This window comes from Orcinus orca, chromosome 6, assembly GCF_937001465.1.
Source record: "Orcinus orca chromosome 6, mOrcOrc1.1, whole genome shotgun sequence".
Lineage (NCBI taxonomy): Eukaryota > Metazoa > Chordata > Mammalia > Artiodactyla > Delphinidae > Orcinus > Orcinus orca.
In genome coordinates this window covers 110,595,220-110,739,398 of record NC_064564.1, presented here as the reverse complement: position 1 = coordinate 110,739,398, position 144,179 = coordinate 110,595,220, and the positions used below count along the sequence as shown (strand labels likewise).

Below are 144,179 nucleotides of genomic sequence, written 5' to 3'. Positions count from 1 at the left end.
CCCATCTGTCCTCAGGAACTGCCCCTACCCATTTAACATGTCCTGGCGTCTTCAAAAAAAAGTCACCAGGAAAAAGAGCCCCTTGGAGCCCCAGCCTGACTGGCTACCTTGGGGCCAGGAAAACAAGCCCCACGCAGGCCCCTTAGCTCTGGCCTGGTCTCTGTGAGTCAGTCTGGTTGTCTGTCTAGACTGAGATCCTTCAGGCACCCCCTGTCACCCCCTACTGTGCCAGCGAAGACGTGGCACCCAAAGTTCTTTGCGCCCATGACAATAGTGAACACCTCTGGGGCACGTGCTCTGGGCCAGGCCCTGTGCATCTCTCCTGTGATCCTCACGGCAAATCCACCCTGTGAGGTGGTGTTATTATTCCGTTCTACAGATGAAACCGGGGCTCATCGAGGTCGGGAGGCTTGGCAGAGCTGCGATTGCAGCGCTAATCTGAGACTCACTTCAGAGCTCTGCCAGCCCAGTCTACAGTCACCACGTGGAACCCAGGCTGAGCTGGGCATCAGCACTGGCCTTTTGATGTGACCCACCCTGACATGGGGAGTGGCCACCCCCCACACATACATCACGAGAGTCACAAATCACATTGGTCACATGGTGTGAGACTCCAGCCCAAGCCTGGCCCTCAGAGTCCCCAAGTGTCAGATGCCTCCAGGCTGACCTTCCCTTTTTACAGATGGGCAAACTGAGTCCACAGAGACACAGGTTCTTGCTCGGAATCACACAGAACAGCTGTGGTCTAGGCTACTCAATACCTCAGACAAGGAAAGAGTCCAGGTCCCAGGATCTGACCCATCTGTGCTTCAGGGCTGTGCTCCCCACTCTGTAGGGTCAACAGTTCAGCTGGAGCTCTCAGTCTGGGGGGGGAGGAATGAAGTGGAGGAGACAGACACTGACAAACCCAGAGATCAGAGCTGAGGTGAGGGCTTGGCTGGGGCTTGGGGAAGCCCAAAGGAGAGACTGGACATGGGAGGGATGAGTCAAGGAAGGATTTCCAAGGAAGTGACATCAAGTGGGCTTTAAAGTATGCACAGGAGTTTGCCAGTGGAAAAAATGCAAGCAGGGATATTTCAGGGGAAGACATGGGGCTTAGAGGCCTGAGGGGACTGAGCTATTTCCCATGTACACCTTGGTAGTTCAGAGTATGGGATTGGGCACTGGATAGGCCTGGGTTGGAGTCCCAGCCCTGCTGTGTGACCTCTGGCAGGTAACTTTTCATCTTTCTGAGCCTCCATTTCCTAGGCTATAAAATGAGAGTAATGATGATCTCCTCAGTCATGGGGCAATTGAAGTGTTAACAAGGGGCGGGATGCCAGGATGGGACCAAAGGTACCTGGTAGAGCGACTAGAGACCATGGTAGGGAGCAGCTGGGGACAGGAGAAAAGAATGATGTGGCTGGAGAGGTCCTCAGAAGGCAGACAGGCTGTGAGGGACTTTGAATGTCAAGCTAAGGAACTTGGCTTCATTCTGAGGGCAGTGGGGCGACATGGAAGGGCTTTGAGTCTAGGAGTTACAAATATGTGGGAATTCCCTGGCAGTCCAGTGGTTATGTCTTGGCGCTTTCGCTGCTGGGGCCAGGTTCGATCCCTGATCGGGGAACCAAGATCCAGAAAGCTGTGCAGAGCAGCCAAAAGAAAAAGGTGCGGGGGAGTTACAAATGTGATTTGTGTTTTAGAAGGTGCCCACCGGCCAGGCGCTAGGGTGTCCTTGAGGAAGGACGGGGACGAGGCTCCTGAGAGCTCAGCCCAGCCGTGTCCTTGCCCCTGGGCCCCCTTAGTCCCCATGCCTTCTCCTCGCCGTGGGCTCTGTGAGGCTGAGAAGCTGCCCTGCTCTGATTCCAACGCTGGGCCAGGGCTGAGGAGGGGGCCGGCCTGCAGCCCCTACTCTCATTGCCCCGTGGCCCCAGACACCCCCGCCCAATCACTGCATCCCCTGTGACCAGGCCTCTGCTTTCCTTGTAGCTGCCCTTCCCCTCACCACACATACACATAGACACACTCCACAGTACCCGTTACAGGGAAAGGACGGGCAGCACCGCCATAATTTCTATTTCCTTCTAAATAGATGGTCCCAGACCTGCTCCCACAAAACCAATTAAAGCACCTGCCCGGGACGGGGCTTTGTCAGCAAATTATTTTCAGGCTCCGAGGCCCGGGAATAAATCTCAGAAGGATGAAGTGAATGGAATGAGTAGGGAAGCTAGAGATGGGGGGTTCTCGGCAGGCAGGGGAGGAGGGTCACTTTGGGTCCGGGCAGCTGCAGGTAAGGTTTCACTTCTGCCCCCAGACCCCTAGCCCAGACTCCAGCACCGGCTCCCTTTACAGTTCCACCAGTGAATCGGTCTCCAAGGAGTCGGACATCCTGGCTCCATGTGGGGAATTCCCCCAGGAAGTTGCCTGGAAACCACTTCCAGGACCACGGGAGGGGGCGGGGGAGGTATCTTCATGTCCTTGTCCCCATCGCCAGCCTGTCCCACGTCCCTTGGCTGCCTCCCCACCAGGAGTGGTGCCACAGCCTCGGTGGGGAGTCAGGAGATCTGGGCCCCCAACTCACTGTGACACCTCAGGCAAGTCCTTCCCTGCTCTGGGCCTCAGTGTTTCTATCTGCAAAATGGGAGTGGATGGAAGTGGATCCAACTTTTTAGGTGCCCATGAAACTCCATAGGGCCCCCAAGCTCAGGCCCAGGCTGGCCTTCTGGGATGCCCATGGACTCTCTCCTGGGGCAGGCAAGGGCTAGGGGGCAGGTGGAGTCCCATCCAATGCAGCCATCACTGCACCCGGCAGCTTTCAGCCTGGCAGAGGGGAGGGAGGGGCTGAGGGAGCCCCAGGTGGAGAAGTGGGCAATGACTCCTACACAGAGGGTAGAGGCTTCCCAGGGAGGGATTACTGGAGCTGGGTTTTGAAAGATGAGTGGGAGTTCACTGGACTGAGGTGTCATTCTCCCAAAGTAGAAATGATTCTGGTTCACATGGCATGTCTGTGAGAATTAGGAAAGGCACCTTTACTTCCACTTTATTCCCATCTTTCAGAAAATTGTCCTAACTTCAGAAAATCTGCCATGTCTATGATATGTGCCCCTGGGGTCGTGAGTGCCCATAGGGTCATTCTGTGTACAACCCTGATAACTGTACTGCAGCTCTAGGAGAATCAAGCCAAGAGGGGCAAGGAGCTGCCCATCCCACCAGCCTTGAGAGAGGCTTAAGCAAGACAAGGGGGCCTCCTGCCAGCAGAGGGGTGCAAGGGGACTGCCCCCAGGGGTGACATCAGATATGCCCCATCCCCAAATGTTTTAGATTCAGAACTTTCAAAGGTACCAAAGGCTCCCCCATTGGACCACAACTCTCAAGGAGTGACTGATGTCACCATGAATCCTCACCTAACCCTGCAACGGGGTCCAGTGGAAGAAACTGACACAGCTGGAGACTGTATCACAGAGGACTCTGTGCCCACACTTGGAGTCAGCCCAGCCTGGGTTCGAATCCCTGCTTGTCCACTCACAACGTGTGAGCTTTGATGTGAGGCAATCCACTCTCCCCATAAGTTCCTGGTAACAGTGGGACAGTCAGTCAACATGCAGCACTTAGCAGTACACCTTGCCCACGGTGAGAGCTCAATAAATGTGGCCATTCTTACTGTTACTATAGCAACTCTCCCCTCTAGACTGCCAGGTCCCTCTGCTCCGGGCTGCATGCCCATCATTTCACCAACACCCACCTTGGCCCAGCCGATAGTAAGGACTTGTTACGTGGCTGAGCCCGGGAGGTGGGTATCATCATCACTGCCATGTCACCTGAGGAGACAGAGCCTCAGAGAAGTTAAGCAACATGCTCAGAGTCACACAGCTCCTGCATGGCAGGACAGGACTTGCAACCAGGTCCCTCTGATGCCAAAATGCAGGCTCAAACTAATTCCCTAGGTGCCCAAAGGGGGAATCTGTGTTGGATGCACAAAAGGGGTCAGACCTGAAAGAAGGAGCTGCCAGGTGCCAGAGCTAGAAGGTCACCAGGGAGTCAGGAGCAGCCTCCCAACTGCCCCAGACTGGAGGCCATTCAGTAAGGGCTGCAGAGTCCCTGTGCCAGCACCCAGCAGCACTTCCCTCTGCAGCTCCGTGGCAGGGAGGCTGCCCACCCCTCACCCCAGCACCTGGCCTGGGGCATCTGGGAGGCCCTGGACTCTGGGCCTATATTCCCTAGGCCACAAGGGACCCACTCAGGCCACAGATTGCTGGCAATAATAACAAAACAGTAACAAAATAATAACCGTAGATGGTGCCCATCCTCCAGGCCTCTGAATTAGCTGAAGGATCCCTGGCAATGCCCCTGAGGTAGGGACTAAGATTATCCCACTTTACAGGTAAAAAAAACTGAGGCCAGAGAGGAGAAGTCACTTGTCCAGGATGATTCCACTAACGGGGGGGCACAGTTTGCCTGGCCCCTACGTCAGTGCCTGCCTGGGAGGGGCTGTTTCCCATGATCTCTCAAGAGCATTTTTCCTTTGGTAGTTACACATTTCATTTCATATGCGTCAGGAAAAAATAGAACCAGCCCTTCAAGCTGAAACCGTTCACGGATATTAAAAATGAACATATTTTTTGAAGCAAGAAAAATCCTAAGTCAGTGAGAACAGGTGGAACTGGTCCTGGAACTGGAGGCACAGAGGTGGGTCAGTGCTGAGACACAGCGTCCATGTTCTTCTTCTGCATCTGCACTCCTGGCTGCGGCCCCAGAGCGACGAGACACAGGCATGAGACCTGAACAGGCTTATCGGGGGTGACTCCATGCCAGGCTACAGGCAGGCACTATGACCACCATGCAGTCACAAAACCATCGCTGCCTGAGGTGTGTTCATGCCAGCTCTGTGGGGAACTGACCTTTGAACTTGACTTCTCTCTCGTGATGGAGGAGAGAACTGGGCTCAGAGGCTCATGCCCAGGGGCTCTGACTACTAAGTTGAGGCCTGGGATTCCAGGTCCCGCCCCTGTGCTCTCCCAGGGCTGAGAGAGGCTGGACTTGCCTGAGAGAGTTTCCCAGACCTGCAGGGCCACCCCAGACCCTCTGTATCAGTCCTGCACTTACCCAGGATTTGTTTCTTGTTGTTTGTCTTTAATAACTTTTCTTTCTAACTACAGAGGTGACTATACAAAGCATTCTGGTACGATATAGTAATAAGAATTCAAAGAGCTTCTGAGTGTCGTGGCAAAGCTGTGTGACTTTGGGGCGCGTTACTTAACGTCTCTGAGCAGCGGCTTCCTCATTTGCAAAGTGGGGATCCTAATATCTCCCTCAGAGGGGCATTTCGAGAGTAAAATTAGATAATATATGTGATTCAGTCAGCATTAGACCGGGAAAACAGTATTTCAACAGGGGGAATTTGATCCAGGGAATTAACTACACAGGTGACATAAGAGCTGAGAAGCCAAACGGGATGAGGCAGAGACCCAGAGATTATTGAAGTAGGTAGCCACTTGCCCCCCTGTGTGGGGAGCACAATAGGAGGAGATGGGATTCACAGGGGCCACGCGGTGGAAGCTGGAACCAAGGAGGGCCCATGGTGGGGAAGAGGGGAGCTGCAGAGGAAGCATGGTCCCTACCAGAGGCTGCCCAGGGCACAGCAACAGGGGGAAAAGACACCCTGGCTTCTCCCTTCTCCTGCTCTCCTGTCTCCCCCAGTGCCTCCCACTGGCCATTTGAGGGACCTGGGCAGAGCGGGAGTAACCAGGCATGCATCTGAGGGCGTTTGCACAGGCCCGGGGACGCACAGCACCAGGTGCCCAGCCCAGTCAGTAAATGGCTGTGATTTCTATTCCTTTCCTTCATATTATTAAAATAATACATGCTTACTATATGAGGACTATTTTGGTTGTAACAGAAACCCATTCAAGCCAGACTGACAAAAAAGGAGTTTAACAGAACACTACAGTGGAGTCTCCTGAAATCCAAGGACAGGACCAATGGGCCTGGAAAGGTTGCTGGGTCTCCCTCAGGGCTCTCCGGCTCTCTCCGTGAGGGGTGCTCCATACTCTTCGCGGCACACAGCCTCCTCAGCCCACCCCGCAGAAGACTGCAGCTGACAGCTCCCAGATTCAGACTGAATCGGGATTCCTTCGTCCCTTTTCCAAATTCCTGGGGAAGGCATTCTGATTGGCCTAGCTTGAGTACCAGGGTCTGTCCTGATCCAATCAGCTATGGCCAAGGGGGTGGGGTCATACGGCTGCCAGCCGCCCCGCCCCACGTGGGTGGGGAGCACAGAGCCTCCCCCAAACGTGTGTAGAAGTTACAGAAAGTCTTAAAATGCACTTTATTGTTTTCTCTTCAGATTCTTCTATTTCCGTTGTCCCTACTGTTAAGTTTAACATGAATAATGCTGGAGCCCTACCCCGATATTTCCTGTGGATGAATTCCTGGGGGTGGCTCAGCTAATACTAAGAGGGCCGTTTGCTGCCCGCCCTAGCATAAATGCTCAGGAGCGGGTGGGATGTTCTTAAATGATTGTTCTTTACGAGGGAAGCCTGAATTGAGGGTCTCAGAAGCCCCACTGCGGGCCATCCCCTCTGTGGTTTTATTTTGCTTTTTTGCATATTTGTTTAATTAATTATTATTTGATTACCTGATTAATTATTATTCCAGACTCCAGTAATCCATAATGCAAAATCATACGGACAAATGCTGGGCTTAATTAAATGGACCTTTTACCTCAATTGGGAGAAAAAGAGGAAAGCTGAAAGAATTGCACAATGAACACTTGTATACCCTCCATCTAGATTCAACACCGATTCATATTTTGCCCTTTATCTCTTTGTCTCTCTCTCTCTGGGTCTCTCTCTATCTCTGTCTCTTTGTCTCTCACTCTCTCTCTCTTTTTCTCTCTCTCTCTTTCTTTCTATACATATATAAACTATATATACATATATTATATATAATACATATTAAAATATATAACATATATAATATTTTTTCCTGGGCCATTTGGAAGTGAGTGGCAGATATCATGACCCTTCACCCACAAACTTCTTTTCGTCTCCTAAGAATAAGGACATTCTTCTACATAACTACAATGCCATTATTATCCTAAGAAAATTAACAATGATTCCATAGTTCCATTAAACATTTCAGAGGAATGAATTCAAATTTCAGGGAGACTAATTGCCATTGATGAGCAATTTCAAGGAATAAATAATATATATAAAAGTACCCAGCACAGTGCCTGGCACACAGTAGGAACCTAGTAAATGTCAGCTTTTCGCCCATCACCACCACCAATTTCCATCACCACCACTTTTAAAACTACTAAGTAACTGCAACCGTCATGGCTCGATGTGATGCCACATCAGAGCTGCATGGTCAGACCACCAGTGCCCCAGATGGGGCTCCCCCAACTCTTCCCCGCAGCCACAAGAAGGCAAGAGGAAAATTCCTGGAAACAAAAGACAGAGTCACAGGGCGCTGAACTTGGCCTCACCAGCCTCCGAGTAACGGCGCCAGGGAGGGGATCGGTGCCAGCCAATGACGCTCAGCCACTACGTGGCAGGCAGAGCTGGGCTCCTGGCCGGGGTCCCTCCATTTACCAAGGCAAGAGCGGGTTTTTTTTTTTTTTTTAATTGTTTTCAAAACAGATTTCATGTGGTCCCAAAATGAGACCATGATTGTAAATTAAAGTGTAATTAGCCTTTACGCTTTTATATTCATTAACTTCTCTGTTAATGATGCTAGGCTGGAGCAGAAACCCTGCATTATGAAACCACATCCAGGAAATAAAATAGTGATTTAGATAATGGCCACAATGTATTGCTACTTACACATAATTAAACAAATGCTCCATTTAAACTTGGAAACATGACTGAATGTTGATTAACCCTCGCCCAGCAATTCTGCTCGGACCTGGGAAAGGGGAGGCACCGTGAGCTCGTCTGCAGCAAAGAGTCTGGACCAGTCCGTCTGCCTGCCACGTTGCCAGCCATGCCCACCAGCCACACCTGTGCAGCGCGAGTACAGGTCTCGTGCCAGGAAGTGTGGTCATGGATGGCGGTGACCAGGCAAGTTATCCTGGAACCACTTAAGAAACCACCACACTAAGTGAAACAAACCAGACAGAAAAAGATGACTATTGTATGGTTCCACTTATATGAGGGACCTAGAGGAGTCAAATCACAGAAACAGAAAGGAGAATGGTGGCCACCAGGGGCCAGGGTACAGCGTTTCAGCTTGGGATGATGAAAGAGTTCTGGAGATGGATGGCGGTGCTGGTTGTACCACAATGTGCATATACTTGATGCCACTTTAGAATGGTTAAATAGTAAATGTCATGTATATTTTACCACAATTTTTTTTTTTTTTTTTTTTTTGCGGTACGCGGGCCTCTCACTGTTGTGGCCTCTCCCGTTGCTGAGCACAGGCTCCGGACGCGCAGGCTCAGCGTCCATGGCTCACGGGCCCAGCCGCTCCGCGGCATGTGGTATCCTCCCGGACCAGGGCACGAACCCGTGTCCCCTGCATCGGCAACTGCGCCACCAGGGAAGCCCCACAATTTTTAAAGTTTATTTAAAGCATTGAAAAAAGGAAAAAGTCACCACACCCCAGCTCCACTGCCGGCGAGTACAAAAAGTCTGAAGTTCACCTGCTCAGAGATCCGCTCACTGGGTCCAGCACTGGATCTGATGAGACCTGACTCAAGGTTTTATGGAAATTTTTTATACTTTTAAAAATTATAATGAAGAATTGCTTAACATGTAAATAATTCAGACAGATGTTGAATAAAAAGTAAAGTTTCTGGTTCTCAAACTCATTCCCGAAGAGGCATCCAATAATTTTCCATTTGTCATTTTTCTACATGTATCTTCTCCAAATAATGTGTTGCCTTGCTGGGTCTCCCAGAAGCAGACCCTGAGACAGGTGGGTGCAGGTGGGTGATGTGGGAGGTGGTCCCAGGAGAAACAAGAAGGGGAGTGGGGAATAAGACACGGAAAGGGAAGACTAAAAAGTGCATCACTCTATCAGTTATTTATTGCTGACTAACAAGCTACTCCAAAATCTCGTCTCTTCAAACAACAATCATTATTTGATTATTGATTCCGTGGGTCAGGAATGCAGACAGCAGGGATGAATTATCTCTGCTCCACAATGTCTGGGGCCTCGGCTGGAAAACTCAAAGCCTGGGTCTGGAGTCATCCGAAAGTTCCCTGCTCACACATCTGACAGTGGATGCTGGCTGTCCTTTGGGGGCCTAGCTGGAGTTGTCAGCTGCAATCCCCACGCACAGCCTCTTCAGGTGGTCTAGGTTCCAGAAACATGGCGGCTAGGTTCCAAGAGTAACCGTCACGTGCATGAGACAGAGAAAGAGAGAGAGAGAGAGAGAAAGAGAGAGAGAGAGAACGCCAAGCAGAAACCATGTTGCCCATTAGGACCAGCCTCAGGAGTCAGGCAGTATCACCTCCACCACCTGTTATGAAGGTCTGCCCAGGTTCAAGGATAGGGGAATGTCAGTGACCCACCGTAACAAGAGCATGTGGGGAAATGCTGTCTGCCACAGTCAGGCAAGATACGCCTGTGGGCAATTGGAACTCGATTCCAGAAGGGACCTCTGGGAGGTAGCCTGCCACCTGAATGTTTATGGAACACTCACTGTGGGTCAAGGGCTCTGCTGAATGCACACATATTATGCCATTTACTGTGCAGTAGCTACTATTATTACCCGCATAATAAAGATAAGGCAACTGAGGCTTACAGAGTACTGGGGCAGAGATAGCCCATCCATCCACAAAAACCTACCTTTCCTGCTTCCCATACACACAGCTAGAGCACATCTCCCAGCCTCCTTGTGGGTAGGTGTGGCCATATGACTAATTTGTCTGCAATGGAGTGCGAGCCAAAGTAAGGGGTGCCCGTCCAGGCCAGGGCTATAAAGCCTCCCTCATGCGCCTGGGCGCTCCTTCTCCCTTCTGGCTGGAGTTAACACACAGCCTGGGAAAAATACCCGTTGAAGATACCAGACTCTTCCTCAGTCTGGGTCCCTGAATCACCTCATGGAAAAGACGTCCCCCCCCATCATTTATTTCATCCCCCCAACCTGGGACTGTTACTTTAGCGGCAAACAAACTTCTGTTCTGTTTGTCCATAACACTTCTGGGTCTGTTTGTCACCACAGCTCAAACTACTCTAATACAAGTGCACAGTATTAGATTGAATCCTCTGAAATTGCCATCACTACTTTGCAAATCAATAATGGCCAAATGTCAGCAATTTCAGATGATTCAGCCTCATACACACGACTCACTCTTTTCATCCCTGCATGGTGTTCCATCTGGGGATGTCCAGAATTTATTTAACCACTCCCCTTCTGATGAACATCTGTGTTGTTTCCAATTTTTGTCCTTACAAATAATGCTCCAAGAAACATTCTTTTTTTTTTTTTTTTGCAGAGCACAGCCTCCGGACGCGCAGGCTCAGCAGCCATGGCTCACGGGCCCAGCCGCTCCGCGGCATGTGGGATCTTCCCTGACCGGGGCACGAACCCGTGTCCCCTGCATCGGCAGGCAGACTCTCAACCACTGCGCCACCAGGGAAGCCCAAGAAACATTCTTAAATATTTGTCACTATGGATATTCTGAAGGCGTCCTTCAGATAGGTTCCACAAAGTGGGATTGCTGAATGGCTGCTGCACATTTAAAAACCTTCTATGTGCATGTTTGCTTTGGCAGCACATATATGAAAATTGGAACAAGTTAGAGAAGATCAGCACAAGGATGACATCACATTCGAGAAGAGTTCCATATTTTTATCCTGTAATTAACCATGATGGAAAAGAATATGAAAAATATATATATATGTATGTGTGTATATATATATATGTATATATAGAAAACTGAATCACTTTGCTGTATACCAGAAACTAATACAACATTGTAAATCAACTATATTTCAATAAAAAATAAATCTTAAAAAAAATTGATATGTGCTGCTCAAATTACTCTCAAACATTTTCTAACAATTGTATATATATGGGGGGTGGGGGGTAAACAAATGCTAATACAGGACTTATTACGTGCCAGGCCCTGTTCTATGTTCTTGACAAATATTAATTTATTTAATCCTCACCACAACCCTGTGAGGTAACTACTATTATTATCCCAATTTTACAGATGGGGAAACTGAGGCCAAGAGAGGTAGCTTGCCCATGGTCATGAGGCTGGTACATGGTGGAGCTGGAATTTGAGCCCAGACACCCTGGCTCTGGAGTCCCTCTTCAGAAGCACCAGGTCCTGCAGCGCATGGGCTTCTCTCCAGTTGTGGCGTGCGGGTTTTCTTCCCTAGTTGTGGCATGTGGGCTCTGTAGTTGTGGTGTGTGGGTTCTGTAGTTTGTGACACTCGGGCTCACTAGTTGTGGCACGTGGGCTTAGTTGCCCTGCGACATGTGAGATCTTAGTTCCCCGACCAGGGATCGAACCCGCGTCCCCTGTATTGGAAGGCGGATTCTTTACCACTAGACCACCAGGGAAGTCCCATCAGGTGGTGATTCTAATCGCAGCTATTGTTCTGATGTCATTTCTTGGCTGGAGCTCATCAGTACATCTGGTACCTCTTCTCTTAGCAGCAGCAGTTTACATCCAGTGGGCAGGGCCAGTAATATACCCTCACCAGCTCTCCGGCCCTCCTGCATAGTCTAGACCACAGGGACCTGGACTCCCTTTCTCTTCCACAGGCCATCACAATAGTCCCCTGAGCCTGCTATATGGCACCACTCTCCAGGGAGACCAGAGCGTCCCCGGTAGCAGATGGATTACAGAGCACACTTCCATCATAGAAGAAGCAGCACTTTGCTCTCCTTGGCATAGATACTTCTTCTGAGTATGGATTTGCTTTCCCAGCCCAAATGCTCTGCCAATACCACCATCCCTGGACTTACAGAATGCCTTATCCACCAACATGGTATTCCACAAAACATTGCTTCAACCAGGGCACACATTGTGCAGCAAATTAAGTCTGGCAATTGGTCCGTGGAATTCGCTGATTCACTGTGGAATTCCCTATCAGTCTAAAGCAGCTGGCTTTTTTGGGGGGGGGGGTGTATGTATAAAATATTTATTTGGAAGGAAAAAAATGGCAGCATTTAGTGTATATTTAGTGTATTACCATTAAAAAAACTGCAAAGATGAACATTGATACATGTGACTTTTTCTAAAGACACTTTTAATAGTGTATGATTTTTAATTTTTAAAATAAAATTACCAGCAATTTTTCCAAAGTATCATTTTATAGTTACTGAATTTCAAATTGGCTCTTCTTTGTAGATGATGTTTGATTTTGTTTTTTTAAACAAAGTTTTCATTTATTGAGGGGTTTGACTGCTTGATATCATAGCATACTGTAGTATTTTTACAGATTCAGGATTGCTTCTGGGGAAAAATCCTGCCTGAAATTCAGTGGAAACACATCTATGATCTTGAAATAAATATACAAAATATGGGGACCTTCCATTCAAATGAGGCGGGGATAGAGCCAGTGATAGCTGAGCCATATTGGAGCCCAACGTGGAAGGTAAAGTTTGTGCCCTTGTATTCATGCTTTTATTATTTTTAAAATAAATTTTATTTTTAAAAATAGTTTTAGAATTACAGGAAAATTTAAAAGATAGTCCAGAGAGTTCCCATGTACCTCCTTACCCAGCTATGCATATATTAGTATGGTACATTTGTTACAATTAATAAACCTATCTTGGTACATTATTACTAACTAAAGTTCATAGCTTATTCAGATCACCCTAGTGTGTTTGTTTTTCTTTGAGAAGAGCGAGGTTTATTGCAGGGCCATGCAAGGAGATGGGTGGCTCATGCTCTAAAAGTCTCCGAGCTTGCCAAAGAGTTTCTTTGGCAAAGCATTTTTAATTTTTTTTTTTTGAATCTTTGAATTTTATTTTGTTTATTTTTTATACACCAGGTTCTTATTAGTTACCCATTTTATACATATTAGTGTATATATGTCAATCCCAATCTCCCAATTCATCCCACCCTCACTTTCCCTCCTTGGTGTCCATAGGTTTGTTCTCTACATCTGTGCCTCTATTTCTGCCCTGCAAACCGGTTCATCTGTACCATTTTTCTACGTTCCACATATATGCGTTAATGTATGATATTTGTTTTTCTCTTTCTGACTTACTTCACTCTGTATGACAGTCTCCAAATCCATCCACATCTCTACAAATGACCCAAATTTGTTCCTTTTTATGGCTGAGTAATATTCCATTGTATATATGTACCACATCTTCTTTATCCATTCATTTGTCAGTGGGCATTTAGGTTGCTTCCATGACCTGGCTATTGTAAATAGTGCTGCAATGAACGTTGCAGTACATGACTCTTTTTGAATTACGGTTTTCTTAGGGTATATGCCCAGTAATGGGATTGCTCAGTCATATGGTAATTCTATTTTTAGTTTTCTAAGGAACCTCCAAACTGTTCTCCATAGTGGCTGTATCAATTTACATTCCCACCAACAATGCAAGAGGGTTCCCTTTTCTCCACACCCTCTCCAGCATTTGTTGTTTGTAGATTTTCTGATGATGCCCATTCTAACTGGTGCGAGGTGATACCTCATTGTAGTTTTGATTTGCATTTCTCTAATAATTAGTGATGAGCAGCTTTTCATGTGCTTCCTGGCCATCTGTATGTCTTCTTTGGAGAAATGTCTATTTAGGTCTTCAGCCCATTTTTGGATTGGGTTGTTTGTTTTTTTACTATTGAGCTGCATGAGCTGTTTACATATTATGGAGATTAATCCTTTGTCCGTTGCAAATATTTTCTCCCATTCTGAGGGTTGTCTTCTCATCTTGTTTGTAGTTTCCTTTGCTTTGCAGAAACTTTTAAGTTTCATTAGGTCCCATTTGTTTATTTTTGTTTTTATTTCCATTACTCTAGGAGGTGGATCAAAAAGATCTTGCTGTGATTTATGTCAAAGACTGTTCTTCCTATGTTTTCCTCTAAGAGTTTTATAGTGTCCGGTCTTACATTTAGGTCTTGAATCCATTTTGAGTTTATTCTTGTGTATAGTGTTAGGGACTGTTCTAATTTCATTCTTTTACATGTAGCTGTCCAGTTTTCCCAGCACCACTTATTGACGAGACTGTCTTTTATCCACTGTATATCCTTGCCTCCTTTGTCATAGATTAGTTGACCATAGGTACGTGGGTTTATCTCTGGGCTTTCTATCCTCTTCCATTGATCTATATTTCTGGTTTTGTGCCAGTACCATATTGTCTTGATTACTGTATGATTTGTAGTATAGTCTGAAGTCAGGGAGTCTGATTCCTCCAGCTCTTTTTTTTCCCCTCAAGACTGCTTTGGCTATTCAGGTCTGTCTCCATAGAAATTTTAAGATTTTTTGTTCTAGTTCCGTAAAAAATGTCACTGGTAATTTGATAGGGATTGCATTGAATCTGTAGATTGCTTTGCGTAGTATAGTCATTTTCACAATATTGATTCTTCCAGTCAAAGAACATGGTATATCTCGCCATCTGTTTGTGTCACCTTTGATTTATCTCATCAGTATCTTATAGTTTTCTGAGGACAGGTCTTTTACCTCCTTAGGTAGGTTTATTCCTAGGTATTTTATTCTTTTTGTTGCAATGGTGAATGGTATTGTTTCCTTAATTTCTCTTTCTGATCTTTCGTTGTTAGTGTATGGGAATGCAAGAGATTTCTGTGCATTAATTTTGTATCCTGCTACTTTACCAGATTCAATGATTAGCTCTAGTAGTTTTCTGGTGGCATCTTTAGGATTCTCTATGTATAGTATCATGTCATCCGCAGACAGTGACAGTTTTACTTCTTCTTTTCCACTTTGTATTCCTTTTATTTCTTTTTCTCCTCTGATTGCTGTGGCTAGGACTTCCAAAACTATGTTGAATAATAGTGGCGAGAGTGGACATCCTTGTCTTATTCCTGATCTTAGAGGAAATTCTTTCAGTTTTTCACCATTGAGAATGATGCTGGCTGTGGGTTTGTCATATACGGCCTTTATTATGTTGCGGTAGGTTCCCTCTATGCCCACTTTCTGGAGAGTTTTTATCATAAATGGGTGTTGAATTTTGCCAAAAGCTTTTTCTGCATCTATTGAGGTAATCATATTGTTTTTATTCTTCAATTTGTTAATATGGTGTATCACATTGATTGATTTGCCTACATTGAAGAATCCTTGCATCCCTGGAATAAATCCCACTTTGATCATGGTGTATGATCTTTTTAATGTGTTGTTGTATTCCGTTTGCTAGTATTTTGTTGAGGATTTTTGCATCTTTATTCGTCAGTGATATTGGTCTGTAATTTTCTTTTTTTGTAGTATCTTTGTCTGGTTTTGGTATCAGGGTGATGGTGGCCTCATAGAATGAGTTTGGGAGTGTTCCTTCCTCTGCAATTTTTTGGAAGAGTTTGAGAAGGATGGGTGTAAGCTCTTCTCTAAATGTTTGATAGGATTCACCTGTGAAGCCATCTGGTCCTGGACTTTTGTTTGTTGGAAGATTTTTAATCACAGTTACAATTTCATTACTTGTGATTGGTCTGTTCCTATTTTCTATTTCTTCCTGATTCAGTCTTGGCAGGTTGTGCATTTCTAAGAATTTGTCCATTTCTTCCAGGTTGTCCATGTTATTGGCATAGAGTTGCTTGTAGTAGTCTCTTAGGATGCTTTGTATTTCTGTGGTGTCTGTTGTAACTTCTCCTTTTTCATTTCTAATTTTATTGATTTGAGTCCTCTGCCTCTTTTTCTTGATGAGTCTGGCTAAATGTTTGTCAATTTTGTTTATCTTCTCAAAGAACCAGCTTTCAGTTTTATTGATCTTTGCTATTGTTTTCTGTTTCTATTTCATTTATTTCTGCTCTGATCTTTATGATTTCTTTCCTTCTACCAACTTTGGGTTTTGTTTGTTCTTCTTTCTCTAGTTCCTTTAGGTATAAGGTTAGATTGTTTATTTGAGATTTTTCTTGTTTCTTGAGGTAGGCTTGTATATCTATAAACTTCCCTTTTAGAACGGCTTTTGCTGCATCCCATAGCTTTTGGATTGTCGTGTTTTCATTGTCATTTGTCTCTAGGTATTTTTTGATTTCCTCTTTGATTTCTTCTGTGACCTTTTGGTTATTTAGTAACATATTGTTTAGCCTCTATGTGTTTGTGTTTTTTACATTTTTTTCCATGTAATTGATTTCTAATCTCATAGCATTGTGATCAGAAAATATGCTTGATATGATTTACTGAAGCTTGATTTGTGACCCAAGATATGATCTACCCTGGAGAATGTTCCTTGGGCACTTGAGAAGAAAGTGTAATCTGCTGTTTTTGGATGGAATGTCCTATAAATATCAATTAAATCTATCTGGTCTATTGTGTCATTTAAAGCTTGTGTTTCCTTATTAATTTTCTGTCTGGATGATCTGTCCATTGGTGTAAGTGAGGTGTTAAAGTCCCCCACTATTACTGTGTTACTGTCAATTGCCTCTTTTATAGCTGTTAGCAGTTGCCTTATGTATTGAGGTGCTCCTATGTTGAGTGCATACATATTTATAATTGTTTTATCTTCTTCTTGGATTGATCCCTTGATCATTAAGTAGTGTCCTTCCTTGTCTCTTGTAACATTCTTTATTTTAAAATCTATTTTATGTGATATGAGTATTGCTACTCCAGCTTTGTTTTGATTTCCATTTGTATGGAATATCTTTTTCCATCCCCTCACTTTCAGTCTGTATGTTTCCCTAGGTCTGAAGTGGGTCTCTTGTAGACAGCATATAGATGGGTCTTGTTTTTGTATCCATTCAGCAAGCCTGTGTCTTGTGGTTGGAGCATTTAATCCATTCACGTTTAAGGTAATTATCGATATGTATGTTCCTATGACCATTTTCTTAATTGTTTTGGGTTTGTTTTTGTAGATCCTTTTCTTCTCTTGTGTTTCCCACTTAGAGAAGTTCCTTTAGCATTTGTTGTAAAGCTGGTTTGGTGGTGCTGAATTCTCTTAGCCTTCGCTTGTCTGTAAAGCCTTTTATTTCTCCATCGAATCTGAATGAGATCCTTGCCAGGCAGAGTAATCTTGGTTGTAGGTTCTTCCTTTTCATCACTTTAAATATGTTGTGCTGCTCCTTTCTGGCTCGTAGAGTTTCTGCTAAGAAATCAGCTGTTAACCTTATGGCAATTGCCTTGTATGTTATTTGTTGTTTTTCCCTTGTTGCTTTCAATAATTTTTCTTTGTCTTTAATTTTTGTCAGTTTGACTATTATGTGTCTTGGTGTTTTTCTCCTTGGGTTTATCCTTCCTGGGACTCACTGCGCTTCCTGGACTTGAGTAGCTATTTCCTTTCCCATGTTAGGGATATTTTTGACTATAATCTCTTCAAATATTTTCTCGAGTCCTTTCTCGCTCTCTTCTCCTTCTGGGACTGCTATAATGCGAATGTTGTTGCGTTTAATGTTGTCCCAGAGGTCTCTTAGGCTGTCTTCATTTCTTTTCATTCTTTTTTTCTTTATTCTGTTCCACGGCAGTGAATTCCACCATTCTGTCTTCCAGGTCACTTATCTGTTCTTCCACCTCAGTTATTCTGCTATTGATTCCTTCTAGTGTAGTTATCATTTCAGTTAGTGTATTGTTCATCTCGGTTTGCTTGTTCTTTAATTCTTCTAGGTGTTTGTTCTTTAATTCTTCTAGGTCTTTGTTAAACATTTCTTGCATCTTCTCAATCTTTGCCTCCATTCTTTTTCCGAGGTCCTGGATTATCTTCACTATCATTCTGAATTCTTTTTCTGGAAGGTTGCCTATCTCCACTTCATTGAGTTGTTTTTCTGGGGTTTTATCTTGTTCCTTCATCTGGTACATAGCCCTCTGACTTTTCATCTTGTCTCTCTTTCTGTGAATGTGGATTTTGTTCCACGGGCTGCAGGATTGTAGTTCTTCTTGTTTCTGCTGTCTGCCCTCTGGTGGATGAAGCTATCTAAGAGACTTGTGCAAGTTTCCTGATGGAAGGGACTGGTGGGTAGAGCTGGGTGTTGCTCTGGTGGGCAGAGCTCAGTAAAACTTTAATCCACTTGTCTGCTGATGGGTGGGGCTGGGTTCCCTCCCTGTTGGTTGTTTGGCTTGAGGTGACCCAGCACTGGAGCCTACCCGGCTCTTTGGTGGTGTTAATGGTAGATTCTGGGAGGGCTCACGCCAAGGAGTACTTCCCAGAACTTCTGCTGCCAGCGTCCTTGTCCTCACGGTGAGACACAGCCACCACTCACCTCTGCAGGAGACCCACCAACACTAGCAGGTAGGTCTGGTTCAGTCTCCTATGGGGTCACTGCTCCTTCCCCTGGGTCCCGATGCACACACTACTTTGTACCCTCCAAGAGTGGAGTCTCTGTTTCCCCCAGTCCTGTCGAAATCCTGCAGTCAAATCCCGCTAGCTTTCAAAGTCTGATTCTCTAGGAATTCCTCCTCCTGTTGCCAGACCCCCATGTTGGGAAGACTGACATGGTGCTCAGAACCTCCACTCCAGTGGGTGGTCTTCTGTGGTATAATTATTCTCCAGTTTGTGAGTCACCCACCAGCAGTTATGGGATTTGATTTTATTGTGATTGCACCCCTCATACTGTTTCATTGTGGCTTTTCCTTTATCTTTGGATGTGGGGTATCTTTTTTGGTGAGTTCCAGTGTCTCCCTGTTGATGATTGTTCACAAGAGAGAGTGAGTGCATGTCCTTCTACTCCGCCATCTTGAACCAATCTCGCAGCTGGCTTTATAGAAGGGTGGGATGGCCTTTTGGAGACCCCCTTATGGCATCAGAGAGGGGCAACACCTCGCAGGACTGGGGCAGCATCCTCCAGGGTGCAGACTGTGATCTGCATCAACATTCAGCTTGTGGGGTTGTTTCTCCCACAGCCGGGACTCACGAGTCCAGGAGTCAAAGTTGGATAGAAATGGGAGTAGCTCTTCTCACTGTTATCCCTAGTGGCCCACTAGCAAAATATTTGTTTCCCATCCCTGCAATTCTGAATTCCCAAGGGAGAGGCATTCCCACCAGGGGACACAATAATATTTCCACTAAATCAATTGTTCCTCTGGGGAACTAAGATCCCACAGGCCATGCAGTGTGCCCCCAAAATGTATATGTGTGTGTGTGTGTGTATATATATATATATATATATATATATATATATATATATGTGTGTGTGTGTGTGTATATATATATATATATATATATATATATATATATATATCTGGAATGGAAATTACGATAACTTAACATAGGCAGGAACATTGACAGAGACCTTCAGGAGGGAAGGTCTGGCTCCCCCCAGCAGGCATGGAACAACAACCAGCTGGGTGCCTAATGCAGAATGGTGATGGAAGAGGAATTAATTCCAGCTCTAGCCATGTGGCCTGTTGTAGAAACAAGGACTGCAGTAGTCACTAATATTATTTCCTTGTTTACCTATGAGTATACCTATGTATATGATCAATTCTTTTCCTTTTCCTTTTTCTCCCTCTCGCATCCCTCTATTATGTAACACAGAATGCACTAATAGCAGTTAAACTTGCATCACTGCTCTAGTTCTAGTGTATCAAAGGGCAAGTGTGACACAGCTGGGAGAGGAGTAAACATCCCCTGACATGGATGGAGGGACACTTGTGTGCCCTGTGTATCCCGTGGCTGCAGAGCCACAGAGGCGGGAGCTACATACTGGCAACACCTCATAGACCCCGCCCCCGCCCCACCAAGCACCCCCTTCACAGTCAGCAGCTGGATGGCTAGGTGGGCCTTGAGCCCCATGTTGGCTGGTTGGTGATTCTTCCCCTGATCCCCCAATTTCTCCTCTGGATTGTCACTATCCCAGGTCCTTCCACGACCACATCAGGCCTAACCCTAAACAAACCCCTTATCCCACAGGACCCAGTGGCCCTGGATGGACTGACTGAGGCAAGGGACACCTGTGCAAAGGCTTGGAGGCAATAGTGTGTGTGGAGGGGGCGTTCTGTCTGTGTCCTGGAGTGGGGGGGGCAGGAGGGAGCAGCTCTAGGAGAGGCTGTGGAGAGCAGGGTCTTGGTCCCCCCAGGCCTCCAGGCCCACACCAGCCAGCACTTGCTGCAGGAGGGAACAAGTGAGACACGGCCCAACACCTGTGAGGTCCGCCTGGCACCCACAGTGGGTACAGAGGCCGCCCCCTGCCCGGGTCCCAGGCTGGCCGTTGCCTCTCTGTGCGGCCCTGGGCCAGGCCCTGCCAATCTTTGCGTCTGTTTTCCCACTGTACACAAGCAGGGAAGACTCATCCACAGGAGCTTTTCCAGCTTCCAAACTTGCTGAGTCTCTTATGAAAAGTAGCGGGTTTGGGAGATGAGAGACCCTTACAGGAAAACAACAACAGAACAGGTGTTCCCACCCAACCACCCCTCACTCAAGTCTTGGGGGCAGGCACCTGGCCCTGGGCAGCCGCACAGTGGGCCGCAGGCCCTGGGCCATGTCTGAGGCCTGGAAGGTGGCTGGTGGGCAGCAGACCCAGGCTGAGCAGAAGGGGGGACCCTTCCCCTCCAAACTTCCAGGCACATGGCCCAGTGACTTTGGGGCCCGTCTCCCCAGCCCTTCCCAGTAAAGGCAGTGTGGCTTAGCGGCTCTGTTTCCTAGGGCTTCCGTATCAGCCGTGATCCTTGTAACCAGGTATCACACAGTGGGTGGCTTAAAACCGAAATGTACTGTCTCACAGTTCTGAGGGTCAAAAGCCTGAGATCAAGGTGTCAGGAGGGTTGGCTCCCTTTGAGGGTTTGAGGGAGAATCCGTTCCCAGCTTATGGTGGTTTGGGGACAATCTTTGTGTCCCTTGGCTTGTAGGAGCATCGCCCCAATCTCTGTCTCCTTCTTCACATGCCTTTCTCCTGGTATGCTCTCTGCATCCAAATTTCTCCTTTTTATCGGACACCAGTCCCCACCACTCAGACTGGAATAGGGCCCACACTAATGACTTCCTTATTTGAAGACAAGCTCTTTATAGAGGGAATCAGGTTTTTTAACTTTACAGAGGCAATCAAGTATTTTAACTTGGGATGAGGTGCCGTCACATTGTGCCTCTGAGGGGAGGCGTCCATGAGCGTTGGGGTTTGCGTGATGGGTGGTGTGAGCCGGACTCCTTATTGATGAGTCAGGGATGAGGGGGTCTCCGGCACCGGGGCACCCAGGTGTTTCCCATCCCTGGACTCCCCTGCTCTGGCCCCTTAGATCATCCGAGATCCCACAAGACCAGGCTTCCTCTGGGAAGAGTGGTCACATTTGCAGAGCCTCAGGCCTGCTTCTGCCCTTCTCTGAGCCACCCCTCGTGCTCAACTCATCCCAGCCCAGCCTCTCCCCACCCCTCCACCAGGACCCCCACTTACTTCTCCCCCCCCCACACACACAGAATAAGTGTTTTAACTTGACTACCACTGTAAAGACCTTGTCTCCAAAAAGGTCACATTCTGAGGTCCTGGGAGTCAGGATTTCAACATTTGAATTTCGTACGGGATAGAATTCAACCTATAACAGTGACTGAGGGACCGATTTGCTAACCTGGCCCTGCTCTGCTCCAAATCTTCCCTGGATGGTTCCCCTGTTAAATTCACAGCAGGCTGCTTTCAGTTCCTTCAGGAGGCAGAGGACCAGGCTGCCCTGTCTGGATGAAGTCTGGTGGACAGCCATTGGCACCCCCAGGGGAGCCTGACAGACCAGCACAGCAGCTTCTGGGCAAAGCGGACTCCTCTCCACCCAGCTCTGCCCTTGCTAGGGGCCTGGCCCTGTGGGTACCTCACATATCCCCTCATTTGACCCTCACAACCACCCGCAAGGTAAGTATAAACTATTCCCATTTTACAGGTGAGAAAACTGAGACTCAGAGGAGGGAATTCACCTGCCCACGGTGTCCCAGCTGATAAGTGTCAGGGCCAGGATTCAAAGCCTGGCAACCTGGCCCCTGAGCCTGAACTTTCACACTCAGCTGCACAAAGGGACTACAGGGCCCAGTCTACCTCCTGTGGGGCTGAGAGCACACAGTGGCGGGTAAGGCGGAGGGAAGAGGAGGTCCAGTGACTGCAGCCCCAGTCACCAGCCCCAGGCAGGGCTCAGCTCCCAGCTGCACCTGGCAAGGAGTTGGGCCAAGGCTGGAAGTGCCTCCCCAGCTCTGATGGACTGGTCCTCTCCTCCAAGCCTCAGGTTTTTTTGGTTTTCTTAAATAAATAAATTTATTTGTTTGTTTATTTATTTAGGCTGCGTTGGGTCCTCATTGCTGCGCGTGGGCTTTCTCTAGTTGCGTTGAACATGGGCTACTCTTCGTTGCGGTGCGTGGGCTTCTCATTGTGGTGGCTTCTCTTGTTGTGGAGCACGGGCTCTCGGCGCACAGACTTCAGTAACTGTGGCGCACAGGCTCAGTAGTTGTGGCGCACGGGCTTAGTTGCTGTGTGGCCTGTGGGATCTTCCTGGACCAGGGCTCGAACCCGTGTCCCCTGCATTGGCAGGCGGATTCTTAACCACTGTGCCACCAGGGAAGTCCCAAGCCTCAGGTTTGCTACTGTACAGTAGAGATAGCAATTCCTAATGGCTCAGGCTGCTGGGAGCCTCCAGTGAGATCCACCAGGACAGCTTTGTGTCCCATGAGGGCACCTGCTCTGTGTCGTCTCCTTCTGGGCCCAGGGGAGAGTGGCATGCTGACGTCACTGAAAAAGCACAATACCAGACTTGTGGTTTCCGTAAACCTGAATAATTAGCAAAAATCACAGCCTTCAAGGAGAGATGGGATCCCATGGTACAGACACCATACAAGTTGATAGGATGAATTTAGCTAGAAATTTGGGCAACTTGCTAAAGGCGAAGTGTGAGTTAGTGTGAGGTATAGAATTGCCAGGAGCTGCAGACACAGGAATTCCCACCCACTCGCAGGCTCTTCCCCAAGGATCTCACCCAGTGCACATAAGAAAGACTGAGGGCAGGGCAAGAGGCCCTAGAAGGTCCTAGAAGGCAGTCACTGTAGGAAAGTCATGAAGCCCCGCGCACTATCTCCTTTTTCACTCTCTCCCCTAGAGAGCAGAGCCTTAAGCATCAGAGAGCAGGGCAGGAAAAGCCCTCAGGGTACAGGTGAAGACCCATCGCAGTTGGGGTATTCAAACAAAAACCCTCAAACTCTGGGTGAGGGGTGGAAATACATCCTGGGCTGACACCCTTAGACCGCACCTGCCACTGTGGGAGGGGCAGGATCGCTGAGACCCAGCTCCTGCCTAACACTGAGGCAGAACCAAAGAACGGAGAGAGAATGCCCCTCCCCCAGCCAGGCTGAGGAGCTGCCGCTGGAGGAGGGGCAAGACCACGCAGGGCTGCAGAGCCAAGAGCAGAAGGAAGACCGAAAGCTGAGGGTGGAACAGACACTGAGAAAAATCCTCTGGCAAATCAAACCCAACCCTAAAAACACAAAAACGCTGGAGGAATATAAAGTGACTCAATGAAAAAAATGGACAGGGACTTCCCTTGTGGCACAGTGGTTAAGACTCTGCGCTCCCAATGCAGGGGGCCGGGGTTCTATCCCTGGTCAGGGAACTAGATCCCACATGCATGCCGCAACTAAGAGTTCGCATGCTGCAACTAAGAGTTCGTGTGCCACAACTAAGGAGCCCATGTGCTGCAACTAAGGAGCCCACCTGTCACAGCTAAGACTGGTGCAGCCAAATAAATAAATAAATGTTTTTTAAATGGGCAAAAGATTTGAATAGACATTTCATCAAAGAAGATACGAGTATGGCAAATAAGCACATGCAATGATGCTTAGAGGAGCCAGGTAGTGCTCAGGACTGTGAAGCACTGAGGGTAACCATAACAACACGATCCAAACTCAGCTCAGCTCCTGGATAGATTGACTCAAATCCCCAGAGGAAAGGCCTAGCAAAAGAAGTGTGTTCATTTCCAGGTTTAAATACCATTTACCAGATCAACAGTGATAGTGGAAAGTAGGAGACAATGGAATAAACCTCAAAATTATCTGGTGACATGACTTCCCACCTAGAATACCATACCCAGCCAAACTGTCCATCACACATGAGCATGGAATAAAGCCATTTTCAGACTTGCAAGATTTCTATTAGATCACATGGAAAGCAGACTTCAGAGGAGTTGGAAAGTTGGGGAAGAATTAACAATTGGGACATTAAAAAAACTAATCAAATGAAAACATGAGGATCCAAAGAGCTACCCATGGAAGGAAACGTGATCAGAATTTCCTACATGGCTCAGATGTGCACAACACTTACACAGATGCTGAGTACTGATGTAACAAATATTGTTATATACCTACATTGTGAGCATGGAGAAAAGAAAGTTGAAGGCAGGCTAATAAGAGAACTAAATATTCATGTTCCATTACAGGAAGTGAGTAGATAATGTCTAAAGTTGATGAGCTGTGAAATAGTGGTATAAACATATTATTGACAAATATGAATTACGTGCCTATAAATTGTTTTAAAGTAATTGGCTTTGGGGAAAGGGACTCAGGAAGGAGGTAGGGACGGGTCAAGGGACAGCTGGCTTTTGTTAGGAGCTGTTAGTACTATTTGACTTTTGTAAACTATGTACTTATGTAATTTGGGGGGGGTTGAAATAATTAAAGTACAATGAAGAAGATGATAAGGCTGAACTGGTTGGTCTCAGGAAGCCTTTCCAGTTCCACCAGTCTGTGGTTCTCCAACTGCCATGGAAAGTGGGATAGCGAGGGTCATCAGATCTGGGCCAGACCTTGACCTCGACATCTGAGAACCCATTCATAAATTCTGCCAATTGTACTAGTATTTACCTAATATTAACATTTTAATTACATGGATATATTTCAGAAGGTGTTATGGGTTGAATTGTGTCCCCTAAAAAGATACATTGAAGTCCTACCCCTCAGTACCTGTGAATGTGGCCTTATCTGGAAATAGAGTCTTTGCAGATGTAATCAAGTTAAGATGAGGTCGTTAGTGTGGAACCTAATCCAATATGACTTGTGTCGTTATAAGAAAAGGAGAGAGACACACGGAGAGAAGAAGGCCATGTGACAACAGAGGCACAGACGGGAGAGATATAGCTACAAGCCCAGGATTGCCAGCCACCACCAGAAGCTTAGAGGCCGGGAAGGATTCAACCCAGAGTCTCAGAGGGAGCACAGCCCTGCTGACACCTTGATTTCAGACTTGTATCTTCCAGAACTGTGAGAGAATACATTTCTGTTGTTTTAAGCCGCGCAGTTTGTGGTACTTAGTTATGGCAGCCCTAGGAAACTAATGTAGAAGGAAACCGGAATACTAGCACCAGTTTGCCATTAAACCTAATATCACTGTAGAAAGACTGCATTTTTATTGCGATGTTTATAATGTCTGGCACCACCGAGCTCGTCCCTGTCCAGCAGTCACACCGCTGCTCCCATCTGTGGAAGTGGCTCAGCTTCCTGCCTTCCAGGCCAGGCCTGGCCTCAGGACACCTGAGGAACTGGGCTCTCAGACACGCTGTTTCTCCAGTCTCAGACACTGTGCCACTGGCATCCATCATCCTTCTGGAGGGGCTTGGATGCGCTCTTTCTGCCTCAAGGTAGGGCTCCCACAGGGCTGAGAGCCTGCTCTCCAAGCAGAAAGGCAGGATAAAGTCCAAGAGAGAGGCTCTTCTGTGGCCCAAGTATCCCCGCTCTGGGGATTTCCTGGTGACTGTGCAAAGCTCAATGCACGCTGAGCAGAACAGCCGTGGAGGAATGGTTCCAGGACCATTCTCAGGGGACCTCCCTCCCCAAGAGACAGAGGGAGCTGATGTGAAGCAGACGAGCACACTTGAGGGCCAGGAGATGCCCTGGGGTGAGCAGCCCTCACATGGGGTCCTAGGTAGGCTCTCCCTTGAAGAGGCCTCTTCTCCCCCTGTCTCTGTCCCTCCCTCCTCCTCCCCCAGTGTCTTCTGGCCTCGTGCTTCTGACTCTGTCAAATTAGCTCATCTGTCTGGAAGGCAGGCTCACGGAAAGCTCCAGAGTAAGGGATGGACTGGAAGGGGGTCCAGGCCAGTAGGAAAATGGAACGTGAGGTCAAGAGGCTGGGCTCTTTTGAACTCGGAGTATGGGCCCGTGTGTGTGTGTGTGTGTGTGTGTGTGTGTGTGTCCTACGTGCACACGTGTGAGTGGTTATGTGTGTGTGAGTGCATGCACGTATGTCTAAGCACATGTCTGTATGTGCACATGTGTCCGTGTGCATCCATGTGCATGTGTGTGAGTGTGTATTGGACCTGGAGCAGAGGAGCTCTGTCAATCCAACTAGGTCCACCCCAGATGGCTTTTCCACCGCCAAACTTCTGGCCCAGGAACTTCATTGAAACACTATTCTACCTCCTTTCTTTCTCTCAATCACTATAGATCACGATGATCCCAGCCTCCGGTCCTCCATTTGGGAAGTCTTTTTCTGCCTGGTGCTCACCAGCTCGTGACCAACTTCCAGGTAGAGTAAAGGATTAAATGGAAGGCACAATAAGATGTGAAACAATTAGAATTTCTGCCTCATTATCATGGTAATCTTATCAGTCGGATAATGAGGTATTAATGGAGATTTAATGTGCATCTCATAACAGAATCCCTTGGAGAAAACACACAGGGAAATTGCTGTAAATCCACTTAATGATGGAGAAGTCCCAAAACACCATATTCCAAAGGATGAAAAATGCAGGATGCAAATGAGAACGAATCAAGGTCAATAACACTGTGGGGACAGGCCTAATGGCAGATTTGGAGATATATGTAATAAAAATTTCATGTTGCTTTTAAACCTCACCCTCTGTTGTTTTCAAATGTGCATTCCTTGTAATGAAACACAGAAGTGCAGCCAGAATGATTTGTATGTTTTAGAAACCATAAGGGGGTGGAAACATGTCTTGCAACCCATCAGTACCCCCCGCAGGGAGCCATGGGGCGGTGAAACAGGGTGCTTTACAGAGAGGCCACAAGAGAAGGGGGAGGGCAGAGGAAGAGCCCCTTGCTTGGCGGAGGGGGAAGCAGCCTATCTGAGTTCAAGGTCATTTGGGAAACACCAGCGGAGGGAGCCGCATTTACTTCCACTCCTTCATTCAATCAACATTTGTCAGGCGCCTGCTGCGTGGTTGACCACAGGCAACTCAGAAAGATGAACGACACGACAGATACAGTCTGAAAATAAAAGCTCTAATTCAGAGGGCACCTACTATGTGCCAGGCATTACTGAAATGCCATACATGGATGATCTTGTGTAATTCCAACAGCAACACTGGGATGTAGGAACTTATTAAGAGCCCCACTTTTCAGATGAGAAACTGAAGCTCAGAAAAATTAAGTAAGTTGTCTCAAGTTGCATCATGGCCTGAACTTCACCACTACTCTCTTAGGCTGAACCATATGAAAATGCTAATATTTGACTTTTTGGGCTCCACTAAAAGGGTACTTTCATAGGGTTCAGGCTAATATTCTACTTCCTGGCTAGGGATATTTTCTAGATGTGGAAGCCTCTAACGGAGGCAGGAGGGAGGGACAGAAACGTGACCTGAGCTGAGGGTCACAGAATCCAAGAAGCTGCTGGCTCCGCAGCCTCACAGAGGACCAGCGTGCTTCTGCCTCAGCTCCTGAAGTCCTATCTCCCATATCAGCCCTGGGGGCTCAGTCCACAGACACTGAGTAAATGGAAAGGAAGCCCTGAAACTCTCATCCTGTAAATTAAAAGCAGTCTGTGGATTAGAAAATGCTAAGCAAATGTTGGCTGTTTGGTTCTTATAATTTATGGATGATAGTAAATAACTCTTGGGCCTCCCAGACGTTTGCAAGGCTCAAAGGTAAAGTTAGCTCAAGTTTTTGTTTATTTTAGGGAACTTGGAAAAGGAGAGTTTCATGGGGGCTCTGAGAGCAAAGTGACTGACTGTCCCTGTTTTAGTTCAAAAACCCCACATCCCAGGAAAGCCCACAGCCCTGGGCAAACTGAGATGGTCCAGAGGGACACCTGGATGCCCAGGGTCATGGACGGGAGACATCAGGCCAGTCCCATCCAGCGCTGAACAAGCAGTCCCTGGGTGCTGGGCTCTGTGCTGGGTCCCCAGGGTAGCAGCAGACAGATTTTCCTTGTCAAGGGCTGTCTGGGTGACCCTGGGGCCTGCTTCTTAATGACAGCCCAGGAACGTAGGGGGCAGAGGAGGAGGGCAGGGAAGGAACCCTCACCATCCAGCTACTGGCTGAGGCCTGGAAGAGCCACTGAACACCCATCCCGACAGCCAGAAGATCACGAACCCACTTTACAGATGAGGAAACTGAGTCATGGGCTCGTGCTGGGACTTGCCCGGAGTCACAAGCAGCCGGTGAGCGTCTGAAGAGCTGAGCAATGATGACAAGGCCCCACCTCAGGGTGGAAATGGCCCCCAGAGAAGGGGTCCGTCTGAACCAGGAAAAAGGTGGATATTAGGCAGCATTTCTGGAGTCTTGCAGCTGTGTTCCGTTTAATCACAGACTGCAAATTGAATGAAGTGAAGACAGTGTTGCCTCTTTGAATTTCCCCCAGGCCCTGTTTAATGAATAAATAGGCATGATTTGTAATTAGCTGATCCATTGTGCGAATGCTTCTAGAGCACCTGAAGTGAGTTAAACATGCCCCCTGCAATCTGGTCGACGATATTAATACACCAGGCAAACCTTTCTTCCTGGTCCAAGGTGCATGAGACCGAATGATCACACATTGCTCTGCAGTGGACAAATTGAGAAAAATTGGGATTTTTCAGCACGGAAAGATGAAGACACAGTGTCCTCATCAGCCCTGCCTCCCAGTGTGGAATTTGGAAGCTACAAGTTCGGTTTGTTTTCATCAGCAAATGCTAGATAACCCACAAAATCATCTCCCCGCTTCACCCTCATCCAGACTTTAAAAACCCCAAGGCTGCTCTCAGGAAAGGCTTCTGGTCGTGACGACCGCCTTGTTGAGGGGTCCACGCTGGGGCCAGGGTCCTCACCAACGTGGGCTGCCTTTCTTTGTGTAAGGTGTCGTCTGTTTGCAGGGGCTGCCTGACACCCCCCTGCAGCCACTGTTTGAGTCCACACACTCCTGCCAAGCTAACGGGCGTCCTGTATCATCTAGCCTGTAATTGGGGCTGCTCATCATGAGTTCTGCCGGCTTTCTGTGCTAACCACGTGCTGGTGCTGAAATTCCAAATCCTAACATTTCCCTGCGCGGAGCTGGTGGGAGGGCCCTTCGGCACAGGTAGCCGTCTTGATTGCCTCCACATTTTCCAGCAAAGGGGTTTCCATTCATCTTCATCATGGGCTCAATCTGTGCGCAGAGAGGAGGCGGCTGCCCCGGTGGGTCCTCTCCACCCAGTCACCTGGAGGCTCTCTCTCATCTGTTCCTCTGCGTTCACAGGCACATTCATATTCCGCCTGCCCTGCTGCTTTCTCCGGGGCCGCGAGGGATCTCCGGCAACAAAGCCCTCTCCCTCTGGGCCCTGCGTGGGAGTCCAGGTGCCAGCCTATTACAACAAAGGAGGAAGAGAAGGTCACCCCTTCCTCTGGATGAAGTGAATCAGGAGGTAGAGACTGACTATCCTTGCCTTGGCCTTGAACACTAGGAAGTGGACCTGGGCCATGTAGGGGTGGGTGGGGAAGTGGGCCTTCCCTGCTCCCGAGATTCAAATTCTGTCCAACTGCTGGTGCCCACTGGGTGCCAGTCTCCATGCTGGGTACCGGGATGCCATAGGCGTCCAGCCCTGCCCTCAAGGGGCTCACACACACAAGGGGAAGTGCACACCAGGATCGGGATAATAATGCACCATCAGGGGCACCGTTTGCAAAGCTCCATCCACTCCCGCTTTATATGGTTCCCCCATAGTCCTATGAGGATGCTATGTTGCAAAGAAGCACAGTAGCTAACAATAAGGACTCAGGAATCCTCTAGACCTGGATCAGATCCTGACTCTGCCATTTATTTTCTGTGTGGCTTTGGAAGAGCCACTTCACCTCTCTGAGCCTCAGATTCCTCATCGGTAACATGGGGCTTACAGGTGAGGGTTCTGTGAGGAGACGTGTAAATCACACAGCTCTGTGCCTGGCACCTGAAAACGGTCCCCAAACTCAAGGCATTCCTGTGACCAATAATACGTTCCCCCTCAGCAGCACCCACCTGGAGAGTGGGGTGCAAGGACCCCCGCAGTTCTCAGCCCTGTGTCCGGCGAGGCGCTGGAGCCTGACAGAGCTGGGCTCAAGTCCTGCCTTGGTGACTCATTGACTATGTGACTCGGGGCTGATGTCTCATCTGTAAAACGGGAATAATAACCTTGTCATTAGGTTGTTATAATAATGGTTATTATTTGCCCCAACAAGGGGTGGGCCAAGACAAACCTGGTATATTTGTGTATCTAGAGCAGGGGACACAGGTGAGTCTTGGGGTCCACCTAGAGCTGTCCTAGTAAAGAGTTCAGTGAAAGGCCCGATTAAGGGGGGGCTGGTTGGGGCTTCTGGGTCCAGGAGTCTGACGCCTCGTCCAGAGAGGCCCGAGAGGGGCCTTCACGCCACAGCCTTTGCCACCAATGGTTTGTACCCGTCCTTGTCCACAAGATGTCACCCAAGCAACGGCAAAGCAGGGGCCTCGAAACCGGCCAGTCCAGACGTCAACTCAGGGAACAGCAAGGTCCGGCCACAGCCCTCTCTCACCACCACTGGAACCTCCGGGATGCCCCTGGGGAAGAACCCATGCTGCCCTGGGTTCAAATCCCAGGATTTCCTACTGAACATGGTACTGTTGCCCCCAGAGGACACCAGTTTGTAGACACCACCTAAAGTAATAAATAAATAGGGATAATAATTAATCCTACTTCTCCACAGAGTAGGATTAACCCCCGCCTGCGGAACAAAGAGGATGGGGAGGCAGTGTAAACAGACATCCGCACGTGGCCTGATTCAGGGCTGCTGCAGCCGGGCTCCACAGGGCACCTGGGATCCTCCATCCCAGCCCCGTGCTTCATAAGGGGCGGGGAGCAGACACCGGACAGGCGACAGTGTGGCATATCCTCGGTCCCCACCTGGCGCCGGGATCTGGACTGCTAAGAGGGGTAGGAAGGGCATGACCCCAGCCCCGGCTCCCCGAGGGCAGCCTGCGGCCCCGAGCGCAACACAGGACGCAGAAGGAGCCGCCAAGGGTCCTGCAGTCTCCAGACGTGCGGGCCGGCTGGAGCTGGACAACCCGGGCATCCTGGGCGGCCAGCCTGACCCCACCCCCACCCCCACCCCAAGCTCCCCGCCGCCAGGGACTTGGCGCCGCTGTGCCCGCACTTCGCTGGGTGCCGCGCTCCTTATCCAGCTCGGGTCTGGGCAGGGACCACCTCGGTGACCCGTCTTCTCCCACGGGGGGGGTGCGTGGTCCCAGCCGGGCGGCGGCCCGCGGGAGGGAGCCCGGGCTGGACACACGCGCGAGCGGCGGGGAGGGGCTGCCGCGAGGCTGCACCCACCTCCAACTCCCCGGTGGAGATGGGGGCCTTGGGGTGCAGTGTCTTCTTCCCTGAGGACATGAAGAGCTCCCGGCCCCGGACCACATGAAGGTAGGGAAGGGAGAGCCCCTGTCCCGGCAGGGGCCGAACTGGGGAGGAAAAGAGAGCGGAATCCTTGATCCAAGGGCTACTGTCTGGCTTCTCACCCACCCCCGTCTGCTGACATTTGGGGACACCTGCCATTTGGAGTAGGACGTCCCCAAAGAGAGCACAGGCTTCAGAGAGAGCACTACGTTGTAGAGAAGTGTAGAGGGGATGAGCCTACTTGGAGAGAACGGGAAGGATGGCGGAATCTGGGGAGTCTTCCTCCCCAGGGAGCCATTGGAGGCTGGAGGAGAAGGTAGTTAGGGAGAGTGTTGGAACCAGAGGAGTCAGCAAAGGCGGAGGCTCAGAGGCAGGTGTCAACCGGAAAAAAAAAAAAAGCACAACGTGAGAGTTGTGAGTTAAGTTTTATTTGGGGCAGAATGAGGACCATGGCCCGGGAGACAGCATTTCAGATAGCTCTGAGAAACTGCTCCAAAGATGTAGGGGGGAAGGTCAGTATATATGTGATTTTGGTGAAGGGGGAGTGAATGCAGTCAGGCACATATTTTTTGCAGGTTTCTGCTAGTCTCTAGTGAAGGTTACTACTAGTCACGAGCAGACGTCACCAGGAAGGATTTTAGTGCTTTTCTAGATACGAGGAGATACAAGAATTGGGCTCATAAAATCATCTCCTGAAAATATCTAACTATCTGAAGACCTGTTCTAACAGTTTTTTCCCAGAGCGCAGAGTGCCTCATTTCTGACCTCCACCCTGAACTCCTTTCAGGTGGTGTTGAAGGTCAGCAGCGGCAGCGGCTCGTAATTTGATCCTTGTAGAGGCAGACGGCAAGTGCCAATTTGTAGCTGATGCAGGCAAAGCATGATTTACTTTGGGGTAAAGATGAGAGGTTTGAGGGGTAAGAGTGGAGCTGGAGGGGAAGAAGGGACAGAGGCATAAGGATGAAAATCCAGATTGGAAACAAAATAGGAAAGAAAAGCTTTTGGGCAGAAGAGGAATCTGATCAGACTTGACTAACTCTAGGAGGAAGGGGTAAGGGGTGGGGGAAGGGAGGCATGGAAACCAGTCAGGGGGGTCATTGTGATAATGGAGGTGAGAAAAAGCTGTGGTAGTGAGCACACTGGAGATGCTTCCTCAGTAGACTCTCCAGGGGGCGTGAGCGATCCAGGGATTGGGGGCAGTGAGGAACAGGAGAAGCGGGATGGGATAGGGCACTTAAGGATTGAAATATCCAAATCCAGAAGGGTACTGACAACTAAAAAGTCACTCGCCATCTGGTTCTATAATTAGGTCACTAGCCACTGCAGTCGCTGACCTTCAACACAGCCCTGAAAGGATTTCAGGGTGGAGATCAGGAATGAGGCACTCTGTGCTCTAGGAAAACTGGCAGAACAGGCCTTCAGGTAGTTTCAGGAGAAAAGTTTATGAACCCAATTTCTTGCACCTTCTCATACCTAGAAAAGCACTAAAATCATTGATGGAGACATTCGCTTTTTCCACCAAAATCATACGTATACTGACCTTGCCCTTACTCTTCAGAGCAGTTCCTCAGAGCTATTTGAGAGCTGTCTCCTTAGTAAGTCCCCAAACAAAACTGGACTCACAGCTCTCATGCTGTGGTTTTTGTTTTTCAGTCAACAATATAAAGGGAAGTTTCAGAAACTGTGTCACTGTTTTTATTATTCATGATCACAGCAGCACAGACTTAAGTGCACAAGGGAACCTTTTAGTTAAAAACAGGTGGAGTGGTTTCTGTGCTCACAGGTGTTTCATGTGTTCCTGGGATATCTTGAGGCAGAGCCAGTGCTGCCCCTGTGCTCCGCTGGCTGCTGTCGGGGAGGAGTGCTACTCCAGGGTCACCCAGCCTGTGTCTTGTCACCCGTAATACATCAGTCCTTTTTGTTTTTCTTAAATTCTATATGTATGTGTTAGCATACGGTATTTGTCTTTCTCTTTCTGACTTACTTCACTCTGTATGACAGACTCTAGGTCTATCCACCTCACTACAAATAGCTCAATTTCGTTTCTTTTTATGGCTGAGTAATATTCCATTGTATATATGTGCCGCATCTTCTTTATCCATTCATCCGATGATGGACACTTAGGTTGTTTCCATCTCCGGGCTATTGTAAATAGAGCTGCAATGAACATTTTGGTACATGACTCTTTTTGAATTATGGCTTTCTCAGGGTATAATGTCATGAAGAACCTAGGGGTAAGACAGGAATAAAGACACAGACCTACTAGAGAATGGACTTGAGGATATGGGGAGGGGGAAGGGTAAGCTGTGACAAAGCGAGAGGGAGGTATGGACATATATACACTACCAAATGTAAGGTAGACAGCTAGTGGGAAGCAGCCGCATAGCACAGGGAGATCAGCTAGGTGGTTTGTGACCACCTAGAGGGGTGGGATAGGGAGGGTGGGAGGGAGGGAGACACAAGAGGGAAGAGATATGGGAACATATGTATATGTATAACTGATTCACTTTGTTATGAAGCAGAAACTAACACACCATTGTAAAGCAATTATACTCTAATAAAGATGTAAAAAAAAATACATCAGTCCTGATTCAAGTTCATTAAACCAGATTAGAAAGAAGCTTGGTGCCTAAATTTGTGTTCACTGGCTGGAGTCTCAAGTCCCTCCCTGAGTCAGCTCACTGGGCAGCCTCTCCCATCAGGGCTTCCAAACACCCATGGTCCTTCTGGCAACTTGTGCAGTGTCACTGCAGTTTACTACATCCCTCAGTTAAATGCTAGCATGGGAGAAATATTTCAAAACCATATATATGTGTGTGTGTGTATATATACACACATATACACGTGTGTATATATACACAGGTATACACGTACACATATGCATATATATACATATTCATACATCCATATGTATATGTACATATATACATATATATTCACCAAGACTGGATGTCCAGGATCACTAAGGTAATAAAGCCCAACTCAGAAAAAGCCCTTCAAAGAGGTTTTCACTTGCCTTAGACCTGGTTAGTGGCAGATCTAAGATTAGAACCGTCTTCAGGCCCCTGGACCTGGTATTACAACCACACACCACTTGAAACCTGTGGCTTTCCAGTAAGTGGCAAGAGTGATCCAGAAAGGGAAAACATTTCTCTAGTCTCATTGGTGTGGCCCAGTTTTGCTGTGGAGGAGGTGTTTCTGGGCATCACTGTGACACTGTGCTAGGAGGATGGCCTTAGCACCCCCTTCCTATCGCCTGTTATTTTCTTATGCACGCACCTCCTTCCAGTTTTCCTCCCCACCAGGCTGGCTCACTCCCAGCTTGCTACCCCTAAGCTGCAGCAGACTCAGCCTCAACTGTCACCATCACAGCCACAACAAGGAAAACAGGGATTGTTACTGATCAAAAAGTGAGCAGGCAAGAGGGAGGAGTTGGAACCCACATAGTGACTGAGGGGACCAGAAATAGGAGGGGAAGCTCGCTGCTTACAGGTTCTCTCACTTTCAGCAGGGGGCAGGCCAGGCTGCCCTTTGGGGGCAAAAGTCCACTTGGAGGCCAGAGGCTGCCGGAACCAATGCTGTTATTTTACATGGGACACCACTTATGAATGGAAACTAAACACAACAGAAATGAAACAGCCACGTTAAAAGCTAAAACAATGAGGAAGATTAGACAAATAAGTTTTCATACAGAAATTTGAACACCAAGATCATCAGATGTTTAGCAGTTTGAGGTTTGGGAAAGAAAGTTTTTACATAACCAGACAGATTATCAATACAGATAATACTTAGATTTAAGCAAATTAAAAAAAAAAAACTGTCATTAAAGGATATGGACTGGATGCCAGGTCCTTTATCCTTTAAAAGGGACTTCCTCCCTCAGACCCCTTAGGGACGTGGAGCTAACTAAGCCTTTAGCAATTGAACACCTTTTTCACAGATCACAAATTTTAGTGAGCATCAGAGTCGGAAGGGGAGTTTGCTAGGCCTGCAGATTTTTTTCCCAGGCTTTTCTCCCAAAATTGATTCAATGGGCCCGGGGTGGGATAATGAGTTGGCAGTTTATCATCCCCAGGTGGACGGTGCAGGTGGTCCACTGGTCCATACTTCGTGAAATGCTGACTCACGGTGCTCCTTAAACTTCCGTGAGAATAAGTCACCTGGAGTACTTGTTGAAAGATTCCTGTCCCATCCCCTATGGGTTCTGATTTACCAACAAGAGTACCAGATGATTCTCAACAGTGAAGTCTGGAAAACATTGGTTTCTAGAACTCCCTAGGGCACTTAATAATGGACCTGTTTTGGGTGCCACCCCCAAAGGTTATAATCCATTTGGTCAGAGTGAGTCAGATCAGATAGATCCCTTGACTGAATTCACCAGGAATTATTGATATGAAACACCAGCAGTTATGTATATTAACCAACAGCCTTGGTAACAAAAGTTTTGTCAAAACTACAAACTAGGAGGGCTAAGGAGAGCTGAAATGAAATGTTCTATTTTAAAAAATCACACTGGATACTTTTTTTCACAGGAGCATAAAATTTAATGTTTTTGGCCAGCAATATGCTGAATTCCTAGTTAACAGAGATAAGATTACCATGGTTTTCATGTGCACTGTCTACAGCAGGTTCAGTGACTGGGAACTGAGAGCTTTTTCCATTTTAGCACAAAATGTGAAAGATGTTTGCTGGATCCCCACAACCAGAGATTTTCCAGCCTCTTCGATCAATTTTTTTAAAAGTCTATGTACTGCATTTTGATACCCTAAGAAGATGGAGTAGGATTCTTCTGGAATGAAACGACTGAAGCAAAAGCTTTTCAATGAATACTTAAATCTCTAGGTAGAGGACACATTACAGCCAGGAGGAGCTTCCGTCCTGATTTCACGTATTCCAGGCAGCACTGCAGGGAGGCCTAGCTAAACACCATCACTAGCTCTGCATCCTCTGGGAAAAGCTGCAGAGACAGTTACTTAGAGTGTTGAGTGGGCACAAATATAACAAGAGTCCAGGTGACATAGGTAATTCCAAGTTGGCAAGAAACGTTGAATTCTATTTTCAGTTCTAGGCAAGTCACAGTATTAATTTTAATACTGAACAGACTGAATGAAAACTGAGCCCTAATCCAATTTTTAAGTGTTCCCTTCCAAATGAAGTGCAATCAATATGGGGAAAGCGCCTTTCCACCAGCGAGTGGAGTGAGCTTGCCTCCGATACAAGGGCTCCTTGGCTAACAGAAACTCCCCTCAGCTGAGATTAATATGGGCTTCGGTGACCACCGTGATTTAAACTTCTGCGCTCAGAACTAGGGCTGATGAACAGCTACCAGATACAGGGGTCAGACGGGAACCGGGTTAAAAGAGTAAACGTTCACCATCTCTTTAGGAACTGCTGGATGATTCTAATTCCTTCCTGTACTGCACTTCACAAATACCCTTAGATGTTCAGATGAAAAAGACAGGTGTGAATTCATGGAGAACATCAGTAATATCTGAGAAGTCAAAGAAATTTTCAGAAACGCTTCTGAATACAAAATAGATGATGGAAACATAAAACCCAATGAATTCAACTGCTCTCCCTTTTTTAATCAATTTTACACAATGATATCATACATGAGTAATCACATTAGGAGACATGATGGGTTTCCTGTACATATACAAGATGGTGCAAGCTCGTTAACTGAGGCTTATATAAGGTTTTATCAGTTTCGAGAGGAGGCAGTACAGAGCTATTGAATACAGGTGAAGCACAAGAATACAGTAGACAAGACAGGATATCAACTCAGCAGAGGTGAATTCTTAAGGCGTGTGGCCCCTGCCCACACTGTCTGCCATTAACCAAGTGTAGAGGACTTCCTCTCTCGTGAAGTTAACCTGCGCTGAGCACAGGCCTGTAGGACACGCGGCTCCGTGGTGACCCCACAGCTCAACTGCACCCACCTTGATGCTGAAGCAAACTGCATCTTCCTTTCTCCAAGTATTCTCAAGAGTAATAAAGCTATTCCCGGTCACCCTTACTCCTTGGGTAACCTACACTATAAAATATATTAAATGATTATTAATCTGGCAACATTCTCAAGCATTTTGGCATTCAAAGGATCTCAAATAGCTCATCACTATTCATCTACTCACAGAAAATTCTTTGAGCTTCAAGACTGTTTCTGATTCCCACCCTCCCGCCCCCCAAAGTATGGCCATTACACATAGGATAAACTTACTAGAGTCAAAAGAACTAAAAAGAGGGCAGACTTTTCCTTAAGAAATAAAGCAGGAATGGGGAGGGAAGAGAAAGTCTAGGACACACATAAATGGAGGAAGCTGAGTCCACTAACGTTTCTATCACTGCTACGCAATCCATTAACAATTTTGAGCAAGTGTTTCCTACTTTCCTTTTTCACACTCAATCTATCAGAGAGAGGAAGTGTTACAACTTCACAACATCGACCTTCACTTGGCCCATGGAATTCCCATGGTAGGCAATGGGGAAACGGTGCCGACTGGCACGCAGTCAGCTACAGCTTCTCGTGGCCAGAACGTGGCCTCCTCACGGTCTGGCGCGGGTTTTTGTTCTCTCACTTATGCATCTCAGGAACATGTATGTTGAAAGTCTACATTAAAGGCTTCCAGGACACAACAGGGAAAGAAAAACCATGCATCACATCCACATCTATTTTCGACCCTTCACAAAGCCTAATCCTCTTACAGCAATTTCATATCTGTATAAAAAAGGTTTTCCTAAGCAGGTTTTTAAAAAGAAAAAGCAGGAGAAATCAGTAACTGTGGCTGAGATTTGACCTAAAGTAGAGAAAGAAAACAAAATGTTTACTAGATTTAAAAAATAATAATTTTACAAGGACAATCTTCAATCTGTATTTCTATTACTTGTCTCCAGAAGCAGAGTATTAATACAAAATATAAACTGATTTTTCATTACATAATTCCACAAGATTTCAGTGAACATTTAACATTTATTACCTTTGTAAATTCCATGTAATAATCGGTGGCTACCGAATGTTTCCTATATGTGATTTTATACTTTTGCACAATCCTTCATATAAACTATGTACCGGGAGGAAGTGTGATAAGAAACATCTAAAGAACAACTATTCCTCTTTCCTGAAAGAGCAAAATCAAATTACTCCCTATCTCACACCCCACCACTGCCATGCAGAAAGTTACCAATTCCTAAACTCAGAAATCAACACTATAATAAACGCTGTCATGAAATTAAACCAGTGATGGTCTATGCTGAAGTGGTCCTCACTCCTGACAGGTTTCCAGAGGAAAACAGCTTAGACAGCTGAGCTGTGCTTCTCTGCCACCACATGCCTCAGGTGTAACTCTGATGCCAAAGCCCTGGGGTCCTACCCTCAACACTGTCTCAAGCCCAATCTCCAGCCCACTGCAGAGTCCAATCTCCTGCCTCCACAAAATACAAACCCACCACCCCAAACTCACCACCTTCTCTGCCACAGGAAAGAGCCCTGTGCAATGTCCACATCTTCATATTTATTTCCACAGTGACAACATGGACTAGATTTAGTAACCATCATGGGGGAGAGAAATCTCTCATTGACCTATGAGTTAAATCCCAAAACAGTGAATTTCAACTATTCCAAGTCTTCTGTTGACTTAACATTTATTGAGTCAAATGCTAAACTCCCCCTAGGCCTTAGAAATAGTGGTAGACAGTTTGTCTTGTCAAGTATTTATGATGGGATTTGACTTCTAAGACCTAGACAAGCTTGACAGTTACAGCCCATGAAGTACATGACTCAACACAGATTTTTTGATCCAACATTCACAGGACATTTTTTTAGTACTACTTTAATTTTGATCTCCCCCTAAAAGGCAGAAACCACATCCCACACTCCTATGCAACTTGTTATCTCGGCATTTTAGAATAAAGGAACAAGAAGAGGTCGAGGCATAAAGAAAACCCAGCTTCTCTAGGAACAATGGAGCACACGGTTCCTGGAGAGAGGGAGGAGACAGCCTCTGTACCCATCTGCTCAAGGCTGTTGGCCACAGTTCCCTTAAAAATGCCTGGAAATGCTGCCAGCAACAAGAGACTCAAAGTAGGGGACCAAGTTTTATAAAAGAAGCTAAACATGTTTAGGAAACATAAAAAGTGTAACCAGTCAGTGATGACCTATGTATAAGACTTGTACTTGAAGCTTTGGTGGGCTTCCTTGGCCAGTTTCTCAGACACCAAAACCCATTCCTGATTAATTATCAACATAAAATCAAACCAAAATACAGAAACACATACTTTTGTTCAGAAGAGGGAAACAAAGGCACAGAAACCTGCCAAAATAGATTTTTTTTCCCATAAGAATAGTATGGTTGATTAAAATAGTTTATCACTAGTAAAACTTGTATCACTAGAGCGGACAATACAAATTAGTTTTTAATAAAATGACATTCACTGAATTCCTGGTATGTGCATTCAATGTGAATCATCATCAAAAATATATTACAGTTAAAGGTTTGTAAGGAGTTCTGTTTGGGGTTTCTACACTATATTTAGCATTTCAGATGAGAAGTACCACAAGAACGTATTAGATATCTACTGTTCCTTTGTATGTAATGTATGGCAATTAAAGAGTCTATCTCCTACTGCGGGCTCAAAGACATCCATGGTGAGAAATGTCTAAGCGATGTACTCAGTGATTTCTACACCCTTCATCAAAGGCAGCCCTGTGCATCAAATTCCACACCTAGAAAGTTCAATAAACTGTATTACACTTTAATAAATACTTCTGTGTATTTGTTCGCCTTTTGCTTTTAAGCTCAGCTTAAATTTTGTCAAGGAAACCATTTCACAAGAGGGTACATGACAACCTACTATCAGCAATATTCCTTGTTTATTAGAATCTGAAGATGTCCATATTACATCAAATATAAATATATATTATATTTACATTTACTTCTTAGCTTTTCAATTTAGGTGAGTATATTTATAGATAATGCCACTAATGTCACCACTATTATAATCCTCAGTGCAACTGGTATTTTCCTTCCATTAGATGCATATAAGATTAGACAGCACCTTAAAAGAGGTGTACTATTCTCTCTCTCTCTTTTTTTTTTAAATGAAAAGAAACAATGGGTATCCATAAACGGAAATCTAGGAATTTTCTAGGAGATTCTGTTTTGCTTTTCAGTATTTCAAAATACCTGAAAAATGTGGTCCCTTTTTGCAGTACTAGTCTCTACTTGGGGACAAGAAATTAATGAAATATGCAACTCAGAAAGGAAAAGAGCCCAAAGAAAAGAGAACCTGCTTGTTAGCTCATTAATCTGTTTAGTAAAGATCTGTTTTAAAAGGTCTCAACACTGTACAATATTATACAAAAACAATCTTCAGCCTTCAAAGCAGCTGGTACATTTTCTAAGAGATCCGTGTGCCCCCCTAACAGTCTGCTGCCTTGGTGGGCCTTGGTCTTGGTTACTTTCGGTCATCGATAGTCTTAATGAATTCAACTGCTGCTGTGAACTGCATCCACCAATAAGACTCCTCTCCAGACAGACAGCTGGCATAAAAGCTACTGATGTACTGAACAGTGGACAGCAAACAGGGTGGATTTGCCTAGAGAAGTGAAAAATAAAAGAGTCAATTACTCAGCTGTATAGCTCTGCAAATATAGTTTACAGTAACATCTTCAAATGTTTTTCTGTGGAGAGAGATACTAGTCTTTTTTCCATGTTTCCACTGCAGGGGGCACATGCTCGATCCCTGGGTAGGGAACTAAGATCCCACATCCCACATGCTGCACAGCGCAGCCAAAAAAAAAAGAAAAAGAGAGAGAGATACCAGTCTTTTTGAAAATAATCCCCCCAATCCTTTCTGGAACTAATCTGTAAACCCCAGCTACTATGAGTAGCAACAGTACTGGAAAGGCTACTCAGGTTCTAATCCTAGCTGAACTATCTAGAGCTTTCTATCCTAACAAAGCACTTGACCTCCTTGGTCCTTAAAGAGGCTGAACTAATCCCAGTGGATTTACTCAACATCCCAGGATTTCAGAATGTTAGATAAGGAAAGAAATGCTGTAGGCGAATTGAGTTATATCTGGTTCGTTAAGTCCAGCTAGAATCAGCTGCGGGGGGGGGAACTAAAAAAGAGAGTATGTCCTCTGCTGCAAGAGGTAACACAGAACATTTCCTGCTTTTTCACCTTCATGTGGAGAGAAAGGACACAGGTGTATTAAGTTAGGAGGACAGGCTAAGACCTGCTCCTTCAAAGGAGCTTCAACTGGCTCTGCCTAGAGACTAAACACCACCTGTGGAAGAGAGAGGAGCAATGGCAACAGGAAAAGTTATGAAGGCTGATCACACATTGATCCTACAGGTTCTGGCTCTGAGATAAGAGTTCAGGTTGCAGAAATACTGCAAACATTAAGAATTAGAAAGCTATATGTCAAATATACTTTAGACATCAACAGAGGGCTGAGCTGACTGGAGCACATGGGTGATGCAGTTATTTGGTGGTTGTGTGCACCCAAACCGTATGGTTCCCCACCCCCCGACCAAAATGTTCAAAATAAACCGTTTAAATGATGCAACTTTAAAGTCAAAAAAAGAAAAGAAATGTCAGTACTTTTAAAAATAATATGGTAGGGCTTCCCTGGTGGCACAGTGGTTGAGAGTCCGCCTGCCGATGCAGGGGACACGGGTTCGTGCCCCGGTCCAGGAAGATCCCACATGCCGCGGAGCGGCTGGGCCCGTGAGCCATGGCCGCTGAGCCTGTGCGTCTGGAGCCTGTGCTCCGCAACAGGAGAGGCCACAACAGTGAGAGGCCCGCGTACCGCAAAAAAAAAAAAAAAAAAAAAAAAGGTACAATTACAAAATATGAGGCTAAAAGAGGAGAAAGATTATTGGTAAATGTAGTAGTTTATGTGATAAGTACTATGAAGAATTCAATGAGAAAGAAGATGGTAAAAACATGATAAGGGCTTCCCTGGTGGCGCAGTGGTTAAGAATCTGCTTGCCAGCAGGGGACACGGGCTCAAGCCCTGGTCCGGGAAGATCCCACATGCCTTGGAGCAACTAAGCCTGCACGCCTATAGCCCGTGCTCCGCAACAAGAGAAGCCACCGCAATGAGAAGCCCACGCACCGCAACGAAGAGTAGTCCCCACTCGACACAACTAGAGAAAGCCCACGTGCAGCAACGAAAACCCAACGCAGCCAAAAACAAATAAATAAATTTACTTAAAAAAACAAACATGATAAAAAGAACTTGCCCTCATTCATCCTTTCGTTCAGTAATTATCTGAGTTCCAACCAAGGCCTTCAGGTACTGCTTTAAAAGCTGAAAATGTTCTAGCAATCTAGTCCTCCCCTCATTTCTTCTGAAAATCCTAACTTCTGGACAGAACAAAACTTGACATTAGATACTTCCTTTCTGGGTAACACAGAGCTTGAAACTTGTAAAAGAGCCAAAGTCTCTAACATCTGGTGACATCTGCACCACCCGACTCAGGACACCCAATAAACTATTCTCACTAACGGTAGTGAGGGACCCACCTTTATCAACACAAAAACCAAAACAGGGACGAAGTCATCTGCTCCTGGGACGGAGTCCTCGTTGGCCAGGCTCAGGAGGTTCATGATCGTGGAGCACATTCTCAGGATGCACTGCACTTTGTCCCGGGGCGTCTTGTAAGCACTTATTGTCCTGATTTCTGACTGTGCAGATGGCCACGGTGCCTCCCGAAGATAAACCTAAGTGAGACAACACAGAGACAGTTAGACAGATCTTGGATCAAGCGGCAACTACGTGCAGCGAACAGAGCGACCTCCACATCAGGAGGCCGAAGGGTAAGGCTGTTGCCTTTCCCTTTTTCCAGTAAAACCAAATCGCGATTCCTCCCCGTCCTCCTGCTTAGGATCGAAGCTTAACTTTTAAACTTTTAAATTATTTGCTTTGCATTTTAAGATAAAACCACCCAAGGGAATTCCCTGGCAGTCCATTGGTTAGGACTCTGTGCTCTCACTGCCATGGGCCTGGGTTTGATCCCTGGTTGGGGAACTAAGATCCCGCAAGCCCCGGGCGTGGCCCCCCACAAAAAAACCACCCAGATATATATTAATAGAGGCATATGATAACACAGAACCTAGAACTCATAAAATTTCAAACGTTTATCTTTCTTAAAGAGCTAGAATGGAACTTATCTCTGTATTGTAGCTGATTCCAAAAGCACAAACAAGCTACTTTTAAGATACTTTAAAAATTAATATGTACCTTTGTTGCAGTAGTTCTAGAAATCGAAGACAATTAAAAATTTTATGCCAATTTATGTTTGGATTTTATTATTATTATTTTTTGGCCACGCCATGCGGCATGCAGGATTTTAGTTTCCTGATCAGGGATGAACCCGTGCCCCCTGCACTGGAAGCACAGAGTCTTAACCACTGGACTGCCAGGGAAGTCCCCTTCATGTTTGGATTTTAATAAAACAACCAGAAAACTCGTATACCTAAAACGTTCCTATTTTCAGAGTTTGTAAGAGTTGTATGACAGATAAAAATGCTAATATAAATAACTAAAAGGTAATTTTGAGGTCACATTCAGATTCAATTCCCTCTCCTGGACAGTAGTTTTCACACTCTTTGAAGTACCACCGGATCCCTTCTTCATATGGGACTTTCCTGCAGAAACGTGACTATAAAAGCATCAGTGCAGAGCACTGCTGCCCCAGGAGGAGCAGAGCTATGGACAGGAAGACCCGTCTGCAGGGGCTGGCGTCAGGGCAGGGCCTCCTCCATGCTGGCCCTCCCTCCTCTCCACTACTAAGGTCCCTTCCCATGCCAGGGAATTTTAATCCGTGGAAGGACCTTTGAGAACTTTACAGTTAGACCAAATTGCATCTAGTGCAAGTGGTGTTGTACAACTTATTACATTCTGCTTCCTTGAAAAACTGGTAACATGCACATGGTATACCAAGCAATTTTTAATTAAATAATACCACCCACACTATATAAACCTGTATTACCTCTGGTATCTGAAGAGCTCTGTGATTTGCAGTCACTACTTTAGACAATCTCTGAATATGTTCATGAAGAACTCTGAAAACCCCAAAAAATACATAAGTAAATATATATTTCAGAAAATAAGGTACACCGATAGTCATAATTGATGTTTTTCAAAACATTTAAAACGTTTTAAACTTACTTCTAGATACAGATTACAAATACAGTTGAGACTATCTCTTAGCTGTAAGTACTCTGTCTTGTCAAAAAAAAATCTCCTATTTAGGATCTGCTTAGAAATGCTGAGTAAGCCAGGGGGATGCAGGGAGAAGAGTAGAGAAGCCCTCCTTTCCTGGACTAGGACAGCATTCCAAGGGAGAAAGCATAGGAGCCCTTTGGAAGCTAATTGGACAACTAATTGGTAAATAGGCCAAGAGGAAGTAGACGGATCAGGGGTCAGAAACCAAAGATCAGAGATGCTTAGACAAGGGACTCTGAGGACACTCCACCTCTCATTTCAGAGATGACAATAACTAGGCTTAAAAAGGAGAAGGGGGCTTCCCTGGTGGCGCAGTGGTTGGGAGTCCGCCTGCTGATGCGGCGGATGCGGGTTCGTGCCCCGGTCCGGGAGGATCCCACGTGCCGCGGGGCGGCTGGGCCCGTGAGCCATGGCCGCTGAGCCTGTGTGACCAGAGCCTGTGCTCCGCGGTGGGAGAGGCCCGCGTACCGCAAAAAAAAAAAAAAAGGAGAAGGATTTGCCTAAGGCCACACAGTGGTTAGGAGCAGAGACTAAACCCAGCTTTCCTGACTTTGAGTGTTCTTTCCAGAACAGGATTAACTCTCCACTCTACAAACCCACAGAAACACCACGCAAGAGAGGGTAGGAAGAACCTGCTTCAAAGGTGCTCTTTGCAGTAGGTACAGTTTGAATGTCCCCATTCCTCATCCCACTGTGGAAGCCAAAAACTGGTGCTCTGGAAAGAAAACAGGGCCCATTTGGCAAATTCCACACAGAAACTTGGGGAGGGGTAAAAAGCCTCTGAGACTATGAACAAGCGAGAGAGGCAGGTTGGAATAAGCCTAACCCACCCACAGGAAAGTGAACTTTCTCAAATGTACATACAATATTGTAAAATTTCCATGAAAAAAAACATCTTATGGAAACAACCAATGCCCCACCCTATTACATGGGCCCTTGAGAGTCGCCCACAGAGAGAGCCCATGTCACTGCTGGGGGGCACGGTGGCCATCTCAACATGCTTGGGGCAGAAACAGCATCGTAAAGCAGTGGTCAAGAAAATGCAGAAGAGGAAAAAAAAAAGCTAAGTCATCCATAGCCTCATTACCCCAAAATAACCACTGTTATCATTCCAGATTTTTTTTTCAAGATTAATTTTTTTAGGTTTACTTTTAAGAATAGGCTTTATTGAGATATAATTCATATACCATACAATTCCAGATATTTTGATTTTCAAATATATAACTTTTCATTCCAAACAAATAATAAGCATATATTATAATAGAAGTCACGCACTGTGCTGGATGCCCTGATGGAGTGATGAATAAAAGCACTATGCTGCTGCTCTCACAAAGGGAACAATCCAGTGGGGGATACAGGCATTCATCAATCGATCACACAAACCAGTGGCCAGGAACAGGGGCGATTCTGCCCCCAAGGGACATCTGGCAATGTCTGGAGACACCCTTGGTTTTCACACCTGGCAGGGTACTACTGGCCTGTAGCATGTAGAGGCCAGGGATGCTGATAAATGTCCTACAATGCACAGGACAGCCTCCCACTCCAAAGAATTATCTGGCCCAAAATGTCAGTAGTGCCAGCTTGAGAAACCATGCCTCCAACAAATGTAAAACTGCAACTGTGGCAAGTGCTAAAGGAAGGTATCCAGGCCTGAGGGAGGGCTGACAGGGTGTTTAACCTAGTCAGAAAGGCCAGGAAACGTTTCCCCGAGGAAGTGATGTCTGAGTGAAGATCTGAAGGATAAGAGTAGGTAGAAGAAAGAAGGGAAGAACAGCTGAGACAGAGTAAACAGCAGTGCCTTCCACAAAGGCTGTACCAATTTATACACCCTCCAGCCTGATTCCCCACATCTCTGAAAACAGAGTATTTTCATTCTTTCTGATAACTCAGATAGGTGAAAAAAGGTAACATGTATTTTTTCCTTCACTACTCAGACACTAAGTCTCACGTATAGCTTGTCTAAAATAATGGGGTTGGCTGGTATATTCCTACTTAGTCCAACACAGGCCATTACACTTAGAAGCACTCACTGGTCACGGAGTATGTCCCCGTCCTGATTAGGGTAGAAGGCAAGTTTGAAGATCCGATTCATCACACTTCGCTCAATGGCGAGCTGGGCATCCTGAAGCTGCTCCTCACTCGCATTCTGCCATATGACATCCTGGGCCATGGCGCCATACAGGAACTGCAGAAAATCTTCCACCTGAGCAGTTTTATCATCAGCTGCCGTGAGTTTCTGAAAGTCTCCAATGCAAAATAATAATTTTTAAAATACAGTATTTGAATAATTTCAAATAGGAAATTATTAGAATTCTTTTTTTTTGCGGTACGCGGGCCTCTCACTGCTGTGGCCTCTCCCGTTGCGGAGCACAGCCTCCGGACGCGCAGGCTCAGTGGCCATGGCTCACAGGCCCAGCCACTCTGCGGCATGTGGGATCTTCCCAGACCGGGGCACGAGCCCGTGTCCCCTGCATCGGCAGGCGGACTCTCAACCACTGCGCCACCAGGGAAGCCCTCTCCCAACTTTTTAATAAACTATAGATATTCAATCCAGGATAAACATGGAATTTATTGGTTTGACATCAAGGTTTAATAACTAAGAAATAATTGCAAATTTAAGGAACTTCTCTTAGACAGGTAGGTACTCAAAAAAAGCAGCAAAAGAAAAATTCCCAAATCTTCCCAATAACATACAGCTTAACCTAAAGGTCTCTAGTTACCTTGAATGAATTCCCTGATCTTCTTTTCTTTGCTCTCAAGCAGCAACCTCACACAGACAGTGGTGAAGTATCGATTGGCCACCTCTTTGTCCCGCAAAACCCTTTGCAGTAGCCTTTCCAGGTGAGCCTGCGTGGTCTGCAGTCCTTGTCGACAACGAGTGAGGTAAGCAATATAGGGGGCCCTTTTCCTAAAAGGAAATATGCTCTGCAGGACATCAGACATACACGGTGCACACTTTCTTCGGAGACTAAGAGTCCTGATTTTTCCTTAAATGAAAAAACTACTCCGAAGACTTTGGTTTTACAAATTAGCATGTCAGGCTGCAGACAACCATCCTGAGGACTAATTATGCTCCAGATCAAGAAACAGAACCAGATGCAAGGATGTAATGTACAGCACAGGGAATAGAACCAATGTTTTATAACAACTTTAAATGGAGTATAATCTGTAAAAAAAAGCGAATCACTATGTTGTACACCTGAAACTAATATAACATTGTAAATCAACTACAATTAAAAAAAAAAAGAAAGAAACAGAACTCTTCTGCATGTGTGTCAAGAACATCATCTACTGGGCTGAACACTTAGCCCCTTAATTCCCTAAACATCGCTAAGTCCCTTTGCATCGTTGGTCTGCTATTTTGGAGCAGTCTCCATGCTGGTAGAACCTCATACTTAACAGGAAGTTGACTGCTACAATGACTAAAATGACAACAAAATACAGGTTAATATACTGCTAGATCATTAAACATACCACTAATTATTTGCTTATAGTCTAAACGTAGCAATCATTAGAGCACCCATTCCCTAAGTCTCTTTACTTCCTAAGCTTCTCAACTACATTTTAATGTCAGCAAGGGACTGGCAACAGACAAAGGGCAGTGATTCCAAGACCTACACCTGCTTCCCTGGTCCAAGGAAGCAGTCTTTTCTATCCCTCTAAAATAGGGAAATGATATCCTAGTTATCCTGGTGTCCCCTCCACTAAAGGTGGGGCAAAGCTGAAGTAAACTGCACTCTGTGTTAGGAAGAGCTGCTCATTTATAACTACATTTCCAGACTAAATATCCAAATGTAGTCCTTGGAAATCTACATCCAGGTTAACATAGCCAAGCACTTTGTGGTGAGCCTAGATTCATTTCCGAAATAAGGACCGAGAAGAAAATACCTGCAGCTGAAAAGAGGTGTATAAGTGAAACATGTGGGGTATAATTACCTATAGTCCTCGGCGATAGAAGCCAGTAGTTTCCTACAAGTCCTGTTATCAAAGCGGCACACACAACGCATTGTTTCTTGAAGTTGAGCCATTAAGTTTTTATCTTGTAAATTAATTGCTTCTGCTATTTGAACTTTTAGGAAGCAGACAATTTCATTGTCTAAATAAAAAAATAAAAATTCTGTTATTGTTGAGAATTTCCACAGGCTTTTCATAAGCTGAAGGTCATCCCTCAGCCTTTGGGATGTCAATTACGCTTTTTATCAGTAGAACTAAGCAGTATCAATCAGAGAACATTTTAATGAGCCATCAATAATCAAAGTGCCCTTAACTGATAGCTAATATAAATGTATTACATTGAACTGTACAGAACTGCTGTAGAGTTTATTTTTTTATTTTTATTTTCTTAATAAATTTATTATTTTATTTATTTATTTTTGACTATGTTGGGTCTTCGTTGCTGCATGCGGGCTCTCTCTAGTTGTGGTGAGCGGGGGTTACTCTTCATTGCGGTGCTAGGGCTTCTCATTGTGGTGGCTTCTCTTATTGCGGAGCATGGGCTCTAGGTGTGTGGGCTTCAGTAGTTGTGGCTCACGGACTCAGTAGTTGTGGCTCGTGGGCTCTAGAGCGCAGGCTCAGTAGTTGTGGCACACGGGCTTAGTTGCTCTGTGGCATGAGGGATCTTCCCGGACCAGGGCTTGAACCCGTGTCCCCTGCATTGGCAGGCAGATTCCTAACCACTGCGCCACCAGGGAAGCCCTGCTGTATAGTTTAAATACAGTTGAATACTGGCAATTCATATGGTTCAACGTATAAATATAGGAAAAAATAAGCTATCAGGCAGCAACTTACCTTCTGGGTCTGTATGGTCTGGTAAACCATTCCTTGTTGAATGGGTTAGCACTGGGAAAGCAACAGAATCCGCAGAACAAAGAGCGAGCCTCAGTTTCTTTTTTGCATCTCTGAAGAATGAGTTGAAGATACATTAATTTCTTTGTTCACATATGGTCATATTTTATGAACTATTATCATATTTACTATACAAATCAATAGGCTACCACGTCAGGACTCAAATGTTTCAAGTGGTCATAAATAAAAGATAATTTTCAACTTACTGACACCTCACTTAAGGAGTGGGCTTTCTAGTTACCTGAGAAGCAAGGCTGCAAAAGTGCTCTGGGCAAGGACCATTCGGTAAAGTCACCAGAATCAAACAAATCCTTTTTGACCTTCTAACATACGCTGAGTTCTATGCTAAGCACTACGAGGAGAGTCAAGGCTGGATTACGCCCAGGCTGGGAGGGAGTCAGCAGACGTCATCAGATCCATCTCACCACCCACATTTAGGAAGCCTTCTACCACATCTCTTGAGGAATGTTGATCCTGCCACAAGACAAGCTGACCCCCGACAAGAAGCCCTTTCTGTTGCCTTGCTGCTTGAAACTTTGTGTTGAGCCAAAACCTGCTTCTTTTCAGCTTCCGCCACTGAACCACCTGCCACCACCAGGCAGAGCACCCTTCAGTAAGGCGTCACCCTCCACAGCAGGGCAGCCCTTCATACTGGGAGGGGAATGTAGGGCGTGGACCAGAGCTTCTTCAAAGCATCCAAGGCTGCCATCCAAAAAAAGGAGTCGAAACACCTCCGAGAACAAGCCAGAGTTTGCTCCTCCTGCGGGATTATCACTTGTCCACCTCATCTGACTAGTTCTGAGTCCTTCCTTATTGGTTTGCTTCCTCTAAAACGAGTAACTTACAAATCAACCCAAACAAATGTAATATTTGCCTACTTTGCAGAGACTCCGAATCTATATAACAGTAAAGTCATGGCTGGAAAATAAAAATTTAAATCTTTAAAAATTGTGAATCACTGTGTTGTACCCCTGAAACTTATATAATATTATATATCAACTATATCTCAATAAAAGTAAATAAATAAAATAAAATGATATGCTGCTTAGAGTCTGCTTTAAATTAATTGGGGGGGAGGTAAACATGAAACAATATGGGCCACGTATTAGTAACTGTTAAATCTGGGTAACAGGCACATCACTGTACTCTTCCATTTTTGTACATACTTGAATATTTCTAAAATAAAAAGTTTAAAAACAGAGAAAGAAAGACAGAGGCAAAGTCATAGATACAAACAAAGAGATGGACGGATGATTAGTGCTTTAAAAGTGATAATCCATGTCTGGAAAAACACAGGTTCCCTGTGAAATGAAAGCAAATTTTTCAGGTTCCTAAAGTCATTTTCTTTCTCAAGCCCTGTTAGAAATGGAGAGACCTGCACAGGTAATGAGGAGAATGACAAACTGGGAGGCTTACTGGGGACAGTGGGTCATTCAACAACTCTGCAGCGGACCCTCCTTCTACTTCAGTCCTGCCCTAGCACCTCTCACACACAGAGCTGGGAATTCTGCACAGGCACAGGCACTGCCACTGTTCCATTTAAATTACTCACGTGGGGCTTCCCTGGTGGCACAGCGGTTAAGAATCCGCCTGCCAATGCAGGAGACACGGGTTCAAGCCCTGGTCCGGGAAGATCCCACATGCTGTGGAGCAACTAAGCCCACGTGCCACAACTACTGAGCCGCACTCTAGAGCCCTCGAGCCACAACTACTGAAGCCCACATGCCACAACTACTTGAAGCCCGTGTGCCTAGAGCCCGTGCTCCGCAACAAGAGAAGCCACCGCAATGAGAAGCCCGCGCACCGCAACGAAGAGTAGCCCCCGCTCGCCGTAACTAGAGAAAGCACACACGCAGCAACAAAGACCCAACGCAGCCATAAATAAATAAATTAATTAAATAAATTACTTATGTGGCCCCTGTGAGCATATGAGGTTTTCTTGTTTTTGTTTTCAACCCCTGAATTAAAGCCTTTGATGTATGACATCCACAAGGGAAGCAAAGTCTTCTCAGTGAATAGTATTTCATCCTTATCTCTCTGCTTTACACACTTATTAAGTGACTCAATGAAACACCTGACTTGAAGTGACTGCAATGGTGATGAAAAGTTCGAACCCAAAGGTCCTAAATCCTATAAAAGAAATACCTGTAAGAGAAAGCTGAATCCTGAGGGTGGGCGGCTTGGCTCGCGGAATCTGGGAGATCGTCAGCTGAGATGTTTTGCAGGGTTTCGTCACGAGGCGAATCGTGCGCACTTTCACCGTCACCCATAACTTCTAAACAAAACCCAGCCCCCCAAAAGGATAAGCAGGTTAATCTGGAACATTCTGGCACTGGTAGGTATTCAGAACAACTCAACAATAAATTAACTTGTGCCTTCCAACAAGAGTTCTTTGAAAGAAAAAGGAAAAAAGGAACTTCAAACACTTAACTAAATTATTGATAGCAATGATAATATATCAAGAGAGCAGTTGTTGAAAATAGTTTTACTTCTTATCTGAATCCTAATCTAAAACAATGAAAGTCTTTATTAACTTAATAAGGATAATACTCTGTAATCACGATCACGGAACCACAGAACTAAAAGGGGCCTCAAAAATCATTTCAGGGCTTCCCTGGTGGCGCAGTGGTTGAGAGTCTGCCTGCCGATGCGGGGGACACGGGTTCGTGCCCCGGTCCGGGAGGATCCCACATGTCGCGGAGCGGCTGGGCCCGTGAGCCGTGGCCGCTAAGCCTGCACGTCCGGAGGCTGTGCTCCGCAACGGGAGAGGCCACAACAGTGAGAGGCCCGCATACCGCAAAAAAAAAAAAAAAAAAAAATCATTTCACATGACACCCTCATTTTACAGACATGGAATCCTGCCCAGTCAGAAAACAGCTGGCTGTGAACCCCTTGGCCAGGCTGCACTGAGGTCTCCGGTCCTCATTACCAGGGCTGCTCCCACTGCCTGAGAATGAGCTGGGAACGAACTCACAAATGCAGCCAGGACAGACCTGTGGTTCCCACAGTTGTTTTTATGTTTTTAATGAATCAATTTAGTTAATACATGCATGTATAAAATCAAAAGAAATAAAAGTTCCTTAGTGTAATAAAGATACTGTGCCTACGTAGAAAAAATATCTTTATTCTTAGGAGATAGTTTCAAATGCCTCAGGAAAAAAAAATATATAGAAAATGTGGCAAAATGTCAACAATTGATAAGTCTAGGTAGATGGAATATAGACCTTCACTGTACTATTCCTTCAACTTCTTTGTTATTTTAAAACTTTTCAAAAACAAAAAAAAAGGTGTAGGATGGGACTTCCCTGGTCGTCCGGTGCGTAAGACTCCGGGAGGCCAGATTCGATCCCTGGTTGGGGAACTAGATCCCGCATGCTGCAACTAAGAGACCGTATGCCGCATCTAAGAAGTCCACCTGCTGCAACAAAGATCCCTTGTGCCGCGACTAAGACCCGGCACAACCAAAATAAATATAAATTAAAAAAAAATGTAGGAGGTTCTCCTCTCAAGCTCCCTATGAGTCCCCCCCTGAGTCAACTCACGTTATCAGTTTATCAGAGATTCTTCCAGAGATACTCTAATTTATCTTGGGAATTGTACCATATTTTTCTGATAACTGTTCAAAAGTAGTTATTACAAGGTTACTTTTAATTCGGACCACCTTTATCACTGTGATACGAAGGTTACTATTCCATTCTTTATCATGATTATCACCTGCACTTTCGTAGTTTGCCAGTGCTCCTTCACTGGGACTGGTTCGTTTAATGGCATTCCTGTATTTGTCCAGAATATCCTCAGCAACCTGAGTTTGTGCACTGAGTCTAGGGCTCGGGTCATCTGAAGGGGAAAGGAGAGGGAGAGAATTAGCTCCCCTTGGTTTTCACCCACTCTGATGTTAGTACGACACCAGTAGCATAATCCCAAAGGCGGATTAGGAGGTAAGACTTAAAAAGAGCACATATCTCAATGTTATAAGAGGCACCATGCAGCTGCCTACTCATCCCATTTCTAGGTCTGAGAGCCTTGCCAAAGCACGAAATTGGGAGGATTACTCCACTTTCTCATCATTGTCAGAATTCTGCATGACAGTGTCAAAAAGTTCAGTGCAGACTGAATGGATGATGGGTTTCTAAAGTGTTTACACTCAAATCACTGTTATTATCAATTCATGCTACCAGAACTTCCAACACTGCACTTTTATATGTAGACTTCATTTATTCAGACATCTCTATGCTGAAGGAGGAAAAAAAGTACTCCAAAGTCAAATTAAAGCCTTTTAAATAATACTTTTAAAATGTCTTCCTCCACTCTTCCTTCATGAATTTCTCTCACTACACCACATTTGGAAACTTCAGATATTCACATTCTATCTTACTAAATCTCACTATGACAGTACAGCTGCTGGATTTAGAGCACTTCTGTGCGTGCAATGGTGTCAGAGGCACTCCTAGAGAATCTAGACACTGTTGGGGAGTGCTGGAATTGTACCTGGGGTGCACAGAGAAAAAGCTTATCATGATCACAGGTGCAGCACTGGTTACTGACTGGCCCACTATCCGGTCAGCAAAATCAGCACATCAAAATGTTTTCTTGGAGTCAGATGGCAGAGTCACTAATTAACAGTTAACAAAGCAAAGAAGTGCTACAGATCTATGGGACAAAATACAGTTCCATAGTGAAATGCAAACTCCTGAGACAGATCTAGGCCAAGCAGGTAATGTCTACATTCTGGTAGAATCCCATTTGTTAAAAAGTCTTAAAACAGATAAAAATCACTAGAATTTATATATGTGTACGTGTTAATAGCAGCTAATATTAACAGCAGCTAACATTTATTGAGCATGTACCACGTGCCAGGAACTGTGCTAAACACCTTATATGAATGATCTCAATTAATCATCGCAACAACCCTACATGGAGGTACTATCACCCCCATTTTTAAGAAGAAGAAATCAAGGCAGAAAGAGGTTAAGTAGTATGCTCATAGGCTCTTCTTTTGTTTCCATGAAAAAAATATTTAGTGTTCATGTCTCCGTAAAATTGTGGTAAACTGTAGGGAGAAACGATTTCCAAAATAATATAATCTTTCTGCTACAATGATGTTTGAATGCATGATAATAGAGTCCTAATAAAATCTGATCTTCTTCAAAATGTAAACTGATAAAACCTTTATCATTACAAAATCTTTTTTTTGCTGTTAGTTTTGAGTGCTGTTGAGGGCTCTAAAAACTGGTTAAACATAGTGAAAGCAATAACGTTGCTTATAACTTTTATTTCTGTAACACTGTTCTTAAAATTTTTATCTGAGGACAATTAAAATAGACAAAAAATGCTATATATACAAAGCTGTGAGCAGTATTTTCATAGTAAAAAAAATGGATACAATTTAAATATCGAAAAGCAAGAGAATGTTCACACCGCAATAAAATAATGACAGATGATCTCAGAGCCAATAAAAATTATTAAAAAACCAACTATGTCAAGCAGAAATTGGGACAGGGTTTATGAAATAACATGTGGTAAAAGAATACAAAGTTACATACACACTCTGATTTCATCATGAAAAGCCATGTATAGATAAGGAAAGATTGGGAGAGAACATGGAAAAAAGAAAATTAAGGTGGCGAGATTATGGACAGACTGTTAAGAAATTCCCTCTCATAACATTTAAAAAAATTGACTTAATGATACTTTTCTTTGGGTCATTAATTAGGAGTGGGTAGAAATTTCTGCACCAGTAGGGAAGCTAAACTGCTTGAATCAAACACAAACAAAATGAAATATTTTATGGAAAAAAAACTTACTCTACCTAGCTTACAGTTTAGGCACCAAGGACTAAGAAAAATGTATTGCCTAAAGACACGAGTAAAAAAATAATTTATAACTTCTCCAAAGTTATTAATTCAACATTTTGAAAACCTGAGATTTTATTAAGAGCATTCTACTCTGTGAATGGTGGTGGTGTTCTAAAGCCAGGAGCATGGTAAGAAAACAGAAAAATCTTGCCGAAAGGATGCCTTTCCACTGCTTCTCAATAAGGCTGTAAGTCCCTAAAGAACAAGAGTCATGTGTGATTTGACTGAACACCTACCACACTTAGCACAGTGCCTGGCATGAGTCAGATGTTCAACAAGCATTTGTTGACTGAATGAGATAGGTTTGACTGCTTTCAGCAGGGAACCTGGCCTCAAAGCACAGCTCCTGCTGTTTAAAACCCTTTATTCCAGGCAAGTCACCTCATCCAATAAACAGGGATGTACACTAGGACATGGAAACGTCTACATTTATTTTAGAACTAGACATGACAATAACTATGCACTGAAATGGGATTCTACCTGTACTACACTGAGCTCTTTGAGGAGGATGTTCTTTTGAAACCTATCCCATTTTTAAATAAAAGTCTTCATTTTACCTTAGTAGGGTAACATAATTTAAAATCAAGACAAGAAAAAGAGAGGTGAGAAATTAATTTCCCTCTAGACGTTCTTCAGTCACTGGAGACAGTATACAGCTATCAAACTCAAGGTTGGGTCATCAACACTACCTCTCATACTTTTTCCTTTCAGAGTGATCATTCATAATATGCCAAAAAGAAGCTGCAAAAATACAAATGCTGAATGAGGTAAGAACCCAACCCCTAGTTGTACTTTCCTTGGGTCAGATAGCAATGTTAAAATGATTCAAGCTGTAAAAAATTGGTAAAGTTTATAAATTTACGATATTGTTTGAACACTTATCACGAAAAAAGGAAATCATTAGGTAAAATAGAATTTCACAATGATCCTGAATAATCAAGAACTACAGATGGAAGTAAATTTAGAATTCTACGATCAACGTTAAAGAAAACTATTCAGACAATGATCCAAAGATATGGCATGCATAGCACTAAAACCATCACCACACTTTCCTAAAAGGCACTGTGTGTCATCATCCCACTAAAATGTCGGGTTCTAGGGTAGGCCTAGAGGCTCAGGATCAGGGGCCTCATCATAAACGGAAGTTATGGTAATGAGGATGATGATGGTGGTGGCGGTCTGCAGGAAGAGCGCACTGAGATTCACTGTGGCCGCCAACTGGAAACCACAGAGCTATGAAGAACATACTCCCCACTGTACACACACAGACACACTCTTCTAAGAAGGCAACGCTTATGGCACCCAAGAAAAAGTGTTATGAAATATGTGCTCTGGGAATGAAGGAGCCAGGAAGTCCATGGGTCTACAAACCTGTGAGTGTTGAGAATCTGTCAGGCCCCAGATCATCTTTGTCTTTTTCTTGTTTTTCTTTCTTTCTAAATGGTATAGGAGCTGGAAATTAAATAAAGTCAGTAGTGTGACATATAACATACTGCACTACTCGGAAGACAGCAGTCATTCTGGAGTTAACTGGTGTGCCAACATTTCTAAGTGGAAGGAAGGTGAAAAGTTTAAAAGCTAAGAAATCCCGAGTGTCAACTGATAATCATTCTTAAAATAGCATTGAAGGTGCTTAAAGAAGGTTCCAGAATCTGCTTTGGGGTCATCTGCCACAGGAAGAATGATTTAACAGGAATCTCTTGGGACTGAATCAAAACCACTGCCTCTTAACCTCTGCTCAAAACACGACACATTCAAAGCTCTGAGCCTCAGTCTCTCCTCCTAAAGTGGGCTGAGTCTGGCGTGAAAGCGGTGCTCCGCGGCTCCTGAGCATCACAGAGCCGAGAAGAGGCCTTTGGAAGAAGCCCTTCCCTCTAATCCTGCATGATCTCTCCTTCCTGGAAGAGATGCTTTTGCCAACTCAAATTTCAATACCTACTGGTATGATGTCAGGCTATTCACAAGAAAAGCAAACAATTCTACACAACTGCATTCCAGAATAAACACTAATATTCAGGGTATTATCATTCTCAATGAACATAAACATAAGAAGCTTAAGTTTATTCCAGGAATGTAAAGGATAAATTTTCAATGTTTGTTTACTAAAAGCATCCCTTTTTCCTGAAATAATTATTAGCAATACGTATGTCAAAAGTCCTGTATATTTAACTTCAATGGTATATGATATTTAAACAACCGTGACCTGCCCGCCTTTCATTTATGAAACCGCTGCCACTTCCTGCAAAGAACAGGAACTGTCACTTCCAAAGCTGTACCTTGGCATTCACCCGAGTGAGATCATTTTCCATACCCTCAAAACAGCAAGAAACTGAGGCCCCACAGGCCTCACGGAGGAGATCAGATTTTGGCTCTCTGAAAGAGATTTTGGGGCTTTACTTCTCGTTGCTGATATCACATTCTGATATTTTATAAAATTACCTTTGGGCATGGCAGAAACAAAACGCTTTCTCCACCAAGGTCTGTTCCTGTCTGATTTCTCATCATCGCTATCTTTGCGTTCTTCAGTCTGTAGAAAAAGTTTGATGCTTTATTTGGAGTTGGACAGCAGGATAAATTACTATGAAAAGGATTTTTAGTTAGTCTGTGAAATACAAAAACCACTAGTTTTTCTTCAAAGCAAAACTATTCTTATTGTTGTACAGGCAACTTCTGGAACACGGATGTATACCTTTCAAGCACCAGACTATGATGGATCACTTGAGGGTAGGCACTATCTCATTACTGTCAGTAAACCAAAAGCTTAATATAGAGTCTAGCATAGAGTAGGCACTCAATAAATACTCATATGGGATGAATAAACGCAATGCACATAAAATCTAGAGGGGTAGTAGAGATGGTAGCAGTAATATTAATAATAAAACTATGTATGTACTGTGTGCCAAACGCTGAATGTAAGGACATACATTATCTCATTTAAACTTCACAGTAGCCTTAAGAGATAAACACTGTTATTAAGCCCTTTTTATAGATGAGAAATATGAGGCTAAAGAAGGTTATCTCCTCATCTTCCCAAAGTTATACAGACCATATGGGGCACAGCCAGGACTCAAACCTAGATCTGACCAACTTCAAAGTTCATGTTTTGATCACCAATTATAATGAGTTATTATTAAGACACATGTCAAAAGGCAGAACTGTAATTCCTGATAGTCACCTATCATGTGACTTTAGATAAATCATTTTATTTCTGTTTTTTCATCTACAAAACTGGAACTAAAAATACCTTCTCTAAGGGCATCCATGTGAATGGGATATCAGAACCTAAGCAGAGGAACGGCATCCAGGGAGGGTTTAGTGGTGGGGATGGGATATTGATTACATACAGGGGGACTGATCAAATGAGTACATACATGAAGAATAATGAAAGCAGTTTTCTCACTGCTGGACAAGGGAACTGCAAATATGGAATGGAAGGAAGATGAAATGAATTCTACTGTTTTTATACTGGAAATGGTTCTATACATATAAAGAGAAAGATATAGAAATAAATACACATGTTAATGTGCATGTACACACACACACATACACACACACACACACTCTCTCCCTAGCTCTGTCAACTGAGAGGTCCTGGGAGCAGCTACACCCCTACAGCAAAGAGCACACCTAATAGCCAGATCCTGATTTCTAAAAACCATTTTCTACTAAAAGGAACAAGGGCTCCTTGGAGAAATGGCTGATTCCAGGACTAAAGCAGACACAATACAATACAAGCTTATAACGTTTTGTTCCAGAAAGCAGAGAGATACTCAAAGAAAGAAACCCAAATGTCAAAAGAACACAGGAGCCAGCTTGAAGGGGTGACCATTGGCCAAATCAGGGACAACTGGGCTTCAAAATAAATGGCCGTAACAAACGCATTGAATAAAAATAGAAAATCATGAGACCATAGATATGATTAATAAGTGGATAAATTTAAAATTTGAGAAAGAACAGGATATTTACATATTTTCAAAGGCCTCTCTCCTCCCAGAAATACTTATTAATTACAAAGGGGAAAAGAGTAACTTACAGTAGTGAAGCCTGGCAGACAACACCTTCATCAAATGATCCAAGTGAACACCAGAGTAGTGGGACAAATTTAAATTGTGTGCTACCTGGTAGCATGCAGTGAAATGAACACAGTGTCACTTTAGTGATATTCCTGCCTAAGATGAATAACCTGAATCTAATCATGAGAAAATATCAAGCAGACCCAAATTGAGGGACATTCTAGAAAATAACGCCTGTAACTTTCAAGAGTATAGGGACTTCCCTGGTGGCGCAGTGGTTAAGAATCCGCCTACCAATGCAGGGGACACGGGTTCGAGCCCTGGTCTGGGAAGATCTCACATGCCGCAGAGCAACTAAGCCCGTGCACCACAACGACTGAGCCTGCATGCTGCAACTACTGAAGCCTGCGCGCCTAGACCCGTGCGCCGCGACAAGAGAAGCCACCACAACGAGAAGCCTGTGCACCACAATGAAGAGTAGCCCCCACTCACTACAACTAGAGAAAGCCCGCGCACAGCAACGAAGACCCAATGCAGCCAAAAATAAATAAATAAATTAATTAATTAATTATTTTAAAAAGAGTATAAAGGTCGTGAAAGTCAAGGAGAAACTGAGGAAATGTCCTAGACTGAAAGAGACTAAAGGGACTTCCCTGGTGGTGCAGTGGTTAAGAATCCGCCTGCCAATGCAGGAGACATGGGTTCGAGCCCTGGTCCAAGAAGATCCCACATGCCACGGAGCAACTAAACCCATGCGCCACAACTACCGAGCCTGCGCTCTAGGGCCCGCGAGCCACAACTACTGAGGCCGCATGCCACAACTACTGAAGCCTGCGCGCCTAGAGCCCGTGCTCCACAACAAAGAGAAGCTCCCACTCGCTGCAACTAGAGAAAGCCTGCGCGCGACAACGAAGACCCAATGCAGCCAAAAAGAAAGAAAAAAAGCCTAAAAAGACATAACAACTAAATACAAGATGTGATTTTGAATGGGATCCTTTCACTCTAAAGAATGTTACTGGGACAACAGGAGACACATGAATGGGGTATGAAAATTATCATTAATATATTGATACATTTTTTTTTAAATTTAATTTTATTTTTTTTTGCGGTACACAGGCCTCTCACTGCTGCGGCCCCTCCTGCTGCGGAGCACAGGCTCCAGACACGCAGGCTCAGTGACCATGGCTCACGGGCCCAGCCGCTCCACAGCATGTGGAATCCTCCCGGACCAGGGCACAAACCCGTGTCCCCTGCAGCGGCAGGCGGACTCTCAACCACTGTGCCACCAGGGAAGCGCTGATACATTATTATTAATGTATGCATTTTAATTTCCTGATGTTGATGGTTGTACTATGACGCGTAGGGGAAGGTGCTTGCTTGTAGGAAACTTACACTAAAGTATTCATAGGTGATGGAGCGTTGGAGCATTAGGTGGGCAACTTACTCTCACATGGTTGCGGGGGAGGTTCTTTGTATCTACTTCCAACTTTTTAGTAACTCTGTGATTGTTTCAAAATTAAAAATAATAACGCACTGGAAAAAAAAGAAAAAAAGTACTTCCTCTAACCATTTCTGAAGGAAACTGTGAGGTTTAAATGAGATACAAAATTGCTTGGAGGAAAGTTAAAAGTATTATAAAAATGCAAGATACATTATTACAAAACCAAAGTAAAGGCTTTTTATGGGTTACGATCGTGGACATATAGGATTGACAAATCACCTTTAATCATGACTACTGTCCACCCTTCATCGTAGATTTATATATTCCACACTAATTGCAGGTATCAAGAGAACTAGGCAGATGGAACACTAAAGCTGACCATAATTAGCAAGTTCTTCTACAAGGCCTGCGTCCCATACCTCTCCTCTTGAGGAGTCCTTACTCGGGGATGAAGATGATGAATGAGGTGCAGCCACCAAAGAAGTAGCACCAATGGCTGCGGCTTGGGGGAGTTCTCGCTCTTCATTCCCTGGACGTCGGTTCCAGCTGGGGTCACTCATAGGTCGCCGGACAGAAGACACTATATCAGAGCTCCTGCTGCGAACTAATCTCTCAGGGTAAGAATGCCTTTGCTTAAATGCCTCCATCTCAGCTGGAGTTAAGACATGGGAACTGAAGTTTGGCAACCTGGCCTCGTTTCCTCCTGCAGCCCCTTCCAGGATTGGGGGATCTGGTGGTGGATGCGATGGCCTGGCATAGTGAACCTTTGGCCTTACTACAGCAGAAGCCCCTGGAACACAGAAAAAAAGTCTGCAGCTGAGACACAACAAAGTCCAACAAAGGCATGAACAAAGGGTTTTGGTTTTGTTCTTCTGTCCATGATAAAACAAGAGTCAAAAAGTTCATTTGACTACTTTACCTTCATGTGAAGACAGTGGATCAAACATGGCAAGGAGAGACTCTGACTGAGAAGGAGGAGAGGTCAGCTGGTGGGCACCTAAAAGAGATGGGCAAACTGTGTGACCAAGTCAGAACTCATGACTCAGTAGGAGTTACAACACTGTGAAAAAGGTTCTCTTCCACAGTCTTCCTTTTTGACCAATTACAACTTGAGGGGCATATCAGAAAAAACATGATCTAATAAATAGCATATTCTGCTTACCTCAAATTCATTTTATGTTTTTGTCTACATATTTACAAGGATTTTAATTACATTTAAGTAGTCTAGCATCCACTGCCTATTACTTCTAATGGCCAAACTGTACTATGGTTAATGCAAAGAGCAGAGCCAGAAGATGTAAATCATCAAAATTTTCAGAATGTCACAAGTTCCCTGAATCTCACCTTCCCTCCACCTATAAAACTAGGGGCAATACTACCTATAGAAGGAGTATAAATAAAAAGTTGTAAAATTTGAAATTCTAATATTGCTCTCAGCAAAAGACAATTTATAAGATAACTCATAACAAAAATGAGTAATACGGGACTTCCCTGGTGGTGCAGTGGTTAAGCATCCCCCTACCAATGCAGGGGACAAGGGTTCGAGCCCTGGTCCGGGAAGATCCCACATGCTGTGGAGCAACTAAGCCCATGCGCCACAACTACTGAGCCCGCGTGCCACAAGTACTGAAGCCTGTGCGCCTAGAGCCTGTGTTCCGCAACAAGAGAAGCCACCGCAACGAGAAGCCCGCACACCGCATCGAAGAGTAGCCCCTGCTCGCCGCAACTAGAGAAAGCCCTTGCACAGCAACGAAGACCCAACGCAGCCAATAAATAAATTAATAAATAAATTTATTTAAAAAATGAGTAATACTACATTATACTACAAAACAAACTTGAACTTCTAAAGTACAATATTTTAAAACTACAGAGTAAAAGATGACTCCTCTAAGCATATGTCTATAAACAACCAAAATCAGAGATATTAAAATATGCAGAGACTAAAACTTACAAATATATAAAAGAAACCATTCCTCTAAACTTTTTGAGTCTGAGCTCTTTTTTGATAATGAATAATAGTACTATTTTGCCATTTGATTTTCCTTTTGTTCTGTGTCTTATAATTACCTTCATTTTAAAAAATTAGAAATAGTGTATCATTATGAAAGATAGCTTAGAATATCAGCTCTCAAAATTTTGGTCTTAGGACACTTTTACATTCTTAAAATTTGTTGACCCTAAAAGCTTACTTATATTGGTTATATCTAATGATAATTACCATATTAGAAATTAAAACTGAAAAGAATATATAAATAAAAATTTTAAACTTTTAATAAATTTTATATTAAAATTTTATGTTAATTCATTTAAATGTACTTATTAAATGGTAACACAAATAACCCTTTTAAATGAAAAATAATTATATTTTCCAAAATAATAAACCAGAAGAGTGACACTTCCACAAGTTCCTTCAATGTATAACTTTATAGATTGCAATGTAATTGCAATGTAATTGCAAGTTCCTTCAATGTATAACTTTATAGAACACAGCTAGATTCTCATACCTGCTTCTGCTTTCAATCTGTTGCACATATTGTTTTGATTAAAGTATATATAAAGAAAAGCTGATCTCACAAAGATATGCAGGTAGAAAAGAGACAATATTTTAACAGCCTTTTCAGAAAACTGTGGATACTATTCTTTCATACTCTACCAAATCTTGCTAAGTAGTAGTTTTTTAAAGATTAGCTACCATTTGGAATCTGAAACCAAATCACTCTAATGTACTCTGTTACATTAAAATTTAATTGGTCTGTCTTGCGCTTTGAATGGATCTTTTACCCAAGCGTGATTTTGTAACATCATACATTGATCATCTGGAAAATACTGGTTCAATTAGATATGCAGATCTTCCAAATGTTGACACATTTCATCATATAACATCAAAAAAAATGACATTCTTGATATCACCACCCATCTCACCAGAAAAGTTTTTAACTAGCAGGAAGTTGTCAAGCTCGTGGAGGTAGACACGAGTTTTCCAAAATTCTCATTTTTATCTGTAAGCTTGGATTTTATCACTGGCATCAAACTCTGTCCTGTCAGTTGTTTTCCTTGAAATGACAGGCTCATTTTGTTAATTTTCAAGAAATGCCTGCCAAATATCCAAGTATGAATAACTACAGTTTGTCATTCTTTCAAGTAAAAATGGTATTTCATAAAAACAAACAAGAAAAAAAGACAGCTACTTAGTTAGCTCTCAACTGAATCAGATAAGTGCTTTTCCTTGAGACACTTCATCGTATTTCAGAATGCAGCAGAAATGCGTTAGGGGTACTTCCTATTCCTTCACAATATTAGATAGATGTGTACTCAAGGGTTGAGATATAACATTAAATAATTTTTACCGCTTCATCAAAGACATTCATAAGTAAAGTTTGCTTTTTCTTTTTAAACTGTGAGAGAAGAATACAGTGACTGCTTGTCTGGTCTGGTGCCATTGCCTTGCTTCATGCTAAGGTCTCAGCAAATTTACCCACCTTTGCAACGTCAATATGGTAGAAGGGACAATAACCTTTTATTACCGTGAAAACAGTTTTGACCTCATACCTCCCCAGCCCCCAGAAATGTCTTAAGGGCCCTCAGTGGTCCATGGACACTACACTTGAAAACTGCTGGTTTAGAACAGTGGTTCTCAGCTGGGGCTATTTTGCCCCCTAAGGGATCATTTGGCAATGTCTGGGGACATTTTTAGTTTTCATCACTGCATGAGAGGGAGGGTGATGGTGTGCTTCTGACAGAGGCCAGAGAGGCTGCTAAACATCCTACAATGCACAGGACAGGCCCCCACAAAGAATTACCTGGTCCAAAATGTCCATAGTGTTGAGGATAAAAAACTTTGGTTTAGAATAAACAAAAATGTAAAAAACGAAACAAAACAAAAAAAGTACTTCAAACCCAGTGCCCAATATATAAAACCACTACTTACTAGCACTCTGGTATTTCTTCCCAGTGCTTTCTTTAGGATAGGGTTTTTAACATTTTATTATCTTATATATAAAATTCTTTAAAAATAAAATTTCCAAGTGGTATTATGTTCTAGGTATTTCTCCAAATTATTTCATATTCTTTAAAGCATTTTAAAAATAGCTGTATAAGTTCAAATAAGTGGTTACATCAAAATTCACTTAGCCATTCTATTTTTCAGTTCTTAGGTTGGTTCTAATTTTCTGCCAATATAAATATTATGAAGAACATCTTTGTGCATAAGACTTTCTCCATACATGAACTGTTTCCTTATGACTGATTCCTGAAGTGGGCTAACTGAACCAAATTCAGCATGTGAACCTTATTTTAAGGCCTTACACACATATTGCCAAACTACACCCTGAAGTGCTGCAACAGTTGATACTATCACCAGCAATGTGTCAAAGGCTGCCAGTTTCAGCCATGGATGTGATCATTTCTAAAAGTCATTCTCATTTCCCCTTCTTACCATGAGTTACTTCATCCATGTCTGGACTAGTGACAGAATCTTTACCCCCAAAATCAGAGCTGCACTCAGATCTCAGGTCTTCAATCTTATTGGGAATATCCTCAGAGGTTGCACTTATGCCTTTAAAAAAAAATGGTAAAAAATAAACAGCAAGAACAAAATAACCACACAAAAAGTATATGAAGTTTGGAGAAATGTATACGTTCTCACATTTTTTGTATCTCAGTTCTTTACATGTGAGTTGTTTGGTATTATATCCTTTATTGTACAATTGCTTAAATATATTTACCTTGATTTGTACAACATAATCAGAATTATCATGTGATGTCTAAATACAGTAGCAGAGATTACCAAGAACAGATAGAGTTATAGAGGGAACACACACAGACCATTTGTCAACTACTTTGACAGGCTCTATAACGGCACACATTAACTTCTCATAGATGTCAGGTCCCACAGTAATAAGTTTACTGGAAATTACTCAGATCTTAAATAAAATACATCTCTTTGCTATCAACTTTATAAATGGGGAGGTGGGAACACACCTTCAAATCCTTATTCCTTAAAACAAGCCAGACATACCCGACACAACACTGAGGCCTGGTGTGCTGGGGCGGGAACTGACCTCCCTGACATCCGTATCATCAGATGTGCTACCCAGTCCTGAACAGCTCTCCAGTTCTTGCAGTCGCTCCTCCTGCTTTAGATCTGGGGCCTCTAAACAGAAAAAGTGAGGTATCACATTAGTGATTCTACTAGCACATCACAGTTTCAGCTTTTGCAACCCAGATGAAGAAACCTACCAAGGGCATGAATGAAATCAGTGTAAATAGACTTTTAAGTCTGGGCCCGTTAGCAAAGTTAGTTAGATCAAGTGTTAAAGAGGTCTAGGTTGTGGTTTTCATCCTAATACAGGCCAGTTCACTGTGCACAGATGAAAACTCTGCTTCCAGATCACTAATCTCATACAGTATTCTATTGGTTAACAAGTAAACTAAACAAGAGAATACAGAACAGCTTAGCATTAAATCAACCACTTTCTAAAAAATAACTCCTATGGATGTTCAATACTGAGCTAATCCTACTGTCTCCTTACGTAAAGGTTAGCATGTCTGAATGTGGTAACATTAAAAAACACATATCAAGGTTGCTTCATTATTCTTGAGCCAAGCGATCAAAAAGAAGGAAATTCAGATATATACTTATATTTGCATTCTGGTAGTTGACATTTAGTTGAAGACAAGGATTTATATTCATAATCAGAAAAAAAGCAGAAATGCAATACATAAGAGAAAGTACAAAATACTTTATATATGTTTATAATAATCCTGCACAAAATAATTCTCAGGATTCCAGAGCCTCAATGTCAATGCATTTCAAAAATACATTAGGTAACTTTGGGTCAAGTTCTCCAAATCTAAACATGCTTACCAGGCATCCAACCACTCAGAGTGGTTGTGATAAGTTAGTGGGAGATACTGAACTCAATGTCCCACATAGAATCCTGATGAGTTACTAACGATTGCTTCCAAGATAACTGAACAGAGTCAGAAAGCACCTGCCATCTTAGCCTATGCCATCCAACACTGCATTTTTTCTTTTCTGTCCATCTTTTCTGGACAGAAAATACCCTAAACTAATTTTCCATTTGAAATTCTTAGCAATGTGATGGCCTCATACTTGTCAAATGTATATCTGACAAAATGTACATAATATAGAAGTTAGGATACCTTACATTTAAAACTTCTGTGCAAATCAAAAAGCAAACAATGACAGCATACTAACCTGAGTCACTTGGCAATACCTCTACACTCCAAGCTTCGCTTGTTGTCTCTGATATGGTAGAACCAGTGCAGGGGTCAAGAAGCACTGACCCTGAACCTGGCAGGCACAGTAAACTGCCTAACATGTTCTCTGCTGCTGCACCTGTATAACCAGTGGGGAGTAAAGGGTTAACAAATGTCCTCAGGGAAAGAGCAGTGATGATGGAAAAAAGCCAAACACTAAGCTAACAAAATCTCTCTACTCACAAGAAAGAGGCCAAGGAAAGAGTAATTTCGATCAATAACACCACTAAAAACATAAATTTCCCACTTTGGTCACAGTAACACAAGCTCCTTTTCATCAATTTCCTACTGTTCACCTTAGTCTCCATCGAGAAAACACAGATCATTAGGACAAGTCATTTCAACTAGTTTTCACCTTGATTTTTTAGCAAATTTTACGTGTCCCTAACATCTCTCTAATATTTTAGTCCTTCAGGGATTAAAAACACTCAAACAGAGACATTTAACCATAGAAAGTTATACTGGCCAAATATGTTTTCTTCTGGCACATTAGCCACATATTCAGAGCAATAAAATATATTTGCAGGAAAACACACATCTCCTCTGTAGCACTCATTCAACTGCAAATACAGCTTATTGCCCAAATACAGCTCACTGCCAGGAAAAATACTATTGTACTTTGACATCTGGAACAAATAATGCAAAACCAATTGAGAAATCTATTTACACTGCTTAAAAATACAAATAGAAAGATTAAACATTATTGTAAACCTGTGTTAAAAATACTCAAGTTCAGAATGCTCCACTACTTCTGATTAAACCTAATAAAAGAACAATCTTATTTCAGTAGATGAAGAACCTTTGGAAAAACTGGTAAAAGGTACCTTTTAAAGATACGTCATGGTTACCAAGGGGGAAAGATGGGGGGAGGGATAAATTAGGAGTTTGGGATTGGCACATGCACACTGCCATATATGGAATAGATGGTCAACAGGGACCTACTGTACAGCAGAGGAAACTCTGCTCAATGCTCTGTAATAACCTATATGGGGAACGAATCTGAAAAAGAATGGATATACATATAACTGAATCGCTTTGCTATACCCCTGAAACTAAGACAACACTGTACTGATAAATCAACTATACTCCAATATAAAATAAAAGTTAAATTTAAAAATTTAGAAAATAAAGATGCATCATGAAATAATTACAAATAAAATAATGTCTGGAACCTGCCTGATTAACCTGTGATTACATAATCGGGGGAGGGGATAACAAGGTGGGAGAAGAGATGAAACAAAACTGGCCATGTATGTATGTGTAATTGGTGAAGCTCAGTGATGGGTACACGGTGTTCATTATACTGTTCTCTCTTGTATTTGTTTGAAATGTTCCATGATTTAAAAAGAAAATAAAGATGGTGATTACAAGACTGTATGAATCTTTCAGAACAGACAGAACAATATCCTAAAAAGGGTAAATTTTAACGTATGTAAATTGTACCTCGATAAACTTGATATAAAAAAAAGAAAAAAAGAAAACACTGGTCATTCTTTGGAACTGAATTAAACCTTCCAGAAGTAAATTCGGTTTTTAGAGAATCTCAGTATCATATTATTCTGAAAGATTTTATGGCTATAACCTGTAAGAATTTTCATGTTAGGGCAAGGTGTTTAGTCTCAAAAGAAGAATATGTTAATCATAGACTAAGAACATATACTATGTCCTGCAAACAAGAATTGACAAGAAGTTGATTCAAAAGACTGTTTTTTCTTTTTTTGCAGGGGGAGGGGCACTTAAATGTAGACAGGGGAAAATACTACCTATATTTAAGTAAAGAAAAAAGAAATACACAAATGCCTTGTCACATACAATTACCTCAGTCTCCCAGTTACTGCTAACATACACACCATGTTTGTCAGAGCACTGAAGTTCCCTCCCATGAGGGGTGGGTGGATATGAATAAACAGCAATCTTCCAGAGACATTAAATAGCAGTTACCTGCGATTTCTTGCAAGCGATCTTCATCAATGTTAGGGTCAAAATCACTTCCCAAGACATCTGTACTCCACGTCTCACTCACTGTTTCTGATATATCCCTATCATCTGTCAGTCCCATCATGTCACGAATTTCAAACTTCCTTAGCTTATCATCGAGATTATCCTGGGTTGTAGCTATCAAAAACAAAATTAAGCACTTAAAAAATGGTAGCACAGCTATCATTTTTTTATATCAACTTTAAAGACCTTTTTGTCTTTGAACTTCAAGTTACATATTTTAACATTAACACTCAGCACATAGTACTAAAACACTGAATTATTCCCTCACGGATGTACTCTTTCCCTCTCTGAATTGAGTTCTGCATATGTCCTCCCCCTTCCAGTAAATTAACTGGGGCCATCCATGCAATCAGTTGTCTCCCTGTCCTCTAGAGTGTGACTTTGGTCAAGAATTGGGATATATTCCCCTTTCTCTGAATTTGCACAGGCCTGGTTCCTTGCTTCGTCCAAAAGGTAAGGAGGAAGTGTGCCAGTTGTGAGTTTAGGCCTCAAGAGAGAACTTAGAAACCTCTGCTCTTTCTCATCCTTGTTCTCTCATGAGGACAAGCTGAAACCAGTCTGCTGGAGGATGAGGAACCACATGGAACAAAGCAAAGGTCATCCTAGATGAGCCAGCTCCCCAGTGACCAACGGACCCCCAGCTAAGATTAGCAGAGCTCCCTACTCAACCATGATGACGAGAGATGCATGAATGAGCCCGGTCCAAATCAGAACCACCACCTGGCTGACCCACAGACTTGAGAGCAAAAATAAATGTTTATTGTTTTAAGGCACCAAGTTTTGGGGTGGTTTGTTATGTAGCATTATTGTGGCAATAATTAACAGATAAACCCATACCAAAACACAAAAAACAAAAAAAAACGTGAAGCCTTAACCACTGGACCACCAGGGAAGTCCCCACTCACTTCTTAACCTAGGATTCACGAGTGTAAACTGCCAACCACCATATCAGAATCACCTAGACGGCTTGTTAAAGAGGTGATATTCTCTCTATCTTAAGCTAATATTATTTTAGGTTTCTGTTATCTGCAGAAATTTTAATCCTAAATAATACAGTGACAAACTGATCCAGTAAAAACATAGCATTACTTTTATTCACCCCACACATAACCCAGTTGGCAATACTCTTTTCCTTTCCAAAAATAGACTGATCCAGGATTTCTAGAAATGAGACATGGGAAATGCCTTTTTTTCCCCCTAACTCCCCAGGTGATTTTTACACACACTAAAGTCACTGCCTCAAATCCAGTTGAGGGCATCTGCCCTCAACATTCCTCTGAAAGCCACCACTGATCTGTAAATGGACAAATCCAAAGGACTTTTTCATGTTAATCTTCCTAGAGCACAAAAGGGATCCATCTACTTTTCATCCTTACCTCACCCTATTACCCTACTTGACAGTTCCTGAGTAAGTACTATGGCTTCCCACCTCCCTGACTTGCTTATACTACTATTCCTTCACCTAGAATATCTCTAGTTTCAGCCAATGCAATGCCAGCCAGGCTTTGAGGTTATTATTTTCTCCCAATAAGCTTTTCCCTACACTTTCAACCACATGTATTTCTCACTCAGAACTGCCAAAGCACTTTTATGATAATTTTAATCATTTGTGTACCATTCTCTCCCTATTCTAAGTTCCTTGAGCTCTGTGTATTTATCTTAGTATCCCTTAAAAATTTAATATTACAGAATTGAAACACCAAATATTACAGAATTCAAGCAATTCATTTTAATTATTCTATGTAATTTTAGCCTGAATAATCCACTTAGCAACTAAACACACTTTTTTTTTTTTTTGGCCAAGCCGCGAGGCTTGCAGGATCTTACTTCCCCAACCAGGGACTGATGCTGGGCCACCGCAGTGAAACTGCTGAGTCCTAACCACTGGACCGCCAGGGAATTGCCAACTAAACACATTTTTAAGACCTGAAGGAACTATGAGTAAATGCAAGTTTAATGGTCATTATATAATCAACTGAACACAGCCAACTTACATGGAAACAGATTGTTTATTCTGCAACCAGGTAAATTCTTTTGCTGCTTGAACAGCTGAATTCAACCTCACTTTACCTTGCTCATGCTCTAACAGCTGTAGAGCTTCAACTCCATTACTCCCAGAAGGTCCTGCTCCAAGTTCTGATACAGATTCCCCTTCCAGGTCTAGTGAGGATACTGAATTAGAACGATTTGAAGGACCTAGAGAAACGTTTATACTGTGAGTGAGCTTTTTTTGACAGTCATGAGCCACCATGTAATTTTTCATGCCTTCATAAGAGACTAAAAAGACTGATTAAAGTGCTTTTAATACTGTTAAGCCCTGTAAATAAACACGCCCTTTAAGCCAGAATTTCTGCTTTTAGAAATTTATCCTAAGGAACTAATCAAAAATTCACCTAAGGTCGCTTGTTGCAGTGCTTCTTACAATGTCTGAAAAGTGAAAGCAATCTACACGTGTAATCACAGAAGAATGTTTAAATTATGATAAATGCCCAACTGAAGTTAAAGAAAACAGACATTAAAAACCATGTTATTTAAGAACGCTAAATTACAAAGGGAAATGTTACTGTTATATTGTTAAACAAAAAAAGGTTACAAAACAGCCTAAGCCTAATTTTGCTATAAATAAACCAAAATGTTAACTGTTATTAACAGAATGGTAGGGCCACAGATGGTTCAATTTTTCCTTCATTTTCTAGAATGAATGTACACCACTTATGTTTTCAAAAGTGAGAAAAAAAGGAAAAGTTATTACCATCTATGTTTATTTTAAAATGTTAGTCAAATTGAAACTTTTTCATTAAAAAAGCTTGTTCTAGCACATGGAGTGACATATTCTCACTTTACAATCTTGCCTTTTAATTTTTTATATTCCTATCCTACTTCCATTGTATCTTTCTGCTTCATTAAAACATTAGCAGTATACACAACACCCTGAAATACTAGTGAGTCAATTTTTTTCCATTTAGACATGCATTATATCCCTCTAAAGGAGCTCTACAAGCTTTGGTATATGTTAATACTAGTGAAATAAAACTTGGTATTATTCAAGTCTCAAAGCAGACTTAGATCGTCTCCATTTTATATGACCAAAGGTCTCTTGCAATGTCAATTTTATTCAAAGAAACAATCTTTACAGCCAACTGTTCAAGATCATTAGAGGAAAACTTCATTACGCTCCTCAGTGAGAGGCACAGGTGGCATAATTGTAATTTTTAAGGCTCCTTTAAAGAACACAAAACAAAATATTACTTGAATCACACAACTCCTTGAATGAAGTAACCCTTCACCTTCAGATATTCCTTCCAGATTATCACTGCAGAGGGAAAAGCGCAAGGTTTTATCAGGTTTACCGTGGAGTTTGTTTTCATCGACAGGGACATCTCCTTGTCCTCCATCCGAAAGCTGCATGTTTAGGACCTGAAAAATAAAATGCCATTAGTTTATCACAACTGAGAGATTCTTGATAAGAAAACAAACCATGGCAAATGCATATTTAAGTTCGTCTTAATATTAAATTATCATTTTTAACTGAAAACCCATTTATAGGGCTCCAATCAAGTTTTTAAGTACCCCTGGGATAAAAGTGTACCAGTTAGAAGAACTGAGCCTATGTCTTTCCATCACCCTACCAGTTTCAGCAACTGAACAGGCAACTGGACATCGATGAGCAGTGATTAGGTTTGCAGGTGTCAGAGGCTTCAGACTCAGCAGTCCGGTCCTCCCAGTTCTGCCATGGGCCAACTATGTAAACTTGGATAAGTATTTTAAGCTCTCTGAGCCTCATCTTCTTCATCTATAAAATGGTGATAGTAACAGTATATATGCCATGGAGTTGTTGAGGATTAAACAAAAAGATGCACATAAAGCATTTGGCACAGTAAAGTGACATATTAATTTTGTGTGCATTTTTCTAAAAGTTAATAAACTAATTAATAGGAAAAAAACATGTAAACAAATTATTTTGTACCAGAATTAATCAGTCTAGTTAGAACCTCCACTTGATCACCATACACACGGCCACAAAGTCCATACCAGAAGCCTAAGTATGACTTCCATGCCACATCTAGCTTAGAGCTGATTGCCTTTTTACAGAGCTTTCTATCTGTTAGATGATTTCCAAATAACAATTACTTCTCACTCCCCACAAACCTCATAACTCAGCTCTGTATGTGTATCTCCAACTTAATGAAGAACTGTGTGCTTTGCTGGATGTCACAGCATGTATTAAGCACACCTGGAACTTGAACTCACAACCACTGGGTTCCTAGGCTGCTGCTGGAATGTGAAGAAGAGTGTCCTCAATTAAAAAGAAAAAACAACACAAAGCCAAAAAAAAAGAAAGAAAACCCTTAAGTCGCTGTTTTGACCCTGCATTTAAATAAGTAAATTAAAGGTTTTCTAATGGCTCCATCTATTTATTCATGTGATGCTTTTAAAAGGTCATTTAAAAATAGAATCTTTTCCCTGTTTGCTTGAAATTAAATGCAGACATAAAGATTTTACATTTTGTATTTGTAAGATAACTTGAGCCTTCCCACTCATCAGAGTGAGCAATGTGCAATGAATCTTCAGGAAAAATCCATCTAAAGGCCTTGAGAGTGGTATGAATTAACGAAAAACAAAAGGATCATAGCACAATCTAGATATTTCCCTGTGCAGGAATGCTGGCGGCTGTCTTCAAGGCTGCCATTGGGGTGGGGGGGTCGGGGGACGGTAACAGGGGGAGTAAAATGCCACAGACTCTCTTACTGAAATGCAGCAGTTCTTTTCTTCATTAAGCATTTCCCCTGGTTGCCACAAGTTTATTACATTCTAGAGTTCCCAAAAAGTTGATTCTGACAGTTTTTGCCAGCTTATTCACTTTGAATGTGTGTGGGGGGACAGGGTTGTGGATTTTGATGGTCCTCTTTCCTACAAGTCACGCCACTTAATCAACCACCATCATCACTGTATCAACCACTATAACTGGTCCCTTCTTCCCAGGCCAGGAATAGGCTTTGTTGAATAATAAGCAGGCACTGCTGAAGGTAAGAAAATGCTTCTTTCTCAAGAGGTCACAATCTATGACAAGAGGATCCTATGTTTAGAGAGTCAAAACTTCTTTCCTCTTGCTTCTGTCCCAAGTTCTTCTGTTTACAAATATCTTAAAACTGATTCTCATATCCCCAACCCCATTTCCTTAAAATATTTTACTTAGTTTTCCTTTCAATTATCTCTTCCATTTCTTCCCAACCAGCCAAAGAACAGAAATTATTTCTAAATACTGTTTGGCTCTTTAAAGCAGGAATACCACTACTATATCATTAAAAAGAAAAGAAACATAAAATATTTCCTACAAGTCACTGGAAAAGTCTCTTCAATTTCCATAACACAATTTCCTGGCTTCCTGCCTCTTCTACTACTATTAGGAAAATTCCTTTTGGTATGGATCTGGTTATCAACTACAGTGCCACAGGTTTATTAATGTGAAGGACCTCCAGAACTGTTCACAGGGAGTTGAGCATTTGATGGGATATCATGGCAGACCCACTGAAGATAATGAAAAATATTTGTTAAATGTATACTGATTTATAGAAGCAAGTGACCTTTACTGAGAAGAAAAGAATCTGAAGTTCTTAACATTAATAGCTACAAGTTAAGGGTAACAATACAGTCATACCTCATTTTCTGACATCATCCCTGGAGTAAGCTGGGGACCTGTTCCTAAGGAAATGACCAACACCTCTTCTGGCTGCACTTCCTGGATGGTTTCTTGAGCTGATCCTTCATGGTCCATATGTAAGTCCATCAGAACATTGGTGCGGCTTCTGCTCCGAGTTGCTAATAAAACAATTTCAAGTAAGATAATTTAGAGAAAAAGACAAAATGAAGAAAATGGCACATTAATACAAAAATATATTTTCTATTAATGTAGAACATTTGCACATGCACAAAGAGTGGTGAGAACATGAATTTAAAAAAAAAAAAACAAACCCAAATCTTCCCAGCTACTCTACTAATGACTAATACAAATTCTCCTTCAAAACTGATCAACAGAAACAATGATCCATGTTCACCTGACAGGGAGTGACACAGTTTACACGTGCAGAACAGCAAACACGTCCCAATCAATTTAAGACTCGGGAGTGACAAGAAAAGCATTACTTTATTCCTTATCTTTTCAAGGTATAATAACTTCAACTATTTCTCCAACAAAATGATTTAGCTGCCACAGGTCTCCCTTACTAATAACTAAACTTAAAAGCATTAGAAAATTTCATATAGAAATCTGATAGCCATAAAAAGTTATACACGTCGGCAACTGCTGACAAAACCAGAATCAGTTTTTGAAAACACAGTTTTTCCGGAAATGTATTAACCTCTTCCTAACGATGCAGAAGAGTTCTCTTTGTTTGAATATAAGTTTCCTTTCTGCTCTATGGGAACATTCTAAATTAATGAAGGATCTAATTACTTTGGGGTGTTTTTCCCCTACTTATAAGTAAAGAAGTAATACCTTTTTCTAAAGTAATCCATCCTATAGATCTTACAAGAACTTTTGCTTTTGGTGGGTTTTTGTGTTTGTTTGTTTTGTTTTCTGGCTGCACTGAGCGGCCTGTGGGATCTTAGTTTCCCAACCAAGGAGCGAACCCGGGCCCTCGGTAGTGAAAGCACGGAGTCCCAACCACTAGACTGCCAGGGAATTCCCTTACAAGAACTTTTGGAAACTGAAAGATTTAGATAGTTTGTGACAATTTCTCTATGAACTTTAGTCTTCTGTGATAAGTGTCAGGTTGTTTTCAGAGGACAATAAGATTCAGTACAACCAGAATACTAAATAGATACTCCTTCAGGGCAAATAAAAGTGCAGACATCAAGCACAAACACTCAATTATAATAAAAGTCTTTCAACTTCAGTTTCGGTGAAAGCTGACCTACTTGAAGACAGAACTATAAACAATCATGTTCTCTCCACAATGCTGTAGATCAGTTCATCAATCACTCTTACTTTCAAAACTCAAAGCACACATCAACTTCCAAAAGTCTAAAATAGGTTCACTTACACCTTTCTTTGCTGACCCTCACTGTCTTCTCTTGAATTGTAAACTTAACTTCAACTTTATGAACAACTACGTGAATCTTAAGGAACAAACTTCATAATTTATAAAAATGCAAGTAATCAAAATTTATGTACCAATTTACATAAAGCAAAAGCAACATGCACATGGAGCAAAAGTTCATAAACTATTTCTTAAATAAAAGTTACATAAGAAAAGGAACAGCCTATTACCCACCAAAAGGGGTTACTAGAGTAATAATATGAGCAGTAAGATTGGTGGCTAAGGAATCCCAGACAGTTATGGCTGCAAACTGTTGTCCTGGGTTGTGAAAGCATTAAACAGAAAGAAAATCAACCCTCTGAATAATGGACACATCTTTTAAAATATGAAATAAGTTCAATGACCAGGTCACATGACTATACAAAATAATACTGGGCAAACATTTGAAATTTACTTTCCATTATACTCTTATTTAATGAATGACACTCTGGATGAAAAGAAACGAAAGAACACAAGTGAATCATGGAAAAAAGAATCTCTGGTTTACCAAAAATCATTTATTTCTTCATGTTAAAAAAGTGCTAATAGCCTATAATATTAAAAATCATTCAATGTCAAGTTTATTTTTTTTTCTATTTATAATTCTGAAAATTGACGTTTTGAGATGATGAAAGCCAAAGACTTGAAGAATATGATGCCACATTCCTGTTGATAATATTATTCCATATTATGTTAAAAGTAAGGTAGATTAATTTTAAGAAACTGACAATTCTTAACAAATCAGCTCATGGGAGTTTAAAAATGAAATCCCATTATTCAGAATGTATAAAATATAGGGCTTTCCCTGGTGGCGCAGTGGTTGAGAGTCCACCTGCTGATGCAGGGGACACGGGTTCATGCCCCGGTCCAGGAGGATCCCACATGCTGTGGAGCGGCTAGGCCCATGAGCCATGGCCGCTGAGCCTGCGCGTCCGGAGCCTGTGCTCCGCAACGGGAGAGGCCACAACAGCGAGAGGACCGCGTACCGCAAAAAAAAAAAAAAAAAAAAAAAAAGAATGTATAAAATATAATAACTATTCACGCTCACTAACTGCTGCTGAGCTCCTCATGACCGTTAAAAAGTTGGCACTAAAATACTCTGCTCCCTTGGTCTAAACACTCTCTCTGTGTCTTGTTTACTTTGTCTAACTTCCATTCATCCTCCAAGAGAAAGTGCAGCCTTCACCTGCTCCCGAATCTTCTCCTGACAGCATCACCACACCACTAAGTTAGGTGTCCCCATAACCCTCTATGCTTATCTCCATCAGACACTCAGTACACTGAAGGGTACTGGTCTCTTCTCATTCTCCCCAACTGGACTATCAGCAACTAACCTAAGTGTAAGGGCCTGACTTATGGGTCTTTGTATGACCAGTGTTGAACACAGTGCCCCGCCTGCAGGACAGTGATCAGACCACTTTTTGTGTCGATTTTTTGCATGAATTAAATGTGAAAGAACATTTAGAAAATGCTTACCCTGTGCCTGGTACATAGTATACATATGCTCAATTTGTTTGTGGATTTATATAGATATTATTACAGATTATATAGATTTATTATGGATAAATGTTTACTAAGGAAATAAGGCTTAATTAAACCTATTTCTTAAAATTGACAAAACAGAAGTTTTGCCTTATTTTATAAAATAACAAAGATCTTAACTCAGTCAATAAAAGACTGGCTATTAATAATAATGAAAAAATAGTAACTATATATTTTCAACTTTACTGATAGAAATTTCTCAAATAATATTATTTTATTATATTATTTAGAACTCTGTGGAAAGAACAGGGCTACATAATTCAAATGATGACAGTACATAATTCAAATGATGACTTAAAGTAAACAAAGTATACTGCAAGTGGCATGATTCCAATTAATTATAACAAGTATGTCTAGATAAAGCTAAAGCCTGAGCTTCCCTGGTGGCACAGTGGTTAAGAATCCACCTGCCAACGCAGGGGACACAGGTTCGATCCCTGGTCTGGGAAGCTCCCACATGCCGTGGAGCAACTAAGCCCATGCGCCACAACTACTGAGCCTGCACTCTAGAGCCCGTGAGCCACAACTACTGAAGCCCACGTGCCTAGAGCCTGTGCTCCGCAACGAGAAGCCACCGCAATTAGAAGCCCGCGCACCGCAACGAAGAATAGCCCCCACTCGCTGCAAATAGAGAAAGCCTGCGTGCAGCAACGGAGACCCAACTCAGCCAAAAATCAATCAATTTATTTAAAAAAAAAAAAAAGCTTAAGCCTACGGATGAACCTTAACTAATCTGGTGCAATTTTTTTTTTTTTTTAATTTTAAAAGTTGAATTAGGGCTTCCAGGGTAGCACAGTGGTTAAGAATCCACCTGCCAATAGAGGGGATACGGGTTCAAGCCCTAGTCCGGGAAGATCCCACATGCCGCAGAGCAACTAAGCCTGTGCGCCACAACTACTGAGCCTGCGCTCTAGGGCCTGCGAGCCACAACTACTGAGCCTGCATACCACACTACTGAAGCCCACGCACCTAGAGCCCATGCCCCGCAACAAAAGAAGCCACCCCATTGAAGAGTGGCCCCCGCTCACCGCAACTAGAGAAAGCCCTCACGCAGCAACAAAGACCCAAGGCAGCCAAAAAAAAATTGAAATACCACCAGTAAAAATGAAGAGAAGAACTTCTCCAAATTATTTAAAACTATATTCCCAAATGCTAAGCAATAACAAAGGCTAAGAAAGAAATATTAAATTTAAAGGAAAGCCTCAATATGAGAAATTCTCTTTACCTATAGGCAATCGATTCTTTTTATTTGCTGGAGTGGTTGCTGGAGACAGCTGAGGAGTACTGTAGGGAGTCATTTCCAAACTGCTGCTTTTTCCTGGCTTTGCCTGGGGTAGGTTTGCCAATAAATTGTCAAGAGCCATTCTATCTTCTCTCAGTTGATCTCCAGACATCACACTCTTCATAAAATTCACCTGGCAAAAGTAAAAGGGCATTTAGCTTATGAAATCAATTTTTCAAACACAATATGTATTTCTCACACAATGTACTCATCTAGGACTCTGCCCATGTTCAGATAAATGACTTTTGAGAAAGTCCTATTAAAGAATAAAGCCATTACCAGAGTAATAAGCTGACTGTAGGTTATATAAACTACAGTTCTGCTCAACCCTTCCAGAAGATTAACAGAGGACATTGGCGGGGTCTCCACTGCACGGCCTCCAATCACCACATCAAGGAAAGCAGCAACACAGCTCTGTCCAAACAGGAGAAAAAAATCACAGTGAAATACTTCCTCTTTAAAGTAAGGGAACAGGGACTTCCCTGGTGGCACAGTGGTTAAGAATCCACCTGCCAATGCAGGGGACACGGGTTTGAGCCCTGGTCTGGGAAGGTCCCACATGCCATGGAGCAACTAAGCCCGTGCACCACAACTACTGAGCCTGCGCTCTAGAGCCTGCAGGCCACAACTACTGAGCCCACGTGTCACAACTACTGAAGCCCGTGTGCCTAGAGCCCATGCTCCGCAACAAGAGAAGCCACCACAATGAGAAGCCCACGCACCGCAATGAAGAGTAGCCCCTGCTCGCCGCAACTAGAGAAAGCCTGTGTGCAGCAATGAAGACCCAATACAGCCAAAAATAAATAAATAAATAAATTTATTAAACATAAATAAATAAAGGGAATAAAATTTCTGATTGAGGTGGACAAGCATGTAGAAAGTTTTTCTTCTTGAAAATTATATTAAACCCAACATTTAAAAAAATTAGACTCTCTATGAACTGATGTAAAATAATCTCCAAGATATTCTGGTATATGAAACAAACACGAGGCAGACAGTGCACACAGTCCTACCATTCGTAATTAGGAAAATATATTAGGAATTTGCTTGTATACATACAGACTTCTTGAAGGACAGACAAAAGATTGATAACATGAAGAACATTTAGGGAGGAAATGAAGGTTAGAGATCAGAGGTGGAAGGGAAACTTCACTATCTAACCTTTGAATTTTAGGTTGAATGTACAGCCTACTCAAAGTGTGATAAATTAAATTCTTTTATTTTTTAAAATATTTATTTATTTGGCTGCGCCAGGTCTTTAGTTGCGGCATGCAGAATCTTCACTGTGGCGTGTGGGATCTTTTAGTTGCAGCATGTGAGATCTTTAGTTGTGGCATGCATGCAGGATCTAGTTCCCCCACCAGGGATCAAACCCAGGCCCCCTGCATTGGGAGCGTGGAGTCTTAACCACCGGACCACCAGGGAAGTCCCTTAAATTTTTATTCAGTTATACCAACTGAACAATGCTAACTTATGAAATACACTTAAAATTATACATTTATTGCTGATTCATATATTCACAGACTTGATTTAGTGACAATTTTTTTAAGTCAAACTTTTTTTTTTAATTTTATTTATTTTTTGGCTACGTTGGGTCTTCGTTGCTGCGCGCAGGCTTTCTCTAGTTGCGGTGAGCGGGGGCTACTCTTCATTGCAGTGCGCGGGCTTCTCATTGCAGTGGCTTCCCCTGCTGTGGAGCATGGGCTCCAGGTGCGCGGGCTTCAGTAGGTGTGGCGCACGGGCTTAGTTGCTCCGCAGCATGTGGGATCTTCCCGGACCAGGGCTCGAACCCATGTCCCCTGCATTGGCAGGTGGATTCTTAACCACTGCAACACCAGGGAAGGCCCTAAATCAAACTTTTAAAAATAATCTTAATAGCTCTTTGGCTCTCATTACAACGGCATCTCCTCAACATTTCTATAAGTGAGAATTAGTAATCTTTTTTTTTAATTGAAGTATAATTGGTATTTTTATATATATTTTTTGAGAATTAGTAATCTTTGATGACATCTTCCTTTATTTTCTTAATTAATTTTTATTGGAGTATAGTTGCTTTACAATGCTTTGTTAGTTTCTGCTGTACAGCAAAGTGAATCTGCTATACAGATGACATCTTCCTTTAAATGCTGCTGATCCAACACTGTATCCTCTATAGCCAAACCAAGGGTAATTGAAAAGAATATTTAGTTTACACATCACCTAGGGACAAGATTTAATAAGGAAAATAGTTAGGTTAACTAATACTTCAGCAGAACCTTCTATAAACAGTACTTCACACGACATAGTATTCACTCTTACTTTGTCAAATTTTCCAAGGCTGCTCTTTGTCCGGGGATCTCCCTCTTCAGAGCCAGTCATTGCTAATTGCTGCAAAAGGCGGCCAACCTGCAACCCAGAGCAGAGGTGGGAAGACATAGGCTGTAGACACTTACACAGTCCTCACTGTGAAAGCACTTCCATTCCATTCTATAAATCTATTTCATAAGAATATTAACACACTAAATGGGTAACTAATAAGAACCTGCTGTATAAAAAAAAAAAAAAATTAAATTAAAAAAAAAAAAAGAATATTCACACCACCTGACCAGGCATACAAAACAGGATCCCAAATAAAATGTGCATCTTGTCTATGTCAGCTTTTACTATATTTTATTACATTTAGACTGAGTTATAAAGAATAAGTAGAAAATTTTGCTTTGTCTTTAATTCATATTATTACAACATTAGGAAATGAAGGTACACACCTTTGTTTCTGCTGCTGTACTTTTCATGTGTTTAGAAATTTAATTAATTTGTAAAAGCTGACTCAAACTATCTCAAGTTATTAAGTACTTTTCCCTATAGTTCATAAAGTACTCAAGGTAAATTTTTTTTCTAGACTTAAAAGCAAAGAATTCCTTCAGAACATAAGCTGTTTTGAAAGTAAATATCAATTCACAGAGCCAGTTCCTTACTGCCAAAAGTGAACTGTTAATCCACTCTCTCTAAAGACACTTTGCTGAAAGTTATTATCATACAGCATCATCTTCATACCTAGGACAATCCCCCTTTCACTCATTTTGAAAAGATGTGATTCAACCTCCAATGGAATGACAAAAATAAAACTATAACAACATTATCATAAGAATAAATTTAGTGTTTCAGAGATGATAAAAAAATTTTACTTCAGGGATGTCTATATAGTTAATTTCTAAACACCCCAATATGATAGAACTGATCATGAAAAAAAGCTTATCATTAAAAAAAAGTCATCCAAAGACAAGACATATTCTATTCCAAATAAACTGTCTCTTCCTCACAGTATTTCTAGGGATAAGATATAATTAAAAGAATCCCTTAAGAAATAATAACATGATTTCAGTAGTTCAGATGATTAGGGAAAAAAGCACTAACACAGATCCAAAAATCCTCTTTCTGAAACTTTTAGTTCCAGAGGAGTTTCAGATTTCAAAATTTGGAGATTTTAGAAAGGTTGGTTACTGCGTACATGTAACATGTCTAGTACTTAGGCTGGCTTCCTATAATCAGATATATTAACATTCCTTCAGCAAAACACGAATATTCATGAACATGAAATGGAATAACTAACAATTATAAATAGCCTCATATTAGTTCAGGTTAGGTTTTGTTACCAAGTGAAGTATAAAAGACACTCAATTTTCAATCATTCTGGAGTTTGAAATCATGCGAAAGGGGTAAGGGCTTGTTCTAGATAATCAAATTCAACTATGCATTCAAGTGTATGAGGACTCCATTTAAAAACCAACACAATGTAAGAAGCAAATATTTAGGACAGTTTGGGGAAAAGGAATGGTAAGAATATATGAATAATGTCATCATATTTTCTGTTCCCACTCCCACTGCCCAATCAACTGATTTTAAACTGAATGCCTAGCAAAGGCATACCTGCATCAGATTAAATCTTGCCACCTCATTAATTGGAGCATCAGAAATTATTCCATACTGTTCTGGATTGACAACCGCAGGACAAATGAAGCAGGCCAACAGGAGGTCAGTACACATTGCTCTGACCTCCCCAACTTCCAGTCTATCTACACAGGAGAGAGTTTTGTACATCTGTGACACAATCCATCTCAAACTATGTGGAAAGCAGTATGTGTTCTGTTTGAGATAACCAATAAATTTGTTCACCAAAGCCACTAGTTTGGCCTCGTTTGAATCCACCATCTCTTGAACCTTTTGCCTGAATCTATCTGAGCCTTTCTCTCCAAAGAGTTTTTCCTGTTGAGATGGGGAGAACCTCTCAATTAGCTTGTTTGGGTCTGTTTCCAGGTGATCCTCATCTTCAACAAGCAGCTGCATGATTGGCTCATGTAAAGTTGCTGTGAGGAAAAGTTTGGCAGAAAACAGTCCTTCAGAAAAAAGTTTAAATAAGATGCTGAAGGCACAAGTTCCTCTCCTCAAAAGTCGCCTGGGGTTGTCACTTTCTTTAAGTTCAAATTCAATCAAGTATCTCAACACCTGAAGGAGGTAGCTTTCATCTTCCTGCATAATGCAGTTGCCATAGAGAGAGGTAAAAACTGTGTAAATAACACTTTGTGTGTTCTCCTGATTAAGTTTCTCTCCGGCAACCAAAGAGGAGGCAATAAGACGAGGATTTTCCCTTAATCGACTTAAGAATTCTCCATAAGCAGTCTCCTGAAATCCCAACTGCTTATACCCATCAACAAACTGTGTATCTTCCAAAATCTTGGCATGTTGGCAACATTCAGCAGGGGAAGCTTCAGCACTAAAAAACAAGCAAAGAAGCAAAATAATAAAGTCAACAACAATAATAATATACTATACTAAAACATGGAAATGTGAGTTGATGACAGTCATGGCAATGAGATCACTCAGAATTGCTAAAATCTTTTAGACCACCAGCATCTAAATGTGTAAAGAAAGTCATAACCAAAAAGTAGGACAAATTCTTCATATTAAGTCAGGTTCAATGAAAAGTATTGAGAAATAACCATTATTCTGACTTGTATCATTGAAGATCAGTCCTGCCTCTTTTTGAACTTCATATACATGGACTCATACAGTATGTACTCTTCTATGTCTGACTTCTTTTCTTGACAGTATACCACAGCACCACTATTTCTAGACTTAAAAACTGCTTCTTGGAACAACAGAACAATCAGGTATTAACACAGTGAAAAATGAGGTTTCTAAAACTGAAAAGTAGATATACGATAGCAAAACATGCAAATGTATATATTAAATAATATTAGGAGAAAAGCAGAACACAAGATAATTTACTCTCTACAATAATAAAATTTTATATAATGCCAAGATACAAAATTAACTGGTATGGTATAAACTATTAATGCTTAAGTTATAATTCTCTACAACTGTGCTTAGGTTAATAGGTTAATTAAGCAAAATAAGCAAAGACTCACCATTGAGATGCTGATTTAAAATATCGTAAACCATGCACTTTGTTGGAAATAGATTTATTTGCAGTTAGCAATTATTAACTGCTATAAGCAGAATTATGGTGGTTTATAACAATTAAGACCTCAAAACCTTTTCTTTACCTGGTTATAATAAGCCGATCCAAATTAATTCTCTGCTGCTTAGCGATCCATGCTGTGCGATACAACTTTTCAGCTGTCTTAAGTACATCTGCATTGAGCCTCTGAATGAGCTGTTTCTCAGAGTTTACATATAAGCGTTCCTGCTTGAGGTGATGGGCCAGAGTATGAATATCTAGCTTCACCATCTTCAAATGTGGAGAAGGTACAAAGGCTGATCACTAAGAGTAAAAAGAAAAAATTTTTATGTCACTTAAATTGTTTTCCAAAAACCAAACAGGGTAGGAGAACACATTAAATATTAGGCTACATTTAGTATCATGGTTAGCTCTAGTTTTAAAATAATCTATCTCTATATATATTTTACAACAGAAGCATTACAGGTTCAGTACAGAAAAACTGGTAAATACAGAGAAGCAAAAAAAAAAAAGGAAGAAAAAGAGAAAAGCTCTTAATAAGGCCAGTGCTCAGAGGCAGCCACTGTAAATACCTTGCATGTATCCTTCAAGTCCCGTGTCTACAAAAACAGAAACATAGATCAATGGAACAAGATAGAAAGCCTAGAGATAAACCCACGTACCTATGGTCAACTAATCTATGACAAAGGAGGCAAAGATATACAATGGAGAAAAGACAGTCTCTTCGATAAGTTGTGCTGGGAAAACTGGACAGCTACATGTAAAAGAATGAAATTAGAACACTCCCTAATACCATACACAAAAATAAACTCAAAATGGATTCGAGACCTAAATGTAAGACCGGATACTATAAAACTCTTAGAGGAAAACACAGGAAGAACACTCTTTGACATAAATCACAGCAAGATCTTTTTTGATCCACCTGCTAGAGTAATGGAAATAAAAACAAAAATAAACAAATGGGACCTAATGAAATTTCAAAGCTTTTGCACAGCAAAGGAAACCATAAACAAGACAAAAAGACAACCCTCAGAATGGGAGAAAATATTTGCAAATGAATCAATGGACGAAGGATTAATCTCCAAAATATACAACGAGCTCATGCAGCTCAATATTAAAGAAACAAACAACCCAATCCAAAAATGGGCATAAGACCTAAATAGACATTTCTCCAAAGAAGACATACAGATGGCCAAGAAGCACATGAAAAGCTGCTCAACATCACTAATTATTAGAGAAATGCAAATCAAAACTACAATGAGGTATCATCTCGCACCAGTTAGAATGGGCATCCTCAGAAAATCTACAAACAACAAATGCTGGAGAGGGTGTGGAGAAAAGGGAACCCTCTTGCACTGTTGGTGGGAATGTAAATTGATACAGCCACTATGGAGACCAGTATGGACATTCCTTAAAAAACTAAAAATAGAATTACCATATGATCCAGCAATCCCACTACTGTGCATATACCCAGAGAAAACCATAATTCAAAAAGACACATGCCCACAATGTTCACTGCAGCACTATTTACAACAGCCAGGTCATGGAAGCAACCTAAATGCCCATCGACAGACGAACGGATAAAGAAGTTGTGGCACATATATACAATGGAATATTACTCAGCCATAAAAAGGAACGAAATTGCGTCATTTGTTGAGACATGGATGGATCTAAAGACTGTCATACAGAGTGAAGTAAGTCAGAAAGAGAAAAACAAATATCGTATATTAACGCATGTATGTGGAACCTAGAAAAATGGTACAGATGAACGTTTGCAGGGCAGAAGTTGAGACACAGATGTAGAGAAAAAACATGTGGATGCCAAGGGGGGAAAACCGCGGTGGGGTGGGGATGTGTGCTGAATTGGGCAATTGGGATTGACATGTATACACTGATGTGTATGAAATTGATGACTAATAAGAACCTGCAGTATAAAAAAAAATCAAACAAAAACTAATACTAACCCTTCTTTGGGTTATTTGTATGGAAATATGTTAATATAAATGTTTCAGACATTACATGAAATTTCTAAAAATCTTATATGTTCTGGTAGAATGTTATAAGTCATAATTCTAGTTATTACTTTAAAATGTATATCTCAGAAATAACTAAATTTCCTTGTCAATTGCAAAAAAAAAAAAGTCCCATGTCTATTTATCAACACTGGACTTTCCTTGCCTGCTCTCTTTCACACTGCAATCAATCAACATAGCCTGTTGACTCTTTCTTCAAAACACATCTCACCACCTCCATCATCATCTCTCACCCAAAGGTCTCTAACCACCACTTCCTAACTGAACTCCTGCTTCATTTCTTGTACTACTGGAGTATCTACATAGCATAGAACATCCTTTAAATTTAAGTCAGACCACTTCATTCCCCCACTAGAAGCTGTCCAAAGGCTTATTTTACACAGAATGAAATCTGAAAGTCCCACATGATCTAACCCTGCTATTCCTCCAACGTCATCTCCTGCCATTCTAACTCCTGCTCACACAGCTCCAGACACGCTGGCCTCCTCTTGAACAGATCAAGCATGCCCCTTCCTCAAAGCCTCTGCATTTGCCGAACCCTCTCCCTGGAAGGCTATTCCTCCAGATGGCTTTGCAAGGCTGGTGCCTTTAATTCATTCAGGTCTCTGCTCAAATGTCTATTTAGAAAGGCCTTCTGAGACAAATCATTCTAAAACAGAAAATATCACTTCCTATTCCCTCTTCTGGCCTTTATTTTTTTTAAAAAGCACTTGCCCCAACCCAGCATGGGTTGTTGTTACATGCATGTTCATCATACTTAGAGTATGGCTGCCCCACTGAAAGGCAAGGGCCGCCAAGGCCAAGATTTGTCTGTTTTGTCGACTTACTGCTGTAATTTCAGGGCTGAGGAGAGGGCTTGGTTCACAGCAGGAGTTGAATAAGTATTTGCCAAATGAATGAATGAAATCACACAATTCTTGTTTATCTAGTAGCTAAACAAACTGATAAAAATAGCACACATATTTTAAAGCATTATTATTTAAGCTACACCCTTGAAGTTAGAATGCCTGCCAGACCACAAACATTTTATCTCAGCAACAGAAGTGCTTGTGGGCCAAATAGCAGAATACAACATTGTGTCGAGGCAGCAGTCACTAAGTTAGAAAAATGCTTCTCATTAAGAATTAAACATTAGGGGTGGGGAAGGAAAGGACTGGGAGTTTGGGATTAGCAGATGCAAACTATTACATATAGGATGGATAAACAGGTCCTACTGTATAGCACAGGGAACTATATTCAATATCCTGTGATAAACCATAATGGAAAAGAATATGAAAAGGGATATATATATGTATAACTGAGTCACTTTGCTGTACAGCAGAAATTAAACACAACATTGTAAATCAACTATACTTCAATAAAATTTTTTAAAAAGAATTAAACATGATTATATACTTAAAAACTGCTATGAGAGTAAAGCTTTAAGTGTTCTCACCATAGTAACAAGAAAATGGTAATTACATGAGGTGAAGGATGTGTTAACAAACCTTATTGTGGTAAACATTTTGCAATATATGTGTACCAAATCATTATTATATGACTTAAACTTACACAATGTTATATGTCAATTATAGTTCAATAAAGTTAGAAAAAAAGAAGTTGTCCCAGCCAATCGGATTCATAGTGGATTTATTTGGAATTGATAAAATACAATTTGTAGTGAATTCAGATTCTGAAAGAGGTGACAACCTAGCTCAGAGAACTCTCAATATGTTTACAGATCCAATGAAAATATGTTCATATAGATGAAATAAATTTTTTTGGTGCTAAGACTAAAAGAAAGAGTTAAGCATATGGTAGCAGATGGAAATATATTTAAAGCCACCTTATTTAAAGAAATAGATTCAACAATTTTTAATTAAGTTTGATTATAGAAATTATTTTAATGAACTACTGATGACTAGAAAAGTTTCAGATATTATCATCTAACTTGAATTTAACTGCTTTAAAAACTTTCTTGTACCTTATCAATTCCCTAGCAAACTATACAAAGCTATTATTCCAAGTCTCCTGTCTTAAAACCCTCAGAGTGCTTTCCTCTCAAAAGGTTTAAATATGTCTACTTCACCAAGATGATTCACTATTAACTCACAAAAGCATCCGAATACATTCGAAAAAATTGGTGCCATACATACATATATAATCTCACTAACTCAGCCGAAAGAAAACACATGACTTTGCAGACTTTCATGAGGGAATTCTAACATCCTCTAGGGGGCTCTAAATCCACAGACTAAGAACAGAATCACTGAACAAATGGTTGTAACTATGAGAAATATTATAGTTAATGAAAATAGTAATGAAATGGGCTCTTAAAGATCTGTATGCTTTGGGGACTTCCCTGGTGGTCCAGTGCAGGGCGTGCAGGTTCGATCCCTGGTCAGGGAGCTAAGATCTCATGCCTCACAGCCCAAACCCCAAAACATAAAACAGAAGCAATACTGTAACAAATTCAATAAAGACTTTAAAAATGGTCCACATCAAAAAATCTTTTAAAAAAAGATCTGGGGGCTTCCCTGGTGGCGCAGTGGTTGAGAGTCCGCCTGCCGATGCAGGGGACACGGGTTCGTGCCCCGGTCCAGGAGGATCCCACATGCCGCGGAGCGGCTGGGCCCGTGAGCCATGGCCGCTGAGCCTGTGCGTCCGGAGCCTGTGCTCCGCAACGGGAGAGGCCACAACAGTGAGAGACCCGCGTACCGAAAAAAAAAAAAAAGATCTGTATGCTTCATTAATTAGTTCTGTTACCTTGGGTATATAATGCATATTCTGTGAACCTCAGGGGTTTTTTCATCCATATAATGTGGACACAGTATCTACATTTATTTTGTGCCTGGCATGAGCAACATAGTAGGTACTAGGGATACAAAAAAAGGATAAAATCTAGTATGTGTTCTCAAGGACTTCCTAATCTAATAAAACGAGTTAGACACACAAGCAAATGGCTTCCCCAAAATGTTATGGGTATAAAGCTATGGCTGAATGAAGGCTGTACAACGTAGAGTACAGACAAAAGAGAAGGAATGACTGAGGAGTTAGGTACCTGTGCCTAGTCTTAAAAGACAAGTATGGGGGTGGGGGATAAGTATTTGCCAGACATAAAGAGGATAATTGGTAGGGGTAGACTTCTAGATACAGGCAGCCAATCAAGCAAAGGCACAGAAGTGTGTGACTCAGTACATTCAGAGAACTACACATGGCTTGCTACAGTTTGGGGGCATGTGTTTTGTGTGTTAAGAGTGAGGCAGGGGGTAGGGGAGGAAATGTATAATGAGATAAGGCTACAGAGACCAAACGTACACAGAAGCCAGTGTTAAGAAACTGGGACTGGACTTCCCTTATGGCACAGCAGTTAAGAATCCGCCTGCCAATGCAGGGGACACAGGTTCGATCCCTGGTCCGGGAAGATCCCACACGCCATGGAGCAACTAAGTCCGTGCTCCACAACTACTGAGCCTGCGCTCTAGAGCCCACCCACAAGCCACAACTACTGAAGCCCGCACGCCTAGAGCCCATGCTCTGCAACAAGCTACCGCATTGAGAAACCCGCGCACCACAACGAAGCAGCCCCCGCTCGCTGCAACTAGAGGAAGTCCGCGCAGAGCAATGAAGACCCAATGCAGCCAAAAATTAATTAATTTAAAAAAAACCAAACTGGGACTTTGCACTGTGGGAGATGGGAAAAGAGTTTAAACAGATTAACATGATTAAATTTATATTTGAGAACATAAACTTTGGCAGTAAAGAAAAAGATGAGGTGGTTTGGATGGAACTAGATGAAGAAAGACTAAGAAATTGTTGATAGGCAAGAACCACTGGCATTTTTCACAGAACTAGAACAAAAAAATTCACAATTTGTATGGAAACACAAAAGACCCTGAATAGCCAAAGCAATCTGGAGAAAGAAAAACGGAGCTGGAGGAATCAGGCTCCCTGACTTCAGACTATTCTACAAAGCTACAGTAATCAAGACAGTATGGTACTGGCACAAAAACAGAAATATAGGTCAATGGAACAGGATAGAAAGCCCAGAGATAAACCCACGCACATATGGTCACTTTACCTTTGATAAAGGAAGCAAGAATATACAATGGAGAAAAGACAGCCTTTTCAATAAGTGGTGCTGCGAACACTGGACAGCTACATGTAAAAAAATGAAATTAGAACACTCCCTAATACCACACACAAAAATAAACTCAAAAGGGATTAAAGACCTAAATGGGGCTTCCCTGGTGGCGCAGTGGTTGAGAGTCCGCCTGCCGATGCAGGGGACACGGGTTCATGCCCCGGACCGGGAAGATCCCACATGCCGCGGAGTGGCTGGGCCCGTGAGCCATGGCCACTGAGCCTGCGTGTCCGGAGCCTGTGCTCTGCAACGGGAGAGGCCACAACAGTGAGAGGCCCGCGTACCACACACGCACAAAAAAGACCTAAATGTAAGGCCACTATGAGTCTGTCATACAGAGTGAAGTAAGTCAGAAAGAGAAAAACAAATACCGTATGCTAACACATATATATGGAATCTAAAAAGAAAAAAAGAAGGTCATGAAGAACCTAGGGGCAAGATGGGAATAAAGACGCAGATCTACTAGAGAATGGACTTGAGGACACGGGGAGGGGGAAGGGTAAGCTGGGACAAAGTGAGAGAGTGGCATGGACATATATACACTACCAAATGTAAAACAGATAGCTAGTGGGAAGCAGCCGCATAGCACAGGGAGATCAGCTCGGTGCTTTGTGACCGCCTGGAGGGGTGGGATAGGGAGGGTGGGAGGGAGGGAGACGCAAGAGGAAAGAAATATGGGGATATATGTATATGTATAACTGATTCACTTTGTTATAAAGCAGAAACTAACATACCATTGTAAAGCAATTATACTCCAATAAAGGTGTTAAAAACAAACAAACAAAAAAAGAAATGTTGCAGTGGCAATGGAAAGAACAGGACAAATCTGAGAGATACTGGAGATAGAAAATAGACTTGCTGACACCTACACTAGGGCAAGGCGAGGTAGAAGTTTCCAACTCTGGTGACAAGGGTTGGGGGTGGTGTTATTCACCACAATTTCGTATCATAAGAGAAAACACTTTAGAAACTGAAAATTGTGCCTGGTATGGTTCTAAGAACTTTACACACTTAATCTTCATAACATCCCTCTGAAACAGGTACTTTGCCACAAAAGAAACTGAGGCTCAGAGATATTACGTAACTTACATAAGCCCACAGTGGTGAGAGGTGATAGAGCCAGTACACTATTATTATAGTCCTGATCTCTACAAGAATGACTCAGAAATCGTGTGGTTACACAGGTGAATTATTTTTGAGAGATGCACATTCAAGTACATAGAAGTAAATTGTTAGGATGTCTGGAATTCACTTGTACATGGCTCCAAAAAGCTAAAAGATTTTTTAAATGCAGCAAAATGTAAACCACTGTTGAATCTGGTTGGTGGGTATATGGTGATCATGGTGCCACCCTTCAACAGTTTCTGTAGGTTAGAATTTTTTCATTATAAAATGATAGAGGAAAATCCTTTAGAAATTCTCAAGCCATATCCTTCTTGCTACCTTAATACAATTTAATTCAACAAATACGTTATTGACTTGTTGGAACCTAGCCAGGTCCCCTAATCTCAAGGAGTTCACAGTCTAATTACAACCAAAATGCTGTTCAAGATAGGATGCATAAAATGTTTCCAATGACATAGCAAAATATGAATCAATTTATGCAATTCAGAAATGAAAACCTTCAAATATAGCTTCACTTAAAAAAATTAACACATGAAAGCAACGCTCCACCTGATCTACATAAGAACTCACCTTCTAAACCCTTCAGTGGTCCCAAATGTCTTCAAAGACATTTTCATAAAGATGTTTTACATAAGGGGACTTCCCTAGTGGTCCAGTGGGTAAGACTCTGCACTCTCATTGCAGGGGGCCTGGGTTTGATCCCTGGTGGGGGAACTAGATCCCGCATGCATGCCACAACTAAGAAGTCCAAATGCCGCAATGAAGATCCCATGAGCTACAACTGAGGCCCGGCACAGCCAAAATAAATAAATATTTTTTAAAAAAGATATTTTAAATAAACCCAGAACACTAGATAACTTGCTAAATTTTCTTTCTTTAATCAAGTTCATCAGACTATATGACCTACTACCCACCCCTGTTGCCATCATATACTATAGTCTCTCTCCTTCCTTCAACACCCCCAAACTCCAATGATCATTTGACCCTACCAAGACTTTCAAGCCATTAATCTTACCACCTTTTTTGCTAACCTTCACTCTCCTCCTGTCTCTGCTTCCCTCCTTACCCAGATAGCATAAACCCCATGGTCAATCATTATGATCACTGGCTGAATGTACTCTCAATTTGCCCCCTCACTCGTCTAAACCTCAATCCCAGTTAAATCCAATGCGGGACTTCCCTGGCGATCCAGTGGTTAAGACTTTGCCTTCCAATGCAGGGCGTGTGGGTTCGATCCCAGGTCAGGGAACCTAAATCCCACAGGCGTCAGGGCCAAAGAACCAAAACATAAAACAGAAGCAATATTGTAACAAATTCAATAAAGACTTAAAAAAAAATGGTCCATATCCAAAAATCTTAAAGAAAAAAGAAAATGTTCTGCCTACTCCTAATTTATACCTGTGTATGAGAAAACCAACACACACAACCATGCTAAATATCACTTTAAACTCATGATCACAAACCCTATACGAGCCCTTACTGATGCATGATACGCACACTATTACTTCCCCCGTCCATCCATCACTCCCCCACTCTCCCAGGCAACTAATTCATACCACCATCTCTCCTCAAATCTCCAGCCTCTTCCCCTCTCCTTATTCTCAGCTCCTTGCTTCCTACTTCACTGAGGAAATTGAAGCATCAGAAGAGATTTCCCTCAGGCTCCCTGCTTCAGTCTTTGCTCTCAGCCTACTCTCAACACAGCAGCCAGAGTGAGCCTGTGAAATCCTAAGTCAAATCACATCACTCCTGTGCTCAAAATCCTCCAAAATCTTCTTTTCTTGGCTTTCCATGGTCTGCCTCCATCCCCCCTACCTCTCTGACCTCACCTCCTATTACCAGAAGACCATACAACTTACCATCCAAACTAGGACACTACTGGGAGTGAAAGTGGACACTATTAATAATTTCATTGAGACAAGAGACATAAACAAGGACATACGACCACTCTCTTACCAGATCCCTCATTCACTCTGCTCCAGCCATATTCTCCAACATGCCAGGTATACTTGCACCCTAGTACCCTTGTACTTGCTCACCACCCAGGTCTCTCACTTCCTTTGGGTCTTATCAAGAGTCATCTTCTTCAGTGAGGTCTTTCTTGGTCACCCTACCTAAAATTCCAACCCCTGCCCTGCCACACACACATACTACCTCTCCCTGCTTTAGTTTTTCTTGTTAGCACTAGTCGTATTATACATTTCACTTATTTATCTTATGTACTGTCGATCTCCCCAAGAAAATGTAAACTCCCTAAGAAGAGGGATATTTGCCTAATTTCTTCCCTGCTCTATTCACACTGACTAGAATAGAACCCATCACATCATGAGCATTCAGTAGTACACATTTGCTGAATAAATATATGAATGAAAAAGAGGTATTTCAATAACCCATTCACGTTAGAAACGTCATAAGCAGCGGTAGAAATAACACAGGAGGAACAGAGGTGTAGTCTTTGATGGACAGGAAAAGAAGAGGTAAACACTATGAAATTATCAATAGATGCTAAATAAAATAAGCACACCATACTGAAAACATTAAATATACTATGTGGAAGTTTCATGAAAGACTTAAAGGAAAAACAAAAGTGCTCAAAATTTAGATTTATTCCTTACTTCTTAGCGAATAATTTCCAAACTCCTTAACCTAATGTTTAAGGGCCAACCTTGCCTTAACCCTCACCTCCAGTCCTATCTCACACTATTTCCCTATATGAACCCTCCTGTCCCAGCAAATCTGCCTTTTCATTTTTAATTGACCTTCATGTTTACATTTACATCACCTTATTTGCTCCTTCTAATTTCCAAGGTCTGGCTCAATAAAACCTTCCTTCCCAACCATATAGTCTGCCCCTGTGATAAATCCCAACTCTGAACTCTTAAAGCAGTGCTTATCCATACCATTAAATTGGAACTGTTATTTTCATCTTTTTTTTTTTTTTTTTGGCCAAGGTGTTCGTCTTGCAGGATCTTAGTTCCCCAACCAGAGACTGAACCCAGGCCCTCAGCAGTGAAAGCACCGAATCCCAACCACTGGACCGCCAGGGAATTCCCTATTTTCATCTTTAGTGTCTATATCTTGTCCTTCCAGCAAGAATGAAGGGTCCCCCCAAACGATGAGAACATCTCTTAGACCTATGCATCCCCAACCCCCAATACCACGGCCAAACACAAGAAGTTCTCACATATCTTTGCTAACTGCATTGTCACAAGGTGCTCTGAGAAAAAGAACATAAGTAAAATCAAAGGATTTTTAAATTAACATTAGGCACATTTCACAATAATAGAATTTTTTTTTCCCTGAAATTTGCCAGCATTTTCCAAGTTAGATAATTTCTTTTTGGAGTGGTCAAAAATTGGACTTTGAAATTCTATAAAATTCTATAAAAGCTCACTTGCACTTGCCACATTTTCTACAAAAATAAAAGCAATTATACCCATACATGTCAAGTCAGATTTTAAGCTTTTCAACTCATGAAGACTTATCACTGAGAGCCCAGCAGGGAGATTTTAGTTGAAGTAGTGAAGCGCATGGAGTTTTTGTATCCTTCCAACACCAGTATAGAGGCTGGAAAACTACAGCCTGTGGGCCAAACTTGACCAGTTGCCTACGTGTATAAATAAAGTTTTACTGGAACACAGTCATGCCCCTTTGTTTATGTATTATCTGTGGCTGTTCTCATGCTGCATGGCTAGATAGTCGCCATAGTCCTCCAGAGTCCATATGGCCCACAAAGCCTAACATATTTACTAGCTGGCCTTTTACAGAAAAAGCCTGTCAAGTGCTGATAAGCAAGTATACCTACGATAATACAGAGCATGGAGAGGAGGCACAACCTGATAAGGTGAAATGCGTGAATTAGAAAGTACATTAAAAGTTCCAAGGAGGATACACATATTATAAATGTTAGCAACTATGCCTGAACAAACCCCTGTGACTCAAAAGAAGGACTCTAAAGTAGGGGGAAATTATTTCAAATGTTTTATGGAATGAGAATCATGTTTCGTATTTTCTTTGATGAAAATTTCTAATTAAAAGCATCCCAAGGGACTTCCCTGGGCAGTGGTTAAGAATCCGCCTGCCAATGCTGGGGACATGGGTTTGATCCCTGGTCCGGGAAGATCCCACATGCTGTGGAGCAACTAACCCCATGCGCCACAACTACTGAGCCTGCGCTCTACAGCCTGCAAGCCACAACTACTGAAGCCCTCGTGCCCAGAGCCCAAGCTCCACAACAAAAGAAGCCACCGCAATGAGAAGCCCGTGCACTACAACGAAGAGTAGACCCTGCTCGCTGCATCTAGAGAAAGCCCACACGCAGCAATGAAGACCCAAGGCAGCCAAAAATTAATTAATTAATTAATTTTTAAAAAAAGATCTCACGTGCCGCAACTAAGACCCGACGCAGCCAAAGATAAAATAAAAATAAATAATTTTTTTTTTTTAAAAGAAGTAAGGTAGGGAATTCCCTGGCAGTCCAGTGGTTAGGACTCGGTGCTTTCACTGCAGAGGGCCGAGCTCCAATCCCTGATCGGGGAACTAAGATCCCACAAGCCGTGCGGCGCAGGCACCACCCACCCAAAAAAAGAGGTGGGGTAATTTTTATCATTTCACTAGGACACAATGAGACATACTCCACGTCCATCACATGACAGAAGTGACCGAAACGAACTTTCCCATGAAAATAAGTGGTAAATATCAGTCATAACTAAAGAGGTGAGACAGACAACTTGCTAACATGATGAAACCTACACTTGTAAAAGGCTTATTAGAAGTGAAATTAAAGGCCAACTATCTTCAATCGAAGAGCGTTTTTAGTAACATCATATGCCACACACAGGTATGGCTTTGAAATGTGAGAATAAAGCATGCTTTGCAAATAAATTAATGTGTGTAAGATGATCCAGTTAAAAATTACACAGATGATGACAACTAAATGTAACGTGGTATCCTGAATGAGGTCCTGGAACAGAAAAAGGACATCAGGTAAAAACTAAGGAAATCTGAGGGCTTCCCTGGTGGCGCAGTAGTTAAGAATCCACCTGCCAATGCAGGGGACACGGGTTCAAGCCCTGGGCCGGGAAAATCCCACATGCCGCAGAGCAACTAGGCCTGTGAGCCAAAACTACTGAGCCTGCACGCCACAACTACTGAAGCCCACGCTCCTAAAGCCCATGCTCCACAACAAGAGAAGCCACCGCAATGAGAAGCCCACGCACCGCAATGAAGAGCAGCCCCCACTCGCCGTAACTAGAAGAAAGCCCGCACACAGCACCAAAGACCCAACGCAGACAAAAATAAATTTAAAAATAAAATAAAAACATTAAAAAAAAACCTAAGGAAACCTGAATAAAGCATGAACTTTAGTTAATAATAATTATCAATACTGGCTCACTAATTGTAGCAAATGCACCATTAATATGAGATGTTAATAATAACAGGAACTTGATTCTGGGTATATGGTAACTCCCTGTTCTATCATCTCAGTTCTTCTGTAATTTAAACTGTTCTAAAAAGTAAAGTCTATTTAAATTTTTTTAATTACATAAACAGGGGCTTCCCTGGTGGCACAGTGGTTGAGAATCTGCCTGCTAATGCAGGGGACATGGGTTCGAGCCCTGCTCTGGGGGATACCACATGCCACCGAGTAACCAGCCCCGTGAGCCACAACTACTGAGGCTGCGCGTCTGGAGCCTGTGCTCCACAACAAGAGAGGCCACGATAGTGAGAGGCCCGCCCGCCGCGATGAAGAGTGGCCCCCTCTCGTCGCAACTGGAGAAAGCCCTCGCACAGAAACGAAGACCCAACACAGCCAAAAATAAATAAATAAATAAATGATTTTTTTAAAAAATTACATAAACAGGGACTTCCCTGGTGGCGCAGTGGTTAAGAATCTGCCTGCCAATGCGGGGGACACAGGTTTGATCCCTAGTCCAGGAAGATCCCACATGCCGCAGAGCAACTAAGCTCGTGCACCACAACTCTAGAGCCCACGAGCCACAAATACTGAGCCCATGTGCCACAACTACTGAAGCCTGCACGTCTAGAGCCTGTGCTCCACAACAAGAGAAGCCACTGCAATGAAAAGCTCATGCACCGCAACAAAGAGTAGCCCCCGCTCGCACAGCAATGAAGACCCAACACAGCCAAAAAATAAATAAATAAATTACATAAATAACATAATTCTAAAACCAAGCATCCAATTTAGCAACTTTTTTCAGTATGAAAAAGATATACAAATTTGAGAAATGCATGTGAACACTGTAATTTAGCAGTCTCCAACAACCACCATCTAGAAGGATTAGCAGGTATCCCATGATGTCCCAGAACCCATTTACATCTGGTAACACATTGCGATGTTTAAACTATCACACTAAGAATATTTTATCTTTCAGTTCACTGTGATCAGAAACGAAATACAGAAACTTCCTAACACAAAATTTCCACAGCTATGTTACATTTTGCACTAAATCCTTGTCAACTGAAGCAAGGCAAATATATTTCCTAGCCAGAATTGTTTAAGAAAAGCCAGTTTTTATATTAATTTCCATTTAATATCAAACTTTTAAAAAAGCCATTATAAGCAGTAATGGTTGAGCCTGAAGACGAGAGTTTTGACTGGTGGTAGTAAAGCATATAGGTGCTTAGGAAATAAAAACAATAATAACTACCATGCATTTCAGGCTCGTCATGTACTAGGTACCAACCAGGTGCTTTACATGGACGTTCTCATTTAACCTGTGTAACACTCGTGAAAGATAAGTATTCTTAGCCACTTTTTACAGATGAGGAAACTGAGGAAATTAAATTATTTTCCCAAGGTCAAGTTAATAACTAGCAAAGCTGCGACTAGAATCCAGGTGTATCTGGTTCACCCAGCTTTTACCCACCAAGCCATTTGCCTCCCAAGAGTGAGTGCTTTAATTTACAGTCAAGGTTACTTCTTCTAATCACCCCACTCTTTCAACAACTATTAATATGTCAGTCAGTAGCTGAACAACTCCCCCTTTCTTGGAAAGTTTCAAACTGCCTGGCAAAGTCAGGTTTAGTTGGACTTCAGGACTAAATAACCTAAATTCTACTAAAGAAATGGTATATGAAAGTTTAGAAAAAGTTACTAGGGACTAATCTAGATTATTACCCTGATAATTAAAGACACACACACATAGCAGGTGCTATCTAAAGTATCTTTTTTTAAAAATTTTTTTTTAGTATTTATTTATTTATTTAGGCTGCACTGGGTCTTTGTTGTGGCACGCGTGCGGAATCTAGTTCCCCGACCAGGAGGGAAGTTCCTATCTAAAGTATCTTTTAAGACTTAAATGTGGGATTTCCCTGGTGGTGCAGTGGTTAAGAATCTGCCTGACAATGCAGGGGACACGGGTTCCAGCCCTGGTCCAGGAAGATCCCACATGCCACATAGCAACTAAGCCCGTGCGCCACAACTACTGAGCCTGTGCTCTAGAGCCTGTGAGCCACAGCTACTGAAGCCTGTGCTCTAGAGCCTGTGAGCCACAGCTACTGAAGCCTGTGCACCTAGAGCCCGTGCTCCACAACAACACAGAAGCCACTGCAACGAGAAGCCTGTGCACCACGACGAAGAGGAGCCCCTGCTCGCCACAACTAGAGAAAGCCCACACACAGCAACGAAGACCCAACGCAACGCAGCCAAAAAAAAATACATATATATATATAAATAAATAAACATTTAAAAAATATGTAAATGTACTAACAGTTCTGGGTATAGCACTCTAAAGTAAAATACAATGAGCTCAAAACTAGCTATATAATCTCTAGTGATTAATATAATCTTTCTGGAATTCAGTTTTTCAATGGAAAAACAAGGAATTATGGGTACCATTCCTTTCCCATAATTTACACTCTACGAATCTCCAAATAGATCCAAGTTCCCTAAATGGTTCCAGAACTTCTTGGTCACCTCACTCTCTTTCTCTATGAGCTAACAGGGATTTTCTGTGAGCAGGTAACCTCAGATAGTAACCAATATTGTCAAAGTGATCTATACTCTTAGCGTATCATCTGCCTTCTTCCAATGTGGGAGCGCATAAGATCAAAATGGCCCTTTATTGGAAAAGGTTCGGAAAATTCAAGATTATCATCTTCCTCCCAATCCTTCAAACTATTTAGAGTCTCATCATCTCAATAGTTTCCTTCCTGGTCTCTCCTTCCTACTGTTGAAGCAATCTTCCTAAAGCACAAACCTTGTCATGCTACTCTCCACTGCTTACAGGATAATGTCTACAATATGCTACAGGGTATCAAGCTCTCAACCATAAATCCCTCTTTTTATAACTCCTATCTCATCTCCCACCATCTCTCCACTTCCCCAAAATCGGATTTTGCTGCCATACTATATCTTAAAGTCTCCAACATTTGCAGATGCTATTATCTAGGCTTAAGGGGCTCAAATCTTCCTTATCTTCAAGTGAACTCAGATTTCTCCTTTAAGGCCCAGCCCCCAAATCTCTTCCCTCTGTGAAGCTCTAGGAGAACTGCTCCTGACAACAAACAGGGTGCATCCTTCCTCCCTTATGACACTGAGTGGGAAAGTTACCCCATTTTAAAGTCTCTTTCAGTTTTTCTGTTTACATCATGCAGAAAATCTAAGCAAGGTGCCAATTTGTCTTCAACACTTCCCTAACACTTGCTAAACTCTTCTTTTAATTAAAGACAGAGGTCTCAAACTCAGCACCTTCTGCAAACAGTAGCAAGCTAGGTTTTATAACATTGCTTTGTTTTTATTATATTCAAGTTGCTTTCTATTTAGAGCAAGAGATGGTAGCCTTTCATTATGGTAATAACATAAAGCTTTAAAAAAATTTTTAAAGGTGTCCAAATTTTAAAAAAAAGACATTTTAAATAAACAATAGTATAAGTAGTTTGCAGATTTGGGAAAAATCATGATGTTACTCAAGGATTAAGCATGGTTAACATTGTTATATACTGATGCCTACACCTTGACAGAACTGTCAGTTACTTTTTTTGTTCATTAAACAGGTACATTTCATCATAGTATTTATGTACTATTTATACTAACGTGACAGGGCAAAAAAGGACCTAACTGCCATTTTTTAATGACCTACTACAATGTTAGCTGTATTTTATCAATCAAATAATTTGAAGATTTATTTTAATTACCCACCACTTTTAAGGGACCTAACCAATTCATACCAGAGATGGGTGTCCTTTGCAAATTTTTTTTTATAAATATAATCATGTTGAATTACAATGGTTTGTCTAAATGTGTTTCCCCTTACAAGACTTACCTCCTCCAATGCAAGAATAGTTTCTTATTCATTTTATGTTTTGCTAAATTACATACTCTAAAAATCATTAGGTATTAAAAATAATGAACTCATCTTTTTCCAAAAAATGGACAGACAAGCACAGTAAGCTTTATTTAACATACATCCTTCACTCATGCATTCAAAAAATGTTTATTAAACACCTACGAAGTGCTAGACACTGATGAACGGGACAGTTTAAGGTCTGCTCTTGAGGACCCACATTCTCATAGGGATACATGACATTCTAATGACACTTTTCAGTCGTTGTCACAGACTGGATTTCTGCATACCCTCTATTTAGAATCCTTTGCCTACTCCTTTTAGTGGTCAGTTGAGTCCCAGGGAGGCAGCAGGGCCCAGCTCAAACTGAGGAGCCTTTACCAATCTCTTGACTCAGATACTTTCTCATAGACTATTTGCAACAAAATGTTGTTTTCTCAACAAAACTCCAAGTTCCCTAAAGTAGGGACATAGTCATCTTGGTATCCCCATTACTTGGCAGAGGAACTGGCATTTAGCAGGTGCTGAATCAATGTCTGAATTTATTAAAAAATTAATAAATAAGTGACTGAATGATGAAGAGCAATACCCCAGTTAGGAATCAGTCAAGCTGCTGCTAACGCAGCTCCCAAATGACTGAAGAACAGTAACTAAATTTAAGTTGAAAACATCTACTAACTTCCCAATGAGCATGTTTGAAATAATTATTAATGTACCAAAAAGATATTTCCTCACAATCAAGAAACGTGTATCATGAGAGGGGGAAAAAAATGGAAACAAGTGATACTTTAATATCTTTAGTTGGTATTTTTGAAACAAAAGTAAAACATTGTAGAAAAAAGAATGGACTTAGTATCAACTATTCCTGGCACAAGTACAGGGAACTGAAAGGCACACTACTTTGAAGATATAAGTATATAATATAAAGCTAGATAGTATCCAAAATTCAAATTAACACTATAAGACTTCTTGTTAGTACAGAAAACTCCAGACCCTACCAAAAGTGAATAAAACACAGATGTCAATTTTACCCCCAATACATTAATTAATTTTCCAGAACTAAAAAAGACAAACCACAAAAATAATGAAATTCATGCATAATAAATGGCTTGTGGATTAAGCTCAGATTTTATTAGACCACACAACTGACAGAATATCAAAACACTTGGACAGCTAATATGCATTACTTAGTAAATACTAATGTACCCTCACTATTCCATTATAAAACCTTGGCTTTTTAAAATATTACTTGAAATCATTACTAATGGGACTCTTAAACAAGATTAAGTTTGAAAGACATTAAGTAAGTTACGGTACACCCCTACCATGGAATACTACATAATTATTAAGAAGGAGGTAGAGGTACATGGAAAGGTATCTACCACGTACCACTAAGTGAAGAAAGCAAACTGCAGAACGATATGCATGGTAAGATCCCAGAGGCAGTACAGGTGTTAAAACACAAAACCCCTCCCCCCCCCAAAAAAAACACAAACCCCACAGTAAGACTACTTGAGCTCAAATCTCGGTTTTGCTGCTCACTAGCTAAGCAACCTTTGGCTAATTACTTCTCCTTGCCTCGGTTTCTTCATCTGCAAATGGATGTAAAATTGAAGCTTACTTCGTAGGGTATGTTCATAAGTTTGTGAGGGTTTAACAGGTTAACATATGTAAAACACTTAGCAAGAACAAGTGTTAACTATAATTTGGGGGGGAAAAAAGAAAAAATCCAAATCATATAGCATATGCATATACATGCAGGGGAAAAAAGCTTTCATTTTTGCATTGCTTTTAGTTGTTGTTGTTTTTTTTAACAAAGAACATTTATTACTGTAGTAATTTAAATTTTTTAAAAAAGGAAAACATAATAAAAATGTGGCACTAAGAGCTCCCCTGCTGAAAGATCTGCTAGTACAATTACTTAAACACTCAAGACCAGACAAATTCTGTGAATAATAAAAAATGTGAAATTTTCAAGTCCAACAAAAAGGACACAATACTTAATCTCTCGGTATAATTCAACAATAACATGCTACACACCAACAAGGAGAACTGCAATGGTATTAAAATTATATCCCTTTTTTTTCCCCAAAGGCAATAAGTAACACAAAAATATCCACCTAATCTGGAATGCATATCAGGAACTTTCACAATTATTTAAACCTTCATTAATTTTATTAGTCTGAAGTTATATACCACCAAATCTAATTCCCTCTTATTCAACAATCTCTAATGACATCTCACTAACACATATATAAATCTGGAGATCAAGATAAACCAAATAGTTAAAAAAAAAAAACCTAAAACCCTTAGAACTCTTGAGAGGAAGATTTCACCACCCACATGCTTTGAGGAAGCTTTGGTCCCCAGCATAAACTTAGCTTCTTCCATAAATACAGTGGGTGTACAAAACTACCAAGCATAAGAGCAGAAAGAGGACTTTGAGCTTCAGCTGCATTTTTGCTGAGCTGTAATACTGGTAAAGCCTGTTTCAAGATCCAAGGGTACACCCTCAAATTTAAGGAAAGCATGTAAACAGCAGACTGACATGTCTATGTCATCACATTTACCAGAATGGTACTTCATAAAATTACAACTATTTATTATTAAACTGCAAATAGCATTATTATCACTGTGTTCTACCTACAAGGAACCTTCCAGAACAAAAAAAAAAGGAAGAAAATCTTGTTAGTTAAATACCTTTTCAAAAATAAATAGAAGTCTGGGCTTCCCTGGTGGCGCAGTGGTTGGGAGTCCGCCTGCTGATGCAGGGGACTCAGGTTCGTGACCCGGTCTGGGAAGATCCCACATGCCGCGGAGCGGCTGGGCCTGTGAGCCATGGCCGCTGAGCCTGCGCGTCCGGAGCCTGTGCTCCGCAACGGGAGAGGCCACAGCAGTGAGAGGCCCACGTACCGCAAAAAAAATAAAAATAAATAAAAAGTAAATAAATAGAAGTCAATAAATGTTAGCAATTACTGTCATTACTGTTATTATGATGTTTTGGAATGATGGAATAGAAACTTACTCAGAGGGAGACTTACTTAATAAGTTACGTTCCATCAGAATCCAAGTTGGCCCACCACACCCCTGAATAATTAGATATTAAAAGGCACTTTATTTTAGAGAAATCGAAGTTAGATTCCTTGGTTCTAAAGGAGGTAAAGATGAAATAAAGTCTGCGAAAAGAATTAATCTATTCTTTCCTAAGCTTTTCTGACATAGAAATCCATATTTGTAAACATTTTGCATTTCTGCCTTAAGTGCTATGACGTTTAGACCTAATGTATTTTTGTCAGGTAGTCAGGATTTATAAACAGTGAAAGTAAAATCAAGAAATGGGTCAGAGTTCTGCATTCGAAAATGAAAGGAGACAGTTCAGAGTGGGTTGAAAATAGATGACTTTAGCCTAAGTCCTAAAAACTTTTAAAATAGATGTATTTGGATAAAATTTAGATTGCTTGGGAAGATAATTTGGTTCTGATCCTGAAAAAAAGGAAATAGGCTAATATCCCAACTAAATTTCTGTCTTTTAAATTTTCCAATATTAATCCTTTCAAAAATTCACAGAAAATAAACTAAAAACATAAATTAGGTAAGGGAAAAAAAAAGAAGAACTGAACATGTTTGATGACACGCTTCCCACTAGTCTCCAGCGTGGGTGTACAGGCATTACATGGGTGCAAGCCCAAGCAAGCATCTTTTCAGACAGACATCTTAGATTAATGAACAGACATCTTGCCTGTTTTTACAGTTAAAGTATGCTTAAAGCCTTATATTTTTTTCTTTTCTTTTTATTGAAGTATAGTTGATTTACAATATTGTGTTAGTTTCAGGTGTACAGCAAAGTGATTTAGATATATAAATCTTTTTTTCAGATTATTTTCCCTTATAGGTTATTATAAGATATTGACTATAATTCCCTGTGCTATACAGTAAATCCTTGTTGCTTATCTATTTTATGTATAGTAGTTTGTATCTGTTAATCCCATACTCCTAATTTATCCCCCCACCCCCTTCCCCCTTTGGTCAGCATAGGTTTGTTTTCTATATTTGTAAGTCTGCTTCTGTTTTGAAAATAGAGTCATTTGCATTATTTTTAGATTCCACATATAAGTGATATATTTGTCTTTCTCTGACTTACTTCACTAAGTACAATATTCTCTATGTCCACTCATGTTGCTGCAAATGGCAATATTTCATTTGTTTTATGTAGAGCCTTATCTTTTTAAAATGGCTGACAAAAAAGGTGAATATGAAGATAATTTTGGCTTAATATACATAATTTAATTACAGCGTTAGTATTAAGTTATATTTTCCTTTCAGGTATAAATACTTATCAATTATCTGGTTCATCTTCAAACTTAAAAAAAAATACAGATTTCAGAAGTCTGTATTTTTTTTAAAAACATTTGCTCAACTGTTCATTTATATATATTAAATATGAGAACTTGAAGTATCAACAGATGTTCACCACTTCTTCTGATCTTTGCATTGCAGAGTTCAAAACTGGGTTTCAGCTTAGAAGCAATGAAGAACTTCCCTTCTGAAAATGTTTTTACAAAATCGTAATACAGGGCTTCCCTGGTGGCGCAGTGGTTGAGAGTCCGCCTGCCGATGCAGGGGACACGGGTTCATGCCCCGGTCTGGGAAGATCCCACATGCCGCGGAGCGGCTGAGCCCGTGAGCCATGGCCGCGGAGCCTGCGCGTCCGGAGCCTGTGCTCCGCAATGGGAGAGGCCACAACAGTGAGAGGCCTGCGTACCGAAAAAAAAAAAAAAAATCATAATACATATTGAAACATACTTAAAAAAATAAGGAAATATAGGTAAACATAAAGAAGGAAACGTTAATTATCTATAGTTCTAAAAACCAGAAATCAAACAATTTAGTGTCTAAAGCTTCATCTAAAATGTGTATACAATACAGAAAGTATTGATCCTAGTTCCTTTACAAATGAAAATATCTTGATTAGGATTAAAGAGTTTAGGCCACAAATAATTCTATACAAACACAAGTTTAGGTAGTTCAAATGTAAAAAAACACATAACTGAAATCCTTCTTACCTAAGAGAAAATTAACTCCAGAGAAGGAAATGTGTGGGTGAAAAAACCATAAAGTTGAAGGGGAAAATTTAATCATTTAAGAAAAAATTTTTTTCAATTTTTTTTGGTCTTTCCAAAGCAAGTAAGAAGAATTCCACTTACATCAGACTTTTACCCGTCACCCCCCCAAAAAAAATCATACTTTATCTTGGAGAATTGTAATGTATAACCAACTCCCCAATACTCTCACTCCTAAAAAAAAATAATAATAAGTAAAAGTGAAACATCTTACAATTGGGAATATATCCACTTCCCTGCTTCAGTTTTCTGCAAATATCAGGGGTACTTTTCCCAAATAAACCAATTTAAACTAAAGCGCATCATGTTTAAAGAGTGGCAAATTTTGTATTGTTAGTTTCACCAAATAAGAGTTAATACATATTGTTGCTGTTTCCAGAATGCCATTATCAGGCAGCATCACCTGGTAAATTGCAAAGTGCCATCACTGGAAAGCTGCTCACAAACTCACAGTGGAGCCAACTGGGTGAAGTGGGAAGTGACAACGCTGTGACAGTGGCCAGGAAGGCACCAGAAGAGTAGCACTTGTTTTAAAGTCAGGGATGTGGTATGAAGGTAGAAAAGGACGAAACCAGGTTGAAAGCTGGAACACCAAAAGGTAACTACCAATTACTGAGTGAAAGCCATGTTCCTGAGGTTTTACATATATTATTATTTTTGAAGTTAATCCTGTGTGATAGCTATTTATCACCTCCATTTTACAGCTGAGGAAACAGGATTAGAAAAGACAAATAACTTACTGCATAATCATTCACCTATCATGAAGCAAACAAGGAATTCAAAACTAGATTTATCTGACTCCAGAGCCCAGACTCTTTTCATTTCCCCAGGCTGCCTCTCTGGTTCTTCAGTATATAGAATTCAGGCTCCCTGTGAGCAATTTCACTGTTGTGGGCTCTAGGAGGGAGAGATCCACCTGGAGGCAAACAGTCACATGCTATCACCAGGGGAGCCCAGAGTTTTCAGCCTTTGTTCGTCCCAAGCCACCTTTATACATAATCTTTTCTCCCGTTTTCCCTTTTACAGCCCTAACACACTGGATGGATGGATGGAAGGAGAGAGGAAGGGAGGGATGGAGGGAGGGAGGCAAGCTGACTTAAGATGTTTATTTGATTTACAAACTCCTCTATCCTTGTCTTTGTTCAAGTTGTTCCCTGCACCTGAAGCCCTTCTCCAATATCCCTATAGCTAATCACATCTATGACTGAAGGTCCAGTTCAAATGCCATCTCCACACAGCACTCCCCAGTCTCCCACTCTCTCATTCAGTAGTAGTATCTCCAATCTAAATTTTCCTGACCCTTTATGTATAAAATAAATATACAAATAATATGATGCCAGATAGATATATGCTATAAATAAAATAAAGGGGCAGGGGAGAAAGAATGGCCAAGGGGGCAGTGTAAGGACCCAGAAGGTTTATCAGGCAAGACCTCTCCAAGGCAGTGATTTGTAATACGGTGTGTTTAATTCAACACAAACTATTTCGGCACCAATATTTGTTTCACAAAATACTCTTCTTCAATTCTCCATACCCTCCCCTTAATCTTTTCCACAAATAGTCTGCCGTAGTGGTTTTTCATTACTGCTATTCTTTTAGAGGAAAAAAAAATCTCACACAAGATGTTGACAGGTGCTTTACAAACAGGTGCAAATTTCAAATCACGAATATTCTGAAAAAATGTTAAAAGTGATTTGTCAGTGAGAAGTCTGATGCCAAAATGAAGCTGAACTACAAGAATTTAAAATGGAATTTCAAGAAAATGACGTATCAACTCTTCAACTCTATAATCTGCAAGTTTACTTTCTATCATATATGGAAAGAAGAATGGCAATAGGAAAATATACTTGAAGAGAGATCCTGCAGTTTTTCACTTAAGGATAGATGGGGATTTCCCTGACAGTCCAGAGCTTTCACTGCCAAGGCCAGGGGTTCGATCCCTAGTTGGGGAACTAAGATCCCACAATCCACACACGGCACAGCCAAAAAAAAAAAAAAAAGACAGAAAAATTAGAATATCCTCACCCCTTTAAAAGCCACACTACCTACATGACTTAAAGAAAACCAGCACATGCTAAAATTTTCTTTCACAGGCTTATACAAGAGCTTGGAGGGCTCAACCCCTTCAATCACTTGGAACTAGGAGATGCCTTAACACAAAAGTCTAAGGGCCAAAGTACTCACTTCCCTTTCTTCCTCAGATTATTTTGCTGATTCCCCAGTACCCTGAAAGAAATATCTGTGGTCTATTCTGTCTTTGAAAACTATTACTCTGATCCCAGTCAAATCTTTTCTCTTACTTCCCTGATTACAAAATTCCCTCTTTCATCGACACTATCGTCCTATCTGCCTTGACTTTTTTCTTATCTAATGAGAAACATATTCTTCCAGGCAGGCTTATAGATCCCCAAAACTTATTTCTACTTCAGGAATTCTTAATCTTTTTGTGCCATGGGTTTCTTTGGTGGTCTGGTAAAGCCTATGGACCCCTTCTCAGATTGCTTTTAAATGCATAATTAAATATATGCAATTACAAAAACAACTAATTATACTGAATATTAGCAAAACAATGAAAAAACCCTGATATTGCAATATATGTACACCTTTATTATCACATTAAGTAACAAGATCTAACAGTGGATTCAGTAATACCATAATTCAAAAAAATTATAAGCATAAATGATATTTTTAAAATGTTTATTGGAGTATATCACAAATGATATTTTAAGATATCTGCAACAACTGTAAACATGACACAAAAATATCTGTAATTTTTATTGGTGACAAAGTCACAGGCATTGCTAATTCTACTGCGGTTTGTTGCTTACATTCATTATTGAAGGAAATGATAATACAGTTATCAGATAATAAAAATAAAAACATGATTTTATCCCCATTCTAGTTCAAGGAGCCCCTGATTTCTATCCACCAACTGGTGAATCCCAGGTTAAAAATCCTTTCTAGTTCAAAACCTTGCTCAAACTGATTTTTGCCACAAATTTTAAAATAAAAACACTGATTTCTCCTTTGATCTAGCTCTCATCTGAACATACCACCATGCCTCCCTGTTTTCACGCAGATGTATACACAGAACCCTGTTTATTTCTATGACTTGCCTATCCAGCACCCATTTAAATTTTGCCAGTCAATAAAAGGCGAAATTGAAGGAAAGGAGATGGAAGCAACCAACAGCTCCTCACTTACAGACCTCCAACAGGAAGTATAAAGATGCCAAGTATGGTGTGTACGATTTTGGTAGGTGGGCTGCCCGACCCGTGAGTCCAGCTTGTCAAGAGTCTCCGAAGCAAGACATCTTCACCAGCGGCACTCAGAAGACATTCCACCTCCTCCTCGCCTCCCATACTCAGTTCCCTGGCTGCCAGGTCGCTCGCCTCTGGCTCTCACCCGAAGCCACCCCGCGGTCCTCCTGTCCCTTCCCATCCCATCCCCCACGCGTCCCTCCCTCCAGTCCGCCCCAGGCTGCCCTGGCCCCTGAGCGCCGCCACATCTCTCCCTGGACCTAACCGTGTGCCCCCACCCCCACTTCTCCCCTCACTGCAGAGAAGGGCCCAGGGGTCAGCTGGACCCGGCGGCCCACCGTCAGCGCAGGCTGCGGCCCTAGGCCGAAGCAACACGGCCGCCAGGCAAGGAGCCGCGCACTCCGCGCAGCTGGATCGGGGACGTGCACTCACCAAGATCATGCGGAGGAGGGCACCGATGTCTGCGCAGGACCGCCACTCGGCCTCGGAGCCGTTGCCCTCGCGGCGAACTGCCACCGCCACCACCACCACCGCCGCCGCCGCCACCGCCGCCACTCGCTAGTTGGCTTCCCTGCGTCGCCGCCACGCCATGGCGCGTGCGCGGCGCCGCGGGGGCCCCTGGGACTAGTAGTTCAGGCCGGCAGCCAGCGGTGCCTCTTCCGCTTTTACCACCCAAGTCCGCTGCAGGCTGGAGCCGTCTTGAGCTACTGGGGTACCGCGAAACGGCTTCCGGAAAATTGTTCACCAAACACTCGCCCTTGCTTCCGCGTACGGTACTGCTGGATGTGAATAATCCGGCTGAGCAAGTATGTGTAAAGTAAAACAATTTAGAGCATTTATGTTTTAGATAACAAGTGTCACTTGGCCAGAACACATCATTTGAAACACACACACCCATACACCACTCTTCTTCCTTTCTGTCAAAAGGGTCATTAATTGCCTTTGTGTTATCTGGATTTTCAGTCTTAAATCTGATTTCCCACTCCTTTTATCAAATTTTACTTGACCATACAGTTTTTTAGGTCGATTGACAATTTATCTAATACAAAATTTTTTATAAAAACAATTCATATATATTCAAATATAAAGTTAACTGAGCTGAACAGTCCTAGAAACCTTAGAATTGGAAGACAGCTTAAAGGTCATTAGTCCACCTCCGGCCCAGGCAGGAACTCCAGCCAGATAGTCATCCAACTTCTCTTTCAAACAGTTCAAATTTCAGGGTGCTCACTTCCTTAAATAAGGAGGCCTGGTCAACTGTTGGGCAGCATTAAATGTTAGAAAGTTCTTCTGCTGAACAAAATCTACTTCCCTTTTACTTTCTTCCATTGCTAGTTGTTATGCTGCCTGGAGCAATATAGAATGTTTTGCACTTGATAGTCTTTCAAAAAATTGAACACAATGATTATATCGTCCAACACTAGGAGTCTCCAGACCAAAAAAAAAGGCGTCAGTTTTGCAACAAGTTCAGATTTGATTCAGCTCCCAGACTGCTTTCCATTCAGTCATCCTCCTTGATGTATTATCTTTAAAAATTGTCAAAATTTGCCTCAGATTTATAGCCTTGTTTTATTACCACAAGAGCATTCTATGGTAAACTGGTCAGGTATTATTGCTATCATATTGCCATTCAACTGAATCAAGAATTCCACCAGATCAAAGATTATTCCTCAGCTCTGTTATAAAACATTGTCCAAAGCAACAAGGGAATGAAAAAAGCAACAGGATATGGTTTCCAATTTAGGGTAAAAGGATAATTCACACAGATTAAGGATCATAATAATAAGCTAAGGTGCAAAGTACTCCAGATTCCTGGCGAAAGTCTTCATCAAATTGAGTGGCCATGACTTTAAGAAGGAAGTTAACACTTGGGAGTTACTGAATGGTTGGATTTGAAGAAAGAAATGGCATGTGACGATTGCTAAGGAAGAGCCCAGCCTGAGCAGTTTGCTCTCACTTAACACTGAGTACAGTACTATAAATGGGCTGGACCACACAGGCCAGGTTAAGGGGAAAGGAAAGGGCCCCCAAAGTTGCAAAAAGCTCTTGAGGGTTGTGAAAAAACCGCACTGTATGTAGTAAGTAAAAAGGGCACTGGGATGGTCAATTAGTTGTTCTGAGCCCTTCTCTGTCAACCTACAAATGAAGAGCTTGAACTAGGTAAGTTGTTCTCAATCTTTTTTTCCAGCCAGCGCATCCAAGGAACACAACCTGCACATTAGAACAATGATCACAACAACAGTAAATCTTGTGGAATATGAAGTATTTTTCTCAACGCCTTTTACACAGGGGAAAGTGAACTTGAGAGGTGAAAAGACACTCAATAAATAGTACTCCTTGAGGGCAGAGAACCCCGTCTTATTCACCGCTGTCTCTCTGGAACCTGCCATACTACCTAGGATGTAATATATATCTTCTTTAAAAAAAATGAATGGGATGAATAAACAGTAAACCATGGCCAAAGCCTTTTTCCTTCCACTATATCACTCAGCCTTCCTTGACATACAGGGATATGAAATTGCTTGTCCATAGTCACAGAATTTGTACCAGATCTTGATCAGAGCTCAGTTCTTCACACGCTCAACCTCATACTCTGCAGACCACTCTGCCACAGAAGCAGAGAGCAGTGACATACTCAGAATTTTTTTTAATGTTCTTTCCTTCATTTGTGCACAGCCAGTCTTGGAGGTAAGAAAAGAAAGCAGGTGCTATGCCAAGTGATTTCGGGGTCTTTGGCAAGTATTTCTGGACAAAAATATTTTTTCCTCACATCCATGAAAGCCCCCTGAAATGTCATCCTTAGTGTTAGAAACATTGAATCCTGGATGTTAGAGCTGAGTATCAGAGATCATCTAGTCCAATACCTGCATTCGTTTGAATTTGGAGCCTGTCCTCAAGAGATCCTAATTAAAAAGCACATGCCCCTGGGAAAAGTAACATTTAAGTTATTATGCATCTATACTTAGGAAAGAAATACGACAGTTAATTGAGAGCAAACCATACCAGAAAGAAAAGCAGGGCCATATCCAGAAAAAAATAAAGATTAGGAAGAGGGAGAGCAAGATGAAAGGGAGAAAAACAAGGACTTCATCTATGTGCAATTTTTTTAATCTATTTGGCACACAGTTTGGGAAATGAATTAATTTGAACCAGTACATACTTAGGTGTAGATAGCTACAGCTTGTGCAAAGATTAATCTTAGTGTCTAATCTGAGTCAATTAAATTATAAACTAGGTGATATGTAAATATAGCAATAACATGGATAGAAACCAATACAGCAGAGAATGAACTCTGAGACTGTATTTTCTTTTTTAATTTATTTTTTAAAATTTAAAAAATAATTATTTGTTTGTTTTGGCTGCGCCGGGTCTTAGCTGCGGCACACGGTGCATCTGGCTCTTTAGTTGCGGCATGCATGCAGGATCTAGTTCCCCAACCAGGGATGGAACCTGGGCCCCCTGCACTGGGAGCTCGGAGTCTTACCTACTGGACCACCAGGGAAGTCCCTGAGACTATATTTTCAACTGTAAAACAGAAACGTCACCAACCCTATCTATCCCGTAGGTCAAAGCTTTTTACCATAAAGCAAAACACAAATGTTATGCTTTGACATAGTTCAAACTCAAACAGCAGGCAAACATTCAATGCTAAAGGCTAACTTAGTCGTTTTTTGTTTCTTAATTTCTTTTATAAAATTTATTTTCAATCTGACAAGTAATATATTAATTCTTGTTCTTGAAAATGTATACAATACACAACATGGATGGACCTAGAGATGTCATACAAAGTGAAGTAAGTCATACAGAGAAAGACAAATACCATGATATCACTTAATGTGGAATCTAAAAAATGATACAAATGAACTTATTTACAAAACAGAAACAGACTCACAGACTTAGAAAACATACAGTTACCAAAGGGGAAAGGTGGGGGGGAGGGATAAACTAGGAGGTGGGGATTAACATATACACAGTGTTATATATAAAACAGATAATCAACAAGGACCTACTGTATAGCACAGGGAACTCTACTCAATACTCTGTAATAACCTATATGGGAAAAGAATCTGAAAAAAAATAGATGTATGTATACATATAACGAAATCACTTTGCTGTACATCTGAGTCTAACACAATATTGTAAATCAACTATACTCCAATACAAAAATTTTAAGAAAAAATAAATAAATAATAAAGTTTAAAAAATGTATACAATACAAATAAGTCAAAAGTTCCTCTTGATTCCCCCCCAATTCCATCCAGTAGCTACTCTTGTCAATTTGATAGGTATCTGCCCAGATTTGGTGGTGGGTTGTTTAACCCAAATAGAATCACACTGTACATACTGTTCCATGTTCTATAACGCTTTTTTCATGTAAGAGTAAATCCTGGCATCTTCCATATCTATATTCCATATAGATACATAAAAATCTACCTCCTTGTTTTGAACCTTGCACAATATTTCCATAGTACAATCTACCCTAGTTAATTTAGCGTCCCCTGTTGATGGACATTTAGGTTGACTCATCACATTTTGAATAACAAAAAATACATGTGAATTAACTATATGTTATTTCTTAATGGGAAAATTTTTCTAAATCTCTGGAAAATCCAGAGAGACAGACATGAAAGCTGTCCTATACACAGGTGGCACAAAATATCCTTCATAAAGTCCTTTTTGCGCTTAAACTATCCAATTGAAAGTAAAGGACAAGATTCCAGTCACAGCCCTACTCCATGCTCTGGGCCCTTGGTTGTCCTGCACTGGCCCCCACTGGCAGGTTCAGAAATAGTGATACTCAGAGGTCGATTTACTATGAAGCTGATGGAGCTTATGATTTAAGGCAGTGTATTCACATAGTCGTATGGTTTTGTAACACTTGCCAAGGAATTTTAAATTATTGGCTAAATCGAGGACAACAGATAAAAGCCTAAAACTTGAGAATACTGGAAATGAGGATCATTTCCTGTAGAACAGGATCATAAATCATGCTACTCACACTTCAGCCCAATGAAATCTACTATAAAACTTATTTTTCTACCAGTGCAAGGGATGTCCAGACTGATAGGAGCTGTAATGTTAATGGATCATAAAGCTTTTGTGTATTATCTGTATTTGAATTTAACCCATGACTAATTATAATATATGAAATATCTTTAACGTAATCACATTTTACATCTTTCACTGACAACTTTTTTCATTGTCTTGTATTATTTAGTTAAGTTCTCAAAGTTTCTCAAGCTTGTTAAGCTCCTGATAAACAGAGATTTTTTTTAATAACAAAAAGTATAGACAAAAAAGTAACATGCTTACAATTTATATACTCTTTGAAAATCAGATATCAACAATTTTAATGGCAACATATTTCATCATACTGACAAATCATAAATTGTCATTTCAAAATGGAAATTGTTTACTCCTGATAACAAATTTTTAAATGCCAAATTCATGCAAATTAAAGAAATTCTAGAATACAGAAATAAGTTAAATAGAAACTTAATACTTTGTAAAGCTTATTTTAAAAGTAAATGGTGTAATACTCTCATACTATTGAGTAACCTGCTTTTTTTACTTAATAAAATTTGTTTTGCTAACTTTATAAGCTAATTCTAAAATTTATATGGAAATACAAAGCACCAAGATTAGCCAACAACACTCCTGAAGAAGAGTAATGTGGAAGGAAGGACTTGTCCTACCAGGTATCAAAATTTATTACAGTTGACCCTTGACCAGTGTGTGGGGTTAGGGGCACCAACCCTCTGCATAGCAGAAAATCTGAATGTAACTTACAGTTGTTCCTCTGTATCCACAGTTCTGCATCCACAGATTCAACCAACCTCAGATTGTGTAGTACTGTAGTATTTCCTATTGAAAACATGTGTGGACCCATGCAGTTCAAACCTGTGTTGTTCAAGGGCCAGCTCTCTATAGCTATAGAAATTAAGACAGAGGCTAACAAAATACTATGAAAAATGGTGCTGGGATATTTGCGTATCCATGTGGAAAAAAATTAATTGTACTCACGATATATACAACTCACACATTAAAAAAAATAAATTCCAGGGCTTCCCTGGTGGCGCAGTAGTTGAGAGTCCGCCTGCCGATGCAGGGGACACGGGTTCGTGCCCCGGTCCGGGAAGATCCTACATGCCGCGGAGCGGCTGGGCCCATGAGCCATGGCCGCTGAGACTGCGCGTCTGGAGCCTGTGCTCCGCAATGGGAGAGGCCACAGCAGTGAGAGGCCCGCATACCGCAAAATAAATAAATAAATAAATAAATCCAATTGAATTATATAGATATAAAAGAGACAGGTTTTAAAAAATAAATTTTTAGCAGATAATTAAGAACAATGTCTTCTTGGACTTCCCTGGTGGTGCGGTGGTTAAGAATCCACCTGCCAATGCAGGGGACCACGGGTTCGAGCCCTGGTCCGGGAAGATCCCACATGCCGCGGAGCAACTAAGCCCGTGTGCCACAACTACTGAGCCCGTGCCCTAGAGCCCGCAAGCCACAGCTACTGAAGCCCCCGGGCCTAGAGCCCGTGCTCTGCAACAAGAGAAGCCACCGCAATGAGAAGCCCACACACGGCAATGAAGAGTAGCTCCCGCTCACCTCAACTAGAGAAAGCCCGCACAGCGACAAACACCCAACACAGCCAAAAATATATTAATTAATTAATTAATTAATTAAAATAAGCAGGGAGGCTATAAAAAAATTAAAAAATAAAACAGCGATACACACATACACATTGCATATGAAGAAAACATCCCTAGAAGGCAACATAGTGACAGTGGTAACCTTCATTAGTGTAGGGTAACAGGGCTGGGGACTGGGTGGCAGGCCAACTTATTTTCACTGTATATTGTATATTGCACCCATTGAATTTTACACCATGTATATATATTTCCTATTTTAAAAATTTAGAAATTTAAGACATATATCAAATATTATCACTCAGAAGCTACAGAGGTAGCTCTTTATCCTCAGTAGCTTATTTTACTTCAAAGGAAAACTTAAGATAGAAGAAAATTAAAACTAACATTTTATGTATAAAATTAAAATGCTTTACAATTAATCAAGTACTTTAATCATAAATAGTTTTGTGAGGAGGCAGAATTATATCCATTTTACATACTAGTAAACAGAGCCTCAGAGAGATTCAGTGACTTGCCCTAAGTCACACAGCTAGTTAGTGCCAGAACTGGAACTCAGTTTTTAATGCTTGCAAACCCTATGATCTTTCCCATCACACTGACACAACATGCCCTCCTAAATACCTTTCTCCAAAAAAACACGTGAATAACAGAAAATGCTTTGTTACTTTTAAAAATTTATTTATTTAATTTATTTATTTTTGGCTGCACTGGGTCTTTGTTGCTGCGCGCAGGCTTTCTCTAGTTGCAGCGAGTGGGGCTTACTCCTCGTTGCGGTGCGCAGGCTTCTCATTGTGGTGGCCTCTCTTGTTGTGGAGCACGGGCTCTAGGTGTGCGGGCTTCAGCAGCTGCAGCACGTGGGCTCAGTAGTTGTGGCTCGCGGGCTCTAGAGCTCAGGCTCAGTAGTTGTGGCGCATGGGCTTACTTGCTCTGCGGCATGTGGGATCTTCCCGGACTAGGGCTCGAACCTGTGTCCCCTGCATTGGCAGGCGGATTCTTAACCATTGCGCCACCACGGAAGCCCTGTTTGTTACTTTTGTGTGTGGGGAAGGGCGGGAAAGTTTCTCTATTAATGATTAAATTCATTTTCTAAAAGTAAAGACAAAACTTATTGAATAGCACATTGCACCTTCAGAAGTACTAAAAAGTCTTAAATGATTCATACCTCCTATTACTCCCAGCTCAGGTATTAGGGAGATACTTTTCTTTCACTCCCCTATTTAATGAAGGCTAAGGAATTATTCCCAGTCTCTTAATAAAAAAGACATCTTTGTGGCCAATATAAGAGAGTTTTTTTTTTTTTTTTTAAGTTTGGCTGCACTGGGTCTTAGCTGCGGCATTCAGGATCTACACCGTGGGATATTCGCCGCGGGATCTTTAGTTGAGACATGCATGTGGGATCTAGTTCTCTGACCAGGGATGGAACCCAGGCCCCTTGCATTGGGAGCGCAAAGTCTCACCCACTGGACCACCAGGGAAGTCCCCAAGAGAGTAATTAGATGTAGCACTTTTCAAAGCATTTCCAAAAATCTTTGTCAAATTCAGTGTAATCACCAAACTTATTATTTCCCATTGAAAGTAATCTTGAAAATTCACTCTCAAGAGGTGGTTTTCTTGAAGAGCTTCTAAAATTTATTCTCATAGTATATTTACATGATAAATAATAGCATTACCACTATTCTACAACTTTCCCATACAGTATCTCATTTGATCCTTGAAACAAGCCACTAAGACAGGCAGGGACAGAAATCCCTGACATTCAATAGATGAAGAAACTGAGGCTCTGGGAGGTTGTTTTTTCCTACGGTCATTGTCCTATCTCTTAGTTGAATATTTTCTCCAACAAAGCATGTGAAAAATTCTTAATTATCAGAACTTCAACTTGTCAGTCAACATTCAACTTGTCAATTACATAGGACTTTTCCTTTTCCTTCTTGCTCTATGCCTTTAATGCCCTTTCAGAAAGGAAGATTTGGGGACTAAACAATATTCAATCCTAATCAGTCCTGACTCTGCTTAGTTTTCTGAGATCAGATGGGAAATAGAAATCTATTTTCTTACCCATAAGAGCACAAGTGAAATGAGCTGGTTTAAATTACTGGATAAACTCTACATTTGTCTATCGCCCAGTATCAAAATACTTGTAAACTATGTAACTATATATCCTAAAAACGATATGTAAGTGTTCTAAACCTGAAGCTCAGGATGACAACCTAGACTATAGAAATTAAAAATTAAACTGCCAAAGCTCAAATCCTGGCTCCCTATCTTCTCAGCTGTGTGATCTCCTGGGCAAGTTTCTTTGCCTCTTGGAGGTTTGGATTCCTTAGCCCTAAAATTAGGGGTTTAAAAAAATGCTTTCATAAGGATTAAAAGAGATAATGCACTTAAAACATTTAGCATAGTGTCTAGCACTTATTTAAATATTGATAACTTGGCACTGACACTATTATTGGCATTTACGATTCAGCAAACTAGATTTATCTATGCACTTTCCTATTCAATCCATAAATGACTGCACTTTGCAATATATTGTAATATATAACATACCTAATATACTTGATGTTTAAAAGATACTACAACCACCAATATACTCAATTCCCTTTAGCAGTTAGCCAGATATCACTTTTCTAAATCTCAGAAAAAGTAGAGTTGCAAAGGTTACTCCATCAATCAAGGGTGAGGCTGAAGCTAAGAGCTCTGTTTTTAATGGATATGGACAATGGTATATACAGAAAATTTGCTTGAAATTATACATAGCTGTAATGTGGTGGAATGGTGATTTCTATCTTTATAATGGACTAAGGTAACCTAAAGAAGGGTCAGTGTTACAGCAGTATACAAATCCTTGTATACTGTATACAATACAATCCTTGTATACAATCCGTTGAAAGAGATGGATGATGCAACTTCTGTAGTAAGAATGCAGTCAACTCTGAGTCACCAGTATAACCTTGAGGAGCACTAAAGGAGATAGGAAAATTCTTGAGTACTGACTCCTAGGCTCAGCATCTTAGTCAACTGTGTGTAAGACGTTTCAGTGCTATTTGGACACAGTATTGTTCATACAAGTGAATCTCAAGAAAACATTTAGTGCAAAAAATACTAGAGTCATTAGCTCCTGACTATGATAAGTCCCATGAATTTTCTGTAATCATCTCAAAAATATTTTGTGTCAGGCCTCTGGCCCGTCTCTAGTAGGTCCCCCAAAAAGATTTGTTGAATAAATGAACTTCATTTTTAAAAATTGTTAAGAGCATTGGCTACAGAGTCAAGCTGACTTGGATATCCTAACTCCATCACTTATCAGCCCTATGACTTCAAGCTAGTTAACTAATCTCTTTTGGTTTCAATTTTCTCATCTGTAAAATGTGAAATGCCAAGTATTGAACTGTAAGGACCAAAAGGCACAGGAGACAGATTAATGCTTGGCACATAGTAAGCCTGAAGTAAATAGCAGCCTTTATACTTTTTGCTACAAGAGTAAGGCTTTATCAAGACGTCTTTGTCTATCAAATGCGTTTAAGCACAGATCAGACCTTTTCCAGGAGTGAAGGTAAAAACATATCCAAAAAGGATGAGGAAGGCCTTGTAAATGATAATCTGATCCACAATGGGAAATGATGGGCAGGAAGAGGAAAGACAGGGGGTGACAAGCTAGGAAAATGATACATCCCAGGGTGGGAGTGATGGCATTAGTAAACTCTTCAGGGGAGAGCTGCCACATGGGGAGGGGACTGCGGAGTCAATTACTTTGGCCAGGCCAGCCCTGGAACTTACCGTGGGGCAAGGCAATGTGGAGAGGCCTGGTATAGACAAAGATAGCGGGGCAGGGGGTGCCGGGGAAAAATAACTGGCTAGTAGGAGCCATGACTCGCGACCGGGCAGTGCCCAGACCAGGCCCCAGTCGAGGGCTGCAGCCCGGTGAGCAACAGAAGGCCCTGGGGCTTGTACACTCTAGTACCTGTAGTAGCTATGAAGGGCAGAGAAATTTGTTCTGAGGTGATCACAGCATCTACGCTGATACCTGCCTGCCTGGGACGGGATGGAGGCGAGGAGGAAGAAGAGCCGCTTCCATCGGGAGGGATGGAGGAAGGGCAGGCGGGCGGGCAGTGGAGAAGCAAGGGACCCAGGTCCCACTGCCTCGGGGGAATCAGGCACGCTGGACTGGCTCCGGCATCCTTAGGGCCCAGCGTGGAGGCGGGACCTCAGCGGTTACCGACGGAAACCGCCTCGGAGTGGGAGGTCGCGTCACGGACAGGCAGCTGCTAAACCAATGGAGCCGGAGCATGGGGCGGATGTTGCCTCCCATTGGTGGCTGTTGGGCGCGCCCAGCAGCCAATGAGTCAGCCCAGGGGGCGTCGCGGTGACGTTAGCTGCGGAGGAGGCCGCTTCGAATCCGCAGCGGCCAGCTTGGTGGCCTGGACCAATCAGCGGCCTCCAACGAGCAGGGCCTTCGCCAATCGGCAGCCTCCACGACGGGGCTGGAGGGAGGTTATATAAGCGGAGTAGGCAACGGCGCGGTCGACGCTGACTGAGCTCTCACAGGCGCGTCGAATTGGGGTTTTCGTGCGTGTGAGAGGTAGGTGCCGCGGCCTGCAGTTCCGTACCTGCCCTTCGCCTTGTACGCTGCTCCTCCTGACCCCGGGCTGTGTCGTCCTCAGCTCGGGCACCTCGGTGCGCTCTTGTGTTGCGGCCTGTGGCTGGTTTGCCTGCGAAGCCCTGCCTGCCTGCTGAGTGAGTGGACGACGGTGCCGGCAAGATGAAGCCCTCCCTGGTGGCTGCGGTGCTGCTGCTGATGCTCGGCGCGGCGCGGCCGGAGGAGGAGGACAAGAAGGAGGACGTGGGCACGGTGGTCGGTATCGACCTGGGCACCACGTACTCCTGGTAAGTGGGGTTTGTAGAAAAGGGGAGAATGGGGAGTGGCTTCCTGGGCTGCCGTGAGCGTCGCTGATTTCTTCTGTTCGGTTTTTCCGTCAGCGTCGGGGTGTTCAAGAACGGCCGCGTGGAGATCATCGCCAACGATCAGGGCAACCGCATCACGCCGTCTTATGTGGCCTTCACTCCTGAAGGGGAGCGTCTGATCGGCGATGCGGCCAAGAACCAGCTCACCTCCAATCCTGAGAACACGGTCTTCGACGCCAAGCGGCTCATCGGCCGTACATGGAACGACCCGTCTGTGCAGCAGGACATCAAGTTCTTGCCTTTCAAGGTTCGACCTGGTTTTTCACTTCTAAATAGAAAGGGAGAGAAAAAAAAGAAAGTAAGTGGGGGTGGTGGTGGGAGTATTTAGGATTAAGAAGTTACTGAAAAACAGTGCAGAGACGAGCAAAAAGCATACAGACATGGTGTATCTATAATTTTTATTTAATAGTTTCAGTGTGTTACAGAACTTATGAAAGTTAGGTTGGCAAAGAAATTTCATGCGTAACTACTCTGTCCGCAATAGTTTAGCATTAAGAGACTGGTTAAAACTGAAGAGGCTTGTAATTATCAGGCACCTCTACTCCTTAAAGTATTTCTATTCAATATTCAGCTCCAAAGGACCAAAGTAAACCAAACTGTGGGGGAAGAAGTGGGTCTCAGACATTCCTCTTTTTAAAGTTTAAAATGTCATTGCTTCTACGTCTGAAAATAGTTATTCTTTATAATAGGTGGTTGAAAAGAAAACTAAACCGTACATTCAAGTTGATGTTGGAGGTGGGCAAACAAAGACATTTGCTCCTGAAGAAATTTCTGCCATGGTTCTCACTAAAATGAAGGAAACTGCCGAGGCTTATTTGGGAAAGAAGGTAAGTATTTCTAGAACAATGTCGAGCAGTTTTATTATTACTATTCTTAATTGATTGTGTTGTGTTGATGCTTTCATCGTTTTAAAAATCTGAATGACATCCATGCACCAGTTTTAATTACTTGTGTGCCTTACTGTAGGCCAAACAAAATACTAGCGCCTTTCATGTGTTATCACTTAATGCTTGCAAATCCATGGGTATAAAATTATATATTATACCCATCTTAATAAAGCGATGGTTTGGCTGTAACTTAAATAAAGGTTAAGCCGTGTGATAAAATATGTTTAATTATCTTTTGTTATCATTTTAGGTTACTCATGCAGTTGTTACTGTACCAGCCTATTTCAATGATGCCCAACGCCAGGCAACCAAAGATGCTGGAACTATTGCTGGGTTGAATGTTATGAGAATCATCAATGAGCCGTAAGTGTTAAATTAAAAAATATGGCATATTTGCCAAATGGGGAAAGGTAGACTTAACTAAGTCATTTATTTTTTTTCTTTCTCATTCTCCTAACAGTACAGCAGCTGCTATTGCTTATGGCCTGGATAAGAGGGAAGGGGAGAAGAACATCCTGGTGTTTGACTTGGGTGGTGGAACCTTTGATGTGTCTCTTCTCACCATTGATAATGGTGTCTTTGAAGTCGTGGCCACTAATGGAGATACTCATTTGGGTGGAGAAGACTTTGACCAGCGTGTCATGGAACACTTCATCAAGCTCTACAAAAAGAAAACTGGCAAAGATGTTCGGAAAGACAACAGAGCTGTGCAGAAACTCCGGCGTGAGGTTGAAAAGGCCAAACGGGCCCTGTCTTCTCAACATCAAGCAAGAATTGAAATTGAGTCCTTCTATGAAGGAGAAGACTTCTCTGAGACCCTGACTCGGGCCAAATTTGAAGAGCTAAACATGGTATGTTCCTGTTTTTTGCTTTGCTAATGAGATCTAGTTAGACTGTCTGAGTTTGGGACAATGCATTTAGGTATTTTGACTATACCTGGGTACGACAGGCATCATCACAGTAATTTGTCACTTATTCTAGGACCTGTTCCGTTCTACCATGAAGCCTGTCCAGAAAGTGCTGGAAGATTCTGATTTAAAGAAGTCTGATATTGATGAAATTGTTCTTGTTGGTGGCTCTACTAGAATCCCAAAGATTCAACAACTGGTTAAAGAGTTTTTCAATGGCAAGGAGCCATCCCGTGGCATAAACCCAGATGAGGCTGTAGCGTATGGTGCTGCTGTCCAGGCTGGTGTACTCTCTGGGGATCAAGATACAGGTGAGCCAGTGTCACAGCATCTTCCATAGTGCTTCAGAGTATAATTAGCTGTTGCTTTAGAAAGCAATAGATTATGAGCAGCAAGCTCACACAACTAGTAAAGGGTACAGTGAGGTCAAGACCTGGCACAGTCTCAAGATCCTTAGCAACTATATTTAATTCATTGCTTCTGAAATGATTTTGCATAGAACCTAATCAAGTGGCAAGATGGAGAAGATGAAGTTGTATTGTTTGTGGGGTCTGCTTGGAATTGCTCCTGTGACTCCTGAATTAGAACTTAGCTTGATTAACTTACCTTTTCAGGTGATCTGGTATTGCTTGATGTATGTCCCCTTACACTTGGTATTGAAACCGTGGGAGGTGTCATGACCAAACTGATTCCAAGGAACACTGTGGTGCCCACCAAGAAGTCTCAGATCTTTTCTACAGCCTCTGATAATCAGCCAACTGTTACCATCAAGGTCTATGAAGGTAATTGCTTACATTTGTTAATACCATGGTATGTTTTTGAAGAGCTTGACTTCTTTTAACATACTCTATTGAAATGTCTAAGGAAAGAAATATCTGCTACTTTCAGGTGGGAGGGCCCTAATTTTTAACTAGCGTTGAGTTTGGTAGAGCCAGTACTAAAATCTATTTCTTATCTAGCTATCTAGCACTCTTTCCCATTAAAAATACCTTCTGGGGGAATTCCCTGGCTGTCCAATGGTTAGGACTCCACGCTTCTACTGCAGGGGGCACAGATTCGATCCCTGGTCGGGGAACTAAGATCCCACATGCTGCGCGGTATGGCCAAAATAAGTAAATTCAAAAATACAAGAAGAAGGACTTCCCTGGTTGTCCAGTGGCTAAGACTCTGCACTCCCAGTGCAGGGGTCCTGGTTTCAATCCCTGGTCGGGGAACTAGATCCCTCATGCTGAAACTAAGAGTTCTCATGCCACAACTAAAAGATCCCTCATGCCACAGCTAAGAGCTGGTACAGCCAAATAAATAAATTAAAAAGATAAATATTAAAATACAAGAACAGGGCTTCCCTGGTGGCGCAGTGGTTGAGAGTCTGCCTCCCAATGCAGGGGACACGGGTTCGTGCCCCGGTCTGGGAGGATCCCACATGCCGCGGAGCTGCTGGGCCCGTGAGCCATGGCCGCTGAGCCTGCGTGTCCGGAGCCTGTGCTCCGCAACGGGAGAGGCCACAACAGTGAGAGGCCCGCGTACCGCAAAAAAAAAAAAAATACAAGAACAAGTAAAGGGTTCATACTGCTATAAAGTAGATGAAATTCAATTAAGAGTTACTAGTAGCTTAACTCACTGTTCCTTTCCCAACACTGACCCACTTCTAGGCTGATAGAGTGCCCTTGACACTACAGGCTCTAACAGAATGAAACGTAGGGATCCAGATGTACTAATGTTTGTCGGTAACAGCTAACAAAGTTTTTTGTGTGTGACTTCTAGGTGAACGACCCCTGACGAAAGACAATCACCTTCTGGGAACTTTTGATCTGACTGGAATTCCTCCTGCTCCCCGTGGGGTTCCACAGATTGAAGTCACCTTTGAGATAGATGTGAATGGCATTCTTCGAGTGACAGCTGAAGACAAAGGTACAGGCAACAAAAATAAAATCACAATTACAAATGACCAAAATCGCCTGACACCTGAAGAAATTGAAAGGATGGTCAATGATGCTGAGAAGTTCGCTGAGGAAGACAAAAAGCTCAAGGAGCGCATTGACACCAGAAATGAGTTGGAAAGCTATGCCTACTCTCTAAAGAATCAGATTGGAGATAAAGAAAAGCTGGGAGGTAAACTTTCCTCTGAAGATAAGGAGACCATGGAAAAAGCTGTAGAAGAAAAGATTGAGTGGCTAGAAAGTCACCAAGATGCTGACATTGAAGATTTCAAAGCTAAAAAGAAGGAGCTGGAAGAAATTGTTCAGCCAATTATCAGCAAACTCTATGGAAGTGCAGGCCCTCCCCCAACTGGTGATGAGGAACCAGCAGACAAAGACGAGTTGTAGACACTGCTCTGCTAGTGCTGTAATATTGTAAATAACTGGACTCAGGAACTTTCGTTAGGAGAAAATTGAGAGAACTTAAGTCTCGAATGTAATTGGAATCTTCACCTTGGAGTGGAGTTGAAAATGCTATATAGCCCAAGTGGCTGTTTACTGCTTTTCATTAGCAGTTGCTCACATGTCTCGGGGTGGGGGGCAAGGAAGAATTGGCTATCATCAAAAGTGGGTAAAAAAGCTGGGTTAAGGATGTGTGTTCACCTTGAAAATGTTCTATTTAACAATTGGGTCATGTGCATCTGGTGTAGGAACTTTTTTCTACCATAAGTGACACCAATAAATGTTTGTTATTTACACTGGTCTAATTTTTGTGATAAGCTAATTAGGTTAGTCATTTATTTTAAGGTTAGAGTCTCGGGTTGAGGGGAGTGTTTGGCGTTTTGAGGTAAGGAAGACACTTTTTTTTATTCAGTCATTTCTGGAAATCTGCCTAACCTAATCTAAGAAAAGGGGTGGGAGGTTCATCCATGTCCTTAACTAGGCAAGGGCCACTTTACAGGGCCCAAGGATGGAGTTTCCTGAGCATAATTGAAATTTCCTATTTCCCCTTACCTTTCAAAACCTTCTGGTGGCTTTTTAGTACTAATGATGCTTTATACCTGCTTGGATTCCTTTGAGATTTGATAGAGTGATGGATCACTAATGATAACGTTACACACCTGGATTCAATTCATAATTTTAGAATGTGAAGGTATATTTTTGAACCTCAGCTATGTCGATCTCCGTCTCAGTGGTACAGGAGTGGGATCTAGAATGATGACCTACATTTAGCCCTACTAAAGTTTAATAAGTATGGTCAATAAAGGGCAGGCTATCATGCTAACATGAAATCCAATTCAGCCCAAGGATAGGTATTTTATAGATGGGCAACCTGCTGGAAGGTTAACTTGCAGAACTAGGACCTGACAGTGTGATAGTTTTACTCTGAGGCCTGGACCTCTGCTGCGTTGCCCAAAAGCATTTGGACAGAGGGTCTTCAGGCCAACGTCCATACAAACGTTAAAAATGACCTGCAGGGCTTCCCTGGTGGCGCAGTGGTTGGGAGTCCGCCAGCCGATGCAGGGGACACGGGTTCATGCCCTAGTCCTGGTCCGGGAGGATCCCACACGCCTCGGAGCGGCTGGGCCCGTGGGCCATGGCCGCTGGGCCTGCACGTCTGGAGCCTGTGCTCCGCAACAGGAGGGGCCGCAACAGTGAGAGGCTCGCATACCGCCAAAAAAAAATGACCTGCAGTGCTATGTGCAGTGGGATAGGGCATAGTGGGGACAGATAAGGGCCAGTGGCTCTCAATACCAAGAGCCAACAGTCTGCACTTCTTTCTGAGGAGCAGCTCATGAATATTAAAAACACTTCAGCCTGTGAATGTCCACTCCCTAATTTCTACAGCTTTTGTTGTATCTAGCAATTAGGATTTCTGCAACATTTTTGTGATTAGTATTCTTAACAGTCAGCCAATCTATTAGTTACCTGGGTTGTATTGCTGGTAAAACTCTTTATATGATAGAGGTTTTTGCCCTGGGCTATCCAGTTCATCTCTTTACCTACCAAAGTAGGTAAAAGCCAGAGGGATATATAGTGCAGAAGATTTTGGAGGTATGAAACAACTAAGGTTTCATTTAACTTTTCTGAAAGTAATTGACATCTAAAAGTAGTAAAAATGTGGTTTTATTAATCAACTACAGTCACAATACAATCATTATAGATTTCCCCTTCCGTATTCATCCCACCAAACACAAAACAGAGTAGTGTGTCAGTCTGACCTTCTTCGTGAGAGTCACCACCTTGGGTTACTCCTTTCTCAGTGGAATCCCCTTTCTCAGCAGCACAGTTTAGAGTGGCAGAATTTGAATCTTCTTTCTCAGAAGTACATGTCACTGGCCATGGAATGATACACATGGAATGGTCCAATCGTCCAGGGGGTAGAAAATTATCAAATTTAAGCAAGGTCCAATGCTGCTTTTCTATTTTGGAAAAAAAAAAAAAAAGAAAAGGGTCTGTGTTAAGAAATTTCCAGAAATGCTCTGTGATGTGCTGTATCACCTGAGCCCTAACAGAAACAGGAAATAAAAGGGAAAAACCCCTAATGGCACTGTTACTGCTTTGATGATATCATTCCCTAAAAGTTTGGTTGTCGTTCTTTCGGATTTAGATGTGGAGGGACCAAAATGAAAGACCAAAAAGCATTGTGATACTTTTCAAAGAATGGTCACATTTGCTTAAAGACTCACAGTGAACAACACCTGCTCACCTATGTGATACTGGTACATTGTGCTCAGGGCTCCAGTGGGAGTCATCCCTCCAAAGATATACAGGTGCTTTCCTACAGCCACAGCTGAGTGGGCAGCACAGCCTGTGGGAGCTGCCCCAGTGGGACTTAGCTTCTGCCACTTCATGTCACCTGCCAAGAGATAGAAAGTGTTTAGGTACAACATGGCCTAGACTGTGGTTTCCAACTTAACCTGTCAGACTCCTGCAGTTTGCAAACCAATCACTGAACTTCATTCACTGAGAGCTCTGAGAGATCCTATAGCAAGGTTTGGTGTGCACAAAAATCACTGGGGGAGCTGAAATTCTGTTTGGCTAGTCCAGGGAGGGAGGGAGGGGCTCAGTAATCCATAATTTTAACGAGCATCCCAGGTGATTCTGATGTGGGTGGTCTTTGGAGCACACTGAGGAATGTGATCCAGTCTTTGGTGACCATCACCATTAAGTATTTTGGAGCCCAGAAGTAGGTGAGGTTCCAACTGTCTGTGTGTGTGTGTGTGTGTGTGTGTGTGTGTGTGTGTGTGTTTTGTGTGTGCAAGCATGCCTGTATGTGCACACACGTGCATGTCTGAAATACAGTTCCTTAAAAAGCAAGTTTGTGAGTACTGGCTAGACACTTTAAGTATCTTGCTTACTTCATTCTCTTAATAGCGGTATGCAATTGCTATTACTTCTGCCTACCTTCTTTCTTCTTAAAGATGAAGAAATAGGATTAGAGAGGGAAAGAGACTTGTCGGAGATCCCACAGCTAGCAGGTGGCAGAGCTAGAATTGTACTCAGGTCTGACTCCAAAACCTGTGTTCTCTATGCTGTAATGTGCTGCCTCAGCACCTATTTCCAACCTATTTCTGCAGGTAGTTGCAACTTTTCAGACAAGAATTTAAATGAGGCAGGATATCGCTGGATTTTAGGTTTTAGAGAACTACCTGGGCTGGAAAGGAGGAAAAATAGTTAGGAAGTAGTTCCTTGCATAAGAGAAAAGGACTTTCTTTTTTAAAATAAGCACTAAGGGACTTCCCTTGTGGTCCAGTAGTAAAGAATCCACCTTCCAATGCAGGGGACGCAGGTTTGATCCCTAGTCAGGGAACTAAGATCTCACATGCTGTGAGGCAACAAAGCCCATGCGCTGCAACTACTGAGCTCGCGCGCCTCAACTAGAGAACCCCCGTGCCACAAACTACAAGAGCCCACGCTCTCTGGAGCCCGTGCATCACAACTAGAGAAGAGAAAACCCACACGCCACAACTAGAGAGAAGCCCGTGCACTGCAATGAAAGATCCCACATGCTGCAATGAAGATCCTGTGTGCCTCAACTAAAACTCAAGGCAGCCAAAAAGCTAAATTAAAAAAAAATTTTTTAAGAAAAAATAAATAAAATAAGCATTAAAACTCTGTTTGACTGCTTGCAAGGAATGCTTCTGTGAAGATATTTTCCATCTGTCAGTTCAAGGCAGGGGTCCAGCAACTCAGAGTTGGAAGGGAGAATCACCCAGTCCAGCCAAATATCCTAGGCAATACAGGAATCCCAGCCAGTATCAGCTGGCCTCAGATGTCACCAAACCAGAGAACCTATTGTTTGGCAAGGTAGCCCGATACATTGCACAGCAGTTCTCATGCATTCTGCCCGTAATTCCAATTCCTGTCGTCTGGAGCAACGCAGAACATATTCATTTGTTCATCTGTCCACTTTTTTAAAAAAATATTTTAAATTTTTTGGCTGCACTGTGCGGCATACAGGATCTTAGTTCCCCAACCAGGGATCGAACCCATGCCCCTTGCAGTGGAAGCGTGGAGTCTTAGCCACTGGACCACCAGGGAAGTCCCTATCTGTCCACTCTTAACAGATATGCACTCATCACTCAAGACCTGCCAGACACTGTGCTCAATGCTGGAAATACACTGGCGGAAAAAAAGAGACAAAGTCTCTGCCCTAAAGGAGCTCATAGTCTGCAAGAATGATCCAGAAAGAGTCCAGGCTCTCTAGGGCACATCAGCCCTTCAGACACTTAAAGACAATTCTCATGTTATCACTAACTTTCCTTTTCTCAGTGTTCTTAACAATTTAGCGTGACAGTTCTGGTTGTCCACCTCCAGACACACTCTAGAAGTTATCCATGGGGTTAATGGGTACTGCTTGAAAGAAATCCAGTCGGGAAACACAAAGCATAATGAATTTTAATGAAAGAGCAGGGTTGTTGGAAGGATAAGAAATAATGAATGGGTAGGTACATGGCAAACAGAAATACCTGCTTTTATTGTTATTATTATTTCTTATTATTATTCAGGCCACATTTCACAGAATCTAGTGAAGATTCTGCTGGCTGGTCAAGAGCAAGGCTCTAGTCAATCAAAGCTATTTTATTCAATCTTAAGCAGACAAGCCCCCATACCCTCCACCCTACTTACTGATATCAATGCAATGGAGATCATCATAGAAGCTGTCCTCTGCCAAGCCTCCATGGATGAAGAGCTTTGTCCCTGCTGCCACCATCACATGACCATGCCGGGGGGATGGAGGTTTTCCAAGTGTCTCTGGTTGTGACCAGGTCAGGGTATCTAGAAAAATAAATTCAGTGACGTTAGATGACAAAGCTATGAAGCAAGAACCCGAGAAATATACCAAGCCTCACCTCCCAGTAAGCAGAGATGCTCCAAGCAGAAAGGGACCTGGGGGGTCATTCACTGCAACTTGCCAACCCAACCCAGGCCTCCCTCCATCCACAGCCTTTACTGGTACACATCCAGGGCTGGAGAATTCACTGCCTAATATGCCTGCCCCTTCTACTGGGCAATAAGGAACCACTTCTTGCTTTGAATTAAAAAAAGACCTCCCTTAAGTTTCTTCAACCTAGAACTGCCACAGAGTTAAAAAGAATGAATCTACTTCTTCTGGGACAGGCCTTCAGAGTTTTCTCTTTTTTTTTTTTGAGTTTTCTCTTTTTTAAGACAATATTCTTAATTGATTTGCTGGAAGGGTGGAGAAAAAAATAGACTACTTTTAAAGTTAGCAGGGCCTCCTGAAGTGGTTATATAGGATAATGGTTAGAGCATGGGATTTGGGGTTAAAACCAGGTTATTTCATTGAATAACTATGTGGCCTTGCACCAGTTACTTCTATAAGCTTCAGTTTCTGTAGTTGTAAAATGAGGAGAAATTACCTGATAATACCTACCTCTCAGGGTTGAAGCGTGGATTAAATGAGATAATATACGGAAAGCACAGGCACAGAGAAAGTACTCAATACATGAGAGTTATTAATATGGGTATGATCCAAATAGTGCAGATGTATTTTACGTGTTGAAAACCCTTCATATCTTCAAAATTGTACATATATAGAATTCAGGAAAATTAATCATTTCAACATACCAGATAAGTCTTAAAGGAGTGCTACAAAAATTATCTGAGACAAAAGCCTGCCAAACAACTTATCTCTGAATTACCATTTGTGACAGGCCTGAAGGTTGTTCAAGGAGCCCCTAGAGTCCCAAAGAATACAATTTGAAATAATCAGAAAAAGTTTATGCATAAATATGTTTACCACAGCATTGTTTGTAATAGAGAAGAATTGGAAATAGCCTAAGTCCATCAACAGGTGAATGGGTGAGTTATTGCTACAGTCATGATAGAATACTATGTATTCATTAAAAACATTGGAAGAACTTTGTGATTACAGGGGAAATGCTTAAGTGAAAAATACAGGATACAAATAGTACACCTAGAATTATCTCTGCTATTTAAAAAAAAAAACCACCATAGTTGTACTGAAATGTTAACAATTTTGGGGTGTACACCAAAGTACACCAAAGTTGTACTGAAATGTTAACAATTTTGGGGTGACAGTATTTTATATATATATACACATATATTTTTTCTCTTACAGTTTTATATATTCAAAACCAATATTATTTAAAAATTTAAAACCACTTTAAAAGAATCACACAGTTCATTCTTTCTGGATAAAGTCATACTGTGACGTGTCTTAATTCTTAAACTTTTTAAGTTTGAAATTTTGCTTATTGCCTTTTCTCAAAAAAGGCTGCAAAAACACACATGAAAATTATTTTTGTCACATGCTATTTGTGACATGAATATATGTGCTATGAATATTTGTAAAGTATTCATAAATGCCCACTAGTAAGAGGAAGAAATGTAAATAAATACTACTTAGACAAAAATTTGGCAAGAGGTCTCACAATTTTAAATGTTCATACCATTTTGACCCTACGTAATTCCACTTCCTAGCATCTAGTCCATATTATATGTTGTAACATGTACAGAAATTAATGTATATATTCACTGTAACACTGTCAGCAAAATGTCAATCAATAGGAAAATGACTGAATGAATAGGGATTCCCACAGAAAGATATGCTTTGCAAGGAAATTTCTGACTTAGGAAAGATCCATGATGTGTGATTAAATGAAGGAATAATAATGATAATACAGTGATTATTTATTAGGTGCTTCCTATGTGTCAGGCACTGTGCTATGCACTGTATCACATTATCTCATTTAATCTTTCCAACTCTTTGTGGTAGGCACTGTTACTATCTCTATTTTACACACTAGAGAGATTAAGAAATTAGTCTTAAGTAATACAGAAACTAGATGTCAGCTCTGGTCTTGAGTTCCTGTCCTATGGCTTCGAAGTTTATACTTTCGACTAGTACTAAGATCTACCCTTAGACCTGCAAAAGTAAGAGGCAGACCAACATTTATAATTTAATAATTCTATGTGTGTGTTTTAAAGTTTTCATATAATTTCAAAATCCATAGAAAATTCATAGATGTTCATAAACACATGTGCATATGATTTATAATTGCACAGAAAAATCTGGAGGTAGACATTAGGAATGGCTAACAGTGTTACCCCTGTCTGGGGAGTGGGAAGGAAAGGTGTAAGGGGCAACATTTTACTTTTTTGTTTTATAAACTATACTGTTTAAATTTTTTTAATTGATCAAATTATTCCTTTTTAAATGCAAATTTTGCTATGGGTAGAAGATATCAGCTAAAAGATATACTGCAAAAGTCTAGAAGTGAGACACACAGCCAGGTTGTCATATTCTAACCTCTGCTTCCTACATCGGGTAAGCTGCAGGCCGGGGTAACCCCGACCAGGTAAGTGGCAGCCCCAGGGTTCCCCCGAGTCCATACTTGCATCAAACACATGCAGCTTCACATCCTGCACGGGCTGGGCGCCTCTCTCTCCGCCCCCAAAGACATACAGCTGGTTCCCGATGGTTGCCGATGACGTGTGGAATGTTCTTGGGGATGGTGGTGGGCTGGTCACCTTTGGCATAGTCCAAGTCCTCGTTTCTGGTCCACAGAGAAGGTAGGTATCTAAAACACCCAGGCTGAGGGGCCTCTGACATCAACTCTGGGGCTGGGCAAGGTCATTTTGCAAACCCCAATCCTTAAGGCAGACAGTGTAGGTCTAGGCAGGGATCTCATGCCACCAAATTCAAGGAGGGGTAGGGGGCAATACTTAGAGTTTGCCCAGATAGACCCAAATTCCCAAGATTGAAAAGCCACAAGTACAATTAAGAATGAGGCCAGTTTGTTTTTGGAGGCCTTCAAACATCCTCTCTGAACACTCTTCCCCTTTGATGACTGACTACCCTGCCCTGTGCCCATTCAGAGGAGCCCAACAGCTGCTAAAATTCATTCCCACTAGATGCAAGAAACTAAATGTGCCAAGTTTCTCAGGATATGTGGCCATTAAAATAAAGTAGACAATATTATTACAGTTTCAGTAGTAGCAGTGATTGTCCCTACTACACAGTAAGTACTAAATAAATACTAGTTTCCTCATTTTACAGATGAGGAATTGAAGCAGAGACAGATTAAGTCACTCATTTAAGGTTACATGACTAGTAAATGGCTGAGTTGGGATTCAAATTCTGTTTCAACACCACCAAGATCTATGTATTTTCCACTCTTCTGACTTGAGAATAAAATTTCACCACGTGGGTAGGTGTACAGAAGCTTATTTCTTTCCAGAATGAAGCATGAATTTTATAGAAACACAAGCAGTAACTGAGCACCTCCCTTGTGCGGAATCATTGCCCTGAGCACTCTGCCATCCCCAACATCCTCAGTCAACCCTGGGAGGCGGACGGAAAGTATCTCCACTTTGCAGCTGAGGGAACTGAAGCTCAGAAAGTCTAAATCCTTTCTCCCAGGTCACAGTGTTAGTGAGTAGGAGAGCAGGGCTCTGAACACAGATCTGTCAAAACTCCCATACTTATTCCACTACAACACACCAGGAATTCTTCCTCCCTCCCTTCTTCCTTCCCTCCTGTGCCACATGGCTTGTGAGATGTTAGTTCCTCAATCAGGGATTGAACCTGACCCCACGGCAGTGAAAGTGCCAGGGAATTCCCAGGAATTATTTCTTGACTGGGAAATTCTGTGCCTTTTGTAAAGGTCTTCATTCAGTAATACAAAGTGGCGCACGAAGCATGTGTAATATGTGTAGGACTCAAAACATGAACCTGGAGACCAAACAAGTCTCAGCCTATATCCAAAACATAATGGGGACTTCCCTGGTGGTCCAGTGGTTAAGATTCCACACTTCCACTGCAGGGGGCACGGGTTCGATCCTTGATTGGGGTACTAAGACCTGCAAGCTGCATGGACAAAAAAAAAAAACAAACCCCAAAACAAAGCATAATGTAATTGTCTCTATAGCTACAGGTCTTGGGTAGTTTTTGGATTTTAGGGGGAGTTAGAAGGGGCACAACCTCCAAGTTCAGAAGATCCTGGGATCCTGGTGTGGCTACCAAGCCAAATGTTAGCACAAATAATACGAAAGGGGTCCTAAGCCAGCTGAGGGACTCGCCTTAGTAACAAAAGCAACTAATGATTCCCCCCTACATCTTTCATATTTCTTGGGCATGGTGTCAAACTATACTTTCTAGGAGAGAAAAAGGATCTGGTGGAAAATCAATTCCTTTGACAAAGGCTTTCCAAATTCTCACTATTTTATTTAAATAGATGCCATCATTGAAAATCAAAGGAACTGATCTCCATCCAATCTAGAACTGATTTCCATCTGTCGAACCATAGCTACATCAACCACAACAACAAGTATTGAGCATTAAGTATGTGCCAGATTTGAGTTAATTTAAATTCTTGCCAAACTTAACAAGGTAGGAACTGTTACTATCCCAAAATGACAAAGACCAGCTGTTGTAAAAATAAATCTGTTATCGATAGAGGGAACTGGGCAAGAGTTGACTGTTATGTGAAAAATGTCCAGATTCCTAGTAATTAACAAAATGCATATTTAAACAATTAGATACAAGGGGGTTTTTGCCTATCAAATTAGCAGTGCTTAAAAATGATAAATTCGATACTGGTCAGGAGTGAAACAAGAACAATTAAACACAGTTGGAGAGAGGATAAGTTGAAAAAAATCTTTCTGGATAGGGAATTCCCTGGTGGTCTAGTGGTTAGGATTCTGGGCTTTCATTGCCGTGGCTTGCGTTCAATCCCTGGTTGGGGAACTGAGATCCCGCGAGCCATGCAGTGCAGCCAAAAAGAAAAAAAGTTTAAAAAAAATCTTTCTGGAGAGCAATTTGATAGCATGTACTAAAATCCTTAAAGTCCAGTGTTTTATCCAGTTCTTTTATTTCTGGGCATGAACTCTAAGACAATAATTCTTTTTTTTAAAAAACATGGAAGAACTTTTTTTTTCTTTTTATTTACTTATTTTTGGCTGTTTTGGGTCTTTGTTGCTGCGTGTGGGCTTTCTCTACTTGCAGCGAGCGGGGGCTACTCTTCGTTGCGGTGTGCAGGCTTCTCGTTGAGGTGGCTTCTCTTGTTGCAGAGCAGGAGTTCTAGGTGCACGGGCTTCAGTAGTTGTAGTGAGTGGGCCCAGTAGTTGTGGCTCGCAAGCTCTAGAGCGCAGGCTCAGTAGTTGTGGCACACGGGCTTAGTTGCTCCGTGGCATCTTCCCGGACCAGGGCGGGCTCGAACCCGTGTACCTTGCATTGGCAGGCAGATTCTTAACCACTGCACCACCAGGGAAGCCCCTACCTAAGGCAATAATCTGAAATACAGTCAATGATTTCTGAACAAAGATGTTCAATGCTTTGTTATTTATAATGATAAAAATCTGAAGACAACCTATATGTTAAAAAAAAAAAAACAACCGGGGAATTATTGTATTGTCATAAAAATTGAGGGACTTCCCTGGTGGTACAGTGGTAAAGAATCCACCTTACAAAGCAGGGGATGCGGGTTCGATCCCTGGTCAGGGAACTAAGATCCCACATGCCACGGGGCAACTAAGCCCTCGCGCCTCAACTAGAGAGTCCGCATGCCGCAAACTACAGAGCCCATGCGCCCTGGAGCCCGCGCGCCACAACTAGAGAGAGAAAACCCACACGCCACAACTAGAGAGAAGCCCATGCGCCACAACGAAAGATCCCATGTGCCGCAACTAAGACCCAATGCAGCCGAAAATAAATTAAATAAATTTAAAAAAATCTTTAAAAAGTGTGATTCAGCCATTAAAAATGATTTCAACAAAGCCTTATTAATAGGGAATTATTTCTGTGCTAATTATGAAATTAAAAAGATACAAGAGCATAGTGGTGAAACAGGATGATCTCAGGTTTATAAAAATGCAGAGAAAAGACAGAAAGGAAGTACACAGAACTGTTATTAATAGCCTTAGGTCACAGGATTGTGGATGGCTTTTGTCCACTTATTTACACTTTTCAAATATTTTACAATGAATATAAACTATATTTATAAAGAGAAAAACAACAACAAAAAATGTGTTTAACTGACAAAAAGTCAGGTCCACCTCCCATGGGTGGTTCAGCAACATCCTCGCAGTAGTGATGTCCCCAAACTGCTTCCTCTATGATAAAACTGCCAGTGAGACTTGTCAGGAGCTTTGCACTTTCTGACTAAAAGAAACATACTAGGAGGATCTAGATCAGGGTTTCTTAACTTTGGCACTACTGACATTTTAGACCATATAATTCTTTATTGTGAGGGGCCTTCCTGTGCATTACAGGATGTATGGCAGCGACTCTGGCCTCTACCCACTTGATTCCCTGCCCCGAGGTGTGACATAGCCAACTGTCCCCTGGGGGGCACCATCGCCCCCATTTGAGACCTCCGATGTAGGTGATTTGGGTTCTAGCCTGCCCCAGTCCCTGGCTCCCTGGTGACTTTAGGAAAGTCACTTCCCCTTGTGGGACCTGGGTTGCCCACTTGGCATAGCTTTTCTCTGAAGCCTCATCCAGCTTTGGCTTTTAAGAAATGGATAATTTGTACACGTTACGAGGAAAACAAAATGTAACTCTATTCTTTTCAGATTCTGCCAGAAGTTAAAATTTCTATTTTCTATGAGGTCAGCAAAGTTAAGCGGATTAGTCAGTACAATCCAAATGCGCTTTGGTACAGGTACTGGAATTGGATTTATTTATCCATTTTGGTAAATAAATAACCTTTGGCTACTTACCAGGATTCAGAACTTGTAGGCAATTTCGATTACCTGACTGGTCGGCACCTCCAAACACCCAGATGCTGTGAGGTGTGCAGGAGGGAACAAAGCTGGCATGCTCGTACCGGGGCAAGAGGCCCTCCGAGGTGGCTAAATCCCACTGGTGTGTTCCTAGAAAACATTTCACCCGGTTCCTAGATTGGGGCTGCCAATGGCTTATACTGGTTGACAAACTTGGGGGAGGGAACTGAGGAGAAAAGGGTCAAAAGCATAAGTGAACAACCATCAGATCACTTAAAGGGAATGTGGTCAACCTCCAAAAATTTTTATATCAGACACTTGGCGGGGGGGGGCGTCTGACTCATCCATAAACCCTCTTCTATGGGAACTGTCCCCACTCTCCCAACCCCAGGGATAGATCCCAGGAGACTTGGTTGTACTATACCTTGACTTTCTAGCCTTAACTGATAGGGTCAAAGGTAGTCACTGGACCCAAAATGGGCCAATCAGATCCTCTCTCCCAAGAATTTGGAATTCAAACAGATTTCTGGGTTTGGGTGGCCATCTTCTACCATGTGTGGAGAAGGAGAGAAAGCCAAAGTATGGGGAAGAGAAGAATGAAACATCTACATAAAGAAGCAGATCTCTCCAAAGAGAGTGAGGGAGGAAGTAGATGGTTTTTGACAGCTTTCTAATTCTTGCTTCTACTCTCTCCTGAGGCTAGGCCAAATCTTCTACCTTTGGATTCTCATTCTTTCTTTTTTTTTTTTTGCTGGTTTAAGAGAGTTTCTATTACCTGCAAGTAAATGACTTCTGGCTAAAACAATTTCACAGACTTAATACCTAACTTATTAGTTATTTTAATTAGTAAACCACTTACATATGACCTTTACAGGCATTATCTTGTTACATCATTACAAGTGCCAAGTGAAGCAAGTTATTATCCCTGTTTTATGGGACACTGAAGTCCAGAGGGTTTAGGTGGTTTAGCCAGAGTCACAAAGCTAGTAATAGGTCACGAAAGAATTGTAACTGGACTAGACAGCAAGCTTCTTGAGAGCTGAAAGAGATTTAATTTACCTTTGATTTCTTAGTGCAGGGTATAGAAATTCAAATGCCTACAGAGGATTGGAGGAAATTGGAGAATGAGAGCCCCACTGATAGGTGGCAGCTCAGTTGCAAAAAACTGTCACCATGTAGACATACAGGCATACGGATGTCAGATCTTCCAAGATTATCAAGAGAGGCCAAACCACTTCAAGTTTTACATGTAGACTCTCCTGCACATTTGGTTAGTAAACAACTGAGATCAAAACAATACACAGGGGCATCCCTGGTGGCGCAGTGGTTAAGAATCCGCCTGCCAATGCAGGGGACACGGGTTTGAGCCCTGGTCTGGGAAGATCCCACATGCCGCGGAGCAACTAAGCCCGTGCGCCACAACTACTGAGCCTGCGCTCTAGAGTCCACGAGCCACAACTGCTGAAGCCCGTGCACCTAGAGCCTGCACTCCACAACAAGAGAAGCCACCGTAGTGAGAAGCCCGTGCACTGCAATGAAGAGCAGCCCCTGCTTGCCGCAACTAGAGAAAGCCCACGTGCAGCCCACGCGCAGCAATGAAAAAACCCAACTCAGCCAAAAATAAAAAATTAAGGAAAAAAAAGAACAAACTGGACTTACGAGTGAGCTCTTGGAAAATAACTCATTCTTATGTAGGGCATTTACTGTATATGCAAAGGGTTGGAGACCAAAAGAGTTCAAGGAACTGAAGGATATTCAGTGGAGCAAGTGTGGGTTTGGGGGAGCTAAGAAATGAAGTTGGGGATAGCCTGAAATTGGGGAGTGACATGATCAGATTTATATTTTAGAAAATACTCAGCTAAGTATGGAAAATGCAGTGTACATGAGGTAAACTTGGAAGCAGGCAGACCAGTGAGGAGGCTGTTGTAACAGTCTAGCTGAAAGATAATGATGCTTCGACTACAGTAGTAGCAGTGCAAATGGACAGACATGGATGAAAATAAAAGATATTTAGGATTTGGTGATTAATTGGCTACGTGGATAGAAGAGGTGGAGGCATCAATGCCTCCCAGAGAAATAGTTGATGAATGAATGGCTGGTTATCCAGGGCTCCATATGGGCTCTTTCCCCCAAATCAAGGAGGTCTTGGTTGGGTGGATATATTCCTGGAGTCTGTTGAGACCTTAGGGACCTCTCAGTGACATTCATTTTCTCAGAGAAAAACCCTACTGTCTGGTCTGAACTGATAGTCTTAGGAGTGGTCATGGCTGGCAGCACAAAGTCCTGCTCTCTGGCCATATAGGGTATGTGCTCCGCAGCTGCTGGTCTTTTTTTTTTTCTGGCCACGCCGAGTGGCATGCAGGATTCCAGTTCCTCGACCAGGGATCAAACTGCAGTAGAAGTGCAGAGTCCCAACCACTGGACTGCCAGGGAATTCCCCACAGCTGTTGGTCTTACCCAGATCTATGGTGTGCACATCTGAGAAGCTCCTGTTTGGATCTGCTCCCCCAACAATGAAGACCTTCCCTCTCTCGGCATCACCAACAGGGGGTAAATATGAGCAGCTATGGCCAACTCGAGCACAGGGGCTGTCTCCAACCGGGGTCAAGGTGTACCTGCCAAAGGGAGGGTATATTCAGGAGGCCTGAGCAGAGAATAAATGCAGCAGTATATTCTTTGCATTCCTCATGGAACAGTCACCAGAATGAAGGGTCTTATACATACACAGTCATTTTAGATCATGTCCAGCAAAGCAGCATTTTCCTAATTAATGAACAGTACCTTCCCTTTGCACATAACCTTTGACTTTTCAATTTTGTCACTACTTTCATCTCACATTAACTTAGTGGGGATGCCCTGGGCTAGTAATTGTCCCCATTTGGTAGAGGGGGAAACTGATACCCAGAAATGTCCAGTGTGTGTCCTGGCACAGGATGGTAGTTATGAACATGATTTGCAAATTCAGACAGACCTAGTTCAAGTCCCAGTTCAAGTGCTTTCTTGATGTGTGCTCTTTTGGAAGTCACTTTACCTTTCTGAACCTTAGTTTCCTCATTTGTAAAATGAAGACAGCAATAGTTCTCACCCGTGAAGAATGAGATGCAATCTTGTAACGTGGCAGGAAGGACTCAGTTAATCATGGCTAGAGCTTTATGTGTAATCACATGAGAACAGCCCCAGAGCTCTTGCCACTAGCCAGTGATGCTTCCCTCTGCCATGTAATATTCTCCATCATTCACTAATTCTTTTTTTTTTTTAATTTATTTATTTTTGGCTGCACTGGGTCTTTGTTACTGTGCGCGGGCTTTCTCTGGTTGCAGTGAGCAGTGGCTACTCTTCGTTGCAGTGGCTTCTCTTGTTGCAGAGCACGGGCTCTAGGAGCCCGGGCTTCAGGAGTTGTGGCTTGCGGGGTCTGGAGCGCAGGCTCAGTAGTTGTGGCGCACGGGCTTAGTTGTTCCGCGGCATGTGGGATCTTGCTGGACGAGGGCTCAAACCCATGTCCCCTGCATTGGCAGGCAGATTCTTAACCACTGCGCCACCAGGGAAGCCCCATTCACTGCTTCTTAAGAGCTTTTCCAGATTACTCATAAAGCTCGACCTAATGGAAGACAAAACTAGGACTTTGAAAAATCAAATACAGGATCCATTCATTCTGTTCTGTAAAGTTATTCTGAATGCTGACTGAGAAAGCACACTTCTTCAAGCCTTCTGGTTGGAAAAGAAAGCTCTGCAGCTGTTTTTCGGGCCCAGTCTTATCTGTCCTCTCTGACATTTGGTACTCTTGGCTCTTCCCTCCTTCTCATACCTTTCTCCTGACCTGGCTTCCCCACACCCATTCCATTTGGTTCTCTATCCACCTGTCTGGCTGCACTTTCTGTTTCCTTCTCTGACTCCTTTCCCTCCAGCTTTCTCCCAATCCTCATGAGTTCTCTTCTCTGTCTAGGTTTGCTTGCCTGATCAATTTTATATGTACTGATGGCTTCAATTACCACCCATCTACCGTACATGTTCATCAGTGACTTTCAAATCTCTATTTCTTTTCCAGATCTCTCTTCGGATGTCCAGATTCACACATTCCACATTGTCACCTGAATGACTACTAACCACATACCATGCATGCTGCTAACTTTGCCACAACCCTGGATTCACTTAACTTGCACAAAACCCCTCTGGGGACAGTACTATTATCATCATCTGAGGTTTACAACTGAGGACCTGTGGCTTAGAAAGGTTAAATGACTTATTCAAGAGCACACAGCCATCCAGCTACATGGTGAATAAGACAAAAGAAGTCCCTGCCTTTACAGCCCTGACAGACTAGTTGGGAAGAAAAACACTAAACAGATAATTTCCAAATATCCATTTCATTTCAGTTGTGTTATAAAGGAGTACAGGATATATACAGGATATATAGTATGAGAACATATCACAGGGGGACCCTACCCCGTAAGGAGAGGTAGGTGGGGACAGAGGTGGTCAAAGAAGTCTTCCTGAAGGAGCCCCATTTGAACTGAGATCTGAAGTATGAGTAGAAGTTAGCTGGGCAAAGAGAGGGACAAAAGATGGGGGCAAAGGATGATCCAGGTAGAGGGACCAGCACATACAGTTCCTGAGTGGGACAGTGCAAGCCACATTAAAGGAAGAGAAAGAGAACAAAGGCTGAGTAACGGGACTTGAGGTTGGAAAGACAGGCAGGGACAGATCACGCAGGGCCCAGTGGGCCATTTTAAGGACTCTGGTTTTTATCCTAAGACCAATGGAGAGGCACAAAAGGTTTTAAACCAGGGAATGCCATGATCAGATTTATGATGTGTAGAGAGCAAGAGTGGACGCATGGAAGCCAGATCAGGGGCTCTCCTCCAAGGTCCTGCAGAAGCATTGCCTCCTCTCTACAGCCCTCTGTGCGTCCTGCTTCAGCACCGGTCACTGTTCCCCCACTACACTGAGACTATTCACCTTTGTACCTGCAGCACCTACACAGCGGCTGGCCCTGTCAGGCCAGTGTTAGTTGCTGAACGAAGGGTTGGTTGAACAAGCGCTCAAGAAATAGTGAAGCCAGTTTAATCCAAATCCAATTCCCTGAAAGTCTTACAAATGAGTTAGAGCTTGGGGGAGGACACAGTGTTGGAGCTGAAGATGCCAGATGGTCAGTGCCCTACTCTTCCTGGCAAATGGATTTTAATAAAATCAACATCTGCTCTGTGATAATTATTGCCCCACTACCTTTCCTCTGAAGACCTTCTCAGACAGTTTGAGTCTAATTACCAGAAACCGCAGACAGTTTCAACTCTACCCTTTTTCATAGAGGATCAAATATGTTAGTAAAGTACTTATAAATGAAAAAAACACTCATGTGTTTCTTTGTTTGAATCATTCCTTACAGACCATGTTGCTTTCCTGGGCTTGTCTCCAGGCTCCAAGACTGGCAGCTGCTTCATGGTGTCCTATGCCTAAGAAAGAAAGGTACTTTTTAGACATTTACAATTATCTTCTACCTAAAAAACACAGCAAATCAGGTTACTTGCCTCTTTAAAAATTTTCCTGTTGATGTACCAATTTCTAGGGCCTGATTAATTTGAATAAGCATTACCAACCTTTTGATATAAACTTATATTTGGGAGGCAACTATGACACAACTTTCGTAATCCCATTACAGAGTTTTTTTGTTTTTTGCCTAAAGTTTTCTGTGTCCGTGGTTTTCATAGGAAGGGGTATATATCAAAATAATTTTCAGAGGTCATAAGGTATTTATGTTTATCAAAAGAAAACATTTTAAAAGGCCAAGAAATACTGAACTCTAGGATAAATCCTGGCCTCAGCATGACATTCAAAGCCTTCTGGTCTCAACCTTCTTTTCAGGAACTCACCACAATTTCTTGCTATATTGAACTGTTCTTACTATATTTGTTCCCCTGAAATGCCAGGCCCTTTCATAACTTGCATCCTGTGCTGCTTCCCTTACCTGAAATGTCCCTTCCCTTCTGGTCAACTAGAAAACTCCTAGTCAACCTCCAAAGCCCAGTTCAAATGTCCCCTCCTTAGTGAAACCTTCCCTGATTTGTTGCTTTCCACTTACATCCTCAAGTTACTTTATTCTCTACCTGAAGGTATCTATTAAGCTATCGTCATTGCAGGGATCACCCTGAATGTAATCATCTATTTAAAACTCTCTAGATTCTAGAATAAATTCCACTAGACTAAATTCCAAGCGAGCTGGGCCTCTCGGATTCATTCAGAGAACCAACCAAGAGGCCCGGCATAGAGCAGAAGTGAGGGATGAGTGAATGAAGAAAGAAAATGGATGAGGTTTCTGGGAGGTGAATGGATAAATCTAATCTTCAGCCTAAGTCACTAACTGCTGTCCCCAAAGCCTAAAGCTCAGTGGGGTTAACTTCACCTGGACCGGGACTTCCAGCAGTCGCCCCTGCCAGGTCCATCCCCCAGTCCCATCCCCGCTTGGCAGCGCTAGGGGATAGGAGACAGGGTCAGGAGAGAACAGGCCGATTCCTTTCCGTCAGTGTGGCTAGGCCGGAGCCAGAGGAGGTCTCCCGAGCGCTTTCCACCCAGCCCAACTCCACTCCCTCAAAGGATGCGGCGCCCCCGCCCCACCCGGGAACGCTTCAAACCGGGGTCCCAGAGCCCCCCCAACCTCCGGACCGCATTACCTGCGGCGGCTTACGCCAGGCTTGGGGCCGTGGCTCCGCCCCAATAGGGGCGGTTCTTGGATCTTCGCCCCTCCTTCAGACCCCGGAAGAGCGCCCCGGCCAACCGCTCTCCACTCACAGGGCCGGGTCCCCAGGGCGCGCCCTTGGAAGGGAGCCGGGAGGGGTCCTAGCGGCCTGGGTTCGACCCAGCTGTGTATTTCTCCAGAACTGAACTGGCCGGGTCGTCCTGGGGCCCTACCTCCCCGGCTGAGTAAGTAAGCCAGAGCTACTTGGAGACGACTTACAAGCGAAATGCCAGCGGTTGGGCATCCAGTTAGGTGACCCAAATCCCTTGGGCTATTTTAAAGGAGCTAGGATATTTTCAGTTCCAGCGGTTGTTAGAATGGTTTCTGAAAGGGAGAGTTGAGCGTGCTTTCCTAGGTGTGAAATTTCCCTACG

At 42.3% G+C, this 144,179-nt stretch overlaps 3 protein-coding genes and 1 pseudogene across 15 annotated transcripts; 2 read left to right on the top strand and 2 right to left on the bottom strand.

The window, feature by feature from the left end:
• The first annotated feature begins 10,688 nt into the window (after nucleotides 1-10,688).
• On the top strand, nucleotides 10,689-10,779 carry LOC117201116 (uncharacterized; annotated as a pseudogene).
• Nucleotides 10,780-37,094: 26,315 nt separating this feature from the next.
• On the bottom strand, nucleotides 37,095-110,103 carry GAPVD1 (GTPase activating protein and VPS9 domains 1). 9 transcript variants are annotated; one of them, XM_033427203.2, is made up of 26 exons: nucleotides 109,964-110,103; nucleotides 84,648-84,865; nucleotides 83,011-83,854; nucleotides 81,403-81,489; nucleotides 79,384-79,518; nucleotides 79,048-79,237; nucleotides 74,861-75,021; nucleotides 72,489-72,618; nucleotides 71,272-71,397; nucleotides 69,142-69,315; nucleotides 67,139-67,279; nucleotides 65,936-66,070; nucleotides 65,354-65,473; nucleotides 61,838-61,915; nucleotides 61,338-61,708; nucleotides 57,904-57,991; nucleotides 56,836-56,916; nucleotides 53,324-53,446; nucleotides 51,755-51,884; nucleotides 49,553-49,662; nucleotides 48,701-48,860; nucleotides 47,485-47,672; nucleotides 46,795-47,008; nucleotides 44,529-44,601; nucleotides 43,060-43,257; nucleotides 37,095-41,121 (listed from the first exon to the last, which is right to left on the bottom strand). In XM_033427203.2, exons 2-26 carry the CDS (start codon nucleotides 84,830-84,832, stop codon nucleotides 40,981-40,983), a joined length of 4,383 nt encoding a protein of 1,460 aa, XP_033283094.1. In that variant the 5' UTR covers nucleotides 84,833-84,865; nucleotides 109,964-110,103; the 3' UTR covers nucleotides 37,095-40,980. The 9 variants fall into 9 exon arrangements, with proteins under 9 accessions (XP_033283094.1, XP_033283096.1, XP_033283095.1 ...); XM_033427205.2 differs by having other exon boundaries at nucleotides 72,552-72,618; XM_033427204.2 differs by lacking the exon at nucleotides 109,964-110,103 and adding an exon at nucleotides 103,852-105,379.
• A 10,547-nt stretch (nucleotides 110,104-120,650) lies between these two features.
• Nucleotides 120,651-125,626, top strand: HSPA5 (heat shock protein family A (Hsp70) member 5). 2 transcript variants are annotated; one of them, XM_004269225.4, is made up of 9 exons: nucleotides 120,651-120,766; nucleotides 120,849-121,071; nucleotides 121,165-121,396; nucleotides 121,839-121,976; nucleotides 122,287-122,399; nucleotides 122,497-122,887; nucleotides 123,018-123,255; nucleotides 123,559-123,726; nucleotides 124,709-125,626. In XM_004269225.4, exons 2-9 carry the CDS (start codon nucleotides 120,947-120,949, stop codon nucleotides 125,269-125,271), a joined length of 1,968 nt encoding a protein of 655 aa, XP_004269273.1. In that variant the 5' UTR covers nucleotides 120,651-120,766; nucleotides 120,849-120,946; the 3' UTR covers nucleotides 125,272-125,626. The 2 variants fall into 2 exon arrangements, with proteins under 2 accessions (XP_004269273.1, XP_033283100.1); XM_033427209.2 differs by having other exon boundaries at nucleotides 120,704-121,071.
• Nucleotides 125,627-126,974: 1,348 nt separating this feature from the next.
• Nucleotides 126,975-143,867, bottom strand: RABEPK (Rab9 effector protein with kelch motifs). Of its 4 annotated transcripts, none has more exons than XM_012532813.3 (8): nucleotides 143,742-143,859; nucleotides 142,462-142,526; nucleotides 139,534-139,691; nucleotides 137,074-137,226; nucleotides 132,747-132,908; nucleotides 129,997-130,146; nucleotides 127,574-127,723; nucleotides 126,975-127,286 (listed from the first exon to the last, which is right to left on the bottom strand). In XM_012532813.3, the coding sequence occupies exons 2-8, from the start codon at nucleotides 142,512-142,514 to the stop codon at nucleotides 126,994-126,996; spliced, it is 1,119 nt and encodes a 372-aa protein (XP_012388267.1). In that variant the 5' UTR covers nucleotides 142,515-142,526; nucleotides 143,742-143,859; the 3' UTR covers nucleotides 126,975-126,993. The 4 variants fall into 4 exon arrangements, with proteins under 4 accessions (XP_012388267.1, XP_033283101.1, XP_033283102.1 ...); XM_033427210.2 differs by having other exon boundaries at nucleotides 143,726-143,792; XM_033427211.2 differs by lacking the exon at nucleotides 139,534-139,691 and having other exon boundaries at nucleotides 137,074-137,302; nucleotides 142,458-142,526; nucleotides 143,742-143,867.
• Nucleotides 143,868-144,179: the final 312 nt, after the last annotated feature.

Coding starts and splice junctions, on each gene's coding strand:
- GAPVD1 (XM_033427203.2), bottom strand. CDS start 84,832: ATGGTGAAGCTAGATATTCATACTCTGGCCCATCACCTCAAGCAGGAA. Junction 79,238..79,383: donor ACAGTCAGCTTATTACTCTG/GTAATGGCTTTA, acceptor TACTTTTGCCAG/GTGAATTTTATGAAGAGTGT. Junction 53,447..56,835: donor CAGATTCTCAACACTCACAG/GTTTGTAGACCC, acceptor TTTCCCCTTCAG/ATGACCCGAGCCCTAGACTC.
- RABEPK (XM_012532813.3), bottom strand. CDS start 142,514: ATGAAGCAGCTGCCAGTCTTGGAGCCTGGAGACAAGCCCAGGAAAGCA. Junction 139,692..142,461: donor AAGCCCAGGAAAGCAACATG/GTCTGTAAGGAA, acceptor TCCCTTTGGCAG/GTACACCTTGACCCCGGTTG. Junction 137,227..139,533: donor TGTGCACACCATAGATCTGG/GTAAGACCAACA, acceptor AATGTTTTCTAG/GAACACACCAGTGGGATTTA.
- HSPA5 (XM_004269225.4), top strand. CDS start 120,947: ATGAAGCCCTCCCTGGTGGCTGCGGTGCTGCTGCTGATGCTCGGCGCG. Junction 122,400..122,496: donor ATGAGAATCATCAATGAGCC/GTAAGTGTTAAA, acceptor TTCTCCTAACAG/TACAGCAGCTGCTATTGCTT. Junction 122,888..123,017: donor AATTTGAAGAGCTAAACATG/GTATGTTCCTGT, acceptor CACTTATTCTAG/GACCTGTTCCGTTCTACCAT.